The 144,179-nt window shown below is 41.2% G+C and overlaps 7 protein-coding genes across 7 annotated transcripts; 4 read left to right on the top strand and 3 right to left on the bottom strand.

Annotated features, from left to right (window-relative positions):
* Nucleotides 1-60,002: 60,002 nt before the first annotated feature.
* Nucleotides 60,003-69,700, bottom strand: LOC149282134 (ATP-dependent DNA helicase PIF1-like). The gene is given in 12 exon segments (XM_089498581.1): nt 60,003-60,059; nt 64,493-64,684; nt 64,957-65,102; nt 65,236-65,323; nt 65,665-65,771; nt 65,872-66,011; nt 67,632-67,738; nt 67,895-68,009; nt 68,168-68,321; nt 68,557-68,682; nt 68,764-68,893; nt 69,137-69,700. Coding segments are annotated over 12 exon segments (1,926 nt in total).
* A 1,645-nt stretch (nt 69,701-71,345) lies between these two features.
* On the top strand, nt 71,346-72,701 carry LOC149282133 (cilia- and flagella-associated protein 144-like). The gene is made up of 4 exons (XM_089498580.1): nt 71,346-71,490; nt 72,105-72,164; nt 72,269-72,372; nt 72,588-72,701. Exons 1-4 carry the CDS (start codon nt 71,346-71,348, stop codon nt 72,699-72,701), a joined length of 423 nt encoding a protein of 140 aa, XP_089354706.1.
* Nucleotides 72,702-73,390: 689 nt separating this feature from the next.
* LOC149282132 (putative rRNA-processing protein EBP2) lies at nt 73,391-76,061 on the bottom strand. The gene is made up of 9 exons (XM_089498565.1): nt 75,987-76,061; nt 75,563-75,646; nt 75,289-75,455; nt 74,922-75,045; nt 74,690-74,779; nt 74,461-74,536; nt 74,060-74,141; nt 73,532-73,703; nt 73,391-73,441 (listed from the first exon to the last, which is right to left on the bottom strand). Exons 1-9 carry the CDS (start codon nt 76,059-76,061, stop codon nt 73,391-73,393), a joined length of 921 nt encoding a protein of 306 aa, XP_089354691.1.
* A 2,481-nt stretch (nt 76,062-78,542) lies between these two features.
* LOC149282131 (cilia- and flagella-associated protein 57-like) lies at nt 78,543-92,118 on the top strand. The gene is made up of 22 exons (XM_089498579.1): nt 78,543-78,699; nt 78,948-79,264; nt 80,399-80,672; nt 81,313-81,494; nt 81,621-81,773; nt 82,308-82,450; nt 83,044-83,209; nt 83,352-83,465; nt 83,778-83,990; nt 84,253-84,429; nt 84,795-84,956; nt 85,746-85,901; nt 86,577-86,670; nt 87,049-87,239; nt 87,882-88,055; nt 88,465-88,623; nt 88,935-89,078; nt 89,392-89,508; nt 90,037-90,171; nt 90,504-90,647; nt 91,525-91,660; nt 91,934-92,118. The coding sequence occupies exons 1-22, from the start codon at nt 78,543-78,545 to the stop codon at nt 92,116-92,118; spliced, it is 3,693 nt and encodes a 1,230-aa protein (XP_089354705.1).
* Nucleotides 92,119-100,803: 8,685 nt separating this feature from the next.
* On the top strand, nt 100,804-101,454 carry LOC149282130 (transmembrane protein 125-like). Its single transcript, XM_089498578.1, has one exon. It carries the CDS (start codon nt 100,804-100,806, stop codon nt 101,452-101,454), a length of 651 nt encoding a protein of 216 aa, XP_089354704.1.
* A 4,775-nt stretch (nt 101,455-106,229) lies between these two features.
* On the bottom strand, nt 106,230-107,943 carry LOC149282129 (uncharacterized). Its single transcript, XM_089498577.1, has 3 exons — nt 107,496-107,943; nt 107,213-107,341; nt 106,230-106,552 (listed from the first exon to the last, which is right to left on the bottom strand). The coding sequence occupies exons 1-3, from the start codon at nt 107,941-107,943 to the stop codon at nt 106,230-106,232; spliced, it is 900 nt and encodes a 299-aa protein (XP_089354703.1).
* Nucleotides 107,944-111,034: 3,091 nt separating this feature from the next.
* On the top strand, nt 111,035-132,169 carry LOC149282128 (tyrosine-protein kinase receptor Tie-1-like). The gene is made up of 25 exons (XM_089498576.1): nt 111,035-111,137; nt 113,559-113,603; nt 118,397-118,489; nt 119,162-119,455; nt 120,631-120,741; nt 120,970-121,125; nt 121,522-121,653; nt 121,949-122,089; nt 122,369-122,497; nt 123,108-123,253; nt 123,501-123,645; nt 123,785-123,943; nt 124,750-124,887; nt 125,139-125,429; nt 125,845-126,135; nt 126,430-126,623; nt 127,278-127,488; nt 128,022-128,132; nt 128,929-129,119; nt 129,489-129,602; nt 130,196-130,266; nt 130,401-130,441; nt 130,897-130,993; nt 131,663-131,762; nt 132,098-132,169. Exons 1-25 carry the CDS (start codon nt 111,035-111,037, stop codon nt 132,167-132,169), a joined length of 3,576 nt encoding a protein of 1,191 aa, XP_089354702.1.
* The last annotated feature ends 12,010 nt before the right edge of the window (nt 132,170-144,179 follow it).

Below are 144,179 nucleotides of genomic sequence, written 5' to 3'. Positions count from 1 at the left end.
CAATCACCTTGGAGTCTTTGCTGTGCTAAGCTTACATTTAAACGGTGGGGCCTTTAAGTGGGAAGAGGGGGCTGCAAACCTTTTTCTTGCCCAGGACACTATCATTAAACATAACCCTGGTATTTGTATTACAGATCGTAAAGGACTCTAACATCCTCCCTGCCCGAAAGAGTCCCTTTAACTGAGTGTACTGGCGAACAAGTTGGAAAAAGTGGAAATTACAAATTTTATTGTGATTGTCCGAGTTTCAGTTGATTCCAAACTCACCTTGAGTTGCTGTATTTCTTGCCTCTATCTGAAAACCATCCAAATAGCCATTTCTTTTTCTCATACTCTCATCAAAGCTCCTCTGTAACTCCTCACTAGACGGAGCATCGGAAGCATCTAAGAACTCAGCTGAATTATAAGCAATTACAGATCCTTCACTGGGGAAACGAGACAAAATAATAATAATAATAATAATAATAATAATAATGTAATTAAAATATAAACATCAGCATACTGAATGGGGCTAATTGTTGCAATAATAGTTTATTTAAACATGCTATTTTTTCTTTTATTCTTTCTAGACATACTGTATATCTTATGTGTCAGAGACAATGGGTTTGATTCTATGATTTGTCTTAAACCAAGACTTTTTACCAACAACTAGGATCACATTCTTAACTCATACTCACTAGTTAGCAGTTCAACTCGCAAGGCAGAATAAAAACAAAACTAAAAATGATTGCTAGCTGCTCAAAGTTGCATATTCAGAGGGTGTATCTCATGATCACAGGCCAGTATATAACATTTACACGTCTAAACCACTGTGCATCTAATAAAATGAAAGAAAAAATTGCCACAGCAGGAGCTCATTGAAGTCAATGGGATATAGCAATTAGTGGATTTGATCTGTTTTACTGTTAAATAAATTAATATTGTTTAATATTAATTTTGCAGCTAGTAGTATGCGTCAATAGATATAGTTCATATATCTGAAAGCGAAGTCCCTCGTAGCATAAGATTCCATTCCTTTTTTCTCTTCTTGCCCTTAATTCTCTTCCTTTCTATGGAAATCTCAAGTCTTACAGTTGGAAGGAGAACATTTGTTACCTTATTATATAATTACTAATAATTGAACATGCTTACCTGAAGTTTTGGGTAATCACACGTTCACATTTTGGGTAGGTTTCTCTTATAACGTATAGTGTCTGGAAGAAATCCACAATATTACTGAGATTAAGTTCTACCATTTACTGTGAATAAAATTCTGTGACTTTCATCTCCTAAAATTTCAGTCTCTCTTAAGACCCCCTACCCACGCCTCTAACAACACCCCTTAAAACAAACGCGTCCCTCTTTCACCATTTGAATTATTGAAAGGTATGCCCACCATGCCTAGAATCAATGTATGTTTTCATCTGTTCATATTTTCACAAGGAATTACTAATTCTAGCCTGTAGTTACATAGCCCCTGAAATGGGTGAAGATTGGTTGAAAGTTTTGTTGCCTTTGCAGAGTAAAAGTAACAGGTCAAATATAATCAAGTGTTTCAAATATTTAAGAAAGGGATACATTGGGTTGCTTCCTTGTATAATATGCTAGTATTTAACTAAAGGGACATTTAATTGAAGAGACTCACCGAGTTTTCGATCCTACTTTTCAGTGCTCTGTAGCGATCGGTAGACGGAGCCTCTAGCTCTAGACCATATACCTCGTTGGTTATGGTGATTATGAAGTATACAGAATAATAGACCGGCATGGAATTAGTGGTCGGTTTGCCATTTGGTTCCGTTGCAGTTGTGGTACTTGCTAATAGTGTAGATGTTGCTGAAGCTGTAGTTGTGGGTGATGAAGCTGTAGTTGCTGCAGCTGTAGTTGTTGTAGATGCTGCGAGGGTAGTTGCTGCAGTTGTTTGTGTTGGTGTTGTTTCTGCAGGTGTAGTTGTTTCTGCAGGTATAGTTGCTGCTGATGTAGTTGTTGCGGAAGGTGTAGTTTCTACTGCAGTTGTCTCTGCAGGATTAATTGTTGCTGGGACTGTTTGTGCTGCAGTTGTTTCTGCAGGTGTAGTTGTTGCTGCAGGTGTAGTTTCTGCTGCAGTTGTTGCTGCAGGTGTAGTTGTTGATGTAGTTGTTGCTGCAGGTGTAGTTGTTGCTGCAGGTGACGTTTCTGCTGCAGTTGTTTCTGCTGGTGTAGTTGTTGCTGCAGGTGTAGTTGTTTCTCTGGGTGTAGTTGTTGCTGCATGTGTAGTTGTTGCTGCTGGTGTAGTTTTTGCTGCAGGTGTAGTTGTTTCTGCAAGTGTAGTTGTTTCTGCTGGTGTAGTTGTTGATGTAGTTGTTGCTGCCGGTGTAGTTGTTGCTGCAGGTGTAGTTGCTGGTGTAGTTGTTGCTGCAGGTGTAGTTGTTGCTGCTGGTGTAGTTTCTGCTGCAGTTGTTTCTGCAGGTGTAGTTGTTGCTGCGGGTGTAGTTGTTGATGTAGTTGTTGCTGCAGGTGTAGTTGTTGCTGCAGGTGTTGTTGTTGATGTAGTTGTTGCTGCAGGTGTAGTTGTTGCTGCAGGTGTTGTTGTTGATGTAGTTGTTGCTGCAGGTGTAGTTGTTGCTGCAGGTGTAGTTGTTGCTGCAGTTGTTTCTGCGGATGTAGTTGCTGTTGTTTGTGGAGCAGCTGTTGTATTTGTTGGTGTGGCTGTAGTTGTTGTAGTTGATGCAACAGTTGTCGGTGCAACTGTAATGGTGAAACAATATGGAAACATTGAAATATAAGACTCATTTGGCCCATCTATTCTGCATGTTTTTTTTCTGATATAAAGACTCAAACCTTAACCAGCTGTTGGTCTCGTCTTAGATTCAGGAGCCATATGTCTATTCTATGCATATTTAAATTCCCTCATTGTATTAGTCTCTACCATTTATATGGGGAGGCTGTTCCACTTATCTACCACCCTCTCAGTAAAGTAAGACTTCCTTACTTTTACATTTACAAATTATATGATTAATTCAGTTAATTGTTGAGAGTGTTACAACACAAAGAATGTTATGGGGATTCTGGCTATAATTTACAAAACTTCTTATATCCTTATGTGTAGTCATAAGGATTTTAATACTTTCCCCAAGCCTACAATTAATGTCACAATTACTATTAACTTTTTCTAAATGATATGGTTTAAAGCTGATATAGTAGAGGAAGGCATTAAATAATTAGTTAATACAAAAGCTGGACGTGCACAGTCATTATGAATAAACATTAAAGCAGTTAATACATATCATAAAACTAAAGCATTTAAACAAGTACAATGTATACTATCCAGTCCTTAGATTTGGGCAAACCAGTCAGTTATGAGGAATAAGCCAGACTTTTTCAGGAACATAAAGAATTTATATACTGTTCCGTCTAACATATACTCTTTAGTATTGTTTATTAAGAGTTTAGTAGCAGTTTTTTCTAGGATTTCTTTCTCCAATTCCACCTTCTGCCTGATGGTGGCAGTATTTGTACTGTCTGCTTTAATAGAGTTTTGGTCATTTGACCCATTTCAGGTGCCATAAAGTCAGAGCGTTCCAAGACCTGAGAGATAATTGAGCAAGGGCAGTAATCCTGAAATTGTTTCCAGAATCTTAAACAAAAGATTGGTCACGTGTCTATCACTGTAACTTGTCTTATATGTTTGCTATGTTGTATTTCCACATTTCATTGTTAAATATTAAGTGTTGAGAAATATCACCATGATACAGTATTTACTATGTAATACTCAACATTTAACCTAAATTTCTCCCAGGAAAGAAGAATCTTCGAGGGCAGTCTTGTAAATCCTCCTCAAAGTAACAGACATTTTTTTAATCAAAGAAATATCCACATAATGGGCAAGATTCAGTGACCTATCTGAAACATGTATTTTTGGGAACTAATAAATAAAAAACAAATAAATTACATACTAAATTTGTACTCGCCGAAAGCGATTCAGCTCACTAGACGAAAATCTCTATAATGGGTGGGAACTGCTCAAAATCACTCACAAATTTCGCAAGCATAACTTAAAATCACAGCACAATGACTCCTGATTCAAAATCTTAACCAATAAGAGTCTAGTAAGATCAAAGCAAACCCCTGGGCTTGAAATTAAAATGAAAGGAAATGATACATTAAACTTAAATTCAAATATAAACATGTAGAATCCTTTGTTAGTTCAGTCCTCCTATAACCAAAGTGTTGAGATCCCAAAAGAAAAAGACCAGTAATTGCCCAAAGTTTGTTAAACTATAAAATAAAGTATAATTAACCCAATTCGTCCACTTTACGCAGCACAAGGGAAGCTTGGATAACTCAATAACTAAAATGGCACACCAGCATTAAAAGGGATCCATTTTCGAGAACTACGATTATGGTGGAAGAAAGTATCAGTGCTCAGTTGAGCTAACCACATGGAGGTCATTCAATTGAACAGCTTGCTACAGTTGTAACAACTTGAAGTGAAGAGAAAAAATTCTCGGTGAAAATCGTTTTTTACATAATTTTTGTACATTTGTAGCAACCTGTTCAATTTCAGAACTTTTTTATGGTTTTTTTTGTTATTCTTCATAGAAATGTTATACTCCTGGACAGGCCCTGCAAGTTGCTAGTATGCGTGGGTAATGTGACAAATGTCAAGGTATCTATTGAATAGTGAATGGTCGGGTCAAGAGATCTGCAAATGTATTTGTAAATGTTATGGCTCCTTGGCATGTTAAGGCTTCCATTCCTTATATTTATTCCAATCTATGCATTCACTAGTCTGGGATTTGAATTAAAAACATATAGTATCTGCTTCCCTATACTTCAGGAGGTATTAACACCACTCCCTTGTTTAAATATAAATGCAATGTATACTATGATGTGACTTTAATAATATTTGTATATCATTATGTGAGCCAGTCTGGTCCCTGATTCGAAACTAAACAAGGAGATGTTATGTTCTCCTTCTAAGAGGCTTCATTACAAGAGAACATTGAGTTGCCAAATGCCGAAGGGCAAGACAGCATCTGGTAAATCCAGTAACAATGTATCTCGCTTTCTCCCTGGTATTGAGGAACAGATCACCATATTCTATCAGCATTTCTGGAGCACATTTGCCACCAATAACTGTAGAGGACCATTATGCTCATTGTTTTCAATGGGTTTATGGACCACCCATTATCCTTAAGGGGTTAAACTTTTCATTTAACTAAATATGATTGGCTGTGTGTTGCAAAGACCATTGAGTTATTTAAAAATATTAACCTTTTTATAGGTTTTATATTAATAATGCAAACCGTGACTTTTCGGAACCTAAAAGTACGGTGAGCGGACTCCCTTATGACCTACAGGTTATATACGGTGGAGGAATGTAAAGTTGCTCAATGTTTAAAACATAAAGGTGCCAAAAGTCATATCATCTACTTCTGATGCATCTATTCACGTACCTGGGGTTCCATTTGTTTGGCAGTTTGTAACCACAATGAGCCCTAAAAATAAGAAAAAACATTGAATTTTATCTACATCACGAAAATTCCATGACCTTACGTATTTTCCATCATAAGCTCTGAAAATGAATAACAAACAAGTGTATATTATCTTTATCACAACACATTTATCTAATTTTGCCACTTAGGGGGTAAATTCCTTCTTGACTTGAAAAGGCAATGAGATTTCTCCTTGGATTGATAACCTCCAAAATATTAATATTTAGTCTATCATTTATAGCCCTGTATGTTCTGCTTTTCCCTTTTTTGAAGGCATCCATCGTGTCTGATAGAACCCCTCTCTTGGCAGTGAATTCCGTACCTTTACTGCCCTCACTGTAAAGAATGCCTTCCTTTGCTGTGTATGAAATCTTCGCTCTTCCAGTCTCAGAGGACGACCTCTGGTTTTTTTTTGGACGTTTCTGTTAATGAACAGGCCACCAGAGAGCTCTTTATATTAACTACCAACTATAAAGGGTTCCTTTTAACCCTTTCCTAGAAGGTGGAAATATAGAGGGGACTGCCCTGTGTTTTCAACATGTACAAAGATCCTCATAGAGTATGGGTTCAGTCACTCTTATAAACCCAGATATTTCTTTTAATCCACCAAATGTTCTTTTTACCTGCCAAGAATAAGAAAGATCCAAGCATGGGCTTATTTCCAGCCATTCTGAGACAGATGTCTCAGTTTCCAACCACTGACCGACTTAGACCTAAAGAGACAAAACACAACATGAGCAATTACCATTTTTGTTTTATATATATATATATTTGCAGAAAATAACCATCTTCTGTATTAAAAGATATCACCAAAAATGAAGATGTCAATCTATATAAATTTCATTGGCATATACAGTGATAAGTGATGGATTCCTAACGCAAAGTTCATGTAAGCGAGATTTCCCATTTAACATTTAATTGGGGTGAGATAGAAAAATATGTAAAGTGATATAAGCTTTCGGGACCTTGGAGCTCTCTTTTTTGGACCTTCCATAGAAGAGACCTCCGAGGTCCTGAAAGCCTATGTATTGATATATGGACATCTATATATATAAATATATATATATAGATATATATCTATCCTCTATTGAATGAATAATACTATAAATAAATATCAATTATGATGCGTAAACTGCGTTGGGGTGCTTCGAACATATATGTTGCATTATTTGGATTTGTAAAATTCTATCCGCAGATCACATTAAGAATATTTTCTTGACTTAACGGCCTGTAGAAACCCAAAGTCACTTGTAGCCGTTTTTTGTTAATTTAACGTACTTAATTACTTTTTTTAGTTTTTCACAGTAAATTTGATATATATATATATATTTTCCCCTAAAATATAGAAATTTCAATGAAAATGCTTCTAGAGATAACACCGGGTAAGATGGGATATCACACAGATAAGAAATATTATATCACATTTTTTATAGAATGCGCCAGCGTATTCTGTAGCGGGATTTTAAAATCACATTAAAATTGACAATAAGATTCACGGGTAAAAAAGGAAAAGAGATTCCTGGTCTAGTGAGCTTACAGTCTATGAGGAAATGTTTATTTTATGTTGAAATTCAGGTTTTAAAAACATTTCAAAGACTCGATGTAAGAAGGAATATCAAAGTTGCTATAATTAAAAGTTTTGGGAATGTACCAGAAGGTTGATTGTTCTTTTGTGTTTATCTAAGGCATCTATTACATGGCGCAACTATGATTAACTCATTCTTTTGTCTAATATGTTTCCATATCACACCCTTTTGGTGGTGACATACGTGTAATTATCCTACATATCACTGCAGGCAGCGATAACTTACTAACAGATTAGGTGGATTTACTGATATTGAATATTATCACACATTTGCATATTAAAGAACATTGTTGATTGAACATCACCTGTCACTGTAAGATATTGAAATTCCAGTTTGATGGCACGTTGTAATTTAAGGTCATGCCTATAATTAATTGCCATTCTTTTCCATTTAAATCATAATTGCTGACATTTATGTAAAATGCTGTGTTTTACTGAATATCACAGTGAGCCTTACTTAAGTGTGCTAAGGAGGAACTATAAACTTCACAGCCTTAAAGGGGAAAAACAATTTGCAAATTAAAGTAACAACCCCCCAGCGCTGTATACAGTAATATAACCCCCCAGCGCTGTATACAGTAATATAACCCCCAGCGCTGTATACAGTAATATAACCCCCAGTGCTGTATACAGTAATATAACCCCCCAGCGCTGTATACAGTAATATAACCCCCCAGCGCTGTATACAGTAATATAACCCCCCAGCGCTGTATACAGTAATATAACCCCCCAGCACTGTATACAGTAATATAACCCCCCCAGCGCTGTATACAGTAATATAACCCCCAGTGCTGTATACAGTAATATAACCCCCCAGCGCTGTATACAGTAATATAACCCCCCAGCGCTGTATACAGTAATAACCCACAGTGCAGTATACAGTAATATAACCCCCAGCGCTGTATACAGTAATATAACCCTCCCAGCACTGTATACAGTAATATAACCCCCCAGCACTGTATACAGTAATACCCCCCAGCGCTGTATACAATAATATAACCCCCCAGAGCTGTATACAGTAATATAACCCCCCAGAGCTGTATACAGTAATATAACCCCCCAGCACTGTATACAGTAATATAACCCCCAGCACTGTATACAGTAATATAACCCCCCAGCACTGTATACAGTAATATAACCCCCCAGCACTGTATACAGTAATACCCGACAGCGCTGTATACAATAATATAACCCCCCAGAGCTGTATACAGTAATATAACCCCCCAGAGCTGTATACAGTAATATAACCCCCCAGCACTGTATACAGTAATAACCCCCAGTGCTGTATAGTATTATTATCTTTTATTTATATAGCGCCAAAAATTTGTATACAGTAATAACTCCCTAGCGCTGTATACAGTAATATAACCCCCTGCGCTGTATACAGTAATAACTCCCCAGCGCTGTATACAGTAATATAACCCCCAGCGCTGTATACAGTAATATAACCCCCAGCACTGTATACTGTAATAACCCCCCAGCGCTGTATACAGTAATATAACCCCCCAGCGCTGTATACAGTAATATAACCCCCCAGCGCTGTATACAGTAATAACCGATGTACCAAAAACCTGGTTTTATCTCATTTTATTCCAATAAACTCCCTTTATCTGCAGACCTGAAGGCCTCCACTGTCCCTTCTTAAACACCACATTGAGCTGATGCTTTATGGCAATGTTAATAAACTCCATTTCTCCATGGAGTCTCATGATTGGAAGAGTCCTGGTGGTAATTAAGACTGAGACATTCTATTATTTACAGGCAGTATAGCTTGGGGTGTTTGTCTAGTATATTGGTCTCTGCCCACCTACACAAGGGCTGCTTAAACCAATAAAAAACAGCGGAATAATAATATTATTAATAATATGGGTGAGATGACGTATTCACCCAAATCCTGAAACAGGAAGTTAAAAAGGCTGCTCCCGTGCTGTCCACGTAAGGTGGATCTTAAATACATACATAGTGCAATTATTAACCAATAATTACATCAGTTTTTTTACCTGGATCTGTCACCTTAAATAATCTTTTTTTTCTTCTAGATATCTCATTATTTATCGTTTTCATTATCTTTAATTACTTGTGTAACTAGCACAGAAATCTAGAGGAAGCGGGTGAGGTGTGCTGTAAAATACCACTTTCCAGGACAGGTTGGACGAAGCCTGTGATTATAATATTATATAAATTATTGTATAAATATTAATACAAAATATAGACTGTAATAGCCTCATGGGCTATGGGTTTTTGCCACATGCACTAAATCGGCCGTAAATCTGAGAATTCCTAATGGCCACAGGCGACATTTGGTAAGTAAGAGTCGTAAATTGAGTAACAAGTTAATTAACCTATCCAGGCTCAACGGTGGTGGTTTTTAAAGGGTTAATTATAAAATAAATAACTAAATAAAATGAAATTGGGGGTCCCTTAGAACCATCCTTTTAACCAAGAGGGGACAACCTCTTCCCTGCCTTGTTTGTGGTGGGGTGGGAATAATTAAAGAAATAACCCACAAGGGGGCATAGAGCCCACCTGTACCCCACTAACCCCCATCCTGTGGGCTAAAGGATAATTAAACACCCTATAAGAAAAACAAAGCCCCCCCCCAGATGGGGGGGGGGTAAGGTCCATCCAGTCTCTCTAGGTTACTAAACCTGTAATTTTTTCTTTACTCTGAACCTTTAACCACAGAAAAAAAAAACAGGACAGCAACTTTCAAGAAGCTTTTCAGTTTCTATGGCAACAACTGTTTGTGTCACATGAAAATAAAGTGCTCCTGGCAAAAATCATCAGTGATGCATAATTGTACAAAAAAAAAAGGATGGTTTCTGGGAAGGGTTTGGGAATTCGAACGTTCTAACAATTCGGTTCCCGAAGCTGTGTTTAGTTCCAAACATTCAGGAGAGTAGGTGGAACAGCACCTTTAAAACAGTTTAGAAAACAGAATACAGAGAAGGTCCCGGCGCTTATGATATCTCACCTGCACCTTGCTTCTGCTTGTCTTGTATAATCCTCTCGGCAGGGAATACCGACTGACAAACATTTTAAGAGAGAAGAACTTTTATAAGAGAGGATGACCCACTAATGACCCACATGAGACGCGTTACATTGTGGCAGAGGAGTTTCTCCTGTGGCATAATTACTAAGTGATGGCACAGTAGCATCCAGAGGAATGCGAGGTATTACACGACGGGGCGCTGGTATGCCATAACTGCATCTTCCATGGGTAATTAATAAATTAATAATAAATATATGATAGGGATTTAATTACCGCGTATCTCATTTCCTTCTCACACCTCTGTATATACAGAGCTTCTGCAGGCAGGTAGCCCTTCTTGAAAATATATGAAAATATAAAGCGGGTTGTCGCTGATTGGTTCAGGCAGTCGTAGCGAGGGTGGGAGGTGAGAAGGGAGAGAACTTCGAGAAAGTGAGACGCGGATATCGGGTTCCATAAGGTGAACTTTAAATATCTCCAAAAGATTGGTCACGTGATAATTGGAGCGTGGGTTACTTTATGCATGTCAAGTTATTGTTCTTCTTTGGCAGAAGTCGGTTACACAGACTGAACACACAAAACCATATTACTTTTAATAAATGTATTTAGTTACGTTAAAAACAGGAAACTTCCTCTGTAGAGCAGAATTCCCATCATTTTTTAAGTATCAGATTAAAAAGTAGTTTTCAAAATTATTGCGCTTCTTTTAGAACAGTTGTAGTATTTGCCCCATAATATCATGTTTTCAGGCACTTGCATATTAGCCGTTTGTTAATCTCAGTCCACTCTAAAAGACAACCCCCCCCCCGACTCCTTATCATACTGGCTGTGGGAAACAATAGAATGAATGGCTCCGTCTTAATCACACAGGTGGACACTCTGGTTAAGGGAAGTCTGTGTTGAACGCACTTCATTAGCATTGCCATAAAGCATCAGCTCAGTGCGGTGTTTGGGCCGTGAAAGTCACCCAAAATATCACATGACTGACAGCAACGGCGGCTCCAGGACTGTATACAGCACTGGGGGTTATTACTGTACACAGCGCTGGGGGTTATTACTGTATACAGCGCAGGGGGTTATTATTGAATAGAGCGGCGGGGCTTTTACACTGAGAATGTTTATTTGCATAGATGATGAAGCCATTGTCTTGAACCATTCCTTTACTGTCTAACTACTTACATCGTTGACCTAATTACAGAAACAGTTCATTTCCTATGGAGATTCTTCTGGAAAAGCTTGGCAAAGAAATGCATTTGTGGAATTCAGTGACAAACTTGTCTAACGGCCAGCAACGGCCAGCAACGTGAAGTGAAAATTATATCCTATTACATGTAGTGAGTAGCAGCATTATGCGTGATACATCAATGGATTGGCCTTTCTTTTGAATATTGATGAAAAGCTATACAGTACTTTATTATACACAATATATATATAGAAAATAAAACATATATTCTCATATAGATTAGCTTTCCGGTTCATACCTCCTAGCCATACCATTTTTCGCAGGACACTTCTTACTTTCAGGGACCGTCCCGCTGGCCACCTCATGAAGCATCGGAGCTGGACAGGTAATGTAGGTGGGTGGCCCTATCCCTGGCCTGGGGAGGGCTGGCACCTTCTGTCCTAGGGGGCAGGTACAGCGGAGTACCCTCCTGCCCCATCCACCTTCATTAAGATAAACACTAACACACACACTCACTGTAACACACGCTCACACTGACAAAAACACCCTCATACACATACACACTAATACACACATTAACACATACATACTCATTCTAAAACACACGCTAAAATGTACTCTACCACACCTCCAATAACACCAACACCTCTCACCCTACACCCTTTGTGCCCTGCTTATAGTTGTTCTTTAGAGTTGCTTGTACGCTGTGTAAGTGGCCCCAAAATTACTGCCCTAGGTAAGCCCATCGTGCTCTGCAAGTGGACTGGCCCACATTTTTGGACTGGCCCACATCTATATATATATATATATCCGGTGTCCGGATTTGGACATATGTTAGACATCTGTTGGAGGTGTCTTAGTGTAGCAAGAGTCTTAGTGTTAAGCGGTACTTGCCCTTTACAACTCCCCACCCTTTGCTGTTCCAGATTGCCATTGATTGACTTGGATGTGATTTGTAAATAGGCACAAAAAGATTTAAATTTATAATCCTCCGTGTTTTATAGACTTTAACTCACCACTGTGTTCCATTTATTTTACTCAAACAACATTTTATTATGAGCAAGACATAAGTGTATTTGTTCATTTTATGAACATATAGTTATATAGAACATATATATATAGAGAACATATAGTTATAGTCAGCACCCCTGTCTTTCAAATGAAATGGAACATGGATCCCGAGTATATCCCTCTGTAATTAAAAGCTTTCATTTGTAAGTAGATGTTATGTGGTTAGTTGCTCCACTTATACAACAAGTGTTTCACAAGCTGGTTGTATGAAAACGTCTCTTCCCTGCTTTATAACACACTCGTAAACATATCTTACAATGATAACTGCCGTGTGGGTGTCTCTACAATAACAAAACTACAACAGGTATCAGGTTGTACATGATCTAATATTTATTTAAAATACAACGTTACCAGCCAATAACAATGTCATTATCTTCATCAGGTCATGCTTGCCAGTATATACTGCGAGCAAACGCCCACATGTTGGACTAAAATCCATATCCCATCATTGCCATCTCGCACCTGCATCCACATAAATTAACACCCGACTCACAAATACTCGATGACTGGAGAGTCAAGTTGATGCAGGATGAAAAGACAACCAACTAGCAGACCAGAGTTAAAACAGGAGTCATTTCCCCCGTCCGAAACATTCAACAAAAGAAATAAAACTGTAATAAGGGGAATATAATTAGCCAAGTATCCACCAGCCTACGTCGACTATAATGGAGTTTATTATAGACAAAATAAAAAAAATTTTTTGTTGGCCTTTCGTTGGGCTGAGGTAAAGGATCAGGAGGAGATCTGGAGAAGCCCTTAAAAAAAAAAAGTTGCAGTCATGGATTGATTTTTTTCATTGAACTTGCATGCCCTTGTCTGCAACTCCAAGATTCAATGTCACGTGTAGTGGCAGGTATTCACAAACAACAGGTATAATTGTACCTGTATTTATGAGTTACTTCGAGAGTGAGAGCGTGCAAGGATAAGCAACCTCAAGACCACTAGGTTGGTCTAGTGAACAGTCCTAACAGTAAAGAAAAAACGTTCAACTGCCCCGCAAACTCCAGATTTAGCTTACTGGCACTTTATGAACGGATTCTTAGTTTCATGAAATGTTCCTGAAAATAAAAAATAAAGTTTCCAAAACTGATGTTTTACTATGGTGTCAACTTTTTTTTTTCTTTTGTTAGCATATCTTACACTATTTTCATTGTTGACTCATCAAGTTCAACAATGTGTCTTTTGATTTATTAAATTACATTGAAATTAATATTTCCAATTCTGAATATGATACCAAATTATCGAAACCTGGGACCTTTAGAACACATTTAAACACGATAAAAGCACATGTTTGTATCATCATGTTATAGCATAAAATATATGTATATAACACTTAAACACTTTGGTAGGACATTATATATTTTATCTCTAGAATGTTTTTTTACGTAGGGAGAAGTGAAAGGATAAATGGAAAATGAGCTTAAGTACTGATACTCACAGTAATAATAAACAGTTTAAAAGTTAATTGTAACTTTACAGAGAGCGGGAAAAGTTTATCGTGACTACGGGGCAAGATAATGTTGAATGTCGTTTGCTTTGTGTGTACATTCTATAAATAAAAGATCATCAGAGAACTGGAATTATCTGATCTTTCATGAGTCATTAACATTTTGATCAATGAAACTTGCATACATTATATAGATAATCGTGTTTGATAGTTTACCGATGAAATGCGTACATAGTTAGAAGTAATGCGCCCTTAGTCATTCCGAATACATTAATAAATGTTTAGTAATTTATCTAGAATTTATCAAAGCTATGGTTCTCCGTCCACTACGAGTGGAAAGGTTTTTTTTTACCGTAATCCATTCATTCTTCTGCATTTCTGCAATTATTTTGGAAGTTGGATTTGGGTCTCGGTTTTGCTTTTCTCATGTTTCTTATGATTCTCCATAGTTTAATGGAACCAGATATAAAATACAGCTCAAGGCCATAATTTCAGTGCCTAGGGTCAAAATGGCTTTAATTTGACCTGTTTCAAACCAACAGAAACAATTGGAAACACTATATAATAAACTTAGAAGCCATGTAGACCGTCAAGCTTTGTCAACCTTGGCCATACCAATTAAAATGTATTTTAGATGAGGCAGGCCCACGTCGGTGGTGGGTCACTGGCAGATATTGCGCCATACTCACCTGATCCGTCACTCCAGCAGCAGATCGGGTGCTTCAGTGTGCGGAAATCGGCTGTAAAATTAGGAGTTTTGGTAGAGAACCACAAATGTACCGACAGCAAAATCAAAAAAAGTTTGACAGAAAAAAATAAAAGGTAAAAACTGGCTGTTTTGCATGTCTCAAAAATATTTCTTTCAACTGTGAACATATTTAAAACATATTTGAATATTAATATTTATTTAAATAGCGTAAAATCATTACAATGAATTTAAATAGTTAACATTTTAAAGTGTTACATTTTATCTATAAAAACTAATCTAACTCCTAATTTTATCCTACATTCATAAAGTCAATAAAAGGCGACATGATCGGGTATTGTTGAGCCCTCGGATTATAATTTTCCTGATTAACCTCATTATAAAAAAATTAGCTCCCATTACACTGAGGCAAGTTTCAGCTGAGAACGTTTAATTAGAGTGTGAGATGGCATATAAACAACAATTCAGTGGATTATTTCCTTATAATAAATTTGAGTTAATTGGCGTGATGATGTAGAGTTCTGTAAATGTTTAGGTGATGTATAGCAGCGTAATAAAATGATGGAATCTGTCATTTAATGAAGCTGTTTAGAGAGTTTAGAGAATCGTGATAGAGAAGTAAAACACAAGGAGAACAAGGCATTTGGTCATTGTACGGGGACATCTAACTCGCACATGACAGAGAGATGAAAAATAAAACTGGAGCACTGCATGGAGAACACTGATCAAGCTGGTACAACACAGGAAGTGCAGGGATCAAAATGGTACAATAGAGGAAGTGCAAGGATCAACTTAGAAAAAAACAGGAAGTGCCGGGATCAAAATGGTACAATAGAGGAAGTGCAAGGATCAACATAGAAGAAAACAGGAAGTGCAGGGATCAAAATGGTACAATAGAGGAAGTGCAGTGGTCAACAGTACAAAACAGGAAGTGCAGGGATCAAAATGGTACAATGGAGGAAGTGGAAGGATCCACATCGAGGGGAAATCGAGAAGGAAGAATGCGCACAATAAAGAGATGTTACTAGCCAGGTACAACCACTTGAGATTTCAAATGGACAAAGAATGATTTATGAATGATTTTTGTTACTATGTGATCTCTCTATTGGTATTTGTGACTCTAAGGTGTTTATCTCAGCCGTATGCCTGCTCTATTTTTTATTGTGACTTTTAGGTCTGTAGAGCAATGAGATTCTAGAAAAGAGGGGCATCAGGAGAGGAAAGAGGAACAGAGGCGTTTGGATCGCAAAATAGAACTGTCCCTCCTAAAAGAACATTTTGGAGGCATGGATAGGTAATAAATCACCCTGGTGTTGCACACACAATAAAAAAGGGGATATTTTCCCTTTAAAAAACTTCTGATTGTTGATGTGATAACAAATCTTCAATTCAAGTTTCTACACTATGATTTTCCCTTTTATATATTTATTTTATGAGGATCATCACATGAATTGAGGATTTGTTATCACAATAAGAAGTTTCTAAAAGGTAAAGATTTATGGTGTGTGCATCTGATCCACCCAGCGCTTCCTCCACATGTTCACATTTTTGGTACTCTTTAGATATTTTTAAACTTCTGTAATCTAATAACCCAACGCATTGCTTATTTAATTTATTTCCTTCAATACCTTTACCAAACCACCCCACCCAACCCTCATTCAGCTTTTAACTTTGTCACCTGCAATTGGCATTATACAAAGTGACTCATATCACCTACTTTCAAGTAAGCCAATCTTCACCTTACTTTACCTTTTAATTATTACCTTGCTTTTTGATTGCGTCAAAGTTGCTCAGCTGGATTGACTTCTTGCCTGTATAAATCCAAATAATTAGCTTTCCTAAATTCACCCATCAACTATTTTTTGGCTGAGGTAACACTTGAATACATTGCTGGTGACCTGGCTAATGGGGTAACGAGAAGACTTAATACCTTCTTCTGTTCTACTACAGCTTTGCTCTTGGCAAACCGAAATACTATGACACTATCTTCTCTTTCCAATAGACACCTACATCTACTTTGTTCAGCTACCCCTTCTTCTTCTTTATTACCTTCCACTGACCTCTGGGTTAAAATATGAGATTTTGTCTTTGGACTTAAAAGATGTTCATGGCAGAGCTAATCTTGATTCTCCTTGGTGCCAGTAGATGGGGGCAAGAGGGGGACACATATCTCTTCTCGAGATGTAGGCAAATGCAAACACTTGGAGGCCTTCGGGATTCATCTGTCATCAGTGCCACTTCTGTCCTTTCATGACTTCCCAAGTATTGGTATAATACCTTTTGGGCAGGGTTAATATTTTACGCCCCTCAAAATTTCTGTGGACGTCCATAATGATTCTTATATAACAATTCTCCGCAGTACATATCAGTGTAACATAGTAACATAGTAACTTAGGTTGAAAAAAGACCAAAATCCAAAAGTTCAACTCTTCTCTCTATCGTTCCTGCTTTTGATCCAAAAGAAGGTAAAAAAAACCAATTAAGCAACTTTTGGGATTTTGGCATTTAGGGGAAAAATTCCTTTGTGACTCCAAAAAGCATTTTTATAAATAGCAGTCCTATTAAGTATTAAACCTTTCTTTATATGTTTTTTATTTCATTTATTTTTTCAGTAACATGTACATATTTGCACATTTCTACAGTTCTGTGGTGTATAAATAATGGGAATGGAAGTGATAATATCTTTTTTGTATTATACATTGTTCAGGTTGTTGGTAACCAATTAAGTGATTGTTTGTTACTACTTCCTCATTTGGGTCACATGACCTTATTGGGAGGGTATTTGAGGTTATCTCTGATTACCATTTGTATGTATCACCTTGATAAGGGCGTTTGTTCACGTCGAAACCGATCGGTGTTTCCAGAAATAAAGAAAAGAACTGCTTTGACTATTATCCTGATGTTTCTACTTTCTCCTCATTTATGATTGAGGGTGATACATTTGTATCCAGTGAGTACCCACTCCTCTGTTGCTACCTACAGAGTGGCGTCCACGTTATAAGCAGCTCCGGTGATCCTTTGCTATACATGACTCCAAAAAACAACCAGATTTCTTCTTGGATCAAGAAGCTCTAAAATACCAATGTTTATTCTATAATTTAAAGCCGTGTATGTTCTGCTTTTCTAACATAATTATATGTGGTCAAAGCACCTATGACCACATATAATTTTTGTACAAGAAATCTACTACCATCAAGTGGATGGAAACAGAAATGTATGATGCCAAAGTACTACTAATTGCAATGCTCTGGGTATATTAATATAAAAAAAATTTTGTATATTAATATAAGACTAGGAGGAAAGTCCTGTTCATTAACATGGGTAATTACAGATGAGACATTAGGAATGTTGCCCAATCGGTTCTGTTATGGAGCTGATTCCTTTGTATCCTACCAGTTGGTATCTGAATATCTCTTTTGGTACTTTTCTGACTGCTGAAACCCCTGCTTGAAAACAGGTGACTTAATTTATAATGTCTTTACCTCCTGACAAGTCAATGTCTCTCCTTCTTCTAGATTAGTAGATTTGTGAAGAGGCGGTCCTAGGTACATGTCGGGGCGGGCCTAGCCCCAGAGAGCATTCAGTGGGTGGGGAGTGACAGGCGTGGGTGTCGACAAATGCTGCTCTACTGCCTAGAGAAAGAAGAAATCGACCCGGAAACCTAGGGAAACGGGGCTTTCACCAAGAGACTTCGGGTGAAACCCAGTGAGTCAAAGGTTACACCACGGCCAAAGAGCAACAGACGCTAGACCTCCACCAAGTCCCAACAAGTAGTTGGAAGGATGTAGAGAGGACCTTCTTCTGGGTAGAGAAAGCTTGCCGGTGGATGTAGTTGCAACCTTGGCTCATACTAGGTCTTCCACTTGTTGTGAATTATTGTGCTCCTCTCTCTCTTTTTCTTTGTAAGGATGCCACAGACCCACCCAAAACCAGTTCAATAGTTTTCTTTTTTTTCTCTTTTTTCAAACATTGTTCGTTAGTTCATTCATTCATGTTTACTGCGCCACAGACTTCAGTTTCTGTCTGCTAATCAGTTTTAAAACTATATCAACTATATGTGAAAATATCTTCAAAAAGATATTAGACAGGAATTAGATTAGACAGGAATCCATATAAAGTTCCAAAGAGTGTTAAGAAAAAAATAAGTCTAATAAGATGCTGAGTTATTTCTGTTTATTGATAGAATAAATATTATATTTTTCCACATAAAAGTTATACTTGTATTATATTGCATCATTTTTAAATGTAAAACAAAAAGATAATAAATAAAATAAATTTGTTAAAAATAAATTATAACTACATTCATTGGCTAGGCTCCAAAATCATCAGATAAGATATATGGACACAGGAAAACGATAATGAATTACACATTGCAAGAGTAGCAATTGAAGAGTTCGGTGCTATCTTCCACATATATAACATTAAGTGCAATTGCTTGTTTTAAAATACAATCAACCAGCTGGCGCCCTGGACTTGGAGGAAAACAACTCTCACTCAACCAAAAGACTGTTTGAGCATGGTAATGATGTAATTGCAGTTAGACCCCACATGACCTCCTCATGAGACATTGAAGCTGCGTGTCGGGATATGATGTCAAATCCCGGCATTCTCATTCAATGAGCCAAAAGGCTAGGTTCTTCCCCTAACCCACCTTTAAACAAACCCCTACCCACCTCTAACCATGCCCCCAACAAAGTGTCCCATTTTGGACACATTTGTTGCTCTCTTTGCTACTTAGAAAGTAATAGAAGTTGTTGCCAATAAGGCACTTGTCCATAGTCCACATCCACTTAGCATGCCACCCCCCCATTATGCTTTGCCGCTATGATATGGCAGTTGTTAGCGGCGTCTTTTAAGCTGCTTCATCTTAATTTTAGGTAATCAACTGAATTTTCTGGAGCTATATAAAAAGAAATTTTAGTGCAAGAGTTTTTTGTAATTGTCGTACTAATGACACTGACATCTCAAGCTACCATTCACTGCTTCAGAGGTCAACGAGACCAATCTCATCTCGATGATGTCTTGACCAATGTTTCAGTGGAACGCCTCCAAAAAGTGAATGAAAAATCTTCCATTGCACGTTTCCTTTGGATATATTGTAAACATTTGTACGGTTTGCTTCATTTCATGTGCCTTTGTTTTTCCGATTGAGACATCATCGGGGAAGGTTATAGGAACCAAACTGAAAAGAGAGTGAATCAAAGTGTTATTAGTAACAGTTATATAGAATGCTGAGCACACATCTCTGATACTTTACATAAAGCACCTACCTAGCTCGTAGAAGCATTAACTTCATTTATTAAAATTCTCCATCATTTTGGGAACTTCCTAAGTACATTCTGGGGAACTTTTTTAATGCAGGTTGCATTTCCTTTTATGTTAAGTGCGTCTTGATGTTCCAATGCTAGTGATAGCAATAGACTGCAGAAACTCAGCTTTGGGAACATGCGGGTCCAACATTTTTCATGTACGGGCAAATAATTTCTCACTTTTCACACCAGTGGAAGACATACTAGACATTTTAAGCACCCCTTGCATAGGACAATTTAAATGTATGGCCCCTGTCTGTGGCCAAAGGGTATAAAAACACAGAGAGACTTTGTCAGGGCTGGGCAGGAGATAACGAGGCAGGCCTGGCACTTTAAGGCCAGTGGCCGCCTAATGACATTAGTGTGGCCGATGGCTGGATACGACAGGCCACATGTTTTTATGCTCACGTAGCATGCGGCCAGGCATTTCCATCCGGTGGCTGCACGCTGCAGCTCCAGATCTTCCACTGGAGTAGAAGATCAGGTGCGTATGGAGCCATGTTGGGCATTTGCCTGCTGTGCCACATGGCCAGTCCAGCACTGGACCTTGCTACATATCTCACTCTGTACAGGAGACACTAGATATGTTATTAATTAGTTATACACAGATAGTTAATAGGCTGTAATGCTCAATGAGAATGGATTAAAAAAAACTCTTACCCTTAAACTTGGTATGTTGACTCGAACGCTTGAGACCCTCAATCCAGTCTCGGGCAAGTTACCAGCTGCCCCCGTACTGCAAGCATCTATTAATCGGCTGCAAAATCCCAGCCTTAAAGCCTATTAATGACAATAGCACAAAGGACAAAATGATTAATTTGTGAACCTCCATGATTTTTTTTATCAGTGTTACTCCCTTGCATGGCAATGGAGTTTGTAAAATAGAAATTGTTTATATTCCACTACAATGTAAGTAATACTTTTTAGAGTTTTTCTCGTAGTTTTTGAAAACAGCAAAATAGTAAACGAGTGATGTGTGTCAATCAAAAGTATTGTGTGCATTGATGACATCGGCTGCGGCTGGAGGAGAATAGTTTCGTGTAGCATAAATTAATGGGTGTTTATTCCTAGTTGCCATTCTATCATCAATCATGTATCCCTTTGGTGCCACCCTGTAACCACAAGCACCGTTTAATTGTCTTATGATACAGATTAAGAAGTCCTGCTAAGTCCTTTCCACCAAGTTTTTTATTCATCAGATGGTCCCCTTGGGAAATTGAACTAAGGTATTCACATATTTACATCAAGGCATTGAGACTATAATAATAACATAACGAAATTATCGTATATTATAAAAGTAAAGAATTATATAATTAATTTAAACATCAAGATAGTCTTTAAAGGAGAATGGTTGCCTTTACAACTCTCAACAAAAATAAATTATTAAAATTAACTATAGCATGTCCTTTATTGGTTTTTAAGTATTTTAAATTTTTTAAGTATTTTAAAATATTAAAAGTAATGAATTATGTGAACAAAGAAAACACAACTCTCTTTTTCTAATCACTTTCCCCCTTTTTTCTTTTCATCACCTCCCCTTATATTGGAAAGGCTGCCTGACAACAACAATCAGCAACCTAACAATGGGTGAGAGATAACTTAGTGGAGAGGAGAAATCAAGCAGATTCTGCCAAAAGGAACTTAAAAGGATAGCCTACTGAAGATGCTGCAGCTCCAGAGCTGCAGTATACCAACCCCTCCTCTCTTTAAGAGTTTGTGCCAGTTCTGGCAGCCAATCATTCGAATTTGTGTTAGACCCCTTTGGACTCATGTGCATGCCGATGCTTGGGTCGGCTGGAGGTGAGCATATTGTGTACATTGATGAGCAAGAGATGCAGTCGGCATCTCCAGCAAGTCAAGGAGTTGGGGTAACAATGCAAGTGCATAGAGGGGATTCTAATTACTTTCCATATGTAGTTGAATGCAAAAAATGTATAGTATAATATGGAACTCAGCTGTCAAATGCCATATAGAGCATAGGATGTCTGAAGTGTCCCATAAAGATAACTAGTATAGACATAAGGTGAGTCTTAATACATATATATATATATATATATATATATATATATATATAGGTTTATTTACTGGACTGAACTATAACATATAACAATGGGGATAATTATAAGACACGGGATGATTAATATCTTACTTACCATGATAATTAGTATAGGAAGGGCCAGGAGCACAATACAGGAGAGAACAATGATTGCAATGACGTAGCCTTCAAGAGCAGTGCTTCCTGCAGCCCCTGCACTGCCAGCATCTAAAAAATAAGAGAAAATTATTTTATTTTAAATTATTTGATCATTATTAATACAAGGGAGTCTAGAGCTCAAAATAGTATTTTTATTTTTAATGTAATTTATTTTAATTCTTTAGTTATTAAAAGTTAGAAAAAGAGATTGTCTCATTTAACTCCTCCCTTTGATGCTGGTACTGACACCAAGAAGCATTCCAATGTAAATCTCTTGCACATGCTCAGAAGCTCTCCCTTTTAAGTCATTTAAGCAGCAGCCAATCACACGCAAGCCAATTATAATTGGTTTTTTTTGTTATACGCTTAGGTCCAGATATGGAATAGCTGTATGTATGCATTTAACCCCACACAGTTGGATATCACATCATAAAGTTTTCACTAGAATACGTACTGAATGGACTGTGTAATATACGGTAATATGTAAAATACCTGCTGTAGTAGTTGTGGTGGTGGTGGCTTTTGTTGTCGAGGATGCAGCTGGTGCAGTGGTAGTAGTTGTTGTAGATGTGAAGTCTGAAACCGGTATTCTGGTCGTTGCAGTTGTTCCTGAGGAGGAACTACTATTGGTCACAGTGCTGGCTCCAGTTGTGGAGGTTGTAGGAATGGAGCTTGTTCCCGAGGAGGAACTACTAGTGGTCACAGCACTGGTTGCAGTACTGGACGTTGTAGGAATGGAGCTTGTTCCCGTGGAGGAACTACTAGTGGTCACAGTGCTGGCTTCAGTTGTGGAGGTTGTTGGAATGGAGCTTGTTCCTGTGGAGGAACTACTAGTGGTCACAGCACTGGTTGCAGTTGCGGACGTTGTAGGAATGGAGCTTGTTCCTGAGGAGGAACTACTAGTGGTCACAGCACTGGTTGTAGTTGTGGACGTTGTAGGAATGGAGCTTGTTCCTGAAGAGGAGCTACTAGGGGTAACCGTGCTAGATCCAGTTGTGAAGCTTGTGGGTATAGGGCTTGTTCCTGTGGGGGAACTACTAGTGGTGACATCACTTGTTACAGTTGTGGGCGTTGTAGGAATAGAGCTTGTTTCTGAGGAGGAACTGCTAGTGGTCACAGTGCTGGCTCCAGTTGTGGAGGTTGTTGGAATGGAGCTTGTTCCTGTGGAGGAACTACTAGTGGCCACAGTGCTGGCTTCTGTTGGGGAGGTTGAAGGAATGGAGCTTGTTCCTGTGGAGGAACTACTAGTGGTCACAGCACTGGTTGCAGTTGTGGACGTTGTAGGAATGGAGCTTGTTCCTGAGGAGGAACTACTAGTGGTCACAGCACTGGTTGCAGTTGTGGATGTTGTAGGAATAGAGCTTGTTCCTGTGGAGGAACTACTAGTGGTCACAGTGCTGGCTCCAGTTGTGGAGGTTGTTGGAATGGAGCTTGTTCCTTTGGAGGAACTACTAGTGGTCACAGTGCTGGCTTCTGTTGGGGAGGTTGAAGGAATGGAGCTTGTTCCTGTGGAGGAACTACTAGTGGCCACAGTGCTGGCTTCTGTTGGGGAGGTTGAAGGAATGGAGCTTGTTCCTGTGGAGGAACTACTAGTGGTCACAGCACTGGTTGCAGTTGTGGACGTTGTAGGAATGGAGCTTGTTCCTGAGGAGGAACTACTAGTGGTCACAGCACTGGTTGCAGTTGTGGATGTTGTAGGAATAGAGCTTGTTCCTGTGGAGGAACTACTAGTGGTCACAGTGCTGGCTCCAGTTGTGGAGGTTGTTGGAATGGAGCTTGTTCCTTTGGAGGAACTACTAGTGGTCACAGTGCTGGCTTCTGTTGGGGAGGTTGAAGGAATGGAGCTTGTTCCTGTGGAGGAACTACTAGTGGTCACAGCACTGGTTGCAGTTGTGGACGTTGTAGGAATGGAGTTTGTTCCTGTGGAGGAACTACTAGTGGTCACAGTGCTGGCTCCAGTTGTGGGTATAATGCTTGTTCCTGAGGAAGAGGTACTAGTGGTCACAGCACTGGTTGCAGTTGTGGATGTTGTAGGAATGGAGCTTGTTCCTGAGGAGGAACTACTAGTGGTCACAGCACTGGTTGCAGTTGTGGATGTTGTAGGAATAGAGCTTGTTCCTGTGGAGGAACTACTAGTAGTCACAGTGCTGGCTCCAGTTGTGGAGGTTGTTGGAATGGAGCTTGTTCCTTTGGAGGAACTACTAGTGGTCACAGTGCTGGCTTCTGTTGGGGAGGTTGAAGGAATGGAGCTTGTTCCTGTGGAGGAACTACTAGTGGTCACAGCACTGGTTGCAGTTGTGGACGTTGTAGGAATGGAGCTTGTTCCTGTAGAGGAACTACTAGTGGTCACAGTGCTGGCTCCAGTTGTGGGTATAATGCTTGTTCCTGAGGAAGAGGTACTAGTGGTCACAGCACTGGTTGCAGTTGTGGATGTTGTAGGAATGGAGCTTGTTCCTGAAGAGGCACTACTAGTTGTCACAGCACTTGTTGCAGTTGTGGAACTCACAGGTACGGTGCTTGTTTCCGAAAAAGAGGTACTAATGGTCACGGTGCTGGCTTCAGCTTGGGAGCTTGTGGTTATAAAACTTGCTCCGGAAGTGGAACCAATAGTTCTCACAACACTTGCTCTACTTGTGGAGGATGTGGGTATAGGGCTGGTTTCTGAGGAAAAACTACTAGTGGTTGCATTACTGCCTCCAGTAGTGGAACTCACAGGTATGGTGCTTGTTTGCCTGGGAGAGGTACTAATAGTCACAGTGCTGGCTCCGGTCTGAGAGCTTGAGGCTGTGGAGCTTGTTCCTAATGAAGAACTCCCAGTGACTGCAACACTGGTTCTAGTAGTGGAGCTCTCAGGTATAGGGCTTGTTTCCAAAGAGGAAACACTACTGCTGGCTCCAGTTGCGGAACTTGTGGTTGTAGAACTTGTTCCTGATATAGGAGTGTTAGTAGTTACGGTGGTCAGTCCTGCCGTGATGGTTATGGGGATAGAACTTGTTCCTACGGTTGAACTGCTTATGATTATAATGCTAGATCCTGTTGTGGTGCTTGTGACTATAGGGCTAAGAGAACTGCTTTCTAAAGTTGAGCTGATAGATGTGGAATTACTGATACTGTCAGAGCTTGCTGCAGATGCAGAGATTGCAGGCACAGACTCAATTCCTGCTGTGGAGCTACTAGTGGTTGATGAGCTAATTTTAGATGTAGGACTGATGGTTCCCTGTGTAGTGTTTGCTGTTAATGAAGATCCTGTATTGGATGTAGAGCTGATGTCAGATGTGGAGGCTGCTGTGGATGCAGGACTACCTCCAGGTGTAGTGCCTGCTGTAGATGCAGGACTTGTTCCGGATGTAGATCCTGCTGCGGGGGCAGGACTGGTTCCAGATGTTGATCCTGCTGTGGATGCAAGACTGCTTGTAGATGTAGATCCTGCTGTAGAGGCGGGACTGGTTCTAGCTGTAGATTCTGCTGTGGATACAGGACTGGGTCCAGATGTAGATCCTGCTGTGGAGGCAGGACTGGTTCCAGATGTAGATCCTGCTGTGGAGGCAGGACTGGTTCCAGATGTAGATCCTGTTGTAGAGGCAGGACTGGTTCCAGATGTAGAGCCTGTTGTGGAGGCAAGGCTGGTTCTAGCTGTAGATTCTGCTGTGGATGCAGGGCTGGTTCCAGATATAGATACTGTTGTAGAGGCAGGACTGGTTCCAGATGTAGATCCTGTTGTAGAGGCAGGACTGGTTCCAGATGTAGATCCTGCTGTGGAAGCAGGACTGGTTCCAGATGTAAATCCTGCTGTGGAGGCAGGACTGGTCCCAGATGTAGATCCTGCTGTGGAGGCAGGACTGGTCCCAGATGTAGATCCTGTTGTGGAAGCAGGACTGGTTCCAGATGTAGATCCTGTTGTGGAAGCAGGACTGGTTCCAGATGTAGATCCTGCTGTGGAAGCAGGGCTGGATCCAGATGTAGATCCTGCTGTAGAGGCAGGACTGGTTCCAGATGTAGTTTCTGCTGTTGAGGCAGGACTGGTTCCAGATGTAGATCCTATTGTGGAGGCAGGACTGGTTCCAGATGTAGATCCTGCTGTGGAGGCAGGACTGGTTCCAGATGTAGATCCTGCTGTGGAGGCAGGACTGGTTCCAGATGTAGATCCTGCTGTAGAGGCAGGGCTGGTTCCAGATGTAGTTTCTGCTGTTGAGGCAGGACTGGTTCCAGATGTAGATTCTATTGTGGAGGCAGGACTGGTTCCAGATGTAGATCCTGCTGTGGATGCAGGACTGGTTCCAGATGTAGATCCTGCTGTGGAGGCAGGACTGGTCCCAGGTGTAGATCCTGTTGTGGAGGCAGGACTGGTTCCAGATGTAGATTCTACTGTGGAGGCAGGACTGGTTCCAGATGTAGATTCTGTTGTTGAAGCAGGACTGGTTCCAGATGTAGATCCTGCTGTGGAGGTAGGACTTGTTCCAGATGTAGATTCTACTGTTGAGGCAGGACTGGTTCCAGATGTAGATCCTGCTGTGGAGGCAGGACTGGTTCCAGATGTAGATCCTGCTGTGGAGGCAGGACTGGTTCCAGATGTAGATCCTGCTGTGAAGACAGGGCTGGATCCAGATGTAGATTCTTCTGTAGAGACAGGACTGGTTCCAGATGTAGATTCTGCTCGTGAGGCAGGACTGGTTCCAGATGTGGATTCTGCTGTGGAAGCAGGACTGGTTCCAGATGTAGTTCCTGCTGTGGATGTCGGGCTGGTTCCAGGAGTAGAAGTGTCTGCAGATGTGGGGTTGGTTCCTAATGTGGAAGTACTTGTTTCAGATATTGCAGTGGAAGAGAATGCAGTACTGTGAGCCGTGGTCGGGGATATACTGGTTGTCTGTTGGTATATTATGGTGTCTGTAAAATTAAAATAATGAATTGTATGAAGCAAATTCAAACAAAGCTCAAAATAGTGATAAACACATAAGAGGAACATTGTTTTATGGTAATCTGAGGGTTCAAATCCAACTGAAAATTCATTCCACCACTGCCCCGGCAGCTGGGCACTGAACTACCGTACCCAAAGGCTTTGGGGCAAATCTAACCAGATATGGTTATAACCCACCAATGCTTACAATACATTTGAAAATAAATGTGACAGGTTTTTTATTTGTTCCATACTCACCATTAAATTTAATGCTAAAGATATCAATGGCAAGACCCTCGAAAGTCCCATTTGCAATTATTTGATCAAACAGGGATCTAATCAAATCTGTATCCACAGGGACCTCGGTGCCATTGGCAAAGGTTATATTCAACTCCACTGTAATCGATCCACTCCTGGGGGAACAAGATAGAATAAGTACATTATTGTATAATATTAATGTTTCTCTCTATATAGACAATTAGCGCACAAACTAACAATCTATATTTATTTTCACAAAATAACAAATAAAATACTTACCCAAACCTAATTAGCACCACTCGCTTCACGCTAAACCTCTGACTTATGAGATTAAATACCTATTTTGGAGAAAATAAAACCTGCATTATTTCGAAGCATATGTCAATATATATTTATTGATGTATACCCCATGTATTAACCAGATCCGACGCAGTTGTGCAAGTAAAGAAAGATATACCCAAAGATTTTGGTCGCGTGTCATTTTGTAAAAAAATGAGTTAAACTAAAGTAACTTGCACTTTGTTGTCGATTAGTGTGTCTGTGGGAGATATTTTAATCTTCTAGATTCAATTCTGGGTTGCTACTGAAGTGCCCAATGTCTATATTTACTAATGTATTTACTAAGAATTATCAGGACCAACTCTAAATAACTCTGAGGCTCAAATCTGTGTTATTTTGGAACAAGGAACCTTTGAATTTAATGAAAATGGTTACTGCATGTTTCTATGGGAAATACTATGCAGACATTCGGGTTCAGTCGTGACCTTTCTAATCAAGGTTCCCATTAAAGTCAACTAATTAATGCCAAATTAAAGCAAATCTATAACTTTTCCCCCGAATCCTACATTTGATTTCTGTACTCAAATTAAACCCAATTACCTGCATCTACGGAATAAATAAGCAATATACAGTATATGTAAAAAATTCCCATCTTGGTTCAGGCTGCCTTTGTAAGGTTGGTTATTAAATAACAAGATCATTTCAGGACAGGAAAACAACTACGGTACATAATGCTGGATCTGCCACTGAGACACAGATGGAATGATATCAACTGCCAAAGTAAAGATGCAATCTATAGGTAGTTTTATGGCTATAAGCTATAGGCACAGGAGGCACATTGATTTAAACCACACATCGTCATTAACTGGTGTATCTAGTGATGTAAAGCAGAATTTCTTAGAAAACAATGCAAAAAACTAATTTTCAAGAAAAAATTGAATGACTATAACCACTGATCTACACAACCTCAGCACAACCTTACACAACATTTAAAACTTTATATCTCAATAAATTTTAATCATAGTTAAAAACAGTAGAAAAAAGGTGTTTGCCAACCCAACATAGTCAATGTTTTAAGTCAATTCATGACTACTCACCAAACTTTCTATCTGTGATTTGAGTTGAATGAATGCAGCAGAGGCGGAGTTATTAAAATCCGATGTGAATGTCCTGTTAGTAATTCGGAAAAATAACGGACATGTTAGTTGCTCAGATATGAATGGAGTCGTTGAGGATAATGTACTGGTGATCGGAGAGGAAGGGGTTGTCTCTGGAGTTTCTTCTTTGGTTGTTGGAAGATTAGTAATAAGTTCTGTTGTAATGCTGGTTCCCGGGATGGTGGTGGCAGAATGGATTTCAGCTGCAGAAGGGCTGGTTATAGGGGTAGATGTAGATTCAAGAGTGGATACAGAGCCGGTTTGAGGTGTAGAAACAGTAGCAGGTAAAGTACTGGATGTAGATATGGGGCTTGTTTGAAATCCTGCTGTGGAGGCAGGACTGCTTCTAGATGTAGATCCTGCTGTTGAGGCAGGACTGGTTCCAGATGTGGATGCTGCTGTGGAAGCAGGACTGGTTCCAGATGTCGATTCCACTGTGGGTACAGGACTGGTTCCAGATGTAGATTCTGCTGTGGAGGCAGGACTGGTCCCAGTTGTAGATCCTGCTGTGGAGGCAGGACTGGTTCCAGATGTAGATCCTGCTGTAGAGGCAGGACTGGTTCCAGATGTAGATCCTGCTGTGGAGGCAGGACTGGTTCCAGATGTCGATTCCACTGTGGGTACAGGACTGGTTCCAGATGTAGATGCTGCTGTGGAGGCAGGACTGGTCCCAGATGTAGATCCTGCTGTGGATGCAGGACTGGTTCCAGATGTAGATCCTGCTGTGGAGGCAGGACTGGTCCCAGATGTAGATCCTGCTGTGGCGGCAGGACTGGTTCCAGATGTAGATCCTGCTGTAGAGGCAGGACTGGTTCCAGATGTTGATTCTGCTGTGGAGGCAGGACTGGTCCCAGATGTAGATTCTGCTGTGGAGGCAGGGCTGGTTTCAGATGTAGATCCTGCTGAGGAAGCAGGACTGGTTCCAGATGTAGATTCTACTGTGGATACAGGACTGGTTCCGGATGTAGATTCTGCTGTGGAGGCAGGACTGGTCCCAGTTGTAGATCCTGCTGTGGAGGCAGGACTGGTTCCAGATGTAGATCCTGCTGTAGAGGCAGGACTGGTTCCAGATGTAGATCCTGCTGTGGATGCAGGACTGGTTCCAGATGTAGATTTTACTGGGGAGACAGGACTGGTTCCAGATGTAGATCCTGCTGTAGAGGCGGGACTGGTTCCAGATGTAGATCCTGTTGTGGAGGCACGACTGGTTCCAGATGTAGATCCTGCTGAGGAGGCAGGACTGGTTCCAGATGTAGATTCTACTGTGGATACAGGACTGGTTCCAGATGTAGATCCTGCTGTGGAGACAGGACTGGTTCCAGATGTAGATTCTACTGTGGATGCAGGACTGGTACCAGATGGAGATCCTGCTGTAGAGGCAGGACTGGTTCCAGACGTGGATTCCGTTGTGGAGACAGGACTGGTTCCAGATGTAGATTCTACTGTGGATGCAGGACTGGTCTCAGATGTAGATCCTGCTGAGGAGGCAGGACTGGTTCCAGACGTGGATTCCGTTGTGGAGACAGGACTGGTTCCAGATGTCGATTCCACTGTGGATACAGGACTGGTTCCAGATGTAGATGCTGCTGTGGAGGCACGACTGGTCCCAGATGTAGATCCTGCTGAGGAGGCAGGACTGGTTCCAGATGTAGATTCTACTGTGGATACAGGACTGGTTCCAGATGTAGATCCTGCTGTGGAGACAGGACTGGTTCCAGATGTAGATTCCACTGTGGATACAGGACTGGTTCCAGATGTAGATCCTGCTGTGGAGGCAGGACTGTTTCCAGATGTAGATTCTGCTGTGGAGGCAGGACTGGTTCCAGATGTAGATCCTGCTGTGGAGGCAGGACTGGTTCCAGATGTAGATTCTGCTGTGGATACAGGACTGGTTCCAGATGTAGATCCTGCTTTGGAGGCAGGACTGGTTCCAGATGTAGATTCTGCTGTGGAGGCAGGACTGGTTCCAGATGTAGATCCTGCTGTGGAGGCAGGACTGGTTCCAGATGTAGATTCTGCTGTGGATGCAGGACTGGTTCCAGATGTAGATTCTGCTGTGGATGCAGGACTGGTTCCAGATGTAGTTCCTGCTGTGGAGGCAGGACTGGTTTCAGATGTAGAAATGTCAGCAGATGTAGGGCTGGTTCCTGATGTTGAACCGGCTGTCGATATAGTTGTGGAAGAAGATGTGATCGTGTTCGTGGAAGTACTTGTTTCAGATATTGCGGTGGAAGAGAATGCAGTACTGTGAGCCGTGGTCGGGGATATACTGGTCGTCTGCTGGTATATTATGGTGTCTGTAAAATGTAAATAATGAATTGTATGACGCAAATTCAAACATAGCTCAAAATAGTAATAAACACATAAGAGGAACATTGTTTTATGGTAATCTGAGGGTTCAAATCTAACAGAAAATTCTGAAAACCTCCTATACCCTTGATGCTATAATCATAGTGGGGTCATCATGACAGTATTGTCCCAACCTTCTCCCCCTTTCATTTAGTAGCTGGGTGAAAGCAGAGCCCTGCCAGAACAGAATACCAGAAACCTACAGGGAGGCACACAAAGTCACAAACTAATGGGAAAAGGGTTTATAAGTGGGGAACCTGACAGACAGCCCCTTAGAACTAGATGCTAATACATTCCACAACTTCTCCGGCAGCTGGGCACTCAACTACCGTACCCAAAGGTTTTGGGGCAAAACTAGTAAGGTATGGTTAGAACCCACCAATGCTTACAATACATTTTAAAATAAATGTAACAGTTTTTTTGTTTATGCCATACTCACCATTAAATTTAATGCTAAAGATATCAATGGCAAGACCCTCGAAAGTCCCATTTGCAATTATTTGATCAAACATTGATCTAATCAAATCTGTATCCACAGGGACCTCGGTGCCATTGGCAAAGGTTATATTCAACTCCACTGTAATCGATCCACTCCTGGGGGAACAAGATAGAATAAGTACATTATTGTATAATATTAACGTTTCTCTCTATATAGACAATTAGTATGCAAACCAATGATCTATATTTATTTTCACAAAATAAAAAATAAAATACTTACCCAAACCTAATTAGCACCACTCGCTTCACGCTAAACCTCTGATTTATGAGATTAAATACCTATTTTGGAGAAAATAAAACCTGTGTTATTTCGAAGCATATGTCAATATATATTTATAGATGTATACCCCATGTATTAACCAGATCCGACGCAGTTGCGCAAGTAAACAAAGGTATACCCAAAGATTTTGGTGGGTTAGCATTTTGTATAAATTTAGTTAAACTAAAGGAACTTGCACTTTGTTGTCGATTAGTGTGTAATTTTGTTTGGGAGATATTCAGTTTAAAAGTTCACGTTATGGAAGCTGAGAAGGGTGGAAGGCTGTGGCAGAGTCAGCATTATCTAATATCTCATCAATTTCTTATCCTGAAGTTGTTGGTGACTAGAGATATTTTTGAGATAGGAAAGATCTACGGCAAAAGTTAGTACAACTATCATTATACAATTAATTCCTTGTCCTTGATTACCTTCTCTTCTCCTCCATCCCACCCCTACAAAGGCTGCCTTAACCAATCAGCAACTTGATATTAGGGGTGCGATAACCCAAAGAGAAGGAATAATCATGCAGATCCTGAGAACAGGTAGAGATAATTGGGGAGGATAATTACAATATACAGTATTTGTAATTAATTACCATCTTGGTTCAGGCCGCCTTTGTAAGGTTGGTTATTAAATAGCAAGATAATTTCAGGACAGGGAAACAATTAAGTAATGGTGGATCTGCCACTAAGGACGCAGATCTTGGACTGGAGGTCATATAAAAAAATATTTTCCAAAACTTTTACATCGACTACAACAGTAAAGGTTCAAGCTATAGTTAGTTTTATGGCTATAAGTTATAGGCACAGGAGGCACATTGATTTAACCTACACATCGACATGAACTGGTGTATCTAGTGATGTAAAGAAGAACTTTTTAAGGAAAAATTGAATGACTATAACCACTGATCTACACAACCTCAGCACAACCTTACACAACATTTAAAACTTTAAATCTCAAATAATTTCAACCCCAGTTAAAAACAGCAGAAAAAAAGGTGTTTGCCAACCCAACATAGTCAATGTTTTAAGTCAATTCATGACTACTCACCAAACTTTCTATCTGTGATTTGAGTTGAATGAATGCAGCAGAGGCGGAGTTATTAAAATCCGATGTGAATGTCCTGTTAGTAATTCGGAAAAATAACGGACATGTTAGTTGCTCAGATATGAATGGAGTCGTTGAGGATAATGTACTGGTGATCGGAGAGGAAGGGGTTGTCTCTCGAGTTTCTTCTTTGGTTGTTGGAAGATTAGTAATAAGTTCTGTTGTAATGCTGGTTCCCGGGATGGTGGTGGCAGAATGGATTTCGGCTGCAGAAGGGCTGGTTATAGGGGTAGATGTAGATTCAATAGTGGATACAGAGCCGGTTTGAGGTGTAGAAACAGTAGCAGGTAAAGTACTGGATGTGGATATGGGGCTTGTTTGAAATCCTGCTGTGGAGGCAGGACTGCTTCTAGATGTAGATCCTGCTGTTGAGGCAGGACTGGTTCCAGATGTAGATCCTGCTGTTGAGGCAGGACTGGTTCCAGATGTAGATCCTGCTGTGGAGGCAGGACTGGTTCCAGATGTAGATTCTGCTGTGGATACAGGACTGGTTCCAGATGTAGATTCTGCTGTGGATACAGGACTGGTTCCAGATGTAGATTCTGCTGTAGAGGCAGGACTGGTTCCAGATGTAGATCCTACTGTGGATGCAGGACTGGTTCCAGATGTAGATCCTGCTGAGGAGGCAGGACTGGTTCCGGATGTAGATTCTGCTGTGGATACAGGACTGGTTCCAGATGTAGATCCTGCTGTAGAGGCAGGACTGGTTCCAGATGTAGATTCTGCTGTAGAGGCAATACTGGTTCTAGATGTAGATTCTGCTGTAGAGACAGGACTGGTTCCAGATGTAGATCCTGCTGTGGAGGCAGGACTGGTTCCGGATGTAGATTCTGCTGTGGATACAGGACTGGTTCCAGATGTAGATCCTGCTGTAGAGGCAGGACTGGTTCCAGATGTAGATTCTGCTGTAGAGGCAAGACTGGTTCCAGATGTAGATCCTGCTGTGGAGGCAGGACTGGTTCCAGATGTAGATCCTGCTGTGGAGGCAGGACTGGTTCCGGATGTAGATTCTGCTGTGGATACAGGACTGGTTCCAGATGTAGATTCTGCTGTGGATACAGGACTGGTTCCAGATGTAGATCCTGCTGTAGAGGCAGGACTGGTTCCAGATGTAGATTCTGCTGTAGAGGCAGGACTGGTTTCAGATGTAGATTCTGCTGTAGAGGCAAGACTGGTTCCAGATGTAGATTCTGCTGTAGAGGCAGGACTGGTTCCAGATGTAGATTCTGCCCAAACAAAAGATGTGATCGTGTTCGTGGAACTACTTGTTTCAGATATTGCGGTGGAAGAGAATGCAGTACTGTGAGCCGTGGTCGGGGATATACTGGTTGTCTGTTGGTATATTATGGTGTCTGTAAAATTAAAATAATGAATTGTATGAAGGAAATTTAAACATAGTAACATAGTCATAAATATTCAAAACACTGAGATGAAAATCAATCATATATAGACATCAGCAGAGCCTGGCCAGGAAGAGAAAAGACATTAAGTGGGTGGAACCCGACGGACTAGTGGTCAGAACTAGATACCAACTGGACATCCTACTGGACGCTGCTCCGGCAGCTGGCGCTCAATTACTATCCCCAAGCTTTCGGGACAAATCTAACCTGGTTTAATAAGAACCCACAAAAATTGTTAAATACATTTGAAAATAAATTTCACGATTTGTTGTTTGAATCCATACTCACCATTAAATCTAATGCTGGAGATATCAATCTCAAGATCACCAAGTGTCCCATTTGCAATTATTTGATCAAACAGGGATCTAATTAAATCTATATCCACAGGGACCTCGGTGCCATTGGCAAAGGTTATATTCAACTCCACTGTAATCGATCCACTCCTGGGGAAAAACACGATAGAATAAATATATTATTGTATAAAATTAATGTTTCTCTCCATGTAAACAATTACTCCGTAAACTATATTTATTTAAATAAAATACTTACCCAAACCTAACTAGCACCACTCGCTTCAAGGTAAACCTCCTGCTTATGAGATTAAATACCTATTAAAAAAAAACAAAACCGTGTTATGCGTCAATGTATATTTATGTACGTGGATTCCATATATTGAACACGTTTGATACAGTAAAGATTCTGGTGGTGTAATTTAAAGGGAATCTCTGACAAATTTTGGCATAAAATTCATACATTTTAGCAAAGAAGTCGTTAATTAAAAGTAACTTTTTTCTCAATCTGTGTAATTATTTTGGAGAGATTTAGTTTAAAAGTTCACCTTGTAGGAGCTGAGAAAGGAGGAAGCCCGTGGCAGAACCAGCATTGTCTAATCAATTTCCATTCCTTGTGAATAGGTGTAATGTTTTTTAATTATTTATATTAACAGGGACTCTTTTACCTTAGATCATATAGAACATTGAGAGAGAACTTATAAGGGAGAAATAATAGTGGAGAAGAGGACTTAGTGGGTATTCATGCAGATCTTGAGAACACTGAGAGTGAACATAATGGACAGGGCCGGCCCAAGGCAAAATGGCGCCTGGGGCGAATTTTAAAATGCCGCCCCCCCTCCCCCTTATCTACCCTTCCTCTCCCTCCGTCCCTGCCGCCCCCCCCATTGTCTACCCTTCCCCCCCCCCCCCTTGTACTTACCTTTCAGCAGTCCTGCGGCGAGTCTCCCTGTTCGGTCTCGGTGCCGGCTATGAGGAAATCTTCCGGCACTCAGCATTACAAGCCGGCACCGAGACCGAGCAGGGAGACTCGCCGCAGAGGAGGGAGAGAGGGCCGCCGAGCGGGTACCGACAGCTTGGTAAGCGAAAACCACTCGGCGCCCCTTTCTCTCTCTTTCGCTTTTAAAAAAAAAATAAAAAAGGGCTTGGGGCGGCAAAGTGCCGCCCCTTCAAAAGTGCCGCCTGGAGCGGTTGCCCCACTCGGCTCCATTGTCGGGCCGGCCCTGATAATGGAGTGCGATGATCATGCAGAACAGTGGTTGAGAATTTAATGGGGAGAGATAATGATAGAGAGGAGAACAGGGAGAGAGAACTTAATGGGGAGAGATAATGATAGAGAGGAGAACAGGGAGAGAGAACTTAATGGGGAGAGATAATGATAGAGAGGAGAACAGGGAGAGAGAACTTAATGGGGAGAGATAATGATAGAGAGGAGAACAGGGAGAGAGAACTTAATGGGGAGAGATAATGATAGAGAGGAGAACAGGGAGAGAGAACTTAATGGGGAGAGGTAATGATAGAGAGGAGAACAGGGAGAGAGAACTTAATGGGGAGAGATAATGATAGAGAGGAGAACAGGGAGAGAGAACTTAATGGGGAGAGATAATGATAGAGAGGAGAACAGGGAGAGAGAACTTAATGGGGAGAGATAATGATAGAGAGGAGAACAGGGAGAGAGAACTTAATGGGGAGAGATAATGATAGAGAGGAGAACAGGGAGAGAGAACTTAATGGGGAGAGGTAATGATAGAGAGGAGAACAGGGAGAGAGAACTTAATGGGGAGAGATAATGATAGAGAGGAGAACAGGGAGAGAGAACTTAATGGGGAGAATTATTAATGAAGTAGATCATGCACAATTAATGGTATTGACAGTTGGGTGAGAGCTGCACCTTTTAAGGGGCCATGAAATAAGTTTGCAAACATTTTACAGTACGGTCATTCATGACTACTCACCAAACTTTCTGTCTGTGATTTGAGTTGAATGAATGCAGCAGAGGCGGAGTTATTAAAATCCGATGTGAATGTCCTGTTAGTAATTCGGAAAAATAACGGACATGTTAGTTGCTCAGATATGAATGGAGTCGTTGAGGATAATGTACTGGTGATCGGAGAGGAAGGGGTTGTCTCTCGAGTTTCTTCTTTGGTTGTTGGAAGATTAGTAATAAGTTCTGTTGTAATGCTGGTTCCAGGGATGGTGGTGGCAGAATGGATTTCAGCTGCGGAGGGGCTGGTTAGAGGGGTAGATGTAGATTCAAGAGTGGATACAGAGCCGGCTTCAGGTGTAGAAACTGCAGCGATTGTGGGGTTAGTTCCAGTGCTGGTTTCAGATAGGGAGCTGGTAGTATGCATGGTGCTGATTTCTGATGGAGTGCCGGTAGTTTGCATAGCGCTGGATTCAGATGGGGAGCTGGTAGTTTGCATGGTGCTGGTTTCAGATGGGGAGCTGGTTTCAGATGGAGAGCTGGTAGTTTGCTCGGTGCTGGTTTCTAATGGAGAGACGGTAGTTTGCATGGTGCTGGTTTCAGACGGGGAGCTGGTAGTTTGCACGGTGCTGGTTTCAGACGGGGAGCCAGTAGTTTGCACAGTGCTGGTTTCAGACGGGAAGCTGGTAGTTTGCACGGTGCTGCTTTCAGGTGGGGAGCTGGTAGTATGGTCAGTGCTGGTTTCAGACGGGGAGCTGGTAGTTTGCACAGTGCTGGTTTCATGTGGGGAGCTGGTAGTTTGCCCAGTGCTGGTTTCTGATGGAGAGCCGGTAGTTTGCATAGTGCTGATTTCAGATGGGGAGCTAGTAGTTTTCTCAGTGCTGGTTTCAGATGGGGAGCTGGTAGTTTGCACGATGTTGGTTTCAGATGGGGAGCTGGTAGTATGCATGGTGCTGGTTTCAGATGGGGAGCTACTAGTTTGCTCAGTGCTGGTTTCTAATGGAGAGACGGTAGTTTGTATGGTGCTGGTTTCAGATGGGGAGCTGGCAGTATGCATGGTGCTGATTTCAGATGGGGAGCTAGTGGTTTTCTCAGTACTGGTTTCTGATGGAGAGACGGTAGTTTGCACGGTGCTGGTTTCAGACGGGGAGCCGGTCGTTTGCACGGTGCTGGTTTCAGACGGGGAGCCGGTAGTTTGCACGGTGCTGGTTTCAGATGGGGAGCTGGTAGTTTGCTCGGTGCTGGTTTCAGACGGGGAGCCGGTAGTTTGCACGGTGCTGGTTACAGATGGGGAGCTGGTAGTTTGCACAGTGCTGGTTACAGATAAAGAGCCGGTAGTTTGCACAGTGCTAGTTTCAGATGGGGAGCCGGTAGTTTGCCCAGTGCTGGATTCAGACGGGGAGCTGGTAGTTTTCACGGTGCTGGTTTCAGACGGGGAGCTGGTAGTTTGCTCGGTGCTGGTTTCAGACGGGGAGCCGGTAGTTTGCACGGTGCTGGTTTCAGATGGGGAGCCGGTAGTTTGCACGGTGCTGGTTACAGATGGGGAGCCGGTAGTTTGCACGGTGCTGGTTACAGATGGAGAGCCGGTAGTTTGCATGGTGCTGATTTCCGATGGGGAGCTAGTAGTTTTCTCAGTGCTGGTTTCTGATGGGGAGCTGGTAGTTTGCTCGGTGCTGGTTTCAGACGGGGAGCCAGTAGTTTGCACGGTGCTGGTTTCAGACGGGGAGCCGGTCGTTTGCACGGTGCTGGTTTCAGATAGGGAGCTGGTAGTTTGCACGGTGCTGGTTTCAGACGGGGAGCTGGTAGTTTGCACGGTGCTGCTTTCAGGTGGGGAGCTGGTAGTTTGCATGGTGCTGCTTTCAGGTGGGGAGCTGGTAGTTTGCATGGTGCTGGTTTCAAATGGAGAGCTGGTAGTTTGCCCAGTGCTGGTTTCTGATGGAGAGCCGGTAGTTTGCATAGTGCTGGATTCAGATGGGGAGCTGGTAGTTTGCACGGTGCTGGTTTCAGACGGGGAGCCGGTCGTTTGCACGGTGCTGGTTTCAGAAGGGGAGCCGGTAGTTTGCACGGTGCTGGTTTCAGACGGGGAGCTGGTAGTTTGCACGGTGCTGGTTTCAGATGGGGAGCTGGTAGTTTGCTCGGTGCTGGTTTCAGACGGGGAGCCGGTAGTTTGCACGGTGCTGGTTACAGATGGGGAGCCGGTAGTTTGCACGGTGCTGGTTACAGATGGAGAGCCGGTAGTTTGCACGGTGCTGGTTACAGATGGAGAGCCGGTAGTTTGCACGGTGCTGGTTACAGATGGGGAGCCGGTAGTTTGCCCAGTGCTGGTTTCAGACGGCGAGGAGTTTATTGATAAGCTGGTTGGAGGGGCCGTGCTGGTTGAATAGGGAAATATTTTCACGCCTGTTAAGGAGACAGATAATGATTTATCATCAGCCAATCAGAACTCTGTTAGATTATTTAAGTGTTTTTGGAATCGACGGCTGTAACGTGGACGCCGGATCGTAACCGTAAGGCCCGGATCATGTTACACGGCGTCGGCCGCTCTCCGGTTTATCTTTTTATCCCTCCCCAGTGCGCTTGCTCAGCCCCAAACATGTAGAAGGTAAAGGGACTCACCGTCCACGGAGATGCTGGGAACATCGAGCATGAAGTTCCCCAATGAGCTGTTTCTTAAAGCCTGAACGAGGAGCTGGATGAGTTGGGAGACGTCGGGGGCAGTGGAGCTGTTGGCAAACGTTATGAGGAGCTCCACGTTCACGGAACCTTTACTGCAACGAAAGAACCATTTATTATTTATCGTTAGAAGTGGTAGAGGTTAATACAGCGAGGGGATTTAAATTGCGTGGGCTCCTGAATCTAAGACGAGACCCAAGACTGATTAAGGTCTGAGTCTTTACAGCAGAGTAGACGGGGGGGCGAATTCTGTGTTTCTATACGAATGAATTCGGTTCTGATGGATATACATTTTCCCCCAGCTGATCCTTTTGTTTTTGTTTTTTGAAAGCAGAAGACAACAGAGTCACCTAAATAAATATCTTTGTTTAGAAGGTTTTTTTTAAACTCTGATTTGCATTTTTCCATGAAGGCTGCATCGGCTACAATACTGGATTTGTTTAACTAACGACGGTTTCATTGCAAGGCCGGGGAGAAGGGAGAGCTGCTGTATTTACACACGAAGTGCCGAGATACCGCTGATGGCTCATAGTCTGCAGGAGACATCTTTGGAGGCGTCACACATTCATTCCCGCGTCAGACACGACACTGTTTTCTTTGTAACCAAAGGACGCCGTGTGTTCTATTTACCGCACGATCAGCGTTAGTGGGGCTGCTTGGGTCAACATGACTGCCGGGGCCAGACTGGGGATAAAGAGGCGACACTGGCGCTTTAAGGCCAGCCACCGCCTAATGACATCAGCGCAGCCAATGGCTGGATATGACAGGCCACACGTTATATTTTTATGCTCATTTACCATGCAGCCGGGCATATCCCGCCAGGGGGAGGCACACCGTGCTGGAGCGGCAAATCGGGTGTGTATGGAGTGTGTTGGGCAGTGGCCCGCCAAGCATTTACCCAGTGGGCCGGATGCCCAGTCCAGGTCTAATCACTATCTCACAAGCCATATCCCGGGTTTCAAGCAGTGTCTATGTGGCTTTGACATTGACTCAGTTTTGGGCATGTCTTGTGGCTCTTCAGGAAATCTTGGATTTGCATGAATGATGCCCACGGGGGGGCCAGCATGGGCTATAGTGGGCCTTGACTGTTGTGCGGAGGAGGGGTATGCTTTTTGGCGGGAATTTCGGGGGTGGAGTTGGGGGAAGATTATATAAGTGGCTGCTTTCCCGGGCTCAGGAACCATTTTTTGTGGTTAGCGTACCTGGTTGCGTGTCCCACCCTCCCTCCCTTTTTGTTTTGTTTGACGGTTTGTGTCGTTTGTCACAGTCTGTGGGGCGGCAGCTTGCCAGGTATCCAGGGGGTTAATGTGGTGGTAAGTGAATGGTTGGTAACATCTGGTGGGAGGTTCTTGGCTGTCAGTGCTGGAACCTCAGGTCAGGGTGGGGGCATCTCGGTATGTCCCTTCCTTAAGTGGCATTTGGTTCTGGTACCTGGATTACTTGGCAAGCTTGGGTGTTTATTGTATATATTTACATGTTGGTGTTTTGAGTCATTGTCCTTGTTAACGCACCGATGTTTATTGTTTCAGGTTTTGACGTGACAATGACTCTAATAAATAAAATTGGCTGTGGCCTTTTCTCATCCATATTTATGGTGTGCGGTGTCATTATTGGGGGGTTTTTAATGGGGAGTTATGCCTAGCCCGGAGAATCGAAGCTACAACAGTCATAATTGTGGAAGCTAAACGTGGATTGCCGGTGATATTAAGCCTGCAAAACCACTTGGCTCTTTAAATATTGAATACCCAAGACGACGAGTGATCATCTCATGGGGGTAACACGTTGACTAGATCGTTGTTCGTCTAGAGGTAGGGGAGGCGGATGGAAAAAGCAGGATCAAGACAAGTGGGGGGAAGGGCGGATGTTTGGGAAGAAGGTATTTGTGAATAAGAGATGGAAAATTACCTGAATCGTTTAACTTTCACGCTTGATACATTTTTTGAGTGCGCTTCGAGCATTTCTCTTACCTATAAAGAGAGGGCATTAAGAGTTGGAAGACATTTTTTGCAAGGTGTAACATCAACCAAACCCTAAACTGATTTAAAAAGTACGTTTCTGGAAAGGCCACTGAAAACATTTGATGTCACACCTATGATGACATTTATATATGACTTTATAACAGCCGCAGAACCTCTTCTGCACGGCAGTTACTGTGGAAGCCCCTTGTGTTCACCTACATCTTCGTCATTCCAAATGGGAATGACCGGGAAATCCAGTCAAAATTACCAGTTCCTTCTCACTAATGCCGACAACTCATGCGACAACTTCATGCGACAACTTCATGCGACAACATGCGTAGGTTATGCAGAAAATATCACGTCACATTAATTAGTATCTCAACACGTGTTGTAAATGGTAGGAGCAACTTGGTAAGGCAACAAACTTTTTGCGTGGGAGTTTCTAATAGGCAAAAAGTACTTGTTCTCCATTTCAATTAATTTGTTGCAGATACTAAGAACAACCTCCCAGTTGTCCAACGTGTAATATTCCGTAAAATATGGGGTAATAGCTAAAATACCATTTGTACTCACAGTTTTTGCAATTTCAGCCTCCAGAGCTTTAAATTCAGCAGAAGAAGAGTCATTAAGTTTGTCTGTAAAATTCCTGTTTAATATTTTAAAGAACATGGCACGTGTTAGGTTGGAATTATCATATAATGCAGTGGGGATAAGTTCCGCACTTGTTTGAAATCTTGATGTGATAGTGGATTGAGCACTGGATTCAAATGTAGACCTGGTAGTGGTTTCAGCAATGGGCTCTGAGGTTGAACTGGATGTAGGCTCCATACTGGGCTGAAGTATAGAGGTTGTGGTAGGTTTTATACTGGGTCCAGATGCTGAAGTGGTAGAAGATTCAGAACTGGGTTCAGATGCTGAAGTGGTGGAAGATTCAGAACTGGGTTCAGATGCTGAAGTGGTGGAAGATTCAGAACTGGGTTCAGATGCTGAAATGGTGGAAGATACAGAACTGGGTTCAGATGCTGAAATGGTGGAAGATACAGAACTGGGTTCAGATGCTGAAGTGGTGAAAGATTGAGAACTGGGTTCAGATGTTGAAGTGGTGGAAGATACAGAACTGGGTTCAGATGTTGAAGTGGTGGAAGATTTAGAACTGGGTTCAGATGTTGAAGTGGTGGAAGATACAGAACTGGGTTCAGATTTTGAAGTGATGGAAGATTCAGAACTGAGTTCAGATACATACATTGTTGTAGGGTTTGAACTATGTTCAGACTGGGAGGTTATGATCGGTTCAGATGTGGAAGGGATGGAAGGTACCAAACTGGGTTTAAATTCAGAAGTGATTGAAGCTTCTGTACTGGTGTCATATGTATAAAACAATCCATGCTTTGATGTTGAACTGGATAAAGGTTCTAAACTATATAAAGAAGTGAAGGTAGGTTTTACACTGGGCTCAGATGTGAAGGTGATGGTATATTCTGTGTTAGGTCTATATGTGGAAATGATGGTACTTTCTTCAATGGGTTTCAATGTAAAAGCAATTGTAGTTTCCTCCGTGGGTTCAAACGTAGATGTGGCTAAATGTTTATTTGTAGGTTTATCACTGGGTGAAGATGCAAAATTGGTTGTAGGTACAGAATTGAGTATAGAAGTATGTGTGAGTCCTTCACTAGGTGTAGATGTAGCCTCCAGACTGAGCTCGGATGGTGAAGTGGTGGTAGCTCCTGTACTTGATCCAGATGCAGAAGATGTTGTAGATTCAGCACTAGACCCAGTTGTTAACGTGGTGGTCAATTCTTCTCCTGGTCCAGCTGTAGAAGTGTAAGTAAAACCCACGCTATGTTCAGCTGTAGAAGTGGTTGTAAGTTCAGTGCCAGGTTTAGAGCTAAGATCAGATGCAGAAGTAGTTGTGGGTTCAACGCTTGATACAGATTTTGAAGTGGCGATGGGTTCTGGGGTAGACAGAGCTGTAGACATTGTGATATTTTCATTATTAGCTCCAGTTGTGAGAGTGGTGGTAGTTTCTGGGCTCAAAGTGGTTGCAAGCTCATCGCTAGTTCCAGATGAGGAATCGGTGGTAGGTTTCTCATTGGATTTGGGTGTAGACATGTTGGTAGGTTCAGCACTGGGTATGGATATAAAAGTGGTGGAAGATTCTGCTTCTGTTGTGGATTCAGATATGTTAGCGGTTGCAGGCTCCGCAATGCTTATGGATTCAGCCGTAGTATTTGGTTCTGTGCTTTGTTCAAATCTAGAGGTGGTTGTAGATTGTGAGTTAGGTCCAGATGTGTTTGACTCAGATGGAGCAGCTGTCGTACGTTCCGCACTAGACTCAAGTGGAGAAGTGGTTGAAGGTTTAGGATTAATTACAGATGTTGAAGTGCTGGTGGGGTCCTCACTGGGTATATGTGTAGGCTTAGCACTAGAAGTGGTATTTGCGAGAGTAGATAAAGTTGTTGACACGATCAGTGTACGTGGCTCAGTTGTGTATGTTCTGCCGCTTGCTACTGATGCCGTCAGGATCACGGTGGTACTTGCTGCTGGAGTAATATTACTTGCAAACCTGCTGGTTACTGTAGGAGTGACGGTAGGACCTAAAATAAAATAAATAAATAAATAGTGGCATTTAGCCATTTATTTCTTAAGCCACTGACTGCCAATAAATTGTCATTTTTGTGCAGGAGCTACATTAGTTACTTTACATTACTATTATATGTATTATTTTATAATTTGATAGAATAGTATTTTAAGTAATTCGATTACTTACCAGACGTCTCTGCTGCCTTCCCTGTAGATCTAGATGATTCTAATGAGCTTAATGGTGATACCCCACTTGCTATTGATGTACTGCTGGAGAATGTCGAGGTTGTTGGGTATCTTGATGTTTCTTGAGCACTTATTGGCTCGATACTCAAAATTCCTCCTGTGTGGGGAAAAGACAACAAAATATTGTAAAGATCCTATTTTGTGATAATATCTGATGATCCAAACATACAGTCCAGCGGGGTAGGCAACCAGCAACTAACATTGTCTTTTGAGGACCAAATGGGGTATAGTCCATCAGGTGAATATCTGAAGGTTTCCTTCTTCTATATTTCCAGATATTAACTCTTTGATATTAGGTGTGTTAAAAACATCCCTTTTCTAAGATAATACCGTTTTATTCCCAAGCAAACACTCAACAAAAGATATAACCACAGCTGATCAAACAAACAATTACATATAATAGCACCACAGATTTGTATGGTTATCATGGGTGGATTAACCCTATGGGCGTCAGTATAAAGCCACGTCTGTCTCTCCGATGTCCTGATTTTGGTCGATAATATGATTAGTTATTGATAGAAACGTAAACAATTTTTAAAAATAAGAAATTACAGTTTAATAGCGAACTTCTACATTTTGCTAATGGTTATTAAGTAGCAATTTGTCTTCATCCCATTAAAAACTGATTATTTAACGTTGTAAAACTCGATGAGTTGAGTTTGATAAATTGCATTAGAACTCTGGAGCTTCTCCGGTTTGTTACAACTTGGTCCAAACGAGGTTTGAGGTTTCACCAACCATTTTTTATGAGCCTGTGTTGGTGATGTTGCTGGTTACAAGGGTGCTGTTTTCTTATTTATCTAATGGGATTTTATTACATTTTTGTCCAGTATGATTTTTATTCGGTGAATGTCCTACAGCAGGGGCTACATATTCTTGTCTTCCGATCTGTAAAGTCTTACCTGTCAGAAGGAACAGGCACACCGTGGTGCGCACCTTCCTATTCATTCTGAGATCAGAGCCCCGCTTTATGTTCTTTGGGATTTCCAGTATCTGTAGAAATACAAATGACATCATCAGATAAAGAGGAATCTGTTCTACATTACATTACATGTATTTATATAGCGCCGGCAGATTCTGTAGCGCTGTTGCAATCATTGGAATAATTTAAAATCACAAACAATAACAAACTGGTAGAAAAGGAGAAGAGGAGCTTACAATCTAGTCAGTGGTCGAGGGGGAGGTGAAGCAGTAGGAGAGGATAAACAGAACTCAACTGATTCTTTAATAAATAAAACACACAGTAGTTATATACAAATGTTATATACAAATTACAGCTTTAATTCTATAATACGAGTACAGAAGATATAACTATACAAGTCACCGAAAGCCTTGATACAAAGTTACAAACTACCTTTAACAAATATAATATTAATAGATTAATATTTCAAAAGTCAAGAACATGGCTAGTTCCTGTAATAAGAATAATCCTAAAGGAAAACAACTATTTTACTCCTATTTTTTTATATATATATATGTATAACAAAAAATCCTAAATTGTATCTGTTTCGGTCAAATTCTTCAATTAAATTTTAGCCAGTTTGTCATTACTCAAATTTTAGTATTTTATTTTACTTTTTTCCCCAATCATTGTGCAAAGCTGCATTGCAAAAATAATATTTTAGTAGCATTGCTGGTATAAAAAAAAATATCAAGGAAAATCAACTACTGAGATTAATTCCTGCAATTTTTTTGGTGCAAAATTAATTGTTTAATAGTAATGGTTGGGTTTCCAAAGACTTCAGATAAACTTTATAATATAGGTACTTACTCAGAAAATGTTAAACTATATATATATATATATATATATATATATATATAATTATTCTCGTAATATTAACGTAAGGATTTTTTTCTGAAAACAAATTACATTTGTCAAATATTTTTGTTAATTATGTTATGTTCCAGAGTTTTAGGAAAATAAAGTAAATGAGCTATTATTACCTGGTAGCATGAGATGACCCTTACCCCTAATCCATAATGGTGCTGTCGTGGTTATAGCTAAGATGTACATCGAATGACCTTTTCTGTCTCTCCATATTAACTCAATTTGTTTAAGAATAATTTGCCTGCTGTCGTCGTTTTATTGTTTTGTCTTTATGCAAAACTCAAGAAGCAAGTGCTCTTCATGAAAAGAGGATCTGATGCCACTGAGCTTCACCTGCCCGAAGAAATGGTTAAAAATGTTTGCCTGTATTCTAAAAATGGTGAAAAAATCCAATTTTCCACTCCTGCGAAAACTCGCTAGCGGATATTGAAAGTTTCGCACTTCTTCCACTGGCGTTGGCTCTCCAACAGGCTTGGTGGAGAGTAGAAATGTCATGGAATAATGAATGAAATAACCCCACTAGAAGAAAAGTTCACTTAAAGGGACAGTTTATTGCCCCTGACAGCCCTTCTAAAGGGTAATTCAATAAGCATTCTTCAGAAACTTGGAAATCACTTAGCTGAGGTAGAAGCTGCAGCCGTGCAGCTGCCATCATCCGCCATGGTTTGACAATTCATGCCAATCAGTGGCAGGAAAACACTCCCACTGGAGGCAAAAATATCACATGGAGGGAGATGTGAACGGCCAATCTCCAGCACACAAACTAGCTTTGGGCAGAAGGAAGGGGCAAAAGCATGGAGGGAATTCCGCAGAATAATCCAATGCCACAAAAATGTCAATGGACCACGCATTAAAGGGCAAGTGATGGCTGGAGTGTCCCTTTAATTGGACCTGCCTAATGGTGGTGATGATCCGGTTGGAGATGATGAGCCATATGCGGGTAAAGGAAACCCAACAGAGCGGTCAGTGATCCTTCTGTCCTTTTAACCCCTTAAGGACAATGGGCGGACCCTAAACCCATTGAAAACAATGCATGTACGGTCATTAAGGGGTTTGTATCTCCATCACGGCTAAAGCCAACAATTGTCCATCGCTGTTGTGGAAGTTCAACTCTATGATGGTTTATCAGGTTCTTAAAGAACCCGCCAATAGATAGCTGGGGATTATGGGAGTTGTAGCTTGGAAAAAACCTTAATGTTACCGATATAGCAGTTTTTGTCCTTAAAATGCTGCCAGATTTCAGTGACGCAAACTCCGGTATTTAATCAATTCCCTAAAAATCCCCAAACACGGCTTCCCCTTTAAAACGAGTTTTTACAATTAACGTTGTAAACATTTCAGTGGAATATGAATTACACAACGTCTGCACACAGATACTAATCTGTACACATTTACTGAAGCTTAAAGGGAATCCATCACAAACATTCTATGCAATCCTATATAAACATAACCTTTCGGAATTACTCCATACACATATCACCGCTAAACTATTTATTTTTAATATTATTTTTTTTTATATTATTTGTGTTCTCTGAAAAGTATTCCGAATGCGATTAGATTTACAATTCCTAGCTCCTCATTTTTTGGCACCTCCATCTACAGTAATTTTTACGTGATCACATCATATTGTTAAAATGAGCCATAATTTAATCTATAAATGTCAAAAAATGACTGCCAAAGGATAAATTAACGGGATTCTAGCCAAGGCTGCGGAATTACGGAGACTTGCGGTTTTAGAGGGTGCAGTTAGGGGTGGGGCTAAGGGTGGGGCTTTACAGGATTATGTAAATGATATAATGACCTATAAAAAGCTACTTAAGTAAATGAGTAATGAGGTTAGAATAGCAATAATTTGATTATATATATAACTGAATAAATAAACACACTTTTGCTGTTTTGTGCACATTATTGTGCATTTTTTCTTGTGATACAAACATTTCTCGTAATAAAAGAATCTGAGAATATACTAGTTCAGCCCACAGTCCTGAAAATCTGTCCATTCACCCTGAGAACCCAAGACTGGAGTAAAAATCACGGGACACATGGTTAAACTTGTGATAAGTAAATACACACAAACTAAATGGCCCTTCGCATGCCAATATGTTAAAGTCATATTATCCAGCACAAAAAATGAAGATAATCACTTGGACCTTCATCTGTGTTATTTGTATGTTAATTATTTTTTTTTACTTTATGCCTGTAAATATTTCATTATTGAAATAAAATATAAAATATATATGAAATGTATATAAAAAATATAAAATGTATATAAAATATAAAATATAATATACATATAATGTATAATGTATATTATATATATATATATATATATAAAATATTTATAAAATAAAATATAAAATGAATGAATGAAATATAAGCTTTTAAGCAAGTCCAACTCTCATAAATCAAAAGTGGTAGAGGCTAATACAGTGAGGGAATTTAATCATGCATGGGGGGCAGATAGTAAATAATTATTGTTAAATAATGAATAATAATAATAATAATAATAATAACATATTGTCATATTCTGTAACTGAATAAATTGAATGTTTCCCTGACAGTGGAACTGCATCCTTACTCTCTGTACCTATCAGTATTGAATGCAGGCAGCTGATCTGCTTCCTGCCGCTAACACAATGTAATAGAAACTCCTCTTTTGTAGTCTTATAATGAAATGTTTACAGGACTAAAGGCAAAGCACATACACGGCCATAAAGGGACCAGGTGGCACCTTCTTGGTGCGCATTTCATGATAAAGAACAAGAAGTCATAATCTAAAACGTTAGGATCAGAGGCATAGATGTAATGAAAGAAAGTTTCACTTTACTGAGAGGGTGGTAGATAAGTGGAACAGCCTACCAACAGAAGTGGTAGAGTTTAACACAGCAAGGGAATTTAAACATGCATGGGATAGGCATACGGCTCCTTAAGCTAAGACGAGACCAACGACTGATTAAGTCTTTACGGCAGAAACAACGGGCAGACTAGACGGGCTGATGGGGTCTGACCTGCCGACAGAGTCTGTGTTGCTATTTGATTGCATTTAAATTATATAAAATATATAGCATTTGGGATGTTTTTGTTTTATGGAAACGGCTCATGAGCAAAGACAGAGGTCTCCATCAGATCATGTCCACTGCAAACAGGGACCTCTAGTTAGTAACCCCGTTTATATTATATGTTATAAATGTGTTGTAGAGAACAACCCTTGGTGTTGGAATTATACCCATAGTTTTTTTTGGGGGGGGGAATCCAACTATTTACCAAAAATGTTATATTTTTACTTAAACCAACAATAGAGCTTTACAAAAATATTTAATGTATTAGATGTATTTAATTTGTTAAGGATATAAAAAGGTACGAGGGCAGAGTAAGCCTACGAGAGGCTCTTTGAGTGGAATGTGAGATATCCTAATCTTGTAGATATTGGGATACATAATCAGTGTAAAAATTCACTTTTTGGCTGAGATTTCAACTTATTTCCAACAATATCATTTTAAACAAAACATATGGATTTTACTTCAATAATTTAACTAAATTCATTGTTTATTAGGTATTTTTGTTAACATCGTGAATTTATTTTAAATTAAAATACAAGCATTCAAAATGACTAAAAATAATAGATTTATATCATATAGAATCAGAAACACCAAATATTCTATAAATCCATGTCTTCTGAGATGTTATGATATTGATATATCTTCGTGTTCCAGAATGGACGCGGCAATCATATATATCAGACAACCTCCCGAGCGTAAAAAAAGAATTAAAATAGGACACACGTATATATCGGCTGGGAAACACACAAGCAATAAAATGTTAGAAAAAACAACAGATTCGGCAAAAGAACAATAAAAAAAAAGATTAAGGGAAAATATCCGCAAATCCCTGCCTGCGCAATAAAGAGATCTGTAAATGGAATAAATAGAATTGATACTCCGTCCTATAAGGTCCTTTCAATTAAAAAGAATGTGCGAAAGATCTCTTAGAATGTGCGAAAGATCTCAGAATGTGCGAGGTAAAAAAAAAATAAAAAAGTAAAAATCCCAAATAATGAGTTTTTCTGATATGTCCTCACCTGAGCGTGTCTTCTGCCTGTATTCTCATCATCCACGCAGGTAGAGCTTAGTGAGGTACCTGAGAATGGAGAAGCGTTTAAATAAAGAAGGCAGGGCCACCCAGTGACCTGAGTCAGGTTCTAGTAACAGGACAGAATTCCCTTTCTCCAATCGCACATGACTCAGGGATACGGACGGACTTTATTCACAACCACGATCTCTATCATACAATGAGATTTAAAAAAAAAAAAATATTTAAGGAATGAAAGAATGGAGCCCAATACAATGGAGGGTGGAGCCCGGGTCACATCTCAAAAATAGAAGCAGGAATCAGGACTTCCAGCGGAGATCACGACGCGAAACTGGATTCAAACGCAATGGCTCATCACCCTCAGAAGGAGACGTCACCCCTGTAAGGCTGTAAGGCTACAGGGTTTATTTGATGCAATATATATGTATATATGTATATATAGGTATAGGAGGTTGGACGCAGGTTAATGGATGCTTCAAAAATGAAACCACCGATTCACTGAAATAACGAAGGTTTTGTACCCTTAGCTGCCCCCATTCCTCCCATGTGTTCCTCTTTGGGGCCAGATCCCCCTCGTTTCTCCCCTGATGCCCCTCTTTTCTGGGAACTGGGTATGAGGGGGTTGCAGGGTTCTACAGCCATTTGGACGGTTATTTTATAACGCCTCTAATTATTATATATCTAGACGCGGGATAATGAGGTGACCCCGGCACTTTAAGGCCAGTGCCCGCCTAGTGGTGTAAGCACGGCTGAAGGTGGATATCAGAGGGCCACACGTTACTTTGTTATGCGTGCACGAGCGGGAGATCGTGTGAGTATGGAGCAATACCAGGCAGCAGTCCGCTGTGCATTTGCTTGCCACATTGCCAGTCCGAGTCTGCGTATAGGACAAAGATTTTCATTACAAAACAAAGGGCTTTGGTAAAACACAATACAAACAAACATAAAATAAGAGAAAAAAAAGTAAAATAAGTAACTTGAGTGAAGGCAAAACTTACATGGTCTCATTGGCTGTTATTCATCAGTCTGCAGTCTTGGTGATACCAACATCAAGGAATCCACTTGGCCACCATGGCTACCTCTTTGAGGAATTTCAATCATTTCTTCCAAAAAGTTAACTACAACTGTCCCAAGTCCCTTGACCGCGACTAAAAAAAAAAAAAAGAATAATATGGCATTATGGGTAAATTTCTACTTTTCGCTAATTCCCAAAACCCTATCTCTCTGACTGCTTTGGTCATGGTAGTGAATAATCTCTAATTATCCCCTTGATGATGTCATAATACACGTCAATTCTGTTGACTTCCTCAAATGTTGCATCGATAGTAACTAAAAAAACATGTTTTTCTGTGAAAGCTTTCATAGGGAATAAAGTGACATTTTTGATCATTTTAGAACATGGGGTAAAGTTTTTGCTCATCTCTTATGGATACGTCAAAATTGTAATAGATTGATTCACCTGTGTTCAAGCAGGCTTATCTAGAAATCCTGGCCCCAGGAGGGCTTGGCTCTTTAACTGTATAAATTGTTACTTTATAGACATAAATTCCACTATGCTGTGATATTTCCTGGTTTCTGTGTTTTTTTAATAGTACAGTTCCAAGAAAATCTGGCATCAACTTTTTAAATACCAGGAGCATGACTAGTACTTTACAAAGGTATTTATCAATCAACAGAACATACCATCATTTTCCTCTCTTTCTTTCTTTTTCTTTCTTTCTTTCTTTCTTTCTTTCTTTCATTTTTTCTTCTCTCCCTCTCTTTCTTTTCTCAATGTGGGACATTTGTGTCAGAAGTTTGCAGAAGAGTTGAGGAATCAAGTCCTTCACATTACTATTACTAAGCTTCTCCTATATATATATGTAGATATAGATATATAATCTGCACCATTTAATCTGGTAAAGAGAAATCTCACTGATTTAACTATACATTATACAGGGCCAGTCAAGGTTTTCCTGCAGCAAAAGATCACTGGAGATGGATCTTCATAATGTATAATGAAGACAAAGAGCTGAAACAAAACTCTCTTACAAACTTTCCCTTTAGTGAATAGATCCCTATTCTTTTGAATTCTTATTTTTTTTTTCGTTCTCTCTCTCTCTCTTTTTTTTTCTCTTCTCCCTTTCTCTGTAATTCCTGGCAGAAAAAAAGACGCTTGAAAAAGTAGGAGGAAACTGACACTTTTCCTGAAACATTTTTGATACATTTTCCAGAATGCGAAATTTCAAAAAGTAGATTGTTACACAAAGAAAACCCCAACAAGATTAAAAGACGTGTCCAGGGTAAAATATTCTTAAGAAATGGTCAATTTTTGCCTATTCTTATTCTGAAGCGTGGTTTAAGGCTTTGTGCCTATGAAGCACTTGTTGTACCTTTACAAATTACCCTCTCTGCTCACATAGGGAAAAATCATAGGTGTATCTGGGAGCTCCCTGGGTTTGACTCACTTCTCTGGGTCTCTGGGCCAGTCTTCTCCAGCAGGGGTGTGGCATTTGGCCACGCCCACCCCGACCAACCCTTCCACTTCTCACCCATTAAACGCAGTCTGGGGCTGGCCCTGCCCCTAAAAGTTATTACCCCCCCTGACTTCACAAAGACACTCCCAACGAATAAGTAGAGCTCCGGGTATCCTTGTAGCAACACTCAATGATTTCTGTTTTGTTTTTAATTTAATTCTGGGGAAAAAATGGTGGTTTTACAAAGGTTTGCAATAGATTTGGCTTTGAATGAGTTAAGAGAAGAGTGCTGTTTGCATTAGTAATTAACAGATTGTTGGATCTGTTTCTATGCCAAATAGTCTCAGGCCAAGAATGTAACAGACAGGAGCTTTTATTTCTTTTTTTACTTGAGATGAATATTTATGTACATATTGAGTACAGAGGATCAACCTCATTGATGAGGATTAAGGATTATTACTCATTATCTCAACAACGAGCTCCTGATAATTAACATATCAAAGATCCAATCAGGTTGTAAGAAAACAAGGCACTGGCATGAACTGAAATGCATGCTTGGATTTATTAAATATTGAAAGAGTGTTACCTGGTGTCAATGTCTACAGGTCCAGGGGAATGGGACACCCAGCCTATACCTGACCCCTTCATATCTTGTCTGATTCAATGATATCTGAGAGTCTCCGGGTCAGATAATATATAGATAGATAGATAGATAGATAGATAGATAGATAGATAGATAGATAGATAGATCGATCTATATATATGTATGTATACTAAATACAAAGTATGTATACTTTGAAAGTTTGGGACACTTAGAAGCTTCTTTGTTTCTGAAAGAAAAGCACATTTTGTCCATTAAAATAACATGAAATGGACCAGAAATCCAGCGCAGACGGGGTTAATGTTGTAAATGACTGTTGTAGCTGGAAAGGCTGATTTTTAATCACTCCCATCACTCCCATCACTCCTGTGTTCCAATGGCAAGTTGTGTTCGCTAATCTAAGTTTAAGTTTAACAGCGTGATTGATCGTTAGAAAACCCTTTTGCTATTATGTTACAGCGAGAAATTTCCTTGTTTTACATGAAAAAAGGTAACTGACCCAACGGTACTGTTAGATATATATGTATATGTAGAATTAGGACATTAAAGATTAATTTATATGATTTTAATAATAAATTCCAAATTCTAATTGTGGCTGATATGATCTGCTTCTAAACATCTTTGTTAACTGTATCACTAAAAAAACAGAAACAAAAGAACATTACATATACCATGTTTGAAATGTTAATTTAATATGATTGTGCAATTCTATGTAATTCTGTGGATCGTCGTGATACATTCAGTCTATGCCAATTCTGTTCTCTACATAAATTATTTAACCTAAAAATTGACACGCAGATTATAATTTAATTACCGGGAAAGGCAAAAATTTCCGGGTAATTATGGTTCCTGACTCAGGACTGGACAATTGAAACGTTTCAATTAAAATCAACTTGTGGAACGCACTTTTAATACTTTGAAAGATTATATTATTAATTATCCTTATTTCATTTATTGCTGTCTTTATTAAAACAATGTTGAATTTTCATTTCATATTATTTATTTATGATGGAAATTCAAATTCTATCCCATTGTACAGCGCCGCGGGATATTATGGCGCTATATAAAACAATAAATAATAATATTATGTATCATAAGCAGGGCCGTTTTTAATGTGGTGCAATAAGGCAGCTGCACTGGGTCCAGAATCACTTTAGGGACCCAAGTCCCTTGAGCCTCCTCAACAGCCATCATGGTCTGGAGATGGAGGTCTGTGCAGCGACCTGCATAGACCATCTCCTAAGGGTCCATCCAGGGCCGGCCGAAGACTTAACGCCGCCTGGGGCGAAGTTTAAAATGCCGCCCCCCGCCGACGCCGGGGGGGGCGGCATTATCTACCCCGCCCCACCGGTACTTACCCTTAAACAGTCCTGCGGCAAGTCTCCCTGTGCTGCCACGGTGCCGGCTTGTAATGCTGAGCGCCGGAAATTCACGTCACTTCCGGCGCTCTGCATTACAAGCCGGCACCGAGACCGAACAGGTAAACTCGCCGCAGAGGAGAGAGAGAGGGGCGCCGAGCGGGTAAGCGAAAACCACTCGGTGCCCCTCTCTCTCTCTCCTCCGCTTCAAAAAAAAAACCGCTTGGGGCGGCAAAGTGCCGCCCCGTCTGAAGTGCCGCCTGGGGCAATTGCCCCAGTCGGCTCCATTGTAGGGCCGGCCCTGGGTCCATCCCTCGTGTCCTGTGCACCACCATGCTGGAGGGGTCTGTTCTGGTGGCTGCACCAGTTTTGTTGATGGAGCCCAGAGTGGAGCTGGGAGAGGTGGCTGGTCGTGCCTCAGACGGAAGCCCCGTTGTTTCTATTGCTTCTATTGATAAGCTTTGCAATTTTTGTATCTTTGATACTTAAGTATGTTAATAACACAGATAACAGGGTCAGACTCATAAGGAGAGACTGCCTTTCCTAGAGAAGGAAAGTTGGGAGGTATGAGCATGAAAGTGACCAGATGTGAATATAGAAAATGTTGTGCTGTTACTCAGTTCCACTAATGCAACCCTCTTCTAAAAATATATATCCCGATAGCTCATATTTTGGCTGATATCACTGTTATTCACCATCTAGGCTGAGCATCCAGTCAGACAACGCTAAGGCTGTAATTGCTTAAGTACCCTCGCTGGTCCGTTGTCAATAAAAGGTGTGGTACGTCGAGGATGGCGGTATTACGGCTGACTAATAAAACCGAGATGTCTTTATAAATCCTTCCAAAAGGAAGTTTGGTATTTCGCCAAAATGTCAGATAAATGATTCACCGAAGAACATTCGGCGAAGTGAAGAAGCGATTGGAAAAACAGGTGCGGCAAGAAGAAGAGAGACGTTGTTACATCTATTGCGAGAATAGAGGTAAGACATAGAGACACGCCTCCCAACACTCCCAGTGGCCAGTGAGGAACACTTTTATTTAAGAGGGTGTGGCTAGAGCCGGGGTTATGGGATGAGGATTAACTGAGAATGTTCATGTTACTTTTTAACCTATTGATGAATATTTATTGTTTTCTTTTTCAGCGAAGCATGGGGTTCTCGTGCTTCTCAGTTCCATCTAGGGAAAACTGTGGCTGGTGGTCCGTGACAGGGCCACGACGGAAACCAGGTCCCCAGGCTTCCTCTTCTGGGGTTGTACTCCCCAAGAGGGCACATGTGGCCCCTTCCTTTCCTCCCAGTCCAGGTTCTGGATCTCCTAAGGTTCTGCCAAAGTGGTGACCCATTGGAGTCCTGATAAGGAGATGGTGGAAAAAAATGCTGCGTTTTCAGGGACCTGGCTCCACTGTGGCGTTTTCAGTGAAAGAAGAAGAATAATAATGTGGTTTATTTAAACATTTTATTTTATAAACCCATTTTCTGCTGTTTCTATACACAATATCTGGGCTTTTAGGGCTGTAGAACCCTGCGATAACCTCATACCCAGCAAACATTCTGAGCTCCTAGAAAAACAGAAACATAGGAAAGAGGAGCAGGAGGATTGGGGGTTCCAAAGAGGGACCTACCTGAAAAGTTCTTTAGAAAGCACATAGGAAAAATACATTGGATATTCTCAAAACAAATATCTACCAGGGAAGTGATCCACGGTATAATCAAAGGTCCTTTCCATGAGGACTACGGTGCAAAACAACCCTATTCTAAGTTTATAATGTGCACTTAGGTTTGACCGTGGTTCCGAGCTCACCCGAGAAGCACCACTGGCTCTACTGTATACCTTATTAAAGGGGCACTGATGTGATTTAGAGACCGGTTGATAGGTATTATGTTATGTTATATATTTTATTAATACGTTTTAATGTATGTACAGTGCTGCTTTTCCTACTAAAAGTTTTCCTCATTTGTGATCATTCAAGGAACACTTCATTGTCATGTGACACAAAAGCAAGCTCTAATAGGTTGCTGCCATAGAAACTGGAAAAAAAAGTCGTTTTATAGCAAATAAATCTTCATGTGACATTAAAACAAACAAAAAATATTTATTTGAATAACATCAATAAATGCAATAACTGTCCTGTCTAAGTGGAACAGCATCTTGAAAGCCTTTTAGTTAAGAAATCTGATGATGACATTTAACCTTTAAAGCTATGAGGTCATCCCAAATTTCACCTAGCAAGTGCCATGGTTCTAGAATCGGGTTAAGTTTGCTTGCTGAACTCCAAAGTTTGGATGGCTTTCCATTTCCTAACGCCGTTTAACAGCTCGTAAAGATCTGCGGGAATTAATTGGTTTCGCAGGATGAATTGTTCGTTTGTTAATTACTAGGTGTTCTGTTAGCTCGTGCAGGCAGTTAGGTGTAGGTTACTTTTAGATTGGTTACATTGTAAGATTGCTGAATTTCTAAAGGCATACTTTAAAAGAAAGGAACCGGAAATGTATTCTCCCCGTTAAAACATTTTCTAAACAAAATAAATGCCAGTGACATATCCTGGTCTAGGGTGGCAGATCCAGGGGACCGGCAGTCGCCTTGCTCCAAAACCAGGGGGCAAAATAACCCTCTTGGGTGATCAGACACCCCCCCCGCTGCTCAATGGGCTGGTTAGAGGGGGGATCTTCAATCTCCTCAACTGCCCATTGATACTATGGAAGCTGGGCGGCTCAGCACAGCCTCCATACGTTGCATTAAGGCATGGAGCACCAGTTCATGACATCATATCCCTGCACAGCTTTTTGCAGAATCCCTCCATGGATTTGCAAGGGGGGCATGACAAAAATGTACATCTCAGCTATCATATGGTTTAAAGTGAAAATGATGGCCGGAGTGTCCCTTTAAATGTATTGGACATTGTTCCTGATTACCTGCCTTTTCTTTCCATTCCTGATTTACGAGTCGCAGTTTAAACATTGGCCAAATGGTCTATTGATGCAAATATCCATTTGTTTATGAACGACGTGAAGAGGTCAGGAAGACAGGAATTAATGTGGCCTTCTGCACAGACACAGGGCGAGAAACACTGTCATTCCTGCCTATGGAATATATATATATATTAAATTACTGAGAATTGGGATCTACAGATTTTAGCATTATTTATTAAAACCGCCCCTCTTGCTTTCCAATCAATTCAATTGTTTTGGAAATATCTGATTTAAGTGTCTGTAAATCATCCCCTTCAATATAAAGATCCCCTTCAAAATAAGTTGACATGAGCGGGGGAAAGGTGAACAAGAGATACCCCAACATGTAACAGAGGGAGATTATTAAAGGGGCAACAATACCCCACTTCTTATTTATAGCCATACCAGGGACATGAAACCGGTGATGGATAAGAACGGCCCATCTAGTCTGCCCGTTTTACATGATGTGAAACATATAACCTTCTTCAGCCCTTGGTCTTGTCCTTGTCTGTGTAAGAGTGACCAAGTGTATATGCGTGTGTCTGTGTGTGGGTGTTAGAGTGAGCATATGCGTTAGAGTGAGTGTGTGTGAGTGATTCGGCTTTGTATCCCCCCCCCGGCTAGAAGATGCCTGCCCTCTCCTGATGTTTTATTCCTTACACTTTTGTTTGTGTTCCGTTCTATTATAGATTAGAAAAATAGTTTTTTTTATGAAATTGTATCATGTCAAGAAAACGTCCTCATGTTCGAATACATGTTGTTTGAAAATGATCCACAAAAGTCTAGTAATACATGTTTTACGGAATGTGCAGCAGTCACCCCGAAGGGCGAGGATATAAAAATTCACATACCAACACAAATGTTTTATCTTTGATCTATGCCTAATCTTACTTCATGTTAATTAGATGTAGTACGTCAACACCATTTTCAATTAAAGAATAATTCATGTAATTACCTCTAACGAATGGAAAGAGGCTGGAAGGTGTTATACACGGCTGCCAACAATTTGCCAAAACAATCTGGACCCAAGAGCTTATGTGCCTGCTGGTGGCTGTTACTATCATTTTTATTATTATTTTATTTATAGAGCGCCAACAATTCCCGCAGCGCTTCTTCCAGTCCCTACATTCAAAGGGTCTGACAAAACTGGGACAGACAGACTGATACATTGGGAAAACAGTGATAGGAGATTCCTTAATAGCTTGGAAAGATGTATTGATCACCTGGCTGAGTCCCTTCTGTGCTCTCTCGTACACCTTGTCCTGCTCATGACATCATTTTATGCTCAGGCTATATTATGTGGGTAGAGTTGTGATGTCATCACTGGGTGTTCGCCCAATGGAACGCCCCATCCGCTTCCACTTTACATGCCACACAAAGACCAATTCAGACCCTTAGCATGTTACGCTTCCAGCACCCCCAATAACCAGGAATTTGCAGAGACAATAGGAAGATAAGCCAGGTTGCCAGGATTGTCCGGGCAAATTTAGGACTTTTTGGCAGCTGTGATCTGCCCCAGATGACAATAACCTTGACCTCCTTGATGAAGTTAGCCAACTAACTAGGTTAGGTAGCCAAAATGTGCAGTTTAACAAATACCCCCTAATTTGATGCACCAATAAACTCCAGTTTCCTCCGGCAGGTAATGAGGTTATGAACTTGCCCGGCAGAGTCTGTGACATCATGTTTAAGACATAATTCCACCCTGACACAGGCTCAGAACAATAGCTTCTGGATTGCGGAATAACCGGGTAATTTATTTCCGGTTTTACTACATTTAATACATGTTCTGTGATTACGGTACAAGAACACGTCATTAATTCTACCATCCTTAAGCTTCGGTATATAATAGTTCATAACCTTCGATCCATATTCCTTAGTGTGCTCCAGCCTTACGCATTCTGCATGAAGGTCTTATATTTCAGTAACACGCAGATGCGCATGTGCTCCAGCGGTTCTAATAAAGTCAATGGTTACAGCTTTCAGCAGGGAAAGTAGTTGGGGATGCGGGAAGCAAGACAAAAGTACCATGTTCTAACTCGGAAAGCCAAAGAATACATGCAGCGGTTTGCAGGGAAAATGCATTATATATACACAATATTACTATAAACATAAAAAAATAGAATTAGGACTAGATTGTCCTTTTAAAGATACTGAGATGATGTGTTGTGATGTCACGCTTACATCAGCAGTTTATTATTAAACCACCTTATTGCACTTGCTGCAACCTAAGAGGCATAAGAATGAATGTGTTTTGATGTCAACTTCTGACCTTCTGGTATCCTTCTTGTTACCAATAAAGCCTAAACCAGGTGGGTGCTTTAAGTATAAGGGTTGAAAAGTTAAGAATTGGAGCAATTGGAGCCCACTTGTTAAAAATGAAGTATGAGGCGAGGCAGAAGGACAGCGAATGGAAACCGCCAACAGCCTCCGTTCATTGCCGTGTTCTGGGACATGGACTTACGTGCATCCCGTGATGTCCCACTGGCCAAAACACGACCTACCTGCTGCGTCTCCGCCTCTGGGTGCTGTACTTTATAGGGAAATCTCAGCTAATGCTGTATCGTACTCTAACCTGTTGTGTGCGTAAAAATACAAATTTTACAATTTTTCTTTTTATTAATGTATTCTGCTTTATTGGTAACAAGAAGGATACCAGAAGGTCAGAAGATAAGTCAGAAGTTGACATCAAAATTAAGCAATTGAGTGTCCATTAGTAACATTGGCTGTTATCTAAGCCATGAAACGAAAGACACAAATAGCTGTTCTTAATACTGCTTCTATTTTTCATATATACCGGTATATATATATATATATATATATATATTTTATATTGACAAAAGTATTGGGACACCTGACCGTTACACCAACAGGGCCTTTGATGACATCACATTTTAAATACATAGACATTAATATGTCGTTGGTCCCAGAAGAGGGAGACTCTCCAGAAAATTCTCCTAACAGCTCTCCCTTTAGTGAACGTCTCAGGTTAAAGAGATTCTTTAACTCCACAATCAACATGCAAAGAGTTCATCCGCAGCGGCCGTTAAATAAAAGCAATGCCAGACTGCAACAACAACATCTCCACCCCGTGACTGTTCAGAAAGATTCCATAATAAACGGCCGTACAGGTTTCTGAAGTTCCGGAAATATTGCCGTGCCTACAAAGTTCTGAAGATAAAGCAAAGAACAAACTATTCTAAAGTGGCAAACAGCGGAAAGAAACATATCATACAATCTATACAAAAGAGAGAGATGGATGATGCCTTCACTCTTGTAATAGCTCGAGACTCACGGTCTTAGTCAATAGCGATATATAATATTTGTTCTAAGCAATGCAGAGTACTGCCAGCGCTTTATGCAAATGCGGATACATTGTATTGTTTTTATAACAAGGAAACACAGAATTTGATGGCGGGTAAGAACCTGTCGCCCCGTCTAGTCACACGTTTTTCCTTAATCAGTCGTTGGTCTCATCTTAGATTCAGGAGCCATACGCCTATCCCATGCATGTTTAAATCCCCTCACTGTGTTAGTCTCTACCACTCAAGCTGGGAGACAGATCCACTTATCTACCACCCTCTAAGTAAAGTCATTTTTCCTTACATTCCACCTAAGCCTCTGACCCTCTAGTTTTAGATTATGATCTCTCGCTCTAACATTTCTCCTCCTCTGAAAAAAAAACCCTCTCCTGAACTTTGTTAAATCCCTTTAAGTATTTGAATGTCTCTATCCCATCTCCCCTCTCTCTTCTTTCTTCTGAACTGGACAGATAAACGATAACGTTTGCAGATGTCACCGCAGTATCACATGTATACGGTGTCTATAAAGAACATAAAAAATAAAACATTAAATACTGTACAAATGGTGATCCAAACAGAAATTGCCATTTTTTCCATTTCTCTGGAGGTGCTTCAGTAGGTCACACCTTGGTCTGTCTGTAGGACGAGTGCCTTCAGATACCGTGGAGATAACTTGATGACATCTCAAGGACCTGGAGATGTCTCGTGTGTGAGTTCCAGAGGACAAAGCTTGTCTCTAAGACTCCGCAGCTATTCTAAAGAACAAGAAATAAGGATCACCATTGGATCATTAAAATAACAGAATCATTTCACGCACCAGCATATCACGCTGCCAACTTGGAGATACCAGTCATGAACAGATGTCCCTTGAGGTCCAATGACGTCATTGGTAAAATAGAGCCCCATGCTGCTAGGATTGTGGAGATCCTGGGGTCACCTCACTAGCCGGCTGCTCCATGATCGTGACCCCCCCATGCGCAGAAAGCATCTCCATTGGGGTGAAATAATGAACCTCTGAGAAGGTGATCTGCTGCAGCTCCTCCTAAAGGTTATTCATTTATTTAATATTTTGGACTGGCTTATATACTTTACATTAAAGTACTTTAACATGCATTTTTTTCAGTAGGCGATGTGTATAATGGAGCATCCTTTTAAAGGGTGTTTGAGAGATAATGAGAAAATAAGGAGAAAATTCTGCTTTATAGAAGGGGTAGTAGAGACCTAGTATGGGCTTTCAGCGGAAGTAATACATGCAAACACAGTAAATTAATTCTTTAAAGCCTGCAACGTACATAAATCCATTCTAAAGAATTAGGAAAAAAATGAGTAGACTGTATCATTCTTTTCTGCTGTCAATTTCAACGTAGCTATGTTTCAGCTCACGCCAAGCTCTCTTTCTAAGAGGGACTGGCCAAAGTAAACAGGTAGAATCGGGAGCTATAGAGGATATCACAGTTTAAAATAATTTCTAAATAAACATGGGTGTAATGTGATTGGAATAACATTTTTTCTCCTGCTAAATTCGGGTTGGCAGAGATCCCAGTCTCTGTTATGACATCATCGAACAACAAAGTCATGAGTTTGATACATCACACACATTCTTTCGTACGGGGTGTGATGGCGGCACTGGGCTACTCCACGAGGTGGTCGCACCTTAGCAGCGAGAGAGCCATGGGTGGAGCAATGGGTGGTAAAGTGGGATGGACATGGGGCGGGCTGATGGGAGGGGCATGGGCTCCAAGGCATTACTGGGCCCCAAGATTTCTGACGCCCTGCATTTGTCAGTAGCTCAGAACATTGATTGGACAGTTCTTTTCTGATACATATTTAGTCTATCTTGGTTGGTCCTTTTCCATAAACAAAATCTCTTGGCAAGTTAATCGATGTAGCAATCGTCTCACGCCTACAGGCAGACACAGATAAACACGCAAATAACACACATAAACAGAGATAACACCGTGAGTCACCGGGGAACAACAATTAAAAAAACACTCTGCCTAATCCCGTGTTTTTATACGTGAAACGGATTCACGGTACATTCCAGAACACTCCTTGAGAGAGCGAAAATACGGTTACCCCTCCTGCTAATTATACCTTATAGGAAAAGGTCAGCTTTTAGAATGTTTGCACAATGCTTTTCTAAATCAAATATTCCTTCCTTGGTAATACCCGGCAGCCATGTCTGGAGACGTCTGCCAGTGCATTATCATCATTTGTTTTATATAGCGCCATTAAATTCCGTAGCGCTGTACAATGGGTAGGCAGGACATAACAAGTAGTATGTAACACAACAATTTGACTTAGAGACAACAACAGGTGAGGAGGGCCCTGCTCAAAGGAGCTTACAATCTAGAGAGTTAGGGTGCATTACACAATAGGTAAAAGTGAGGGATGGAGCAGCCGCACTTGTGAAAAGTATTACAGGAGAGGGACTGGGAAAGTTCCTTCAGCTCATGTTGGAAGCGTCCTTAAAGAAGTGGGTCATGAGGGAGCATTTGAAGGAATAAAAGGCATGGAGAACGATGGACAGGCTGGGTAGAGACGGATAGACCGGGGGAGGGCATTCCAGAGGATAGGGGCAGCCCTGGAGAAATCTTGTAAGCGGGCATGAGAGCAAGAAATCAGAGGAGAGGATAGAAGTGGATCGTTGGATGAGCGGAGAGACCGGTTAGGAGTGTATTTAGAGATGAGTGAGGAGAGACCGGGGAGGAGGATATTTAGAGATGAGTGAGGAGAGACCGGGGAGGAGGGTATTTAGAGATGAGCGAGGAGAGACCGGTGAGGAAGTTATTTAGAGATGAGTGAGGAGAGACCGGGGAGGAGGGTATTTAGAGATGAGTGAGGAGAGACCGGGGAGGAGGGTATTTAGAGATGAGCGAGGAGAGTATTTAGAGATGAATCCTGAAGCGCACAGGCAGCCAGTGAAGAGACTGACAGATCACACGCATGTGCACCACTGCACATGAGACGTTACAAGGTATAGAAGTACCTCAAATACTTAACTTTGTTTTTCTTTATTTACCGTTGAGAAAATGTATGCCTTACTATTATTAAAAGAAAGATTTGCATGTTTGTTTTCCTAAAGGTGGTAGTTCCATGGGGGGGGGGGGGCATAAACCCCAGCGCTGTATACAGTAATGTCTGTGGGTGACAAAAACCTGGTTTTATCTAATTTTGCTCCAATAAACTCCCTTTATCTCCAGACTGCCATTGCTGTCAGTCATGTGATATTTTGGGTGACTTTCCGTGCTCCACACCACACTGAGCTGATGCTTTATGGCACTGCTAATGAAGTCATTAGTCATAGAGGCAACTGGGTGATTCAGACAGCCATTCTTTTGTATACAAAAGCACAGTCAGTATGATAAAGGAGTCAGGGTGTTTGCCTAGTAGCTTGGGCTCAGATAACAGAGCGAGATGGTTTAGCACCATTTTTCTAGATTTTTTTCTTGTCAAAAAGTATTTTAAGTGTTCTAAACAATTAAAAACCGGTTATGGAAATACACTTATATAAAACCAATTTAGGATTACTGGACAGTTACTGTCAGCTTTTCACAAATACAGATTTAATTTAAGTCATATATGTAAATTTAGATTAAGTTAATTTTACTTAATTGCCGATTGTAATTATTACCGTTCTAGATCAGGGCCACATTCTCCTTATTGCATTCTGGCATTATAGGGGTTAAATGTGTGATGCATACAAAAAGCAGCTTGGTCGCTTTAATTTAAACCACTGGATTTGTAATCAGATTACAATTAGTGTCTGGTATAGTCACAAAGAGAAAGACAAACGCTAAAAACCGACACTTTCAGAAGTTAGCGCCTTTATTTATAAAAATATAAAATTCTGTACATTAATATTTACATATCCACAGCTTAAAAACAAAATGCATTAAAAAATCCATTGCGTTATGACATCAATTCTCCTTGCCTGCCAAGTAAGGATCGATGGTCATCTGAAAGAAATCACATGCAGATTTTGTAAATTCATATGTTACATATCATAGCTTCAGGCAACATTTATACCCTGAAAGGACCCTTTCTGTGCTCCTTTATTATACAGGGGAGTAGGGGGATTATTAAAGGGGGTTTACCTGTAGAAGTGCTCTCTCTTTCTGCAGTCTGGAGTAAAACTGAAGAACATACGGGTTGGCTTTCACGACCTTGGGATCAAAATCCAGAACCCGAAGACCCTCGAGGCTCCTGGCTCTAGACAGGGCTACATAAGCCTGGCCGCTCTCAAACACCCGAGCCAAGGAGATCTCCACGCAGTCGAGAGACATTCCCTGGAACAGAGAAAAGGCAACGATGGCCATTGAGCAACTAAACGCAAGCGCTACAAGGGGTACAGATATTAGAAGTTTCGTTTGCGGTCACAGAAAAAGTAAACTATTACTACCCTGCCCTACAGATCAGATACGGTCTTCTGAGGTCCATGCGCAGCCTGATCAAACTGTTACATCGTAGCTTATCTTGGGCAGACACGCTTCTATCAAACTGGACTTACACCGATGTATGTGAAAAAGAAAGTAGGTTCATCTGATATGTCTGTTATTACCTGGCTCTTATGGATAGAGATCGCCCACGCCAGTTTCAATGGGAGCTGCTGTCGAGTCAGGTATATCCCGCCGTGGCCTTTAAATACCCAGCGCTCCGGCTTAATGACTTCAGTAACCCCACAGAGGAACCGCACCTTGGGCAGAGCTGTACAGACAAGAAAGATCAGAGGTTTTACAGCGAAGAAAACTGCAGGCATCGTTCTGTACTAATGGTTAACGGGGACTAAAGCTTCACTTGGAAGCATCAATAGGCATTTTAGTGCCGAACGCCTACTCACGTTTTCCAGCTCCTTCAAACCCTACGACAACACCACGAGCCCCGTTCACCAGTCCACGGGCCACATCCAGATTCTTCGCCAGCATCACCTGTTGAACATTTGAAAAAAAAAACAGGTTCCAAGTAGATCTTTTGCAATGTTTCTTAGAATACTCGCACGTGACATCTATTTAGTCGACAGATCCCTGTCTTTTAGTGGGGAAAATAGACTCAGATTGTACCCCGTGCATGTGTTGTGTGTGCACGAGGTTTTGCACTAATCAGCGACCGATCACCAGTACACAAAATTATATTTATTTTTGAGTTGTAACTATATTGCAGAATATTAAAAGTCAAATATAATTATATATATATATATAAATATATAATTGTAGCAGCATTACCCGAAAAGACTAAATGTGTCTGATATTCAAGGAGCGGAGTCACCAACCTGAGCTCCTTCCTTGAGCTGAATCTTTTCATTAACAGGACATTGTGCATTAATGGTCTTCACCAGCACAGGGTCACTGTCCAAGGCATCGTAACAACGACTGTCACCTGGAAGACAGACATGAGCCATACACTGAGTATCTGCCGTACACAAACCAGGATCGTAAGACGTTCTCATAAAGCTCTTTGACTCTGTAGGATGCATTACCGGGTAATTGCTGTAACCGCCGTTCATTCATTAGCTCCACGTCGTCCTTGTGGGTGCACAACCTGGTGGCCAAAATTCCATCCCGCTCTATCTTATGATTGCCGGTGAGAAGCAGCTTTCTGGCGACCTCGTCGGTGCATCTGAGAAAGCAAAACAAGCAAGGAGAAAAACATCAGATCGGAGCCAGCTGCCGATTCACAAGCAAGCACTTCTATGAACCGAGCTCGGGCTTAAAGAGACAGAGATTGGAGCAGAGGTTTCTTGCTGATTTAGTCCTTTTTAACCCCTTAATGACAAAGCCCGTACATATACAGGCTCAAAACGCATTGTTTGATAGGTTTAGGGACCGCCCATTGTCCATAAGGGGTTAAAAAGGACAGCATGAAGCTGCCTGCAGGACATGTGCACAGAATTGTTATGGAGTGAAGGTGATCTCAAATGCAGAATAGTTGTGACCTGTACACATGCATATAACCAGTGTACACACGGAAGACCAAACGCAAGTGATCCTGATGGGTGCACCTACATTTTTAACCCCTTAATGACAGAGCCCATACATGTACGGGCTCAAAATGCATGGTTTTCAATGGGTTTAGGGACCGCCCATTGTCCTTAAGGGGTCAAAGCATACTGCATTAGTGGCCCTTTAATACCCCATCGCATTTCTGCTCATTCCAAAAAGTTTACGATTGGTAATAAGGTTTTGCAACCTAATGGGCATTGTATGTGCAGAATGTCTAAGCCAGGTAGGCGACCATCCTCTGATGGATTTAAATGTCCATAAGTGTTAACCCCATACAGCGCAGTAGGATAAGGGACCATCAATCATCTGCTTTAGGCTAGGTTTCCACTTGGTTTTTTTTTTTTGCTAAAAACGCCAATTCAGCCACACAGCGTTTTTGTGAAAAAACTCTGCGGCCAGATGTTAGCTGTTCTTAAATAGGCAATCGCACGATGCCATCTCCACTTGGCGTTTTTCTGTGTTTTTTGGGCTCTGTGGCAGTTTTTCAGAATCGCAGATTGTTGACGCTCTGGCGTTTTTTGCAAGGAAATCTTGGTGTTTTTCTCCAATAGAAGTCTATGGGAGAGAAAAACGCCATGAAAAAGCAATGTGGGTTTTGCCTTGGCGTTTTTTATGGCGTTTTTTCCACAGTTACAATGCAGAGGATGGACCCGGTATCTGTGCGTCCTACGAGAAATAGGCGGGAAACAAACAGTTTCACACAAAAAGTTCATATTGAATTTTACACCATTTGGAACAGACATCCCATTACAAACAAACCAACTGGATCCTGCCTGCCGAAAGCAACAGCAAACTATTTGCACCATCATTTGGGGCCAATCTTCCTCGAGGAGCAGACATTCGGAATAAAGCATGCCTTACAAACCACAGAAAAGAGACAAAGGGGTCCGCCGGGGGGTGTTTAAGTGGAACTCTTCCAAGAAAATGACATCAGGAGGGGGCAGATACTCGCCATTTATCCTAATCCCTTTTAGCTGGGTGAAAATGCCAACGTGTAAAGGCTGGAAAAACGGCCTAAGGTCAAAAAAGCAATTTCCACAGAAAGGCTAAAACGCCAGAAAAAAACGCCAAAACGCAGGAAAATGCAGTGGCAGTTTTCTTGGCGTTTTTCATCAAGAAAAGAAAAAAAAAAAACCAAAAAAAAAAAACCAAAAAAAAACGCAGGACAAAAACCCAAGTGGAAACCTAGCCTTAAAGAGAAAGCATTGTAACACGACGGCTCCTTAAAACACTTTACCTGCCCAGCCGGACGGCTTGTAACAAGGAGATGAAGGCTTTGTCCGTCTGCCTTCTCACTTCAGTTAATTCCATGGTCAGATTGATGCATTTCCTCCAGCTTCTAGCCTGCAGGACGAGACAAATCCAGTATGGATCAGTTTTGCAAATGTAACCAGATTTTATCTAATCTGCAGTGGTTTTGCCAGAGAGTATTAGAATTGACCAAGTAATTCCCAGTCTTGCTGGCGGACGAGGAACGCGTTTTCTTGCAGTCATCCCTACCTGGAAGCAAAACTTGGTTTGGCTAGAAGCGTTGGTGACGGGTGGAAGCTGGAGGAAATCTCCACATACGATGAGCTGAATGCCACCAAACGGCTCATCTCGTCCACGTACGGCCCTGCAAGAAATACTCCAGCTGGTGAGCGCAGGGGCAACAGGTCTAATGAACCAGATCATTATTACACCGTAGGGCAATTACATTTTCTATGTTAATCTCTGGGGCAGATCTTTACACGAGTTTCTTACTTATGGTCTGGCTCACAGACAAGTTTTTACCTGGCCACAGCCTCCAGCTTGTCAAACATTTCTCCTTCCACCATGGAAATTTCATCGATGATAAGATGCCGGCAGCTAACCCAGTGCTGTCGGACGCCTGGTCTCTTTGCCAATTCAATGCATTGATCCAATGGTGCCTTCCCAGAGCCAATACCTTAAGATTGACAGAAAAGTAGTTTCTCCATCATCATTTTACTAAAAAGGCACAGATAAACAACCTCGGCTGCTGAAGAACTCTCATCAAGCATTGCCGGTGACTAACAAGAGCCGCAGAACTTAATGTCAACCCTCTAAAAAGCGCATCGATTCTTATTTTAAGAAATAAAATGCATATTTGACCACATCTGTAAAACATGCAACACCTTTACAATGTATATAGCACAATATACCTGCAAACGCATGTAGCGTTGTGCCGCCTATGTGACAGGCAGCCACTCCAGTACTCGCTGTGGCAAAAGTACTTTTCGGAGGCAGGGCACCAATGATCCTTTTCAGTAAATAGGACTTTCCGGTTCCTGCTCAGACAAAATGAAGTTAGATCCTGCTAGCCCAGCTCCCTGCCCCGTACGGAGAAGGTTCCCGGCACTAATGCCAACCTGCGCTGCCAGTGAAGAAGACGTTCCTCCCGCTGAGAACGGTGTTCAGCACCAGAGACTGTTCCGTGGAGAGCGTCAGAGATTTGGGCATCGACAGAGTCGGCTTCTTGCTGGGGCGGAGATCTGCAACCTATAAATCATATGACACAAAATAAAATAAAGATAAATAATTGAATCTATCGCAGAAAGCAGTCATAACTTTTTACTTTAATCACTGGCTGGAAAGCGCTCCCAATGTAACCAATGGGCAGCTTATGAAGGGTCTCATTAGCCCCCTAGAATGCTTGCGAAGGTCGAGCTAGTGGGGCAAATACAAGGGAGCATAAATTGCATTAGAGCGCAAATAACCATAAGGTTCACTAACGCAACTTACCAAGCAGTTCTCAGAAGAGGCCGTCCTCGCCCGTTTCTTCTGACATCTGTTGACGCCATTGACTCCCCGGAGGCAGAGTCCCTTCCCTTTAACGGGCGTCTCAGTGTTGACCCTGGCCCGCATTTCATTCGCCTGCTCCACATCCTTTTTCTGCACCGGGCTAATGGTCTCAAACGTCCGCGGCAGCCCAGAGAGCAGCCTGGTGCGATCGTTCACCGGCTTCTCCTTCTTCCCAGCTTCGTGCTTTATCAGAAGAGTTCTCATAAAGAGCTTGAGCTTATCCGAGGGGCAGTTGGAGATCAAGAGCTGGACATTGTCCGGGTTCAACACAACGGAGGCCTTGCCATCTTGGATGAAACGGGTGAAGAGCTTGATCTGTTTCAGGACAAACTTCTGCTGGAGTTTCCCGTCACTCACCTGCAGCACAAGCTCACGGAGCTCGTTGCGTCCAAGAGACATGAAGGAGTTACGGATGACTTTGCGTTTCATCGCTTGGCCCGAGGCGTTTAAGTACTCCACGGTGACGCTGCTCTGGATCTCTGCAGACAAGTGGTCGGCCAGCATCGTTTTCCTGAAACCAGACAAAATGACACATTAACACCTGGAACACCTGCAGGTGCATAAGAAGTCATCCTTACAGAAAAACCGGAATGCAGCGTGACAATAAATAAACCTTCGTAACTGCTAATGCAATTCTTTGTCTAATGTTAAGGTCTGTGTGTTGGCACTGACAGGGTTAAATTGTCACGGGTATATGGTGTTTTTCCTGAGCACGGGGTTTATTTCAGCTTTCTACATTTTTTTTTGGTATGGTCTCCATGCATACATAAAGCTGTATCCATATTAAGGGGGGGGGGGGCGACAAATTATATATATATATATATACACTGAAACTATATGATACAGTCAGCACTACTCATATGGCAAAATCAAAAGATTTTTAACAGGTTAACCTTATCCATCACGGTCTCATATATATATATATATATATATATATATATATATATATATATATATATATATATATATATATATAGTTGGGGTGTTTTTACATTTTATCTCGCCCCCCCCCAAAAAAAAATAAAAAATAAACGTAGATAGATAAAAGACAAAACAAAATAGACTTTATTTTTTAAAGCACATTTTAAACATCAAAGGCAGTCTCGGGTAAATTCTTACCCGAATATAGCGGATCACCAAAAATTAGACCTCTCAGGTGCAGTTAAACCGAGACCCTCTGACTGGTTCGCCTGGGCTGAGCTGGCCCCCGGATCTTCCCTTGACGGCTTCCCCCCGTATAAAGAGAGAGATCTAGGCACCAGAACGCAGCCTCCGAATGCAGCAATTTTAAATTTGCCGGCACAGTCTCGCATCCTATCAGTACTTAGACTTTTAAACAAGTGACCAATCAACAGCCAATGACATCACGCGTCACAGAACCGTTGCGCCCGGCTTGTTTTTGTCACGTGATCTGTTCTGAGTTCCAGGCGGCCATGTTTGTGAAGGGCGGGCGGAATCGTTATGGAGCTCGCCTGTATTTTTATACCGTGTGCAATTAGTTTAGCGTTTGCTAAAAGACCACTCATGCATATAATGTGATGTTTGGGGTCATACACATATAAATGGGAGCCCGTTTTCCAGTGATCACTTATAAAGCCATAAAGTGTTTACTCAGCAAAGGCTCGCGTCATAGCTCTCAAGTACCCTTCTTTAGGGGGTGCAGTCCCCCTTTTCTAGGTGCTCGCAATGTTTTCTGGGTAGAAGTGTATCGCAGTGTTCTACAGTCTCTTAATAAAATATATATATATAAAATATAAACCTGTGTAAGGATAAATGCGAAGGGTTAATGTACACCCGTAATAAACCACATCACTAATAGACACGCGGAGAATGACAGCAGCTGCTTGTGTTTTTCCATCATATGATCTAAAATCCTATCATCCAGGTTTCTAAATTATTAAAGGGACCCCACATACGCTTCATCACAGCAACAAAGTTAAGAAACATAGTAAATGGCATATAGATATGTAGGTGGTTAAACATATAGAAAGTAAAGTTGATCCTATAGCTTCCTCTTTCTACAGGGTTGGAAAGAAGCATTCACACCATAAGCCAGCCTCTACCGGAACTCAGCTCAGGCAGAGCAAAGACAGCCCATGGGGTCCTGAACTGTTGCCTTGGTAGCAGACGCACACCGCTCTGTTTCGGGATGGCAGCGCCGGCAGCCGGGAGCCAACGGGCCAAAGAGCCTCGGGATGAGGTCTCCCTGAACGCAATCCACCGGGAGACCATCCGTAAGGAGAACCGCTGCCAGAAATTAGTCACCGAGTTCGGCATTAACCCGTTCCACAAGGGTAAAGTACCGAGTATACCGCCTCTGTTACTACACATACAGGGTAACGAATTCCGTATAGGGCTCCGCACAGGATGATGCACTCTATACACCACCCCTACCCACTTATATAACGTAATTCCAGCCACAAATAGGGTAAGGTAACCCATATACCATTTATACAGAACACCGTGTTACACATTATACGTTCTGATGCCCCCTCTATTCCAGTTACACCCCACTTATTCCATTGTACAGTGTAATGATCTCCCCATGCAGGTAAATGCGCCTCATCCATCACCCTTTTATGTTCTAATACAGAGGGGTTTGCACCCTCCCTACACTGCGGTATTATATATACAGGTGTCCTTACATGAGCTGCAGTACCGTATATAGCACTCTGATCTTGTGTTATGGGGCAGCATCTCTATACTTCTTTATAAACACAAGATCAGGTTTGTCAAAGAGAAACAAACATCTAACACATTCTTCTCCATGACGAAACAAAGCGCATCCCGCGAGGTCTAAATCTATACTCGCTGCTTATGTGTGTTTACTGCTACAGATCACGCATCGCAGGCACGTTACAAGCCCCGGTACCAAACCCTGATTGTTGTTTTTCTTTTGTTTCCGCAGTCCATGCTGTTACCGGGAAGCCAATGTCATGGCACGAGAACCAAGAGGAATCGGCAGATGGTAAGAGATGGGAAGAGACTGAGCTATACAGGGAGAGACAGAGTTTATTGATAATGAGAGTAGAGAAAGCAGATGGTTTAAGTTTTTTTTTGCCCCTGATCCAGACAACTTCATAAACATTATACATCACGCTGCATTGGAGCCCACCAAAAAATACACCGAGCCACAAACTACAAGCCAGGAAATCGGCTGGATCACCAAACCATTGGTAAGTATCACTGCGAGGCTAGCAATGGCTTAGAAGAAATCTCTGAATATTTTGCTCAAAATAGCTGCCAGAATGGTACTGCAACATGTAAGATATCGATAGCAGTACAACAGATATGTGCTTTCACTGCAACTCAATCCAGCCTTAGTACACAGTAATAGGTGGTCAACCTATAAAGCTTCCTGCAGTGGTTTCAGCTTTGATTCTGCTTTCAGATCGATAATAATCGAGCAGACAGACGTCTCAACCACTATCGCCAGAACTCGGAAATCACCAGATACATGGAAGCAGCGTGGCGTCTGAAAGAGCAGAGCGTGAATCTGCAGTAGGGTACCAGCAAGTATACATTATTACTTCATCAAATGTAAGCAGGGGGGGCAATGATGGACTCTTAAAGCATAATACCCTGCAGGAACATTCCTGAAACCTTTTAATGATCTTATCAATTCAATTATATCTGTGTTGTATTAAGTGTTGTGATGACCACTATTTAACCCTCTCAGCAAGTCACTCAATTATGAAACATCTTGTAACACTCTTTGTGCTTGTAACAAACATTAGATAATTCATTAAAGGGAAGACTTACTCTGACAGAAATTCACGTGACCCATGGTTATCTATGAGCTGCTCAATTGGGAATTTTGTGCAATGTAGACTTAACAGCCAATCATCTAACACTGAAACAGCTGTAATATGATTCAAGTAACAATTGTACAACAATATATTTTTAATGTTTTTTTCTGGACAACAGAAAAAAAAAAACCCAATGCATAAAAACAGCGAGCGCAGATCATTGCCCCGCATCAGACTTAATAGTTCACTTAAGAGACACTTCTTGAATAATACAATCCTCAGGCCGGAGAAGCAATCAGGCAGATCCATCTCCACGGTTGTACTTTTCCGTTTGTGTAGATCCGGCACCGCCACGCGCCATGAAGAATATTCCATCGCGTAAAAAATGGTCATTAGGAGAAAATGTAGGATTCCTGAACGATCGACGTGCCTCTTAAACAGCATTCTATCTGCCTTTGTTCTTAATCTTCTGTCTTACGCTTTTACCGGGTCTTTTCTACATAGATAAACAAAAATAAAGTTACAAGTCTGCCCTTGAATTATTTCTACCCATATCAATCCATTCTCTCCCCCTGTGTGTACTCACGTTGGCGTTCTTTCCTCCCTTCTTGCCAGGCCGCTGGGGGCCTCTTCCATGTGCCGCGTTTTTGCGGAAACCGGGCACATCGTTAACACTCTCTTTTGTGTTTCTCTTCGAGCCTTTCTTCCTTCCACCAAAGCCAAATTTCTCATCCTTGTAACGCCGTTTTGCGTTGGGTCTAAAACATTAAAACATTGTCCATAATCTGTAACATTACAGATTAAAAAAAAAAAAAAAAAAAACTTTCTAAAAGATATTCTTTGAACCTAGATACATTTCCAATACCGAAAATCTTATGTTAGGCAGATACTTTCAGACTCTGCTTCTTAACTGTACATAAGGTTCTGGAGAAAAGAGGAACATTTCCCAACCCTATTTTGGGATAATTAAAAAAAGTCCCTTTATCTCATTCTATCACTCAAAACTAATTCACTTGCCTCAAATATGGAACAGTTTTTTTTTTTTAAAGCGTATAATGATATATTTTTTTGTAATGTATAAACAGATTTCCTAGGTTTGCCAAACATGCCTTACCCCTTTTTCTTCTGAACGGCAGATCCACTGGCTTTCTTCTGGGGTTGATCACCCTCTAGGAAATCTAGCTTGTCGGAAAGACCTACAGGGAAAAAAATAGCACCAATCTTGAGTTACAGAACATCAGCACCGGGGTGAAAATAACCAAAAAATGCCCAAAGTGAAACTAAGGGATTATTGTAGTGTCATATAACGGCCAGGGGCTTCACATATCACTGGCTATGTGTAGACATGACAAGCTCCTTGGGGAGTGGACCAAGGTGTCAAAATCAGAGCCCCCTCGTCCTCCGCAGACAGGGGTTCCTGCATGTGCCAAGGGTACCATAATCTGTAAGAGGGCTGCATTGCATCTAAACATCAATCCTGCAACATACTTTTTTCCCCCACCTCAAAATTATTACCTTTCTGATATTTCTTTACTTGAGTCATCATGGCTGATTTTTCTTTCTGTCTCTTCTGCAAAACTTCAGTTTGCACCTGAAAACCAAACACGACAAAGAAGTTATAATTTGATCAAAGCCAACATTTCTATTGATCTAAAAACTTGACCGCAATTACAAATAATGCTAGATATTGGATAACACAACAGTTTACATTAGTTGTGACACAAGCATTAGTAACACGGGTCACCTTTTTGCCGTATTTCCTCAAAGCTCTTAGTTGTTTGGCCTTTTCAGATTTCTCCATCGCCGCCTGCTTTGCCTGAAGCTTGTGTCGAATCTAAGAAATGACAACAATATGGATAATTAGCCACAATGCATAAAGCCCAGTGAATTCGGAAGAGATACGCAGCATCTTTTTAATACCTCAGGATAATGAGAAGGACGGACAGGTTATGCAGAGAAGGTTATTATACTCTTACCTTCTGCATGTGCTGGTCGGTCTTCGCCATCTCTGCAAAGTAATCATCCGGGCGCCTGGTTGCTACCTTCAGCTTGAGAAGACGGGGCAGAGCAAAAAGCACAGCAGCCTGTGCTTGCCGGTAACTGGAGTAGAAAAAAAAATGAATTAAAAAATAAATAAGACATAAAACAAATTATATTCCTGGTCAACCCTTTCATTTACATGCCATGTAACAGTTTTTTCATAAGCAGCATTAAGTGTCTTAAATCCCCTTAAGACATTTCTGCTTTTTCTTATATGGTAATTTCACGATACATGCCATAACCCTCAGGCAGTCCTGGCAGACTGATGGCCTTTAAACTAGGCAAGAGATAATAAGAACTCACAAGCAAATCTCTCTCTGAAAGTCATCCTCCGCGTTAATGTCAGAAGGGTTTTTGGCCGTCTCTCCGCTCTGTCCCGGCATTTCTGGTACAGGAGCTTCGGTGACATCCAGACGCTCCACCCAGGGAAAATCATTTTTGAGATCCAGTAGACTCTGCTTCAAGCCAGACTGTAAAGGGGAGAATGTATCTGTCTCAGCAGGTTTAAGCAACATGCATATTTTCCAACCCATCACATGTTTCTGTAGGAAACATTATACCATTATACTTTACTCACTATGTCATTGGCTGATTTCTTCTTTCCTTCCAAAACCACATTTAAGCCAGGCTTAATTTTCCCCTGCGAAAACGCTTCCTGGAGCTGTAACAGAGACACGCGGAGATTGAGATACATTTCATACAAAAAGACAATCTATGACAATTCAACAATCATCACAAAATAAGTATACAATGCTTAATACACGTAATGTATTTAAGTGGGCTAACACACTCAAAGTATGACACTGGCTTTCGAGGTCACATAGGTCCTTTCTTCAAGCAATGTGGGAATTCATTAAGTTTAACTCTGGCAAACCCAAACAGATTTCTCCAAAGTTCAGCCTTAAGAGAGTGAAAGTTCAACTATCATACAAGGCAAGAGTCATATTGTTACAAACCAGACACCAGATTCCACTCCCCAATCAATGGGTTACCGAACGCACCTCTTTCTCTGTCAGCTCGGACGGATCAATGTCAGAATCTGAAGCCGATGTGTTATCCTCCTCAAAGTCCGACATAGTTACTCTTAAATCTGGAAAACAAAACATGGCAGCTGGTGTTAATCTGAATAGGAATATCAAATATATATATATCTATACATACATACATACATACATACATATACACACACAGGCTTATAAAGCAGAAATACAAACAGTTCTACATAGTTTGAATAGCAAATACATGCAACCAAGAATACATATATTTAGAAGTAACCATCTGCAAACTCAGCAAAATATTTACCTACATAAAAATTCAGAAAGATAAAGGAAGCCCAACAACGAACACTGTACCCGCATCAGCAAACAGGTCAGTGTACAATAAAAAAATAACAATAATAATGTGAACAGCACCGCTGTATGACATGCCAGAGGGCTGGCGCGTGTCCTGGTGCTGCCATCATAACCAAAAGCCTGAATTTTGTGGGCTTTATGTTCACTTTGGCTGTTTTAGCATTTTCCAAAATTGCCAATTAGATATAAGTAATATTACCAAATCCTGATATTCTACAACCACAAGCATGATCTCCGGCCAGGGTGGATTTCCAGTTATTATTGATATGATATTATTTACACATGGCTAAGCCTAATGCTCGTAATGCTGGTTCTGGGCCCTGGTATTAAACGAGAAAGAGGCCTATGTACATAACCATGGGAGCAAGACCTCAATAACTGCTAGGGGGCTACTTTTCGCCATGTTCCGTCTCCACTGTCCCCACAAAGGCACTAAATACTCGAGTGCCTGCGGTTTATCCCCACGCAGACACCGGCTTACAGCATATCACGAGTAAGCACTTCAGTAAGAAAGGGCACATATTAGGTGAAATTCATTATCGCTTCACTTACTAGTAACACGGAGGTCTTCACGTGTAGCCGCCCGGAAGCCCCAAGATCCTCACTTCCTCCTACGTAACGTAGAGCCCTGAGCAACCACTCACGTGTGAGGTACAGCGCCTAAACTACATTTCCCGCTATGCAACGCGGCTCCTCAATGACAAGAAAGGTAGCCTGTAAGGCACGTTTCGCTGCGTTATGGCGTTACGTGACTCCGCTTCCCCTCCCAATAGGCACATTCTTAATTATAAGAGCCACAGCGGAGGGACTACATGTCCCAAAATGCACCACTTAATCGGTCGCCTACCAGACCAGCGTGTGGGTTTCTATAGTAACCACAGTACGCAGAAAACCCAGCGAGTGGAGACTGGCAACTGGGAACGGTAACTGGGCAATGGGTGCAGAGTGAAATACCCCCTATACAGGGGCTGGCAGGTTACCCATAGCAACAATATTTGAATCAGGCATTGTTTCTGGTCTGCAGCAGGTCTGAGGGTTACCTTGTTACTTTTTACGTCACTCTATGTAAGGGGTGGGAGTGGGTTATGTGTTCAGCATGCAATATAATTCAGACTTTATTATTTATAATCATACTTGGAGACTTTCTCAATGAGCCAACTCTGAGATTCTTTAAATATTAAGCCTTTAAAGGTCCATCTTGCATATTCTATGTAGTGACTCTCCAAATGTGTTAGCCAAACTTAATTGAGTCACCTGTATTAAAGTAGGAGTATCGACCATGACATACTGATAGAAAAGGGCACCAATCAGATCAATGTAAGGTATGAAGGAGTCAGCTCCAGACTGCGAGACCCTGAGATTTTGCCCCTTTACCCTGAGATTGAACTGGCAGGTTGTGGTAATAATGTATAATATATTCGAAATATTTTTTATTTTAAAAAAAAAATGTCGCATAACCGCTGTGGGAAATAAATGCTACACTAAACCTTACTGACATTAATTATAGGGATCGAGCAGGGCCACAATATTAACAGGGGGCTGTTCTGCTATAGAACCTTCACGAAAACTTTGCTTTGGAAAAAAGTATTGGAAAAACCACAAAATTCAACACTAACTTAATAATTCGTCAAGGCTGTATCCCAACAGACAGAAGGGAGGACATATTGCCCACTGACATGTAAGCATTACGTTTTTTGTCAGGCTTGGACTGCCCATCTGGCACATAGGGCAAATGCCCAGCGAGCCGCTGGCTGACAGCGCCACAAGCTCACCCGATGTGCCGCTCCAGCGACCATTAAAAAAACGTAGCTTGCGTATCCCGCCACCAGATGCCCCTTTGTCATCAGGTGGCCGCTGGCCTTAAAGTGCCGGCGCTGCCTCAACATCTCCAGTCCGGCCCTGGTTATTTTCCACCCAGTGCATTTCTTTCCTACAGGATGATGCCACCTTTTATAAAGAGAAGCTCGCGGGGTTAATATTCGCTATAAGGACAGGGTTTATTTGGTCCTCCTACTCTAATGGTGGGCCAAATATTATCTTGCCTGTGTGCGTGGAGAAGAACTAGAGTGTCAAGCAGCTAATACGGACTGCCCTGTCTCTCAGTCTTGTTAATGTATGCAGCTTTCTGGGTAAATTCCAAGCCCGTTTAATACATTTACCTTTTTTGGTTTTGTTTTTCAGAGATTGCCAGCTTGATTGCCCACCATGTCGGTGATTGTAGCCCAGTCACATTATATCTTTGGCCTCCGGGCTAATGTTGTTAATAATGTTTTTTTCTTCGATGAACAAACCATAATATTCCCGTCTGGCAACAACTGCATCAAGTACAACGTAGATCAAAAATGGCAGAAATTTATACCAGGTATATATATAAATATTTTAAATTAAAGCTTAAATGATCTCATTTTAATGTTAAATTATTTTCTTTTCAAGAAATTGCTAATTATTGCATTTTTTTACAGAGATGTTTACATTTCATTAGTTTCATTAACCCAATATTCTTAGAAATTCAAGATATTTGAATATTACTCTTTCAGCTGTGATCTCTAACTACATTTTGGACTGAAATACTGTGAATTTGACTGTATATGCTATCGATTCCATTTACAGGGTCGGAGAAGAGTTTGGGGATGCAGGCTCTGGCCATCAGCCCAAATCGTCGTTACCTTGCTGTGTCTGAAAAGGGTCCAGAAAAAGCCACGATTACGATCTACGAGCTGGCCTCGGTCCCCTTTAAAAAGCGCAAAGTGCTGAGTGCTCCTGACCTCACTGCCCACGAGTTTGTTAGTATTGCCTTCTCTCCAGACTCCAAGTACTTGGTGGCTCAGTCGGGTGCTCCAGAGTGGACTATGATCTTCTGGATGTGGGAAAAGCAGAAAGTTATGGCAACTGTGAAAACCGATAGCCTGAATAACCCCATTTACCAGGTTAGTCCATTTTTGGAACTCAGATGAGGGTTCCATGGCACGTCACCTTCTGTGGACTGTGACTCCCTGGCTGGTAAACATTTAATCCGTTGTAGTGAACAGGTTTTCCTAAGAGTGTCTATATGAGGTTGGGTAAGGAATAAAATAGTGGCTTTTGACAAATCCTTTATATAGACAACCATTCAAAAGTTTGGAGTGGCTTAGACATTTCCTCGTTTTGAAAGAAAAACCAGATCTTGTCCATTAAAATAACATGAAATGAATCAGAAATCCAGCTATGCGGGGTTAATGTTGTAAATGACATAGGCATACAGAGGCCCTTTATCACTCCAATCACTTCCATCACTCCTGTGTTCCAATCACTCCTTTATCACTCCCATCACTTCTGTGTTCCAATCACTCCCATCACTCCTGTGTTCCAATGGCCCTTTATCACTCCCATCACTCCTGTGTTCCAATGGCCTTTTATCACTCCCATCACTCCAGCGTTCCAATGGCCCTTTATCACTCCCATCACTCCTGTGTTCCAATGGCCCTTTATCGCTCCCATCACTCCTGTGTTTCAATAACACGTTGTGTTCACTAATACAAGTTTAGCTTGAAAAGGCTTATTGATCGTTGGAAAACCCTTTTGCTTTTTCAATTACGTTACAGACAGATATTTCAGCTCAGTGACCCCAAACTTTTGAGCGGTAGTGTGTATATTGGACTTTATAGCATTTTTTTCATTTCATTTAATTGTGGCTGGGAACCATTCAACAGACCCACAAAGAAGAGCCAAATATCATACAAATATCAAAGATCAAAACAGGCTGACTGTAAAAGGAGGAATTGTTGCATGCGATCACTCGCTGCATCATAAGTCAAATATCCCTTTAAAACAGCGTGTTGGGCACAGAAGGAAACCCGTCCCGCATTTGGTAAAAGACGCTCAAAGTAAATCCTATTTACATGCAGAATTCTACAACTGTATACAACAGCATGGTGCATATTTACACGTTTATGTGTGTTTTCTGCATGTCTCATACAAAAATGGCTAGTACGAAATGTCAAATAGAGATCTTACATTGAGATAAACTTGTTGATGCGCAGTGGCACAGATACTTACATTTTCTATGCATTCTTATCCTTCAGGTGAGCTTTAACCCTCAGGATAACACGATAATTTGCGCCACGGGCCGTGGGGTCTTCAAGCTCTTTCACTACATTGAAGGTAACTTGAAGCAGACTAACTTCCAGAAAGTGGATTCTCACAATTTCCTGTGCCACGCGTGGCTCTCGGAGAACCGAGTCATCTGTGGCACGGACACGGGCAAACTGTGCCTCTGGGAATCAGGAGACCTCCGATGGGAGCACAGCATCAACGGCAAAGCTGTGGCCAAGGAGATGGAGAAGTCATCTGAGAACGAGCGGTAAGTACTCCGTATTTTAGTCTGCCAGGCGAAAAATAGCGTGCAAGTGACAATTTAATCCTATTATGGCCAATGTATACTATAGCAGAAAAAAGGCACATCATTAATCCTAAAATAAATGATACAGATTTATTTTCACGTTCATCCCCATATTTGACACATAAATCTACTTGTTGTTTTTTATTTTATTTTTTAGAACATGAGTATATCGGTTAATATATATATTATTAGGTAAAAAAAAAAATACATTAATTTAACAAAAGCAAAAGAGACATCAGCAAACATACAACTGGCTGTAGCCACATAAGCTGTAATGAGCTTCTGCTGTGGCAAGAATCTGTGTTGAGGTCAATGAGACATTTTCATTTGATTTTATTAGACTTGCAGAGGTTTTATGCATGGAATCGGCGCATGCTGGACTGTGACATACGCTCAGTAAATGCGTACGCACATTTTAACAGTTATCTCTCAGATTTTGGGTTTGTGCCTCTGAGATTTAAATTGCTTACTAGTGTTTATGGCATTAGTGGGCCATCTTTATTTCAAAGCTACTTATTGTATTTGAGAACTAGTTTATTATAAGATATATATTGGCTTCGATTTATTTTTTAGGTTATCTGTGGATTTCTCACTGATCTGTAACCTTTCCTCCTGCTTCTAGTTCCCTTTCTACGCTGGGTGCTAGCCAGCCTTCTGTCCGCATCAATGCCATACTGGCTTACTCCAAAGGTTTCCTGTGCTCTGCTGGGCCTGGCAGGGTTTGCATGTTTGAGAAGGTAGAAGACAAAGAACTTTACAAAAGAAACCGTGATATTAAAGTAAGTGACCTGACGGGGAGGGAAATGCGGGAATCGCGTAATGTGATAAATACGACGTGTTGCGCAGGAAAAGGAAATTAAAGAATGTGGCGTTCTATAGATTCTCAAAGTCCATGTCTTTGCTAGATTCCCCAGGATGAACACAGCAATGACCCCAGCCAGTCAGAACTACAGGAGATCACGTGCATGAGTCTAAGCCCCTCGGAGGAAACTGTGCTGATCAGTACTAATAAAAGCCAACTCTACACCATTGCCCTGTCGTCAGCCGAAATCAGCAAGGTGAGCTTCACAGTCCAGTGTTCTTTGATAATCATAGGGGGTTTATCGAGGGGTTTGCAGGAGATCACCAACTTCATAACGCATTTGTTTCTCATTATGCATTTATGAAGGACCGGTGCGTTATATACGTAGGGCTAAGCTGGCCCTGATTAAAGAGACACTCCAGCCACCATATGCACTTTAATGCATGTGATAACTGAGTGGTCCCTTTAAATTTGTTGTGATGTTTCCCATTGAGAAGGCGTACGGGAATTCTTCTTCTTCTTTCCCCACGCCAAGCTGTTTACTATGCAGGAGATAAGTTTGGCAGAACACTCTCTCTCCTGCCACGTGATATATTTACTGCCGGTCATCTCCAATGCTGGCTCAGTGAGAGGTCTATCGAGTAAGCAACTATCTGTCCCCATTTGCAGTTTTGTTCTTATGTTTTTGTTTTTTATTTTGGATTCCTGGACACCTTCCTTTAATGTCCTATACTATGTTATTGACCTTTTCCTATCTACATGTTCATTTCTATTTAAATATTCCTTGTAGGGGGAGGATGACGCACATTTCGAGTATTTGACAGAGCAGTGGCACTCTGCCCCCATCACAGGGCTGAGTATCTGCATCCGCAAACCACTCATCGCCACCTGTTCCCTGGACCACTCCGTTCGCATCTGGAATTACGAAAACAAGTAGGCGCTTTATTTATTGAACTCTTAACTAGTTTACTTGTTCCACCCCGGTAATAAAAATACAAAATCTGTGAACCTTAATAACAATAAATATAATAAAAATAAATACCGATCTTTTAGAGCAGGATGCAAAGGCAGGGTGACCAGGCTGGAAAAGACCTAAAACTCCATATTTTCAGAGTGTGCTGTGGGAAGCAGAGGGGGAGGAGCCTGACGGTTCCACCCATTCCTGGTTATGCCACCTGCAAACTCCACCCATTTAACCATATGCTCCTTCCGTAATGCTTTTTTTAATATGTTTAGGGGTGGGGCTAGTCCACAACAGACTTGAGTGGATGGGGAAAAAAAAGGAAAGTGGGTGGGGAGTGGGCGTGACTAAACACAGGAAAAAAAAGATGACCCGGAGACCTGGGGAAGTAGAGTTATACCTGGAGACTCCGGGTCAAACCTGAGGAGTTCCCAGGTATGCTTAATAAATAATACAATGTGTTACTTAAATCTCAGTCTTATGGATAATGAAGGCTGCATTCATACTGTTTATATCAGATGGTATAAGGTGCATTTTGTTATCATATCCCTCTCTGTAATCTAAGCTCCCTGGAACTGTATAAGGAGTACCAAGAGGAAGCATACAGCGTCTCCCTGCACCCCTCCGGTCTGTACGCTTTGGTGGGATTTTCAGACAAATTACGGTTAATGAACTTGCTGATCGATGATATCCGGCCATTTAAAGAATTCACCGTTCGTGGTTGCCGAGAGGTAATTTCAGTTTTCTGTTCAGCATTCGTAGATGTGTAACATTTAAAGTAGAATACAAAAACCAGCAGACATTACCGCTGTGTAGAAAAGAAGTTCTATTCAAGTCTTTGCATCTCAGTCGGATCTCATGTTTCTCTTACAGTGTGCATTTAGCCACGGGGGGCATCTCTTTGCTGCCGTGAATGGCAACGTGATCCACATTTACTCCACAACAACGTTTGAAAACGTCACTAACCTTAAAGGCCACAATGGAAAGGTAAACGACGGTCAGGATCTCTAGAATCTCGACTTACTGCATACACCTGGGAATGTGTAGAAAAACTGATCACGGTACAAGGTTTAAAAAGTGGCCTTATTGCCATAGCAACCAGTGGAACGATCTAATAATCACAACTATTGAATTGGTTGCTATGGCAATAAAACGCTTGTTCAAATCGATTTTTATACGCCTTTAAGTTTATTCTAAAGCTAAAGGGTAACGGGTTTAGACATTACGCAAGGCGGTTTTACTTTAATGAAAGGGAGGTAGAGAAGTGGTTGGAACCTTACGTCTGGGCTGTCGTTCTAGGTGCGTTCCATCGCCTGGAGTACAGATGATAGTAAACTTGTGTCTTGTGGCCTTGACGGAGCTGTGTACGAGTGGAACTCGCTTTTGGGTAAGCGCGAGTCTGAATGCGTGCTGAAGTCCTGCAGTTATAACAGTGTGGCCCTGGCACCGGATTCCAAAACCATTTTTGCTGTTGGATCCGATCAGACTCTCAAAGAGATCAGCGACGGCCAGGTAAGTTTACACGCTGCTAGCCACCGGTGTACCAGGAGTGGCAAGGGAGAGGGGCTTAGCAGCTCGGCAGAGAGTTTATCACGGAATCCCTCTGCAGGTACATGGACCTAGACTGAAATAAACGTAAGGTAATCCTACGTGGAAAACACATTTAAAAAGTAATATTTGTAGAGAAGGAATAGGTCTAGTTGAACCAAATGTTTCTGAACTGACATTAAAGTACTGAAATCTATGCACTGAGCCCAAATTATATCTCTGGCAGTTTGTGCGTGAGGTTCCATCGTTGGATGTGTCGTACACAGCAGTAGCCATCTCCCACTCGGGGCGAATGCTTTTCACCGGCACGTGTAATGGGAGTATCCGGTCCATGAAGTACCCACTTCCCCTGGCGAACAAGGAGTTTAATGAATATCAAGGCCATGCTGGCCCGGTTACGAGGGTAAGAATAAGCATGAAAAACTAACCAGTATGGGCGTCTGATTAAATTAATGGTTTGCATAAGATTAGGCTGTACCGGAAGCAGGGGATTGTTTAAATGCTGAAACCCAGCCAGTATATGCATAGTTGGCTGAGAATCATGTAGGTAACTTAGTTGGAGATGTACCCCGTTGTTACCCTTATTCTCGTGGCAAATATTTACATTAATGCCCAGCCTGATACAGGCAATGAAGATCTGCGACTATAAATACATTAAAATACTGATCAGCCTAAGGTTTCACTTAAATAAATGTAGATGTTTAGGTGTTAAAATGTTTTTTCTTTTCAAAGTTTGTGTATCACCAGCTATTAACCCTTTCCTCGCAGCTGGTGGTGACTCCTGATGACCAGTATCTCCTGTCCGTCTCTGAGGACGGATGCCTGATGCTATGGAAAATTTCGGACAAGGAAGGCCGTGGGCTGAAACGAGACAAAGAAGTTAGCTATGCGGAGGAGGTGCTGATTACCAGGTCCGACCTGGAAGAGAAGGTGAGAAGAACCAATTTTTAGAATTCAGAACATTGTGTCGAATAATTAAACAATCTCCTAATGTTATCATAACCCACCATATGAACACAACATATATAGAACTGAAAATGTCCACTAGAACAATCTCCAGCGACAAGTATCCAATCAGAAAAAATCTGATTTATGGGAGAAATGGCAAGCTCACCAAGTTACAAATATTGAGTGATTTCAGATTTCAATGTACTGAAATGTCACCGATCAGTGTTTTTATTTTTTATTATTATACTTTTAGTGCTGGTCTCACTTTTTGTATATTATGGTTTTTTTTTGGTTTTTTTTTAATAATGATTACCGAGTGCCACCTAGTGGTTTCCAGACATATTTTCCTACATCAAATTTAAAGTGATATAAGAAAAAATAATGGGGTGTTCTCCATAAATAGTTTTATATTTGTTGGTGGAAATTAGATAAATTGATATAGCTGTAATAGCCCAAGTTGTTACCTTTTGTTGGGCCAACACAGAAAAAAAGTGTAACGTTACATAAGCTTCCAAAAACCTTTATATATAAATATATATATATAGATATATATATATATATATATAGATAGATAGATATAGATAGATATATATATAGTATGTTGACCCGGCACAAGTTATACACTTTGACCAACCTCAGGGTGAATGGGCAGATTCCCGGGGTCTGGAGCTGACTCCTTCTCTTCTGATTAACTAATAGTGAAGCCCCAGTATTTTATACTTTTATGTTTTATGTCCAAGATGTTTAATTTTTTTATCTCGCTTACTCTAGAACCAGGTGATGTTGGAGCTAAAGACCCGAGTAGAAGAGCTGAAAATGGAGAACGAGTATCAGCTTCGACTGAAAGACATGAACTACAACGAGAAACTGAAGGAACTCACTGAGAAGTTCATCCAGGAGATGGAGGTGTTAAAGACTACAAACCAGGTATGCTTTGTTGACCAAGACACATATTCCCACCTTATGTGGCATCAGACGAGGGCAGAGCAGTATCTAGTTATGCAAGCTTTTCCATTATCTGTCACTGAGCTCCCCCTCAGTACCCCCTCAGTACCCCCTCTACATTTTAAAGGTGCGGTTCCACATAAACAAATATATCAATCTCTATTAAGCTAAGTAAAAATTAAACTCTAGCAGATCTGTCAATTTATTCTCTCCTTAATAACAAAATAATACAGAAACTTTTAAGAAGCAGTTTTAGTTCCTATGGCAACAATCAATCAGAGCATTCCCAGCAAAAAAAAAACGAATGAAGCAACATTTTACATGATTTCCTAGAAGGATCTGTTCATTGAAGGTCTGAAGAGTAGGCGGGACAGCCTCTTTAAGTCTCTAAAACAGATTTAAGAAGATTAACGGACTTGTCAGAGGATTAAAAAGGTGTTTTAACAGATTCATGTTTTTGGTTTATTGGTTTTTAACATACCTGGAAATCCTTGGGTTTCATTGCCATCTTAGGGCTGCTGTGTGAATGATGATATAGTTAGGGTCACGCAGACAGTTTATGGTACTGATAAGATGAAGCAAGTGAATACACTTTACATTCTGCATGGATTCGTGAATCAACCCTCATCACACTCGTTACTCTCTCCACCCTCTCAGATGCTGAAGGCTGATGCAGAAAAACAGGAGTTGAGGCATCAGGATGAGACGAGTGAATTAATAGAAAAACAGTCGAGAGAAATGCAGGATCTGGGTACCGTACACTTAATACAACACATACACACATTATATTATAGCGTATGACCTGTATCTGGTTAGAATTGGTTCCAGATAATGTTGTGCAGTCCCCTAACAGAAATACGTGATTCATTAATTTCAATTTCTTTTCAATTATTGGATCTCAAACTATATGTTATTATCATCTAGCACAAACGGTAACATTTGATAAGAACATAAATTTGCTACACTGACAAAGCAGAATATGTTAAAGAAACGGGTAGACATCCGTTATGTGTGTAAGATAAAAAAAATATGCTGGCTTAAAGGTTGAAGAACTTTGTTTAGAAGGAGAATTTTAAATGCAATTTACTGCTTTATAAGAAGTTAGAGCTGTATTATTTCCCCAACTTAGAGACGGCCAATAACCAAAAGCTTTTGCTGGAGTATGAGAAGTACCAGGAGCTCCACGTGAAATCCCAGCGCATGCAGGAGGAGTATGAAAGGCAGCTGCATGATCTGGAGGAGAGTAAAACTCAAGCTCTTGAGGAACTGACCGAGTACTTTGAAGCCAAACTGCAGGAGAAGACATCCCAGCTCCAGCTGGTAAGAGTCCCTCACATGCTTCACCCCTATCCAGATCCGAGCTGACAGACCCCGAGGGCTGTCTTATCAACGTTTGTATTTTCTGTAGCATGGAAGGTTAAAGTAGAAAGTCCTTGGGAAAATGTATGTTTTAAAACAGTATACAGTGTAACGCTGGCTTGTTGCCTCACCGTACTTGTACCGTGAATCCTGGACGCCAGATCCCAGCCTCTTGCCGTGATGGACGGACCTGCTCGTACCTTTCCAGTTGTGTTAATATATATATATATATATATATATATATAAATATATCACTGAAGGATTTATCTGCCTGCTTTCAGCACATATCTGTCATAAATGTGATAAGTGGAGGCACATCTGCATTGTGTTCATTTTGAAAAGAACAAGTATATTTTAACAATGTTTTACTCATATGACCTGTTCCAAAGACATTCTCTATGCCGTATGTGCATGTCCTAAATGAATATACTATTCTCATTCACTGATATCCAGTTTATGCAGACACAGTGCTGGTGGCAACGTACGATTCTCCACCTGCGGGTGTCTTGGGGTTCCCCAGACAGGCCCAGCGTTAATGTAACTTGAGGTCAGTTTGTCTACCCCCCAAAAAACACTTTCCTCAGCTCGGCATTTTTCTCTCAGACCCAGGATGAAGCCCGTCAACACCTCAGGGAGTTTGAGGAAACCAAAAAACAAATAGAGGAAGATGGAGACCGAGAGATTCAAGACATGAAGATTAAATACGAACGACGTCTGAGAGAGGAGAAAGAGGCTTCACTTCGTCTAAAGGGAGAAAGTGGCATCATGAGAAAGAAGGTTAAACTCCAAAAAATGTTCTATTCTCTTAACTCTTCAACTGTCTACACATTCCATTTCTCATTTTTCTACATACTGTTGTTTTAATGGTGTTCTTTTATTCAGCTCTTGCCATACCACTGTTGTATCGTCTTTATCTTCTCTGTGGCTGACTTTACTTACACGCCTGTTCCACCAACTTTCATCTTAGTGTCTTCTTGGCCCACTATAGAAGAGTTGGTGGTCATCTATTGTTATAGTCCTACAGATGGTACTGACATGCTTGAAGCTCTTTCTCTTTTCCCATATATTGGCAGGGATTACCAATAGATTGCATGGCTTAAACTCTACTAGTACATCTGGTACCTCTTGTACTGATGGCACTATATAAATAAATATCATGTAATGCTCATTGCATTGCCTTTTGTAGTTCTCCAGCCTGCAGAAGGATATAGAAGAACGTACCGCTGACATTGAGAGGATGAAGATGGAGCAGCAGAAGCTACAAGGTGTAATCAAATCTCTGGAGAAGGACATTCAAGGACTGAAAAGAGAGATTCAGGAGAGGGATGAAACTATACAGGACAAGGTGAGAGGCAATGGCTTGTCTTGACATATAGTCTCATTTTACACAGTTACGCACTCATCTGTCTGGTTACGTTTATGCAGTGGCTGATTAAGCATGGGGTGGATCCAGGGGCAGCCATAAAACCATGGCCAACAGATGTCCGACCTTCTATCTTATCCCAGCCCTTTCTGTTAGTAAATGACCTTCCTATTGTGAAAGCACTGTCCCAAAAATAACATGACAATTAATACAGGGACCAGTAAGGGGGACTAAAGCAATTACATTTTTTTCCCCAAACTCATCACAACTTATTTTGTTCACTTATGACACAGGAGAAGAGGATATATGACCTGAAGAAAAAGAACCAGGAACTGGAGAAGTTCAAGTTTGTGTTGGATTATAAAATTAAAGAGCTGAAGAAGCAAATTGAGCCACGAGAAAACGAGATTAAAGAGATGAAAGAGCAGATCCAGGAGGTGAGAGTCCTGTTTATTATTATTAGTTATTATTAGTATTTATTGTTTTATATAGCGCCATCATATTCCGTAGCGCTGTACAATGGGTAGATAGGACGTAATAAGTAGTATGTAACATGTGAGGAGGGCCATGCTCAAACGAGTTTACAATCTAGAGAAACAGCTGCCAGTTCTGGCCCTAAAGATAATCCAGTAGGGTACTCCTCATACTCCTCAGTACTGTTGGTGCTTACTCGTCTCTCAGTAAATTAACTGTTTGTTCCATATACTAAGTATTTCACATTTATCTCTAATTTGGATTGTCTGTCCCAAGATGGAGGCTGAGTTGGAGCGTTTCCACAAGCAGAACACGCAGCTGGATTTGAACATAACCGAACTGAAACAGAAGCTGAAAGCAACAGATCGTGAGATGCACAAAGAGAGACAGAAGGTAGGATGGGAGAATAGAAGAATGGAGTTACTCTGGAGTTACTAGTAAACTATTAGTGAGTTTATGCCAGCGCGGAAGGAAAATGGAAATCGTCAGAAAAAGAGATCTTTAGAATGTTCTCTGCTTAAACCGTCTATTATTTGTTATCTTGAGTGGCTGAACCTTGTTCCTTTTGGTTTGGTTTACCCAAAAGGACCCAGTTATTTTAGTCTAACAACCCAACCAGTGGCTTCCTGTTAGATCACCAACATTTATTTTGTTTTGACTGAGAAAACTAAGACCTGGATGTCAATATTTGACAAGCCATCTTTCAAAAGCTGCACTTGGCGAGCCATTGTCCTTATTGTTTGTCTTACGTACAAAGGATTTCAGTTTGCTTCACCTGCCTTTACTGAGCACACTTTGCAGGTCTCTTTTACCTCTCTTTTATTTTTTTCCCACATAAAAATAATGATCATGATCAGAAGATTTCTCTTTCTTCTACCTTTTTTGTGTGAAATATTTTCCATGATCCGTCTCCCCCTGCAGGTTCGGGATGTTGAAGCTGTGGTTAAGCGTATAAAGACAGATATTCATAACTGCGTTGGGTTCATTCAAGAACCCAAGAAACTCAAAGACAGCATCAGGGATCTGTATTCAAAATACGTACAAGACAGTGACGTGGTGAGTGGTTATTCGGGGCGGAAGACTAAGCGGTAATGGGAGAAAATTTTACCTTACAGAAGGAGTAGTAGATACTTGGAACAGGCTTCCATTGGAAGTAACACAGGCAAACCTATTAAAGGAATCAAAGAAAGCTTGGGGTGTGCATAAAACTTAAAGAAGAAGTCAAAAGTGATCTATAAAGGGCAGACTAGATAAGTACACAGATAATTATCAGTGTCTTTATTTGGGGCAGGATCCTCTTTCTGGATCAAACTTCTTGTTTGTCAACACAGAAACTATTCAGTAACGTTTTATTAAATTGCGTCCCCCCTGCCCCTCCGACTTTTCAGGCTGAAATTGTTGGTGTGGACGCAGACATCCAGCGGGAATACGCCAAGCAGAGAGAGCACCTGGAGCGCAGCCTGAACACCTTACAGAAGAAACTAGCGAAGGACTCCGAGATCCACCGCGCTGACACCGTCAGGGTCATGCAGGTATTATTAGTAAATAATTCATGGGCTCGATTCAAGGGGCCACATAAAATTCAGACTGTTCACCCAAAGCAAATCAATGTATACTCACTGAAAAGTGAGTGCTAACTGCACACACACACTGAGGTCTATTCATATTCATATTCTATAAAGGAGAGCTGTGTTTCATCTACTATCCATTATGAAAGCCCATCCCCAGTGAGCTTCTGCTGCAGAAAGTGCTTGGCTGGCCCTGTATAATGTATAATCAAATGAGAAATTCTCCAAAGTCTCCTCACCCATTGAGTTATGCATAATGCAGTGCCAGCCCCACTATTCTAGTTGGCCCTTGGTAATGAATAGTGAAGTGAGAGGGTTGAAAACCATAACTCTCCTTCAGACTCTCCTACCAACCATTACTTTAGTGAATAAACCCCATTTATTGAGAGTTTTTTCTAATCACAGCACAGCACTGATTCCAAGTCTAAGCCGCTGCCTGTCTAATTAGTTCAAAGCAAATCTCCAATAGGAAAAAAACTATTTACAAATGAAGCTCAATAAATAAGTAAATATTATTATTATTAATTATTATTTAAAATAATAACAATAATTATAATAAATAAGCCATAAAAAATGTTTATTCTTGCTATAACCATATGAAATTATGAAAACGTAAAGGGATCTCTCAGCTATCATAGGTATACATTCTTAATTGTAAAAGCCGATCTGTGGATATCGATTTTGGAAGTTTTTATTTATTTATTTTATGCTTCTAAGCAATGTTATGGCTTCCAATCCAAAGAGGTGTTTTCAGCCGGGACTGCAGGGTATTTAAACGTTCACTATCCATGTTTATTTCATGGGTTATACCGTGCATATAAGCGGACGCGTTTTATTTCAGGAAAACGTGACTCTGATCAAGGAGATCAATGAATTACGCCGGGAGCTGAAAGTCAGCCGCAACAAGGTTCATGATCTGGAAGCAGCCCTGGGGTTATCCCGGAAGAACAGAAAGACAAGCCTTGCGGACTCCAGAGGTAAAAAGCCTTCGCTCATGGCAGACGCCATTTTTCCACGTGTACCACCTGTTCATTTTCACTGCAAAAAAAAAAACAGCCGTTTGAACCAAACTCCCTGAAAATGATCTGTGCATTTGTCTGTTTCTTATGATTCTGTTATATCCACGGTGTTCTGATACCTTCGTGGACTGCCTCTTAAATCCCTCTTGCTCTGTCGCACGCTAAACCCCTTTCCTATCCATCATACTCTCAATTATACATCTCAATTTGGAATCTCTTCTTTTCCAACAGCCTTCTCGGCGGACAGCCAGCGATCGCCGCAGATTTTACGGCTAAACATAGAGGAAGAGACGGCCAGGATCGTTGAAATGCAGAAACTGGAAATCAAACGTTTACGAGATTTGATCCAATCGCAGGAACACGCGCAAGTCGCCAGACCGCTTTCTGTGGGCAAATTACCTGCTCTGACTACATGATTTTGGCATCACACACAGAGGCTGATCTGCCAACAAGCAATAAAATCCACGTCTGTCTTAAACTCTGTTCTTGCGTCATAGCTCTTGGGGGTCCGCTTGTTACGTTTCTCTATATACGTTATATATATATAAAGGAGATATAGAGGCAAAAGAGATGATTTGCAAAGACCTTGGATTGGCTTGCCTGGTGGATTCTTGCTAATGATTGGTTGCTTAAAGCAGCCAATAAGTGTTAGGAAAGCACTGCTATTGAAATCAATGGGGCGCCTTCCACGCATGCACGCAGGGGTCTGCATAGTGAACGAGTCATTGATGCAGGTGATTAGGGGCCAAAGTCCTCTCCTTCGCGGCCAATAGCTGGGCTGTGGTAAAAGGGGTAAATGCATTTTGGGAGGGATTCCATGCATTTCCAAAGAGGTCATACAGCTACCATGTGCATTAAGGTACATATGATGGCTGGAGTGTCCCTTTAACACATTTATTTGCCAACTGATAATGAAACACTTTAAAGCGGCTGAAATATCAAAGATCAGATGCAAGCCTCGTGGGTCAGGGAGCTGATCATAACCACAGTGAGGAAGTGGTGTGCGGAGGAACAGAATCTCCTTATCATCTGGTCTGAGCGCTGAGCCGGGCCTTTCATGTTTCAAAGTCTGTGAATTCTCGTGAAGAGGGACGTGGAGCGAATGAATACGAGCTGGCAAAACTACGCAAGTTTGTAGAAGTAAACCTTAGTAACAAGTCACATAATCTACAAATATAAAATGCTCAAAGCTGTAAAAAATAAATAAAAGAATAAAATATCATAATAATAATACCCCGGCCGAATGCCCTCCCATTCCTAACTCATTAAATGCTATCTGGGGCTAGTCTTGCCCTTGTCGTCATGCATGGATAGCCGCTCCGTCGGAAGAGGTTAGGCTCTGGGTAGCCTACCTGGGGACTGGCCATCTGGCACACCAGGCAAATGCCCGGTGTCTCACTGGCCGCCATCGCTCCGTACTGGAGCAGCAGATGGGGTGCTGCAGTGTGTGATGTCACATAGTGACGTCATTTGGTGGCCTTAAGGTACCAGGGCCACCTCGTCATCCCCAGTCCAGCCCTGGTATTAGGGCAAGGGTGTCCAACCTGCAGCCCTTCAGCTGCTGCAGGACTACATCTCCCATACTCCTCTGCCAGCCCCTTATCTGAAAGAGCATTATGGGAGATGTAGTCCTGCAGCAGCTGGAGGGCCACAGGTTGGGAACCTTGTATTAGGGTATATACAAATTATTATTTGTGTCCATATCTATATGCCCGATGCTACATTATAGCAGATTATGGCAGACTGATGTTTGTTTCACTTTCCCAAGTGTTAGTATTTTCAGAAGAACTTTCTTCAGGACAAGTAATTGTTACATTTTGGGGCATAGATGTCGTTTTCTAAACATTGTTATTTTTAATAAAATCTTGGTTAACGAAGGAAAAACACAACCTTTGTCAACGTTCCATGGAGTTTCAAGTACGATTCATCTTTAATGAGTAACTTAGTTAGTTGTTTCATTGGAGAAATAACTCCTAGTAATTTTTTGGGGGGTGCCAAAGAGGTGATAAACACAATCCGCTTGAATGGAATGAGAATAAAATAACACAAAATCAAACAAAATAATGTGAAACCCACTACTATGTTAAGATCATAGTGTTTTAGTGTATGTTTGAGGAGTAGGGTGACCATACGTCCGGTTAAACAGTAAAAACGCCAAAAAGGATCATATGTAGAACCCTAGAATGTGACTGCAGATCAGACCCATTCTGCCATTTCTGCTAGGAGGCTTTTCCACTTATCTACTACCTTCTTAGTAAAGTAAAAATACAAGATAGCAATGGTTTTAGGTTGCAGGCGAACAGGGATATTTATGTTAGTTATATCAATTCATATAAAAGCAGGTCCAGCTTTGGGCTTTATTTGTACGTTGCATAAGACAGTAATCTGTATTGCAGACATTGCGCTAAACACTAGAGAGAGTTATATTGCACAGGCGATAAAAGTGAACGTAATAACCTTCTGCTGGTGACGAGAGCAGCGCCAGCCCTCCTTATATATATATACATATAAAATATATATATATATAAAATATAGATATATTAATAATAATAATAATATATATATATATATATATATATAAACCTCATTAGTAAGAGAATGAGCACTCTCGGGATTTAAATTTAGAAAGCTTTATTGTTCCCATAAAATTTCCCCATAGCAACTGGCGGAATGATCGAGCTGATTGGGCGGTAGTTTACGTATTTACGTATTGGTTAATTATTGGTAATTGTTCTTGATGTCTACATTCTTTGCAATATCCCCCAAATCATAATGAGAGGGTCTGTGACTCCCGGGGTACATTCAGTTGTTGACATATCTCCAAAGATATTTTGGCAAAGAAGCTGAATATTGCATTTTATTTCCACAACTTAGATGGAATGTAAGGAAGTAATACAGTGAGGGTATTAAACATGCATGGGATAGGCATACGGCTCCTGAATCTAAGACGAGACCAACAACTGATTGAGTCTTAACAGCAGGGAAAATGGGCAATGATAAGATGATAAGACGGGCCAAATGGGTCTGATCTGATGACAAATTCTATGTTTTCCAATAAATAAACCCATTCCTGCTGTTTCTATACTTTTTGGACTGTGATACCCTCGTTCCCTGCAAACTCTTGAAAGAAAAGAGTGACATCAATGGAAGAAAGAGACATATCGACTTATGGATCCCAAAAGACAGACTCTTGGGACACCCGGAAGATATCGAGCCCTTTCCGTGGGAGCAGATATGGGTCGCTGCCCCATCTTGAAAGCTTGGAGGAGGTTCAGGAGCTTCAAAGAGCCCACAGAAGGAGAATAAATGACTTTTTTATGATTTGTGTTTTTCTTTTCACTGTTAACCACGTGTACACGAAAAATCGTGAAAAATCAAGCATTCCTATGAGTTTCTATCCCGAAACATAGATTGAATCCCAAGACATATATAAAAGCGGAGGACATCGGGGTACTGGGTTAGATCTTACGGGGTCGTTGGTGGGGCAGGTAGTTTGGCTCTCTGAAGGCTACGTCCGTCCAGCAGTAAAGCGGTGGCCGTGCTACTGGCCGGTGAAAGTGATTTTCCTCCTTATAGCCGCTGTTTCCTTATTGATACGGTTGCCATGTACCTCGGCGCTGTTATTTGTTTACTCTAGCTGTTATCTCTCCAATCTCAATCAGCCCTCTGCCCTTTGTACATTGTCATATAATGGAGTGAGTGCTAAACAAGGCTGTAGAGAAAGATCTAGCGCACGGACTCTAGAAACAAAAACAAAGTGAGTGAATGATCCGGAATAAGACAGAATGAGAATTAGCCCCCCTTGGGCGCGTGCGCAGGGCAGTCACAGCCACGGCCGCGCACGTGCACGATCAGGTCGAGCAGAGGTATCACCTTGCCGGGAATGTACCTGCCCTCCTGTATGATGTCACCGCACAGGGCAGCCAATCCCTGTCAAGCACCGTGCAGAGAAGGAAGAGATAGAATTTCCACCTGTAGAACGCAGAAGAAGATAAACACGAATCCTGAGAAACTGGGAAAGCCAAAAAGGGCACCGCGGGAGGAGGGTTATCCTTTCTCCCACCACATTCTTTAATTTCGCTCGCACAAATTTTTGTCTCGGCTACAGGTGAGACAGGTAAGGCGATTTTACTTTGTTTCCTCCTCCTGGTTACGTTGTTTCAGCAGTTATGCAAGTGAGCTTCTGTGCTCCATAACGTTTAACCCTTTCAATGCCGGGGGGGGGGTGCTTTACTTGTGTCTCAGGGACTTTAAAAAAAAAAAAAGAGATTAGACAGATTTGTCCAAAACAGGGGAAATAATAAAGTGGGACTTTTAAAGGCAACATTGCCCTCCACAATGAATTTTTGTCCCCGATTTTATGTCTAGAAGCAGATATGACATCATCATGCAGCAGGACCACCAATAGTAGCCCAGGTGCCCTAGTTTCGAGTCCTGCCACTGACCATAAAGAGGAAATTATGTCCGCAGCCCGCAAGCTCTTCAGGACAGACTTTAACTGGAATGCTCTCTTTTAGTTCCAGTAGCTTTAAAATGTTACAGTTCTTCCTGCCGGCCCAAACGCTTTTACCATTCAAAATAGAATTCTTGTTTTCAATCATTCATATTCCAATTTTATGGAGTCTCCTTAAAATGTATCATTTATAAATGTTGCATTTTAAAAAATATATTGAAATAAATAAATAATGTAAAATAAATATTTAAGTGAATAAAAGTAACAATGATGTCATTGTTTTGGCAGAACTGTTCCCTTATACCTAATATGTGACGTCCAGCCTCCCCGTCTCTGCAGAGGGTTTCTTTGTATCCTGTATGGTCCTGCCCCGTGGGGTATTTTGGCTGGGGGCTACCCAGGGCAGCACCCCTGCTTACACTTCCCTCCATGGCCTCCATCCTCTATGACTCTATATCCAGGCATGCTGTATTTTAAGGTTATGTGGCATGGGGAAAATTAATTATTGAGGCTGTGCTGGCTAGGCCTCCATGGTGGATTTGGGCTAATTACCAGGGTGATCCCTGGACCGGCTTATGGAGCAGTGACCCACTGGGGAACTTCATTGCCATCTTGGGCAATCTGCCCCAGGTTATGCAGTAGAAGGAATGTGCCCCCCCCCCCCCGGTCGGCCACAGGTCCTGTCACTTTCAGTTTGATGGCCCGTTGGCCAGTTCAGCAGGTAAGTGCACCATTGGGGGACTGAAAGGGTTCCATGGTGAGCCATCACTACCAGACTGCTTGTTTAGCTAAATTAAGCACTTTTTGTCACTGAGGAGACCAGTCTGTCCTATGCTCTGACAACCTGCTTTTCCATTTTAAAAATATGGTCACTTTTCCCATTTTCCCCAATTCTATTCGCCGATCGTTTTATTTTTATGATCTGCTATACGGCAAGAAAAACACAATAAGTTGCCAAGTTAACTAGAGATGAGAAGTGAAAACATACGTCAGAAAACAGTACAGAGGTCTAAGTACAAGTAACAAGGAATGATATGGAGATATCATCTTCTGTGTTCTCTGTCTGACCTGTTATAGCCTCTCACGTACCTTCATCCCAAGAACTTTTTCCCACCATAATTCCCTTATTCACCTCTCATTCCCTCACCTCATCATATATCTCCTTCCAAAACAAATCTATGGTCTTCCCAATTGCTTTTCGGATTTCCGCCATAACACTTTCCCCCCAAACCTTGTCCACCCTTGACTTTTTTCCTCTACTCGTTTCATCACAACAAGCTCGCTCTTGGAGACAACGTATGTCCCGGGAGAACGAGGAGCCACAAAGAACTCAGTCCTCAACTGGGCTTAATGATATTGAGCATTTGGCTGGCATGTAAATATAACCATATTTTTATAGCCAAAGCACAATGTCACATAATGCAGCTCATTGGTGGCATCTTTAAGTCACTGCGTTATGATGTCATATCTCGACTCTCCTCATTGAGGACAGTGTCTGTGGAACGGATGGCTGAGGAGGCTGCCTTGGGTTAAGCCTAGGGCAGAGCTCAAAGTAAATTTGGGATAGAATTCAGGACAGGTAATTGATCAGATTAATGATAGCTAAGATCTGAGCTTCTGTTTTTAAATTACTTAAATTTTTCAAAAACTATTATAATTTTGGAGTAAATGGAGTAAATTCACTACGGTTCCCCTTTAATTGGGTACACAACCTTCCTAATAACCAGCATAATTTTATTTAAAAATATTATATATATATAAACAGTCCAAGTCGTGAGCAATCTCACGATTTTGATTAAAACAGTTCAGTGTAGTGTATTCCCAAATATTATTTCTATATATTTTGGATTTTTGGCTTCTATTTTCTGTGGCGTGCGGAGAACAATGCTTCATTTATATATATAAGATACAGATATATAGATATAATATTCACTATAAAATAATATTTAGTGAAACACATTAGCTGTAAGAGGGTTAAAGCACTTGGCATTTTCGTCCGCCGCACCAACCAGGAAATGCGTCTGTAAAAGATATTATTAGCCGTGTTTGTTTTCTAGGGTGTATACGGTGTAAAGGTAAAAGGTATAATCAAATAGAACTAAATGGAGTAAAAGTATCCTTATTGTAACAGAGACGTCCTAATTACCCCCCAACATTCCAAAGAGGACCCTTTTATTTAAGGAGGAGTGGTTAGAGGTGTGGCCAGGGGCGGAGCTTTACCGTGACTTTAATGTGAATCATTGATAGCTATTTGTGTAATTGAGGAATTTATAAAAATAATAATGTGTTTTATTTACAATGTAACACATACACCCATGTTCCTAGCTTGGTTTTAAGAGAAATTAAATAAAAGAAGGATACATGTTAGAACAAGAGGCCATATTCTTAAACTAGAGGGTTAGAGGCTTGGGTTGTGGATACATGAAACAGCCTCCCAGCAGAAGGGGTAGAGGTTAATACAGTAAGGAAATTTAAACACGCATGGCTCCTGAATCTAAGATGAGACCAACGATTGATTGAGGTCTGAGTCTTTCTATAAAATAATTTATAACTGTTATACACCTTTACATGAGTCAATAAACCAGAGGTCTGCTAAATTTCATTTAGCGAGACTAAATTACAATAAACAAAACATTTAAAGCGATTCTGCAGAAAAGGTCTGGGAAAAAAGGACATTTTAGGGACATATTTTTTAAGAATTTATTTAATTTATCATTTTTATATATATTTTTTTTATTTCAACATGATGTATTTCTGAAAAAAAACAAAAAAAAAACAATAGCAGATGCTGTAAAACACAAAAATAAAAACAAAACACGTGAATGGTAAGGAAAAAACATAGTTTTCGATACAATATTTACTGTCGGAGCCGGAAGGATATTCAACCCGGACTCTACACGGCATCCCGAAGATGAAACAAGAATTTCCTTTAACTAGATCCACGAGAAACAGCCCCGTATTAAACGTTTTATTCGGATTAAAATAAGGAAGTCCCATTTCCCCCTTGAAGAAGAAATCAAGTAAATCCAAAGTACGTTTGGGGGGCCGATTACAGAGCTGCGAGAGTTTAGGGAACGGGTTGTCCCCAACTCTCTGGAAGACACAGGCTGCCATAAATCATTGCCAACGGGCTCCATTCTTCCTGCTTCTCTGTGAGCCCACAAAGAGTTAAACCCAACTCCTCCTCCTCCTTTGTAAAACTGAAGACAGAGGAACTTTGTGACAGGAAGACCAGTTGGTGACAAGAGTCAGCGTGAGTGACAGCAAAGCGTGGATGTGTCATCTCATAAAGCCGGAGCCCTGGATGCGTCCCGTCTCTGTCACCGTCCCCGACATCCCATTTCATCTCTCGTGATGTATTTTTTTATCCCCCAAACCCTTTCATGTCTTCAGCCACCAGCTCCAAGGGGCGAGAAGGTACGTAAGGAGGTGGCAAGATCCTCCACACCGCAATCCTCTAAACAGACACAACTTGTGAGCCCACCTAAAAAAAGCTAATTCTAAAAAAAATAGGGGTCCAGCATTTGTTACATTTCTAATATTTATACTTATTAACTTAGATTTCTGTTTGTTCATTCACGGTAAAAAAGGAAGGCAATGGTCACAACGGGGTCACATCAGGTCGACAAGAAGTCCCTTTAAATGCCAGCTGGCAGGAGTAGCAGAAGGGGGGGTATCAGTGGCCTTCTATGATCAATCTTTACATCTATGTGTTTAGAACCCCCCCATGTGTTAATCTGAGATATTTTTCCTAGAAATATAATTATGATTAATAATTAATAATTAATTCATCTGTTCATCCTGTTATGGCTCTGAATGGTACTGTATAGCGTGTGTACATATATATTAAAATGTATACATTGGAGACCAGAACAAAGGTGAGGTTGATATTATAGACAAAGGGTGTATTGTTTGTTGGGACGATACTCTGGTGAACAGTCGTGTAAAAGTAGGTGAGCCCAGGGGCTAAATGTCTTAATGTTGAACGTATTCCATATTTACAGGTAAAGCTGGCAGGTGGAAGAATATCAAAGAAGAGCAAACTATGGGATGATTTCTAAAACAAAAAAGTGATCCAAGATAGTATTTGTCCTTAATTGCCCCTAAATAGACATTATTGGTTACAAATGTAGTGTTGGCTTCTTGTTGTGCCCTGTTAGAGATTAGGAACAAAGTGCCTGCGTTTGATACATAATTACTATCCAGAGTTCCCCTCCCGTTTATGGCTATTCTGAATCTTGGGTTTTTACAGCAGGAAAATTCCCTGCCTGTACCAGCATTATACAAGATACCAAAGTTATTCAAACTCTGTCGACATGTCTTATTTTTATTTTGCAGGTGTAGTTTTGTAGATGTGGAGGAATGTACGGCGGAGATGTGAAAGATTAAAGATGTTCCAAGAAGGTTGAGAAGATTTAGTTACTCTACACTACAACAACCTCAACTGCGGATCTGCTCCTCTGTCATCAATATTATAGCCATCATCTGCTGCATGTTCATCCAACCAGATCTTCTCACCGAGAATACGTCTGCAATGTGAACTGTTGTCTGGTTGTCTTTTGTCTTTGAAGGCTATGAGCCACACAGTTTGTGGGACATAGATAAACTCTGTGTTTTCTTTTGCTCCTGTGCTAAAAAAATTATAGAGATGGAGGAGACCCCTCCAACACGGACTCCATCACATCAAGGACGGACGGAGGATGACATCATAGAGGAGCATATGGAGCTCTGGTGGTCCAGGGATCCAGTCAAGTCAATAGTGTGCTACACAGTAGCAGTCCTCCTCATCATTATTTGTGGCATTGGTGGCATTGTTCTTCTCTCCACCACCACGAGTCGTTCTGGAGAATGGAGGCTGGCCGTAGGGTCAACGTTATGTCTTCTGGCTCTTCTGATCCTGCTGAAGCAGCTCTTGAGCTCTGCCATTCAGGATATGCACTGCCTGCACAGTCGAGAACGCATTGACATGCTGAAGAGTGGAGGATTATCGGATACGGTGGTTTTGCTAATCAGCGCTTTTGTTATTCTTATATGTGGGGTCGTTCTTTACATATTGTCCTTTAGCAGAGAACAATCAGGCCCAACTACAATATTGATTACTATGCACTCGGTGGGGATTACCTTAATTGTTTGTGGAGCATTTATTTTCTTTGGCCTGCTTATATATGCGCTGGTGATATTCTATAAGTCATGGGCCACCACCAGAAACTTCCATTTCAGGAGCATTAATGTGTTCTCCGTCTCTGGTCAACTCAGCGGGTCTCGTAATGCAACCTCAAGTATGGCCAACCTCATATAAACCCAGGTTAGAAACTTGGAATCGAGTATGGCGATCGGATACAAGACAACAGTGCTCATAAAAAAAGAGAAAACCAGAGATCTGTATGCAAAACACAACCTTATTTGTTGTCAATCATAAAAATAACCAATAATTGGTGAAGTTTTCAGAAGGCCGCAGCGGTGGTAGCCCAGTTGTAGACATTCTGGTGTGGAGTTACTGATACCAAGGAGCTCCACAAACAGTTTAACGAACCTCGCCTCTGTCCATGTTATCTCTTTCCTAGAATAATATGGAACCTTTGGAAGAGAATATATTGACCTCTAAGAGAAGGTATGGATATCTTGTGATGCCAACGCAAGGTGGTTAGAAAAACCATGAATAAGACATTGCAAGGAGACCAAAAAGAATATGTGTTCTGTACCTAAGACCTGTGCATTTTTGCTTCACATCCTTACTTTTAAAGGTGTATCTACAAGTGTTTCAGTCGAAAGCTGAACATTTTGATGGTTCTGTGCCACCACGACGTCCCTTCCCTGATGCTCCTCTAAAAGACGCAGCTGTTATAAATTCAGACTATACAGACAAGCGATTAAATAATGCTGTAGAAGAAAATGAGCTCTAAATGTATTCTGTACTGTGTGGTTAACCCTTCGAACGACACAGAACCGCCTCCATCCTTCAGATAACCAAATTCCAGTCTTGTCTCTTTATCATGGGTAGAGGGAAACTGTCACATTCTAGATTTGCTGTAAATAGAAGTAAGACTAGGATCGGGGAAAATCTGGAATGTGACAATTCTCATTCTATGTCCAAAAGTCCATAGCCTTACCTGGGGACTCTCTGGCTCCAGGTACCCAGAGCCCCCCCACTCTCTTGCGGGACACTGGTAGGTGGTCCAGTTGATTTCGGTGGTCAGTCCCGCCGACGTTACGAGGCACATGCCATTTTTGGAGGGGAAGTGGACGGGGAACGGGGCGTGCCGTTACGTGGCTCCCACCATCCGTTGAAGCGGTGCTTCACCCAGAGTTCCCATGTCTATAACATAATATGAGATTTACATTTTTAGGGGCAAAAAGCTGCAAAAAGCTGTAGCCAATGACATTTCTAGTGTTATAACATAATTTTAAATATGTACAGCTGATTGTATATATTACACATAATACTGTAAAAACAATGATGCTCACTAATTATCCGTGTACATATATATATTTCATTGTAATGATTATCATATATTTTTTGTTAAAATATGTTTACATATGTTCCATAATTGGTGGCTTCATTTAATTTAAGGAATAGCTGGAATATTTGAATTTATATGAAGTTGGGTGGATAGCCAGCTGTTTCTCCAGCACCCGTAATGTATTTAACTATTTATAGTGAATTTGGTTAAATTCCCATTTGGAATATATTCCAGAAATGTAACAAGTGTAGAATCCCCAATAACCCAAAGTAAAAAAAACATGTTTTTTAAACCCCGTATTAATGAATATTTTGCACTGATTTTATTGGTCTAAAACTGTGGACTTTTAAGTATTTTTGATATATTTTTTTTTAAATGTATGATTTTGTATAAAAGTTCTCAACCCTTTACTAGGAATGGTTCGCAGTAACTTTTTTAGCTGGTGTGGGCATGAGCCACAAAAAAGGGGTTTATTTACTAAGGCAGGAGATTGCAGGTGAGTTTTCCCCTTCAATTACTTTACTCTACACAGTTTCCAGTGCTGAGCTAGCCGTGCATAATGTGTAGTTTAATCAGTGAGCAGAATTTTAAGAAATCGCACTCATTTAACCTATATTATTGCCGACCAAGCTTTAAATACAGTAGATTGAGCCTTCATAATGTATAACAAATTTGTTGAAACTCCTGTTTTTGTAAATAAGCCCAAAAGGGTTAAAATTGCTAACCAATAAAATATTGTCAGATTTATGTAGCCAACAAATACGTTATGAGGGTGGGGAGCAGTAAGAGGAACTATTAAATTCTACCTTTGTCCCCATTGTCTTGTCATGTAAATTATTTAAAGGCACGTTACCAGAATTTACCCAGATTGTTGCAGCGAATGGGCAAAAAAAAAACCCCTCTGTTATTTGGATAGTTAATGGGATAATTCTAGCACCCTACAACTCTCATCTTAGATTCTGTATGAATTAGCCCAAGTAGAGAATGTTCGAATGCTTAGACGAGCGAGGTGGAATCACCCAGCTCTCATTCATTCGCTGAATAATTATGAGACTTTGCAAAGCCGTTGTGTAAAATGCTGCCGTATTCGTGCATCTGAGATGCAGATATTTAAAGATGATGGAAAGATGCAAATATATATATATATATTTTTTATTCCTCGCTGAAAAACATGATTCTTAATATAAAGCTAATATTTTACATGTTTCAAAATGAGACTTTAATAAAAATAATTTTCTGATTATCTGTTCTGATTTTTTGTGATTTTTTTTTATACATCTATAATACTAACAATAAATGGGGCAACCGGCTGATTAAGGGATCTCTTCCCTAAACCATGAGTTTGCTTCGGCAACAACAATGTTATATAGAACATTTATTCAATTAGTATAAATAATATACATTATTATTATTTATTGATTTATATAGCGCCGCAGAATATGAAGGATCTATATAAATCAATAAATAATAGCAATAGTATTAATAAAATAATAATAATAATCTAGCCCCGCTAAAAACTCAGCTGTGACTCTACAGATCTCTGCAAATTAAATTTAGTGCTGAATTAAAAGTTAGTGAAACCGTCCTAAATATTATTCCGCATTCCTTTCATGCAGTAACGGGAAAGGGACAGTTAAATACTTCAGTAAAATAACTGTGCTTCACACTAACGAGCATTAACTTTCCTATCGAAATTAAAAGAAGCACATGAGCACGATGGAGAGTATTAGCAAGGGAAAGGTGGAATTGCCAGTGAGCCCAAAATGCCCGATGCGTGATGGCAATAAACACATGTAGATCTGATTCCTATTTTTTTTTTATCAACTAAAGTTTTAAAAAATAAAACAACAATAAAATGGGACACCAGCCGTTTTAAAATGGTTAAAAAATGTACTTTTTGTTTAAGTAGACCGATAGGGTTCAGCTAGCCTTGGTGAATAGTTAACGCTCTTCTTCTTGTTAATGGTATAGATTATACACGCATGTTATGAATATGTTTGCTCATCCCCACCGCGCACTCATTTCAGATTAAAACATTCAGCTTTCGCTTTTTATTAATATTCATTTACTCTCGGTGACCAGATGGTCGCTTCGCGGGGGACATGTATTATTAATGCAGCCTTGCGGTATACACTTCTCATAAGCGTCAAATGTGAAAACTAACACATTTTTTGTTGTTACTAATAGTGTAGGTTTAAAAAAAATATTCTATCATTTTTTGTGTTAAACCATTTCCAGTGTTCGCATAATATAATGTTTTCAGGCAGCTGCAGATCATCTATTATCTGAGACAAACGCCCCGGCTCCTTATCCTACTGCCTGTGGAAAACAATAGAATAGCTCAGTCCTAATCACCCAGTCGGTCGCTCTGACTAATAAAAAGTCTATGAAGGAATGGACTTCATTAGCATTGCCATAAAGCATCAGCTCAGTGCGGTGTTTGAGCCAGGAAAGTCACCCCAAATATCACCTGACTGACAACAATGGCGGCCTCCAGCTCTGCAGATACAGGAATTTATTGAAACATGATAAAATACAAAGCACTGTATTTAATGTTAAAATAAAAATATTTTTTTTCCATGAGGCTTCCAGTCTAATCTCTGTAACGTGTTATTCAATCACTATTCTAAATACTAAAGCCCATCTGTGACTTTCTCTGTGGAAGGTTCTGGGCCGGTTGGGATCAGGCATATTCTGGCATACAGGTGAACTGGTGGGTATGAAGTGAGATTTATGCATGGCGGTAAAGGGTGTCTTCGTCGGCTGTGGATATGTGGATACCGCTTGGGGACGCGTACGATAGAATGCTACTCGTCTTCGTGCGACTTGTCCTACTAGATCACTTACTTGCAACTGAGTCCCCGGGTGGAGTGTTCTTTGGAGCATGGGGTGTGGTAGGACTCACTCACGTGAGGGTTTACGGCGGAGTGTATAATGTGCTGTGACAGACTTCACCTCTTTTCATGTCGGCCCTTGGTCTTCCGGTAAAAACGGGACGGCAATGTTTTTTTTTTAACTACATCAAGGGCACAACTACATCAACTGCCAAGTAACTTTTGGGCCTAAGCCGAAGGCTGGGACCACAGATTCTCCTAAAACTACTACCCATTTGTCGACAAGCTTTAGAGGATACATTGCATGGTGTTCATCTGAGTGATACCCGTTTCTTCCTTTCCATCTAAAGTAGTGGTTTTGGTAGGCATAGTCAAATGGGAGGGGCAATTAAGAAAATGGGAGGGGTATTAAAAATACCATACAATGAGGGTCACATTAAGCCCCTCCCCCTTCCCCCCTTTATGCAAAGCATGTGCTTACTACACATAACCGAGTACCTGGCTCTTAATAACCCCTAGACTACTAGGGCTGTCCTTCTCTGCTGCATCGAAGGAAGGGTTAAGAAATGGGGACGCGGGATCCTCAAAAGCTGTCGTTCTTCACTGGGAGTCGCACAAATATTTACTTTAAAGTAGTACATTTTTAGTTGCAAGAGGATATCCTCACTTCTTAGAAGCAAAGCAGGTTACTTCTTCTAAAATAAAGCGCTAGCTCCAGTTTAATAAAATTCCTTCACTCAGGTGATAAATACATGGGCCTAAAGGTACAGATATGTCCGTCAGACACGAAATGTGCTCATGCGATCGTCCTCATCCTCCTCTTCCTCATGATGGGGCCTTGGCTGTATGTAATTATCCTCGATAAACCCGTCTTCGTCTTCGGGGGGAGGCAGCGGCACCCCGGGAAGCTCGCCTTGGGACTCACTAATCCATTCGTTCTCCGGCAGAGGTCGGTGGCGGTAGCTGCTGAGGTATTTGCGGATGAGATTGCACTTGGCCGCCACGGCAATGAGAACTGACAGGACGATGGCCGTCAACACGAACCCCACCAGGTAAGGCCAGCTTCTTCCATGGGACGGGCTTTCAGTAGGCGAAGGAGAGGCTGCTGGAAAGACACAGGAACCATTAAATATTTACTATATTGTCAAAAAAGAAAATAAAAAGACCTATATTATTCTTATTATTATTATTATTATTATTATTATGCGTATTATTATTATTATTATTATATCTTCTTTAACAAATTGTATTACTAGCATCCAAGTAAAAATAAAGTATTGTGCTATTTTTGTAAAAGTCTTAGTTTATGTATAAGATATATATATATATAATGTTTTCAGGCCACTGCATGTGTAATAAGGCCTGTCTTGTGCGGTACAGCAGAATGGCTCAATCTTATTCACCCAAATGGACCCTCTGACTAATGAAAGTCTATGGAGGAATTAGCATTGCCATAAAGCATCAGCTCAGTGTGGTGTTTGAGCCGGGAAAGTCACTTAAAATATTACATGACTGACAGCAACGGCACCTCTAGGTCTGCAGATACAGGAAGATAAAACCAGGTTTTTGTGAATGCTAACCTACATTACAGGATATACAGCGCTGTGTAGTTGAAACATGTTTTTCCATTTAAACTTTTGGTTTTTTTTCTGTTAAACTTGTTCTGGTTTATTTTTAACCATTTTACTGGAGTATTCGTGACACCGGCTACAATGTCAGACAGATCTGCTTTTTATTGAAGAAAAAAAAAAAGATGACTTACTTGAGTTAACTGAGGAGTCATTGAAGGAGATTTCACTCACGTCTCGGGCAAAACGTCCATACCCGACTCTCAAAACCTGAGCACCTTTCTCATTGACTTGAGCAGGACACGGGCAGAACAGTCCAGAAGCTGGGGAGAAATAGCATTTCCAATTATTCTTTTAATGGCCTAATGACAACAACTTGCATGGTAGGATCAAAATATATCAAATATACATATTTTTAACGTGAGCTTAAAATGCATCACTTCTCATACATTTCATACATTTTACTTCCCTTCATACCTTTCTGATCAACAGTACCGAGAGGTCCTCTTGAGACGCAATCACAGAGGCCATGACGGAGCAGCATGTCGCCAAGCTTTATCCTCTTGAGATATTTAGAGGGATGTGATGGGATGATCTGGGTTTTCCTTACATCTAGGAGTCTTAGTGCTGTAAGATTCCCCAAAAAGATTGAACTAAGGCTGTTGTCACTTAAGATCAAAATTTTCAGGTTCTTCAGGCCGTCGAATGTGTTGGGGTGCAGGCTGGAGATGTTACAATGGCTGAGGTCCAATGTCTGGAGTTTGTCTAGGCCTTGGAAGCTTTGACTTGGGAGGATATGGAGAGGGTTATGAGAGAGGTTTAGGAAAAGTATCTCCGAAAATTGTCCTGTCAATGGTTTGGAGATACGGATTGCATTATTGGAGAGGTCCAGGTAGCGGACATCTTGGGGGAGTGAAGACGGCATGGAATGCAGACCCATGTCTTTGCAATCTGCTTTACCCTGTAAATGAACCAAGACGAGAGGAAATTAATCACCCATTAAACCAACCCCGGGTGATTCTTTGACTTGATTATGGAAACACTAATCATGGTACACATCATAGGATAGTCCACGTGTTATAGAAGACCAACTCAGTGACCAACTCAGAAGACCAACTCAGAAGACCAACTCAGTGAAATCAGGGGCACTTTGACTATTATTCACGCTACAAACTACTATAATGGAAGGCTGAGCGTTAGCACCAAATTCATAAAACTAATCCATGGTTATAACATTTTTGAAGATCTGCCCCTAATTTCTCTAGATTTATAGAAAATTTGAAACATTTATCCATGAAAACAAGGAAGTAGCAGCCAGGGGTGGGCTGGGCCGGGGGGCAATTGCTCCCCAGGCTGCCCGAAATCTAATCTAAACAGCCACTGGGTGCTGATGCCGCCGGCCGGCGCTACTTTAATACTTTAGTATTAAAGCAGCGCCGGCTGGCGGCATCAGCACCCAGCGGCCATGTGCGATGGCCGCCAAGTGATGGGAGCAGCGTGAGGGGTGAAAGCTCCGCCCCCTCGCACTCACCTTTCACCCCTCACGCTGCTCCCATCAGTATGCGGCCATCAGATTGTTGTAAATCGAAATTTAAACGGCCGCTGGGTGCTGATGCTGCCGGCCGGCGCTACTTTAATACTTTATTTATTTTTAATATGGCAAGCCGATCCGGCATATTAAATAAATAAAAAAAGGATTAAAGTAGCTCCGGCCGGTGGCATCAGCACCCAGCGGCCGTTTAGATCAATTTTCCAGCAGTCTGATGGCCGCATAGTGATGGGAGCAGCGTGAGGGGTGAAAGGTGAGTGCGAGGGGGCGGAGCCACTTCACTTGACTTGCCCCCCAGGCCTTAGGCTGCCAGCCCTCCCCTGGTAGCAGCGTAGTCATCCTTGAATGTCCTTCGACATATGATGTGTATTGTAAACAGATACTTATAGTTGATTCAACAGTATTTACCTGGGGGAGAAGGATACAGGGGTTTGCCTCGAGGGGCAACAAGACGAATGTGAAATACAGGATAAGCCTCATGCTGAGTTCACCTGCTGACAAACAAAAAAAGAATCCAAGCAACAATAAAATTAAATCATCGAAAAAAGTAAAAAAAAACTTTCGCTTTCATTTCGCAAATATCGTATTATGACGTATAGATCCTTAAAATGCAGTAACCAGATTTTTAAAATGTTTTATGAAGTTTTATTTAAATGGTCAATCATACACATTTTTTGTGCGGTATTTATTTGTTTATTCAGAAGTCCAAATAAAAAAATACAAATTATAAATCCAAATTAAATGTCTGGCACTTTTTTTTAATTCGATGTTCTATTTGCGATAATATTTTGCTTTTTTACTTAAAAAAAAGATAAGCGCGTTGAGAGGGGCAGGATCTATTTTTACTCAGCCAAAAGATAACAGGACAATTAAGAAGGAGAGAGAAAGGCCACCGGTAGTCCATAAGTGGCCATTTTTTCTTATTCCGATAATATAATAAAAGCGTATGGGGTCACCCCCTCGCATACCAGCAGCCCCATCCAAAAAAAAGTAATATTAAAACGAGATTTTGGTGAATTTAAAGTATTTACGGATCCTCTGTCCTAAAATCGAATTTCCATATTCCGTCCCTACAAAAAAATAAGGGGGCCGACTAGGGTTTGTTAATGGATTATAAATTTAAAATCCAGAGTTTAGGGTTAAATACGACTTTTGCCAAGGTGAGCATTCATATAATCACGCCTTTATTAGACAAGCAAAATGAGGGCAGAAGAGAGACTGGACGATACAGATCCCGAGAACAAACCAATGACCGACATTACATCTTAAAAATAAGCTATAACTCCTATGACCCTCAATATTCTGGCTTTATCCGAAACGCTTGGTGGCCCAAGGGGGTTGCAGGCTGGTGTCTGGCGAACATCGCCACTTTAGCTAGTCTTGTTCTAAACTCTCACCGTGGAAGGCATGCCAGGCGTGGAGTCGTGTTTAGGCTCACCCTGGCTTAACCCACAAAACTCTCAGCCGCCGGATTCCCTTCAAACTCACATTTAACCGCGTCCTTGTGTTTTTATCCTGGGTACAAAGCATGTCCCCGTGTCGGCAGCCTCCACAATCTTCACTTTTACATTTCCCCCTTCCTGTTGTTTTTCTCTGCCTTTTTTTCCCCCGGAGGTGATGGGTGGAGTTTAGAAGAAGAAAAAAAAAAAGGTACAAAGGTGAGAGAGCTGGTTAAAATGTAACCGCGTCGGTCTGTGTTAGGGGATTTTAAAATACCGGAGTTACATACGGAAGCAAAGGTGCCTATAGACTGTCTCCCTACAATACGTATCGGAAGATAAATCATGAAACCCTAAAAATACCCTGAAATAAAATCACAAACTGTGCTAAATTGGCAGGCTCAGTTTTTATTGCCAGGTTTGATGGGATAGATGTAGTACCTACAGTCTGCCACCAGATGGCGCACAAAGACAGGGTTATTAGAAAGAATCAGAAAACTCGGGATTTCCTTATTAATAGTTCATACTTTTCAATAACTTTTGTGGAAACCATACAACAAAGGCTGTAATTGGTTTTATTTTGCTGCGTAATGTATGTTATATAGCTGACATGCTTCCAGCTCGGCTGAAATATTCGAGGGAAAGCAAAACCCTTCCTGTGATGAGTGAGCAAATTTGTGCAAATCTGCCATATGAAGGAGGTATCTCAGCTACATGATCCCCGCGCAATAACATTTTATTGAATGTTCTACATCAACTGCAGCATCCATATTGCTCAATACTTTTTGCGTTTCGCTTCTGGGTGCGCACTTATAAAATGTCAAATCTGCTGTGTTCTTGCTTCTCAACAGGATAGCAAAAAACACAGAAAAAAAGTTGTGTATTAAAGGGGCATACCAGCCATCATATATGTTTTTATGCATATGATAGATGAGTGGTCCTTTTTCTTGGGGGGCGTCCATCTTGCAGAATCCCCCCCATATGCATTTACCCCTTTCCCACCCCCAGATCTATGCCACGCAGGAGACATGTTCAACCCCTCATACACATGCGCACAAATAGTTCCCATTGATATCAACAGGAACACTTTGATTGGCTGCTTTGGCCCCCTGAAGCTCATTGCAGCGAAACGTACGTTGGGGTTGGTACGTTTGGCACCATTCATCACCAGGCTTTTTGCTGTTTTCAGCCTTGTTTCTAGGTTTGGTTAGTAACTTTTGAGCACCAATGTAACATTGCTGTATGTTATTTCATTTGTTCCTTTTTACTTTATCGCTTTGGTCATCCTTGTGTTTCCTATTTGTGCCTTCATATACATACGTATTTCCATCCTCGTTCCCGTAGTCCTGTGCCCTTGTTCATAGGTACCTTCCTATATGTGTCTTGGTGCCAAGATGCTTTTATATTATATATATTTTTTGGATGTATTTTACTTTGTATATACCTTTTTTCTTTACATGCTCTCCTTGCAATAGGTTTTGGTGTTTAAATATGTACAGTGCACGTACCTCTACCACTATTGGTAGTTTGTTCGTTTTTGGTGTTTATAAAGAAGCCAAAAAGTAGAGCAAAGCAACAAACCAAAGAGGGGGGTGTTCTTCTGCAGCTCTGGAGCTGCAGCTTCTCCGTAAGGTAAGTGCTTTCTTTCATTCAGTTTTTTTTCTGCAGGTTTGATGAATGCATACAAATTATTTTCATATTCGTTGTTCAGGGGCTTCCTGGGAGACCGAAACGATCTTTTTACTGCGACTCAACAACCGTTCACCGTTTTGTGAATAAGCCCCTAAAGTTTTGTAGACTTATATGTTCAAAATGCATTCACTTTCTTTTCAGAAGTGTAACACAAAGACTACATTAGTGCAAGAGTTTTGATTGCGTCTGAATGCTACGCACGTACTTATTCATATAATAGGTAGGAGCTCTTTAAATTAATGACTTTGAATGTTTGGCAAAACAATGCGAGTATTCATTCATCCGCCCTCACAAACAGATTATTCATGCATTTTCCTATTAAACTTCAGTGGGTTAAAGCAGGGAGACGATTCCAACGACGAGGGGAATAAATCTCAGGGTGTGGTATTTGTACAATGAAAAAAAATATTGGAATACAATAGAGAAGACGTCTCCTCCGTTTGGGATTTATAAATAAATGCCCTTACGTTTAGTGTCGTATATAATGTAAGAAATCCTGCGAGGGTCCAGATGTCTTATGGATGGAGAAAAAAAAAATGTCAGGATGTTGGGCTCAACCTTAATTGCTGTCTTCATACAATAACAGGAAAACATCTCAAGACAAAGGAGATTAAACAAGGAGATCTGAGGACATTTAACCCTTCGGTACGCTGCTTGAACACCAGGCAGAGTTTGGTATAGTGAAACATCTGACGGCCGACCCATTGGGCCCCGTCTAGTCCACAGACCTTAATCAGTCGTTGGTCTCGTTGGTCTCGTCAGGAGCCATATGCCTATCCCATGGGTGTTAAAGTTCCCTCACTGTATTACTCTCTAGCACTTCTGCTGGGAGGCTGTTCCACTTATCTAACACCCTATCATTAAAGTAAAACGCCCCTACATTACATCTAAGCCTCTGACCCTCTAGCTTTAGATTATGGCCTCTTGTTCTATTACAGGAGATGCCTACCTGGTTGGCTTTTCATATTGGATAGGCAAAAATGCTGTTCTGGTTAGACAAAAAAACTGTTTTCAAAGCCCTTAGCAAAAAGATTTAGGGAGTCCTATCTGTAATTAGAATGATAAAAAAAAATAATTATACATAAACTAAGAAATGCAATACTTTGGATTTACAAAACATATGAATTATTATTATTATTATTATTATTCTTTATTTATAAAACTAACTGTATTTTATTCTGGATCTTAAGATTCTCATATCTTTTGACCACGTTTGACTGATGGAGGCCAAAAACAACGTATGTAATCTGCTTATACAGCCCGGGCTCCTGTGTCTATAGCTTTATTCACATAAATATAACAGAGAAGCTTTTAAAATGATTTTCTGTTTTATGGCAATGACCAATCAGTAATTGGTTTTTGGTCACATGGCAATTAAGCATTCCCTGAAAAAGGGTTTTGGTTTTCATTGGTAGAAGAAATGATGCTTCTAATGCCGCATTTTACTTAAACAGAAAAAAAATGTTAAGTAATCAGAGGGCAGGGGGATGCATTAAAGCACTTAAGGCACATAAAGAAGGTGCTTAGGGCTCTGTTGTGGAGGAGAGGTGACTGGATGTCCAATATGGCTCTTGACGTATTGGGGTATATTCACAAAAGAGACATCGGTAAACATTTTGAAGGGATAACCCTACCCGGGCACGTTCCTGAGCTGGGTTAGTATGATGTGAATTCCAATTAATGGATTAATTATGCTTAAGTAAAACGCGGCATTGGTCTACGAGACCAGCCAAGGTCTTCTTGCATGATAGGATTCCTATGGTTGACCCGTCATAATGTACAAAGAAGTCAACTCATCAGACCTTCAAACTCCTATATGAAGTTAACCTTCTAATGAGGAGCTCTGCTCTTATTCCTCAGGATACGAGGCTGAACATGAGCCTCTCCTGAGCGGGGACACGTGCCGTAGGGCAGGACATTAAGGCACTGTCCGCTCTCCATTGAATCCAGCGAGGGCTGTTTATATGGTGGCTCCATCTCTGCCATTCAGCCTGCCAAGGCCGGTGCCAAAAGATGGTAATACCAAATGGCACAAGCCGCGAGTATCAACCACCCAAATTACGGGGTAACATTTAGTACTGGACTTCAGTTTCTACTTGGATGGACCTTAACGCCCATTTTGTTTTGGAATAATCTTTTACGGCATGGAAGGCGAGCGGAGTTAAATCCACAGAGGGTCGCAGTCCGAGCCGAAGGGGTAGAAGGCGCTGGGAGCGCTGGTTCTGTGCCAAGTGCGAATGAATCGCAGGAAACCAAACAAGTCTAAGGCTTTGACCAAGTGAAGAGATTCCCCCATCCCCCAATAACAAAAGGCCCCCGGCTTAAGACAGTCCCAAACCGGAGACATCCCCCAGACTTCCTCTGCATTGTTCTGATACCGACCATCCAGACCCGGCGGACTTCAGAAAAACACGACGTTTTCTTTAAGATTCTAAACGCCAACAAGTGCCGACGAAACGGCAACGTTCCTATATTTTATATATCAGTAAAGGATCTTTCTCTGTCATGTTTATTGGGGGGGCTTTCAGTCTCGTCGGGGGGATTCATTCCGATAGCCGATCAATAAAGGATTAGCCTAAAAAGCACTGGGCAGTCCTGTCCTCCGAGGAGGGTTCTAAAGATCGCAAAGCTTTAGTTTTATTCATTAAATAATAGGAAACATAAGAAGCCTTTACACTTTCTATGGAAGCAACCTATCGTTGCTTGGGTTAGTGTCATAGGACACTTAAGCGTTCCCTGAAATATTCTAAATGATGCAAAGTTTTACCTGATCAAAGAAATATTGTGCTTATTCCAACCAAGTAGGCCGAACAGCAGCTTTTAATATATATGTGATATTTATTTAAAAGGATTACGAGCGGAGCGGACCACGGTTAAACCATTTAGCGTGCATGGCCCACACACTGCAGCCTGTAATGTGATCACTGCTACAGTATCTGTCTTTCCACGTTTACAGCGCTATGGAATATAATGGCGCTATATAAACAAATAATAATGATAACTGATTATTGGTAAAGTATATTGAGGTTAAAACGGAAGTGTCTGGGTCTTCATTCTTCAAGTCCCCATGAGTTGGGTAGGGGTGGGTTCTTAATAAAGTGAGGCTCTGGGCAGCCTTAACGGTGGAACCCCCCGTCCTCTTTACCCATATTTATAAAATTGGACACAAAGTAACAATTATACAAATACATAAAAGGCACAAACAATAGCCTAGGGCTCATCTTTTGGGAGGTCCAGACTCCCTACTAATAAATAATAGGATGGGGGGGGTCCTTTGGAGGAAGGCCTAGGGGCTAACGGGCCAATTTGAAGGGGCAGTAGGATCCTGATACTAATTGGCCTATTTTCAGAATGTGTTTTTGTGCTTTTTGGCAGAAATAGCATTACGGGTTGACAGGTCAGAATAGACAACGCGGAATGGACTCGGATAGTTATATATAACAATAGATTTTAGTCGTAGGGAAGTGAGGGAGGGGGGAGGCTTTTGTCATCTTCTTTTCCCAGAGTTGTTCAGACCGTGATTTCCTAAACTAGAGACCATCGCTGACTGTTGAGATCTGAGAGTTTCCTGTGTTCAGCTACGCCTTTTTCCTCTTTCCATGTCCAAATCCCCCGAAAATCTGTCCAGCCTAGAGGTGGCTAACGTGTGAACGAGAAAAACAGAAAAGCAAACGGGAAGGGAAAGCATTTAACAAAAGCGGGACTTGGCCAAAGAGCTGACAACCAGTGTGCGGGGCTCTGCAAATATGTAAACAGGCAAAATAACAAGAAGACTCTCTGGTTTTGGAATCCAAGCTATTGGTTACATTTCATAACTGGCAAAAAAAGCCCCAAAACATAATTTCTGGGCTAGAATCTCACGTCACGGGATCTGTTGTTTACTTGGATATGGTTGGATGAATTGTTATTATTGACGATCTTGGAGTAACGACATTTTATTGTTTGATTACGAAATAATCAATCCGTTTTTGGTGAAATCACGGCTTTGCAGACGCGGTTCTGAGCCGGTTCCTCTGGAATCGTGTGGATTTATTAAGGGTGCATGTGGAACACATCCACGCCAGGAATTCCCATTGGGGTCTTCGTTGAAATACAATGTATTTGCCTTTTCTGATTCTTTTCTTCGTCTATTTGCCTTCAGCCAAAATAGGTAAGAACCCTTTTAAACGGTATTATTGTGTTAAAAATGCTTAAACCTTTTTTTTATGCCCTTCTGGGTTTCTGCTCAGGACCCAACTAATCTTAAAGGGTCCCTAGCCCACCAATTTATCACTGACGTTTACACGCGGAAACATTAAACCCACTGCAGAAAACATTATTGATCGGTAGGAAACCGGAAACGGAATGTCCAAGATCCAGGATCGCTAATGGTAGAGATACAGTATGTTATAAAATACAATGAATTTAACCTATTTAAAGCAAAATACCAATTACCTTTTGAAATACAATACAAGAGGCATTTGGCGGAGAAACAGGGAAGGGTGGGCAACATTTAGTCCCGGGAGTGTAGTCCAGCCCGGTGGCCCAATACAAAACACACCGTGCGATATCCAAGGCTTTATGAGACACATAAAGGGAGTTTGAAAGGGTCCTGTCAGAGTATGAATCCCGCCTGAAGTCCTTGAGTACCCCAGCCACGGGCCATATGTGGAATTGCTGGTAAAACACATGGGAAAAGATGGTGGCCAAAACCTTCAAATGACCCCTACCCTGGGAATAACAAATAATCACGGAGAGAAATATCAGGGGACTACTCTGGGCTTCATGGGACCAAGCCAACAAGAAACCATTGAATCCCGATGTTATGATGAGTGGGTTCAGGCGCTAAGCGTTGTCTCACCGTGAGAGGGCATCACGGGGAGCCGCCTGGGGCACCTAAATCAGAGGGTGCCTTTCAGTGGCGTATTCTTCCTAGGGAAACAGGTCTGAAGGGAGGGCAACCCTTAGGCTGTATTACTAGGGACCTAGGGACAGACTGTCCCATTATGACCCACATACCTGTGCCCCTTACATATCATGTTGCCAGTCCCTCTCTTCTAGGAGCTCAGAATGTTTGGGGGTATCCGCTTATAATTTGGGCGGGGGGACAATGAGTACTCCTGCCTGGTGTACCTGGTGCTTTCGGACTGGAGCAGGGTGCCTGCCACATAACTACAAAAGATCTCCAGCTTTGTTGAGCTCCACAGTCACAAGACCAAAGGAAGATGATTACAGGAATCGTTCTTCAACCACAGCTAGAGATGATTTATCGTTGGGTTGCCAAGTAGTTGTGCAATCCTACACGTTAAAAAAAAGTATTACGGGGCCTGTGAGCCAAATAAAGAGGTTATCAAAAAGATCACTTTATCACGCAGACTTTATCTCAATGCTACGTTGTTTCCTCTCCGACAAGTAAATGTTAGCGATGGAGATAAAATATGGAATGGGGGGTTGTTATTTTATATGTCGCCGTCGTCGGGACCCAGTAGCGTCACCCGCATCTCTATCGATAACAGGGTTAGCCACCTATTATTAAAGTATTAGTGGATTTTAAATGCTAGAATGTGTCTCGAATGCTAAACCTTAAAAGTGCCTCTGTGTTCTTTCCTGCGACAGGAATGCTGCTTATCGGCACTTCCCATATAACAGAGATAACAGCCTTACAAAACATCCATGGTCCATCTAGTCTGCCCATTGCTCCTGTTATAAAGACTCAAACCTTAATCAGCCCTTGATCTCGTTTCCATAAGCCTATCCCATGCAAGTTTAAATTCCCTTACTGTCTTAGCCCCTGCCACTTCTGCTGGAAGGCTGCTCTGCTTATCTACCACCCTTTCAGTGAAGTTAAAGCCCTAGAGTTTGTAGTTTGAGAGATAGGACAAGCACAAAAATCCACGTATCCCTTTGCCTCTCTTACGTTCTTCTGCTTGTCCATTACCTTTTGAACAATCTATGTAGCGTATGTTTAGCTACTTGTCTGAGTCAAATCATATGAACGTCCGGTTCCAGCTACGAGCAGGAAAGGACAAGACTTTTTTGTCAGCTTAGTGACTCATTCCTTCACTGATTTTTGTAAGGGTGACTCATTTCTTTACGCTACCCAGAATTCTTGGCGCACGCAGGATGTCCACTCAGTGTTCTCCACGTAGACCCTGTAGCTGCAATACAAAGCTTCATTTCATAGTAAAGAAAGATGGCGGAGCCATGGTCAATACATGAGGCCGGTGAAGTGACGGATTAGGAGAAGTTTTTCTAGATTTGATCTCAATTTCATCATCAGCCTCCAAACACCCAAATCTCTTTCCTTTTTACACTTTTCCATTTCTGTAGGACCAATGAGGAACCTTTTTCTAATTACCGTACTCAAGGAATAGTATATAAAGAATATAGAGCAGCTATTAAAAATGTAGTGTTTGTGATCTCGTTTTGGATTTGAATGAAGGAGAATCTCACCAGGGTTATCATGTCACATGAGCCAACAAACTTGTGTCAGATATAGAACAGAATGTGTGCTGCTTATACCATGTGCTATATATCAAGACCCCCAGTTGGATGTAGATATTGGATGGAGTCTCAACGCCTTTTCCTGTGACAGGAATCCTGCTTATCACGGCTTCCCCTCGCGTTCCTCGGGTCAATTCAGACGTTCTGCTGCAGAACCTTATATTTATTTATGTTTGTTATGGGAGCTGCAGGGCTGTCTCCATAAATCGAGGCAGATTACCTCCACCAATCGTACGTTGTGAGCCGTGCCTCCCAAATTCGCTCAGGACACCTGTTTATTTGCCTCTTATACTTTCTTGTGGAATTAGTCGTCTACCTGGTGGTGTCACTGGGGATTCCGACACACTATATGGCTATATATTGCTTTGCCCGCCACTACGTCAAAGTACCCCAAGTTTGGCGGCTCCTATCTAATTTTTTGCGGCTTTCTTACCAAGGAGCTGAATCAGCGAGACTGCGCTGTGTTTTAAATTCTCAAGCAATTTTAAGCCTTCTCTGGACATTTTATTTGCGGAAGTGTTTAATGAATGCCAGGAATATGCATTGATCCCATACTGCCCAGTTGACAATACATAGGTAGATAAGAGATTTTTTAAAGGAAATTATATTTCCTTTTTTTGTATATTTTTCACAGATATATATATATATATATATATGAATATATCTGTTCATTAGGAAAATGTTGCTGCTCTTTGGCCTATAGGGGAACCATTTATCTGTTGCACTTGATTAAAAGCCCTTCCTGAGCCCATTCTAATTCAAGAGGCTTCTCTCTGATAAAATCAGGAGGCTTTCGATGGATACAGTAATAACGTTCCCTGTGATTTATATTATCCCAAATCTAATCACAGTATGAAATAAAGTTTGTTTCCACATATTCATGGAAAAAGTTATAATGCTGCAATAAAAACATATTCTTGACTCACCGCGTTATCTTTCGACGACCATCGCCCTGATGTGCTTTATTTTTCCACCTGTAACAGGAGCCGTTCTTGATGTCACCCTGGTGTCTGTGGCCCCTTCACATCGTGGGGCTGACTTCACCTTGCGGTGCGTGACAGGGGAACGGGACATGAAAGGCTCGGACTTGCTGATCGAGCGTGATAACACAATCGTCCGCATCCCGTCCAAGTCTCCATTCCACACAAGCTCACAGGGGAACGAGGTGCAAGCTCGCGGATTCTCACCCAGCGAGCTAGTGGGTGTTTTTTACTGCGCCGGGAAGGGTTCGGCCGAACTGACCAAAATACTGTATGCCTATAACAACCCAAACGGTAAGCGTCTAATCTCATGTTGGCACGGTATAGCCAAAGGCTAAGACAATTGTTGTGTTTCGGACAAACTGCACGAAAGAGAAAATGGGGAACAATAACCAATAAGTATATTTTAACGACAACCCAAACATAACCCAAACGAAACAAATGGCCCTATTGTGTGTAGTTGAATATTATATATAATATTATATTTTATTTAATATTTAATATTATATTTTTCGCCATTTTATTTGACTTATATTCTATTGGTTTAAAAATACATTAAATCACGTAATTTAATTTCTGTGTTCCCAGATGATATTTTTGGGCAGTTAACCGGTTTGCGATCACAAAGATAAATCATATTCTTGATCGATTGTCATTAGTAAGTAGATGGGGGGCCGATAGGTAAAGTTAGACCCTCTCCTGCCCAGTGTTCACCATGATGTGTTCGCTTACCATCCACAAGTCATTTTTTATTAATTAAATAATATTTAAACAATTTTAGTAGTTCATTAACCCTAAAAAAATATGATTTATTTTGTTTGTAATAATTAATTCATTAAGATATCCTGACAAACAAAGAAACACAAAGGCCAAATATTTTCTAGAGTTCTCACAAAGAAACAAAACAACATAAAATCTGTAAAGTACATTCTTGAGGACAATAAGCACTTTCCCCGGAACGTTGTGAAAAGAAAAGAAATTCTCTTGATATGGACGTCCGTTTAAGAGCAGGAAAAGAAGAGGAACGATAAGACTTCCCATAGAGCAGACTCTCTAAACAATGGGAGTCACCAGGACCTCAGCGTACAAAGTTCCTCCAAGAGAACCTTCTGAGTGGATCCTCCATGATTGGCTTTTTTTTTTTTTTTTTTGGTTCCCAAATCAAATCCGAGGTCTCATGAAACGCAGTAACAATACTTTTCAGTAGAACACACATTTTTCTACAAACATTCATGCCATTTTCCCCAGAATTGGTCAAATTTATATCACATCATCCGTGTTTCTACGTTGTAAAACTGACACCGAACGTACAGACCTGGTTTAGCCAGTTTTACACCTGTTTTTAACTGTTTAGGTTTATATTGATAGACTGTACCCTCTCTTCCTGACACTGTCTACAGTTACCAATCGTGATCAATCATGAACTGTAACTCCAGGGTCATTTTTTTATGCTTTTTTTCCCTCCCCAGCGGATCTGCTTCCCGTTAAAGTCACTGTGACGGTGAGTGTGAACCAGGATGTCCAGCTGGAGGCCAAGATCAAGAAGCAAAAAAACAATGACATCTTATGGAAATACAATGGTGAGTCATCGGATTTCATCGGAAATCTCTTTGGGTTCTCGGGTTTGCATAGTGACGTTGGTGAAATGTAACATTGCAACTCATCACAACTCGCTGTTTAGTAGTTAAACCCCAGAATTCCATTGTAGTAAAAATGGAGTGTAGACAACCACAAATACAAAGAAGTCAACCACTCGCCGCACCATCGCAGGGGTATTAATAATATATGGGAACCGGCTTTTCTTTCAGGAACCTTCACACAGACGACATACAAGGAGGGGGTGACGGATGGAATTGCCCGGCTGACCATCAGAGGGGTTAAAGTGAGCCAGGCAGGAGTGTACAGCGCCGGGTTCATCGGGGCAAGTCCTCTCCTGAATGCCTTCTTCAGGCTCATTGTCAGAGGTCAGTAAAGCCCCGTCAGATATCACTGCGTGTATGGATGCTCCTCAGACCACGCCAGCATGTTACTCCAGTATTTATGGATTCTGGTGCAAATTATCACCATAGCAACCAGAAGAAATAGCCTGTTGGTTGCTATGGTAATAAGACCACTTTTAAAAAATTTCCACTTTTAATACATAATGGATAATGATGTCATAATTTAAGGAGGACACCTTTATTTTAAGCTACATGAACATTCATAGGTGGGCTCCATTCTACCATATGTTTATTTCCGGTGGTCTGTTGGTATATTTGGCACATGTTTGCTAGCTAATAGTCATTTATGCAAGAAAAAAAATGTAATGTTATGATCGTGCTGTAAGATAATTCTTCATGGAATTACACTTCTTGTTGCAGGGTGTCCTGATAACAAATGGGGTCCCTCGTGCCAGAAAGAGTGTCTTGATTGTCTTAATGGTGGGATTTGCCATGACAGCAGCGGAGAATGTATCTGTGCTCCGGGATTTATGGGAACCCATTGTGAGAAAGGTATCTGATAAAAAAGAAACGTGTATTAAAATACAAACAAGGAGAATAAAATGATCTGTCGGAAGTCATTTCCATTGGTTTCCCAAACTGAAAAAAATACAATTTCCAAGAATTCTTTTCAGAATTTGATTCTCACGGATTCGGTCGCTTTACTTTACGTGTCACATGTCCTCATACGGTAACAGCCAAGCGCTGATTATGGTTCATGGTTAGTGGACCCCAAGAGACCCACTATACATATTTTAGATTTCTCTTCCAATTCTAATGGTTATTATCATATTTTTCTATATCACAGCCTGCAGGGAAGGAACCTTTGGCAGAAATTGCCGGGAGACGTGCAAAAGAGAAAACGGCTGTAAAGGTCTCATTTTCTGCCTTCCTGATCCATACGGTTGTTCGTGTGCCAGCGGCTGGACCGGCCCGAACTGCCAAACAGGTGCCCGATCACTGCCATCCTAAGCATTCTAACCATATTGCTTGAGTAGACTTTTTAAAAGCTCTTATCGTAAATATATTTTGTTTCAAGAGGCTGGCGTCTTGGGCGCCCTCTCACGTAAATGTAATATGTCACATTAATGCCCACCGTAAATAGTGGAAGACCTCGAGATGCAGCATTGCATTACAAACGCATAAAATACCCCAGTAGACCCCTCGGTCTTATATATGGTGGGGCTGGTTCTGCGTTAGACTAATTGATCATGTGTCGTGTTGGCAGCCTGTCCGGAGAGTAAATATGGAGCAAACTGTGCCTTGCAATGTGAGTGCGAGAGCGGAGGATCTTGCAACAGATTTAGTGGCTGCGTGTGTCCGTCGGGCTGGCACGGAAAAAACTGCGAGAAGTCAGGTAAGTTACCAACTGCCATCATACTTCAGTAAAGATGGCGCCATTTGTATTTATAGGCAACTTTCAGAACCGCTAACAAGTTTAAGTGAACACTTTGACACGTTCCATTATTGCAGAATATATATATATATATATATACTCAACACGCATTACCTAGTCCTGAATTAAACACATTGTATCTTCATAGAACAGGGGCGTCCAACCTGCGGCCCTCCAGCTCCCATACTCCTCAGCCAGCCCCATAGCTGAAAGAGCATTATGGGGGATGTAGTCCTGCAGCAGCTGGAGGGCCGCAGGTTGGACACCCCTGTCATAGAAGAAGCACAAATGGATTTAGTCAGGGGGTTGACTGTAGTTATGACTGCAAGTATTAATTACTTTAGGAAAACCTTTAGAGAGTGGCCAAATACCCTTAGATCAGAGCAGCCCATGAAGAAAGTGCCCCTCTTACCCCTTTGCTGGCCATTTACTGCTTTCTATTAAGTTCTTATACCATCTGAAGACTAACTCCTCAATAGTGACCCGTCGACACCTGCCCTGCTACGCACCGCAATCCGATGACATAGTTCTTTGGATTGTTGATGCAGGTTTGTCTCTTATCACTTTGCAGACAGGATTCCCCAGATCATAGACCTGCCATCTGAGATCGAGTTCAATGTGAATTCTACAGCCCTCCTGACATGCGCGGCATCTGGTAACCCCCAGCCTGTGCGGGAGAGCATCGTGCTACGTAGACCAGATGGCGCTGTGCTTGCGGTAAGTCTTTCCTTCAAGGGATCAACCATGTCTTTCAATTTTAAATTAATCCCAAACATAATTTAGAAATTTCAATATTGCACTCACGGCAAAAAGTCTTCTCCTTTGTGGGACAAAACTTCTCTCCCTAGCCCATTGGGTTTCTCTTCTTTCTCTTGCCATGGGTTTCTTCTTTCGTTTTTTTCCTTTCCCAGCTCACCGATATATTTATTTCTCCGTCTCCCCAATTTGTTATCACTTTCTTCAGGCTACTAAAGCAGTGCTAGACCAGGAGCGTAGCACCTGCGAGTTCATGGTACAGTCACTGAGCCTGGTGGACAATGGACTTTGGGAATGTCGCGTGTCCACCAGTGGAGGTCAGGACAGCCGGAAATTCCAAGTACATGTTCGAGGTAAGAACATTTTTCCTGTGGCATTGAAAGTATAACCAAATTAGAAAGTTTAGTATAAGCTGTATTTTAATGATTTATTACTACGTTTACCAAGGAATCATAATAGCGTGATGTATCAATGTGTCTGTTCTCCATGCAGAGCCCCCTGTACCTTTGGAGCCACCAGTTTTGCTGGAAAAGCACAGTCGGAAATTACTTGTGGCTCCGTTTCGACTTTTCTCAGGCAATGGACCCGTTACTTCTGTGAAGATATTCTACAAACCCAAGGATGGCAACTCTCACTGGACCACTATCGTAGGTAAGATAAAGCTCAGGCCATAAGGATAGGTTACTTTATATCATAGACAATGATCCAGGGTATGTCTAAACTTTAATACAATACTTCCTCCATGTTCCTTGCCCTATACACAGTAACTTTCTTGATGGGGTTGGCCAACTGTAATATTTTTGTGGCCAAATTTCTATTGTATAGGCAACCTTGCAAAACATATTAAATACTCACACATCTAACCTCCTCCTCTGCTTTGATTCCAGCACTAGCATGCACATTATTATGAAAAATATGTTAAAATCATTAAAACTATATATACTGTTTTACGCTCTCTGTTCAAAGTATAACATAATAAATATTAATAAAAAATAATCAAAGTGACACTAAAATTTAAAGTAATAAATAAGTGTAAAAAATGCTCTAATCATCTACAAGTGTCAAAAAACCCAATATATAACCCAAAATGCAGTGAGAACAGTAAATACAAAGTGCTTAAAAAAACAAACCAAACCAAAAAGAATTATTGCTGAATAAATACACATTAAATATTTACGCATATATGGTTTGATACTGTGTTTGAGTGACTGTACAAAAACATTGTAACATTGTTTCATTTTCCACTACTTTATTTGGTTTGTTAGCATTTATTTTTGGTGTTTTTTGAGCACTTTATATTTTAGAGATAAGCTCTCGTTGCATTTTTTGGTTTTATACAATCTAATAAACCTCCTCTTGGAAAGACAGCTCCAAACCATATTGTTAGATTTCTCTGGATTTCTGTGCATTAACCAGAAAATACAATGAAATAACCTGTTTGGACGTGTGACTCTTAGCTGAACAGAAAGACAACATCAGTCTGGAGAACCTCACGCCTCTCACGGCTTACCTGGTACAAGTGCAGCTCAGCCGGCCGGGATCTGGCGGGGAGGGCTCCTTGGGGCCCTTGGCTATTATGGAGACAGATTGCCAAGGTAAGTGTGCAACAAAAAACCTTTTTATGGAATCCATTTACAAGTGATTAGTCCGCTAGATCTAGAAGTTGTTTGATTTGATTGACGGTTACTATAGCATTACGATCATCCAATGGACAATGTCAACTATAATTGTACTTTTAATTAAGAACTTCACTTAATTAAGAGCTACGTGAAGCAGAGCCATCATGGTCATTGAAGAACAATAAAATATAAATAACATATATATAAAATCTGAATTCTTTTTTCAGAGCCTGTGATGAAGCCTGTCATCAAAGGTTTTTCTGTAGAGGACAGGAACACGCTGTATGTCAACTGGCAATTGCCCCCAGGGCCAGCCATTGGCACCGGCTTCTTGCTGCGAGTCTATCATCCCCATAACCATCTAGTTCGGCAAGAGAACATAACCACAATGCTTGTCATGTCAGCCCGGATGTACGGTCTCAGCACCAACAAGGAGTATGTCCTCAAAGTTCTAATCTACCATTGCACAAGTCTGGGTCCCCCATCTGATCCCTTCGTGATCACGATCAACAGCAAGGGTGAGTCATGGAAAGGGCGAGGAAGCAGGGATTATTTCAAGTGTCTGCCAATCCAAGATGGCAGCCAACACAGTTTGAACTGCGGTTGAGTTGACAGTTGGGTTCCTGTTTAATTAATAAAGCTAATTAAAGCTGAATTATATCAGACAACTCAATTGAGATGGCAAGAACTACTTAATGTATCTGCCAGTTCAATCCATCTTGGAATTTTGAATAGACCATTGACTCATCTGTATAGACGAGAACTCCAACCCTAGGATCTGCAATGTCTCTGTAGAGGTCATTCATAAATTCATGTTAAAAAGAGGGTACACTTGTTACTAATACAATGCAATGCTTAAAAATATAGTAAAATATTTAAAAGTACTATATAAATCAGAGACATGCAGTGTACATAACATCTCTGACCCTGTAGGTCCATCGCCCCCAAAGGATGTACATGCAATCCCCATTTCCAGGGACACTGTGAAGGTCACCTGGTCGCCCCCCGATGACCCAAATGGAGGAATCATTAAGTACACAGTTGAGAGCCACAGAGTAGGAGTCCCCGGCGAGCAGCAATGGGCCGACACAGAGAACCAAAACCAAACGTGGTATAAAATCAGTGGCCTTAACGCCAGCACCGAGTACCAGTTCCGCGTGCGTGCGAACTCCAGGGTACCGGGAGACTGGAGCCAGCATGTCACAGCATCTACTAACAGTGAAGGTAAGAAAAAAGCTTTCCAGTCTCATGTGTATTCACTTTAAACTCTCCATGAGACTCACCATCAAAGGTGTCCAACCTTTGCTTACGTGTATAAATGTACGTATATGGTCAATTCCTGGGGTTATTGCATTATTGAATTTTAATACGAGGTTCATTGTAAACTTATACTCCAACCTTAATGCTAACCGATGTTCTTTGGTATTTCTTATTTTGACTCCACGACCAAAATCATGTAACAACACTGAAGGTTGGATCAGTTAATATTGTGATTACGTTATTATGCTTTCCCCTTAGAATTACAAGATATTATACCCAGCATGGAGTTCCGGAATCCTCAGTCCTCTGGATCAGATCACCAACTAATTGTGGCCATTATTGGGTCGGTTTCAGTCACCTGCTTCACCATCATTGTTGCTCTTCTTGCCCTCTTCTGTATCAAAAAGAACTTATTTCGCCGAAAGAGAATGTTCACTTACCAGTCTGGATCAGTAAGTATCATCGATGGCTTACTGTGGGTTATTAAATGTCCTCTGCAAATGAGGTTTTGGATTGATATACCACTCCAGAACCCAACGCATCCGTCGGGAACCAGCTGAAAAAGGGGACGATAGGAAAACAATTGTCAACCTGAGTCTCCGGTAACTTCAAAAGGGATTTGAGGTTTTAGCTGCTCTTTGTAGCAATTTAATACATTCTGTTCCCTGCTGCGATCAACCACCTTTGCAGATGTTCATAGACTTTACTTTTTGTGAATCATCAAATATAAACCCTCTCTCCTTTGTATTAAGAAAATGATATATTGGATAATATATATATATATAAAAAAATGGCATTATGTCTAAACTCAGCCCCAGTTACCAGCACTCGTATCCAACATGCAAATATATACATTAAATGACCATTTGGCCAAAGAACACACGCTCGCTTGCCATGTCAAAGCACCCCATGGAAGGTGGGGTGAAAATACTGAAATACATTGTGACAAAGCTAAGACGGGACAGATGGGCTTCCATACCACGTAAAGATCAGTGATAAGAAAGAGCATAGGAAGTATTTCATGTACATATATGTAGGTTTGAATGGAAGATCTGCTAATTTATTGTATATTTTGGCTATAATATATATATTGTGTGTTGTCTAAGGGAGAGGAGACCATCTTGCAATTCAGTTCTGGAACGCTGACCCTCACTCGGCGCCCGAAACCTCAGACGGAGCCAATCTCCTACCCTATTCTGGAATGGGTAGACATTAAATTTGAAGATGTCATCGGAGAAGGAAACTTTGGCCAAGTCATCAAGGCCATGATTAAAAAGGACGGCGTGAGGGTGAATGCAGCCATCAAGATGCTGAAAGGTGTGGAACCTACAAAAAACAACGCGGTTTGTTCTCTTGTGGATGAGCTGGAGCGACATTAATATTCCTGGGTTACCCACCATTACTCCATTACTCACCTGACTGCGGTATCTAGGGATCATGGGTGTAGTTAGGGGGGCTATAAGCTAAGGGTCCCTAAGCAAAAAGATGTAGGTGGCCATGATGGCCAAGTGGTACAAATAATGATAATTAAACAAAACCACAAAATAAAATGGACGTCAATACCCAATACTTAAGATCACAACACAAAAAGCCAGCTATGGCCATGCCATGTTGTCAGATTGTTCTTCTTAGGGGAACGATTGTCCAAACCACACTTTTCATACATGTACTTTTTGTTTAATTCTTATAATGTAAGGCTTTAATGACATCACAACCAAATAAAGCATTTTTTTCCTGATCGCAGTTGTCGGGCGCGAACATCTCACCGCTTCTCTACGCGTTAATTGACCTGCAGCCGTGTATTTATTCGCTATAGCCTTGCGTGCTAATAAAATATGTCTCCGTTCCAGAATTTGCATCCGAGAACGATCACAGGGATTTTGCCGGAGAGCTGGAGGTGCTGTGTAAACTCGGTCATCACCCCAATATCATTAACCTACTGGGAGCCTGCGAGTACCGAGGTATTACACTATTACGCTAATTATCATTATTATTCACCTGTTCCAAATAAAGTCAACATCAAGGACAGATTTAAATCACTATTATGTATTTTTTGATACTTTATTTGGCTATTTATTATTGATATAACTATTTATTTTTTCACCTATTTATTTATTTATTGATCGATCATTGATTTTATTATTGATGAACTATTTTTATTTTAGGCTATTTATTAACCATAATTTATACTACATATGGTGATTTTGTTAATCATTATTTAATGCTATTAATTTATTAATTTTCTATTTTTAGGGAAATTGTAGAATTCTAGATAGGTGTTTTTTTTGCTGGTTTATCATCTATTCTGTGTTATATTGGATTCTAAGTTTTCTTCGTGACACTCTTTCCCCAGGTGGGATCCGTTTCATTTTTATTGCTGTTTTATTATAGTGGGGGGTTTTTTGGCGCTGTTTTCTCCCATATGCGACAGTGTCTGTATTGCTTTACGAAGGTGGACAAGAAGGAGCCGCTATTTTATTTACCCTAACGGACCTTTATTATATAGGTTAATTTAGAGAAGGGGCAAAAAGGGTGCGATAACTGAATATAGTTATATAAATTGCTATTTAGCGCGGCTGTCACAGTTTAATATTGTTGGATTTCCTTTAATTTTGGTCTGCTGTTGAGGAGTGATAAAAATACATATTTCCATATATTTATGTTTTATATATTTATATAAATATATATATATACTACTTTCTTTCCAATTGCCGATGCGTCAAGGTGTCATTACGTGGACATTTCTCTCTTAAACAGGATACCTGTACATTGCCATTGAATACGCTCCTTACGGGAACTTGCTTGACTTCTTACGGAAGAGCCGGGTTCTTGAGACCGATCCGGTATTCGCCCGGGAGCACGGCACGGCCTCCACGCTGACTTCCCAGCAGCTGCTGCAGTTCGCGTCGGACGTCGCAAAAGGAATGCAGTACCTTAGTGAAAAGCAGGTACGGGGGCTTAGGAAGTAGTAGCGGTCGTTCCGAACTCACAGCGCCGCTAGCGTCCCGTCCGCGCTAAGAAAGATAAAGTAACAAAACTCATATATAATATAAGTGATTAGGGCCGGCTTTAAATGAAAAGACATAGAAGGAGCCCATAAAGAGATTCCATTATACAAAAATTAGGAAATTTACTACAAAGTGTCACGACTGCGCAGCCGTCTCTTTCCTTTATCCGTGGATTTGGGTCCCGCAAATAAACAGGGACCCTATCAGCCGCTTAACCTGCTTGTGTGGTGGCGCCGCGTATGATGGCGTTGAATGTGTAAACTGAGGAGTGTGATGTCATATTCCGTATTTTTTTTTTTTTCTCTCAAGTTCATTCACAGAGACTTGGCTGCCAGAAACGTTCTCGTCGGAGAAAATTTAGCGGCAAAGATTGCAGACTTCGGGCTTTCAAGAGGAGAGGAGGTCTACGTGAAGAAAACCATGGTAAGAGAAGCAGAGAAGTCTAGATATGACAGCGACGCGTTTCATTTTAAATCCATTGCAAGAATTATGAACTTTACTAAAATCGCAGAATCTGACAACAAATAAGATCCATTCAGCCCATCTTTTTCCCGCTGTAAATACTCAAACCTTGGTCTTTTAGACTCACGCGCCATACGCCTATCCCATGCATGTTTCAATTCCTTCACTGTATTAACCCCTACCACTTCTGCTGGAAGGCTGCTCTATTTAGTAAGTCAAACTTTGTTACAGAGCATCTTGTGACTTTGCAAATTTAAGTAAAACTACATGCTTTAATAACACTTACCAATATTTGTATATTTATTAGTCAGCGTGAAGGGGTAGGGTGTTAGATGTTCCTCTTTGCTATGATTTATTATAATGAGTCCTGTTGACTTTTGGTATGCAAAACATTATTAAAAAGTACTGATAGTTTTAAAAACACATTAACACAAAAAATATACGTTCCAGTGGTTAAAGTTAACTTCTCATACGGGGCAATTCCTCTTGAAATCCTTATATAAGCTCTTATAACCAGCTGTTAAACACCCTGCCGGCCGTCTTCTGTTTTATAGGGGCGCCTGCCTGTACGTTGGATGGCAATAGAGTCGTTGAACTATAGCGTTTACACGACAAAGAGCGATGTGTAAGTTGTGTGTTTTACAAAATAACGATCGCATAAATGGGAATGCGAGGTCGGTGGGGAGGGTCGGGGAGGAAAAGTAAATGACTATTTCTATTCTATTCTGTATTCCAATGTCATCGGATTTCTCTCCCCAGATGGTCCTTTGGGGTCCTGCTTTGGGAGATTGTAAGTTTGGGTAAGTCGGATGTTGCTATCAAAGAATGGTTGCACCTAGGTTTGAGGAAAAAGTCACATGAGGGAAATCCGCTTTATTGGCTGCTTACATACCTCCCAAGTGTCCCTGTTTGGGAAAAGTAGTCCTTATTTTAGCCCTAAGATCCGTAAAAGAAAATTTTGTTTTTCGGGTAAATGGAATTAGGCGATGTGGATGAGTCAAGGGTTCTCCTTAATGGCTCTGGTAGAACCTCTGCTTATGGGCTGATTAGACTAAGAATCCCCCCAACCCCATTTTACATTCTCAATGTTCTTCCCCCCCATATCTGCCCCTTTTACCTACCTGCCCTCAACCCCATTCTTCAGTTCCATTGAATCCATTGACATGGTTATTATTATTATGATCTGAAAACACATTATATTGTAATTTAAGCACCATCTCATTCAGTAATGCTCATTTAAGTTACTTTTTTACAGGTGGGACACCGTATTGTGGAATGACTTGTGCCGAGCTGTATGAGAAGTTGCCCCAGGGATACAGAATGGAAAAACCGCGGAATTGCGATGATGAGGTGTAAGTGGACATCCTTGCCTTGTTTCAGGCAGAAATGCGCTGCACGCCTGCCTCAAATCTGCAACCTCAAGGTTTCAGACGCCCCCCACTAAACACATTCCACAAGCTCATGTCTATGTCAAATCAAGTTTACAATATTTACTAATGAATAGGATGTCCCTTGGATTCCCCTAATTATCTTTTTAATCTCAATTTAGGAAGGGAGAGCAGTGGAAGCTGCATTGATAAAAGGAGAATGGAAGAGAGAGTAGGAGGAGGAGAGAGAGTGTGTGTATATGGATGCGGTTAGAGTGAGTGTTTAGCATGTGTGTGTGTGATCATGTAGTGTTCATGTGTGTTGCTGTATAGTTTTAGCGTGTCTGTGTGTGTGTGAGCATATGGTGTTAATGTGTGTTACTGTATGATATGTGAGCATATTGTGTTAGTGTGTGTTACTGTATGATGTGTGTGAGCAGTGTATGTGGCTGTATGGTTTGCTTCCTTTGCTGCTGTCTCCTGGATCAAAACAGAATATATTTGACCTTTTTAATTTGATGGATATATATATATCTATATATATGATAACTTGTAAATGCCCAAAACATGGTAGCATGGCTCATAAGTTGGCTGAGCGATTTGCCAGCTGTAACTCATCTGAGTTTAAAAGAATAAGGGGATTTCTTGTTCTAGGTATGAGCTGATGAGACAATGCTGGAGGGACCGACCTTACGAAAGACCACCCTTCACCCAGATATCGCTGCAGCTCATCCGCATGTTAGAAGCCAGAAAGGTACATCCCTATCCGATTCTTTGCGTCATCGTACATTTTGGGCCAATGTTTCCCTTAATCAGGTTTTTTTTATAGAAAATGTCTTCTCGTAATTCAGACTATTTTGTGTGAGCCCAGTTACACATAATAGAAATCCTGCACCCAGGCATCGGTAACCTAAGGCTTAGAGGTAAAGACCACCGATGTCTATCAGCTCCAACCCTTGCCTGATTAAACCTAAAAGGCACCAAATTGTAAACTTGCCGTGAATCCACCCGAAAAGCAATCATCTGATCCCCGGTACCACAACACTCTCTCACGTTCCTGCACTCTCTCTCTCTCTCTCTAATATACAGGCATACGTGAACATGGCTCTGTTTGAGAACTTTACCTACGCGGGAATTGATGCCACGGCTGAGGAGGCTTAAAGGACCCAGGACTGTCATAAGACGTCATGGCATCAGCTGCTGGACATGCGGACTTATTGAACATGACCCCCAGCGCTGTGCCGTAGCCCATGTTCAAACGGACAGTATCGTATGATAAAGCTAACGGCGGGACGCTACGGTTCCTACGGGGAACCTCTCGCACAGCCAGCCGCGTATGCATAGGACTACTGCACGGTGTGGATTTGTGCCTTTTAAATAGTTCAGTCTACTTGTTGTTTATACATTTTGTGTCTATTAATAGTGTGCGTGTCTGTCAACGGGTGATAAAAAAAAATGTGAGGCTAGCCTCGCTATTGTACAGCTAAATACTGCCATATATATATATATAAAAATGTATCAACAAGTTCATCAACGTTTGTGTAATGTACAAAATATTGCGTAATGATTCAGTGGTTTTCTTTTATGCAAAAGAGGAATGTGAAATTCTATTTTCCCGAGCCTGTATCGTGAAAAATATTATGCCGTCATTTGTTAATAAAGGTTACCTAAAATCATCATTGCCAAAAAGTCAGAGCATGGAACACCTGTACGGAAAGCTAACTGATCATTTTATACAATTATATTATTATTATTATATATTATTATTATTATTATTATTATATTATTATTATATAAGTGGGCTATTATAAAAAAAAAGTACTAGTTGAAAAGTGATCTCACAGTATCACCATGGCGACAACAGAATGATGTCAACAGCAGGGATATGGCTATGGTGATAACTAAGTCCATTTTTTATATTTTTCCCTCGAATTGTTCTTCATAAATAATGCATACTTTTTACTGATGTATTCCTAAAATAATAACTGTGCATCGCTGCCTCTTTGAAACCATTTTTATCAATTAATTACTAAAATCATACAATTTGCCATAGGATAAGAGCCATTTGGCCCATCTTTTCAGCAAATTTTTTATAGCTGCTGTATGACCTCAAACTTTTACTTTGCCCCTTCCTATGCGTATTATATAGTTATAGTTATCCCCATCCAGGCATATTCTCTGCACTGTACTAACCTCTAACGCATAAAGCAAGCCTATAAACAACAGTATAATTGATTAAGGAGGAGATAAATGATTGATCCATGGCCTTAGACTCTAGCAAGACAGAGAGTGCTCTGTCCACATGGGCCATCTTTCACACATATGTTTTAGCCTAAAACTTGTGTTTCGATGATCTTTTATTCCTCCCCTCCCAATTTTAGAAAAACTCCTAAATCCATTTAATCCTCAAAAACACGCCTGATCATTTTTATTTTTTTTTGTCTTCTTCACTGGGCTCTGGAGTTGACCTTGGGGTGTTGGATCTTTGATTTGCTCTAACTCAACTAAGACCGGGTTCCAGAACTCGCTTGTTTTAGCGTGATTATGTGTGCAGGCAGGCGAACGTCCAAGTAGCCCTAATTGTCATGACATTTGTTTTTGCATGTTCGTGACACATCAGGTTTTTGAATGGAGATCCCATAAGATCTAGATCCAATTTAGAAGAACGCTCTAAAGTTCTCCCTCGCCCCTGTCAGCCCCTCTCTGCCGTCTCTTCTTATTTCTCTGCCTGGTTCCTGCTGTTAGAGATCAGAAGTCTCCCCCTCTGTGGCCACCCACAGGATGCACAGCCTTCTCCGACCATGTCAGATGGCTGCTCACCACACACTCCGGTGGTTTGGGACTCCCTCCCTCACCCCCTCAAGACATGCATTTCCTGAGACTCCAAGTTATTTGGCAAGATAAGTCTCTGGCGGAACATTTATAGTAAACTCAGCGGGAAAGGGCAAACAGGCACCTAGTAGGATGGAGAGCAAACAACGTAGCGTGCACCTCCCAGTGTGTTTGTGGGTCTTTATCTCTTTATTTCGGCACGCTGTACACCCAATGTCCATCACAGATCAAGGTAAGTGCACTCCCCGGCCGGGTATGGCTGCCAGCTGCCCTCTCGACAGGTCTAATTCTACAAAACCCTTCCAGAAACAGGATGGTCTCTTCTGGATCGGCCTCATCACCTGCCGGCATTTTTCCTAAAATGATAGGGGTCATCGGACGACAATTACAAGTCATCTTCACAAACATTTCCCCATAATTAGTAAAAAAAAAAGCCATCTAGATGCCATGTAGAATCTTTCTGCAGGACATATTTCTAGACTCATACCTCCTTTGATTAAGGCACCTGTAGACAAGCAGGGATAGGTAATGATATGAGGGACCAAAAAGGGCTGGCAATAGCCTCATATAGGTTGTTTAGATTTGAAGATTTTCACTACCAGAATATCCTCTCAAGTTTTACTTAAAATCCCAATTTTATACATTTACGTCATGAACTGCACGACAATGCAGCGTTCTACGCTTGAACTAATGCATTTTGTTGGGGCCGATACTCTGTCTAACTCCCCCCCCCCCGACGCAATACAATCCTGCAGAGTTTAATGCAATGCAATCCATTACCAGTATAAATGTATCACTTCCCTTTTACATGTATTTCAAAACTTGTGCCTGACACCCACTGGAAAAAAAACTTGATAAATGTCCAATGTTTTCCTCAAAAACCATTAAAAGACACAAACCGAAACGCTCCGAAATCTATTCTTTTTACCATTCTATAACTCCCCCGTCACATTTTTCCTACGATAACCCAGACTTTTTCATCCATTTTTCCATCAGACATTATACTCTCTACCGTATCCATATCCGTCTTTTCTCCTCCATTCCAACGTATTTTCCTCCATCTCGTTGTCCTCTCATGGTCCATCCCAATGAGTCTAGAAGGCTCAAGTTGGACAAATAACATTAACTATGTATATAAGATTTTTACATTTTTAGAAAAACAATATCCTATTCCACAGATATTAAGCTCGTGTCTGCGGACGGAAAGAACCCTCACTGTTTTTCCAGATATTTTGAGGACCTTGCGTGTTTTTGGAAGGAAGAGAAAGTTGACAATGAGGAGACTGATGGAGAAGATGGATTACGCTACGCCTTCTTTTACCGCTACGCAGAGTAAGTCAACCTGCAGGAGAAACGCCGTACTATTAACGCAAAAGGGCAAAAACAGGAAATCAAAGCGGACAAGATTTTTCAGTATTGAGCTTATATCCATCATATGAACCAGTAGTAACATAAGGTTCTCATTAACATTAATGTTACAGAATGCCAAAAATTTATAATTTTGTACGTTACCTGCTTAATTTAAAGACTGCTTTTAGAAAGAGTAAGTTGTGTCTGGCCGGGCCGTTTAGTTACTTCCACATGTCTGCAGAGTAATAGATTGTGTGCTTTATTGCTATTATGGAGCGTTTGGTGAGGAGCAGGGCCTACTTGGAGGGGGCGCCGGCAGCCGTGAACCGGTCACTTGATGTGAGGCCGGCCGCGGTCATTCAATAAGCGCGGCCGCGGTCACTATGGGGAGGAGTGGGAACGGGTCAGCCAGTTAGGAGTGGGTGGGTGGGTGTGGCAAAGGGGAGGGGTTTGTGGGGGTGGAGCCAGGGGGCGGCAAAATTATGTTTTGCCTAGGGTGGCAAAAATCCTTGCACCAGCTCTGGTAAGGAGTCATGATTTCTATAAGGAGTTTAAATCATAAACTCAGAAATAGTAAATAATAGTTCCCGGGCTACCAGACTCTCACCACTCAGCAGTCCCACTAACAGGAGTGCCGGTACCGGCACATCCCGGCGGGACGGGTGCTTGAGACTAACGGCGCCTCCTTCATGCGCGCAAAAAATGCATAGGTCAGTTGCTCAATATTAAACTTTATTAAGTTTATTTAAGTGAGGATAAACAGCTTAACGTGTTTCGCTCTTAACTCAGAACTTATAAATACTTTATCTAGTTTAAAAACGAACATTCGGTGCCTACATCAGAAATGTTCGCCAGTCTGACACTCAACGGTTTATTACAAATCTCTTTTCTCCCGCCCTTTCCGCAGCTCACCAGAGAATGAATGTAATCTCACTGTACAACATGGCGGCCAAACGCTCTACGTCTGCTACTTCCCCGAAGATGATGTCCGTCTTTTTAGTGACCTTACTGTCTCTGTGAAGGATAGAGGCACAAACCGGACCCTCTACCATCGCACTCTTGAGGTGGAAAGTGTAGGTGAGAAACCTCAAAACGACTATTGTGCTTGCAAAGGAATTTTAGGGAATGATTAACACAACAAGCCTTTTTTTAGGACAAGTTCTTTTGATCTTCTTTGATCGTTATTGGCTTCTAGCAGCTTGGCCCATAATGGTTTATAATAAATTCCTGGGGTGAGGCTCTGTAGGACCATATAGATGAGCCTTTCTTATTGCCATCTACAAAAAACATCTCCAGGCTGGGTGGGCCATTGACAAAAATAAAAATTGAGAAGTCCATTGTTGGAACTATATCTCAGAATACCCCAAGATCTCCAAATAATAGCTCCACAAAATATTACATGGACATACAAGAAAATCAAGGGAGATTGAACGCATGGGGCAAATCCCCCTATTGTTCCACATTTGTCCGTAAATCACTTGTCCCGATGAGTTTAGTCAAACTTGATGGCTTGGAGATGGTGATAGTGTCATCCAGAGAGGAACACAAGACAATAGATGGCTTCGAGGTGAGAATTACTGCACGTCTTGGCCTCTATATTCTTGGTCTCCATTGGGCTTCAAAGGGAGTCATCTTTGTTAATAAATATTGATGGAATGTTAGAAAATGGATATAAAACGTATACAATATTTTGATGGAATGTTGGAGAATAAGTATAAATGGAAGGTACTTATTTTTCCTTTAGGATTAATAGAGCATCCCACAAACATCACGGTTTCCTGGTCAGGCAATGGGAGATCATTCCACCTAAACTGGAATCCCCCCAAACATGACTTCAGTCTATTCTTTGTATATGACATCCAGTACTGGGCAGAAAACTCATCAGACAAATACCATCAGGTAACAGTTTATTTTGTTAACTCAACAGACATTTCATCTGGAATGTCTATATGTTACATATCTTAAGCCACTGCTACGATTAAGACTCATATATTTTTGTATCTTGGCAGATTATCAGAGCAGATGAGTTACCCTGCAACCTCAACGACCTTAAAACGGAAGTTCTTTACAACCTACGAGTCCGTACCAAGATCAATAACGGGAATGAGACATTTTGGGGCCCATGGTCAGAAGCCATCACATTTTTCTCGCCTGCCTCTACAGGTAGGTCTTAGTGCATACAATACGTAGTAGCTTGCAATAAAGGAAGGCCGTACACAAGGGTAGAGTAGAGGAGCATCCCAACTGGGGACACAATTTAGATGTGAATATTTGTATGTTGAAGAAGGTCTGATAACCCAATGCATGGAGACCGTGCAGCGTTAGAAGGTCATTCGGAAGCCGGTAGCATTACTGGTCGTGCGTAATATATTCTCGGTGGTTGATTTGTTGCACCATCACCAGCCTGAAATTCTTATTCTCAGTGCAAAGAGCCAACTGACCTTGGCTAAACATGGGCTACACTCTCTTTGAACACTCACTGTCTCCCATAGGCTGATCAAGGGAAGGAATAACAGATGAGCATGTAATGATTTACATTGAAAACAGAACAGATTGCAAGCTCTTTCACCCAAACTTTAAGGGCTGAAGTTCAGTTCGCAAAACAATTATGGGAAATAATTCCAAAAGAGGACTCTATTTAAATGCTTTATCCTGTAACATTCTTTATAATATGACCATCCTTCACGTAACATGTTAACTTGTTGCATTCCAGATAATATTGGGTTACATTGTTTCACCCCTGATCTTGTTTGGGTTTGCTGCAACTGGAACCAGATGGAAGAAGATATAGAGGGACTACAACAACTCTTCTATCAGTACGGGTATAACGCAACTCTCTTTAATGCAATATATAGAAAACCAAAAGTAACATGATAATAACGTCTAAAATACAGAGGCACTTAGAAACACGGAATTAGATAAAAAAAACATATACAAATTTTAGGACTAGTTTTGAGGCTATTTTATATAAATTTCTCCTTGTTTTGTCTTATGGGTAAAATCACAAAGAGCAGCGTCCGTATAATTCTCTGACCTATATCACCCTATTTGTTAACAGGGGACGAGGATGGCAACCGTGCACAGAGGACATGCGCAGGACAGACTGTGACTGTGTGTTTAAGGGAGAAAACGAAACCCCGGTATCTATAGCAGTGAACGTCTCCTCTATTGCCAACGCCCCGCGTGTCTACTACAAGGAACCTTTCTGGATTAACCATGTTGGTATGTTATTGACCCAACAAGGGTTTCTAATGAGCAGGGGAGGACCGGCAGCGTTCCGCAGAGGTCAGCTTAGTAATACAAATTAATAATCATAAAACTAATAATAAAATTTATAAAAATAATAACATTTATAATAATAATCATAATAATAAAATAATAATACAATTTATAGTAATAATAAAAAAATTATAATAATGTTAATAATAGGCTGGATTATCTTTTTAGTAGATCAGTGTTGTTTTAAATGTATGAGATCAAACAATGATTGTAGCTCACAAAAGCCTTTTGAATATAACACGTATTTACTACATTCTGAGAATAATTCAGTCGTCATTTCCTTTATATTAAATTGAATCTTTTTATTTTTATTTCATTATTTTCTTTTAGTGTTTCCGCCTTCACCAGAACTGCACCTAAAGCAGCTATTGGGGGGTAAAGTAGCAGTGAACTGGACAGTCCCTATGGCAGAGTTTGAAGAAGATATGAGTTATGAGATCCGATTCTCCAAAGACAAGGGCAAAACCTGGAAGGTATGAGGATACGGGTCTGTTGCAGCTAAAATGCTGAAAATGAAAGGAGTAAGAGGGGATAGAATGGATGACAGAGGAAAGAAAGTAGGTGTGAAGAAGGAAATTGTAATGGGAGAAAAATAGAATGGAAAAAGGAAGAAGTGATACAAGAAAGCAGGAATGGAGGAAGAGTGGAGGAAGGAATGGTATAACAGAGCAAATAGGGTGGGAGCAGAAATGCCCTGGCAAGGAATGGAGAGAATAAATAAAATATTACAAGGAAATAAAGAATGGAGAAAGGATCAATAGAAGTGAAAAACTAATAGAAATGGGAAAGAAAGAATAAAAACTGTGTTGTATGTACAATAAAGACAGACAGATCAGGCAGAAACTTCTTTATTCCATGCTCTCTCTTCCTCTCCCTCTCTGCCCCCTCCTAGTTGCATAACAGGACTTAAGGTAGACCATATATTAGTATTTAAGGTAGAACTTTAGAGTTTGGAAATTAACAACATTAACAGTGTCACAAATCAACATAACATTACATCACATCTTCCCCCTCAAACATTTACTCATTTAATGTGTAACAAAGTCCTCCCATATTTTAGGTTTCAATCTGCGACCGTAACTAGAGTAGGTGTCCCTTGATTCCATAGGAGTGTTCAGAGCATTCTCTCTTTCTGGAGCCGTAGAACATGCTAAACCCAGGGAGTCGGTAGTTTTATATGGTTCAGTGTTGTCCTCAGAATACGAGTCAAGCTTGTCTGTTAAGGCGGGTGTGCTGGAAGCTGCAGCATCATTTGAGGTACATGTAGTAGAACTTGAAAAGTCACGACGTAGATGACATCTGTTTCGTCTGAGTTCCTGACCCAGCCGATTCTCGATTACATATGACCTTGGGGTTTCCAATACTCGTACTATACGTGTAGGTTCCCAAGTTTTTCCATCTACTCTGTGTCTTACAGCTTGTCCTGTGGCAAGTGGTGTCAGAGATTTGGCTGATTGGTTATAATATTGCTTTTGTTTGGAAATTATTTTGTTTCGTTGCGCAGCTACATGCTCGTGTGCAAGGTTCTGTGGCTGAAGTTTCTTTGGAGAAATGGGCACTGTAGTTCTCAGTGCTCTGCCCATAAGTAACTGTGCAGGAGAAAATAAGCCCTCCAGAGGTGTTGCACGATAGTTCAGAAGACCCAAATGAACATCCTGCCCGGACGATTGTGCTTTCCTTAGAATGGATTTGGCAATGCCTACATATTTTTCAGCTAGTCCGTTAGCCTGTGGTAGATGTGGACTAACGGGACTGTGCTTGATGCCCCATTCGTGGAGAAAAGATTGAAATTCAGCGCTGGAGAATTGTGGACCATTGTCAGAGACAAGTTCTTCACATACACCATGCCTGGCTAGTATTGATTTGAAAGCCGAAATTACAGAGGAGGACTTCAGATCCTTCAGTTGTACTATTTCAAAGTATTTACTGTAATAGTCAACAATAATCAGGTAGTCATTTCCTTCAGTATGAAAAATATCAGTAGCCAGTCGTTGCCAAGCACGAGAAGGGATACTCCAGGGGATGAGGGGTTCTTTTGTGTTTCGTCGTTGAAATTCGTTGCAGGTTTCACAAATCTTCACAAACCTCTCAATGTCAGAGTCTATGTTAGGCCAATAAACCAATTCCCGTGCCCATCGTTTGCACAGAGCCATGCCTAAGTGTCCTTGGTGAATTTGTTCCAAAACCACTTTCCGTTGACTTCTAGGAATGAGTATACGTTCACCCATGAAGATAATGCCCTCGTTATTTGACAATTCATGTCTCACAGGCCAGAATTCCTGTAATTCTGGTGGTAGTTTTTTGCGCTTCTCCGGCCAACCATTGCACATGACCCGGCAAAGTTTTTCTAGTTGCTTGTCCAGTAACGTTTCCTTTTGAATACTTTCCAATCTGACATCTGAGACGGGTACATTGACTAAGACTGTGTGCACTTGTTCCTCCAGATCAGGTTCATCCCGTGCGTCATGTCCTGCTGGAAACACTCTGGATAGCGTGTCTGCCATTGGGATTTCTTTCCCTGGTCTGTATTTGACAGTAAGGTCATATGGCTGCAGCTTCATTACCATTCTCTGTAGGCGTGGAGGGACTAAGTTTAGTGGTTTCAGCATTATGTGTTCTAAAGGCTTGTGGTCCGTTTCCACTAATACTGGACGCCCATAGATATATTGATGAAATTTTTCACATCCGTTGACAATGGCTAGCATTTCCTTTTCAATTTGGGCATAGTTGGATTGAGCTGCCGTAAGTGCCCTCGAGGCATAGGCCACTGGGTGACCTCTTTGTGTCAGTACTGCACCCAACCCAAATTGTGATGCGTCTACTTGAAGAACAGTATCACAGTTTACATCAAAATATTTCAAGATAGGTCCGGGCTGTTTGCTTATGGTGGCCTTTATTTTCTCAAACGTTGTTTGCATATTAGCATCCCAAGACCAGCATGCATTTTTCTTCAGTAGAGTTCGTAGAGGTGCTGTTTGTTGGGCTAAACCCTGCGAAAACTTTGACAGATAATTGAAAATGCCCAGTGCTGTTTCTAGTTCTTTTCTGGAAGTTGGTGCTTGCATTTTAATGATTGCTTGTATCTTGTTGGGATCAGGTTTTAAACCATCTTTACTGATGATATGCCCAAAGTAGCTTACCTCCTCAACACCAATCTGCAGTTTGTTCGGGTTGAGCTTCATATTCTTCTCACAACATCTCTTAAGCAAAGCAATCAGGTTCTTGTCATGTTCCGCACGGTCTTTGCCATAGACCAATAAATCATCAATTATGACTTCCACACCCTGCAGGCCTGAAATTAGCTCGTGTGATTTTTTCTGGAACATTTCTTGAGCAGATGCTACACCAAAAGGTACTCTTGTAAATCTCCATCGTCCAACCGGGGAGTTAAACGTGGTGAGGCGACTGCTGTTCTCATCTAAACGTAGTTGCCAGTACCCAGACTGTGCATCTAGTACACTGAACACTGATGCCCCAACAAGTTTGTGTGCTATGTCCTCTAGAGTGGGTAGTCTGTAATGTTCTCTCATTATTACCTTGTTCAAATCACGTGGGTCAATGCATATACGGATTGCTCCTGTGTTTTTCTTTTCCACCACCACTATAGAGCTGACCCATTCAGAAGGTTCTGTGACCTTTTTGATCACTCCCAATTTTTCCATCCTTGAGAGTTCTTGTTCTACTTGGCTTTGAAGCGTTAAAGGTATTTTGTATAACAGGGTGTGCCCCTTCTTTGATCCGGATTTTGCATATCCCTGGAAGACATCCGAGTCCTCTGAATACATCACTGAAATCATGTTAATGCCGTGAGCTGTAAGTATGTTTTCACCGTTGTTAACAGTCATTATAATTTTGATAAGTCCAATCTCTTGGCTCGTCCGCAGACCCAGCACAGCAGGAGCCTGTGTTTCTATTACAAACACCTGTAAGTTAGTTTCAGATCCTTTATAGGCACATTTTGAATGACAATGTCCAATAACATCCAGGACCTCTCCTCCATAACCTCTTAGCTTTGGTAGCCTTTGCGTTTCGAGTTGTAATTCCTTACTGAGGAATTTGCGATATATGTGCCCTGGCACGCAATTTACCTGAGCTCCTGTGTCAATCTTAAACTTGACAGGGATCTTAGCATCCCCTAGATGTAAGGTGACCACTGCTTCATCTGCAGAGTGTTGTGTGTTCTGCACCGATGCAAGGTATATCTGTGAGCCGTCTGTGTCATCATCTGAATGGTTGTCCAAATCATCTATATTATACACTGGTCGTGTCTGTGGCTTCCTATAGCTCATTCCATTATGACACATTTTGGCAAAGTGCCCCTTTTTTCTGCATTTATTACATATTTGGCCTCTTGCAGGGCATAACATATCTTTGTAGTGTGTGTTTCCACAATATCCACAGGTTGTTTCTGTGTTCCTAGCTCTGTTTTCTCTTTTATTCCCTCTCCAGTCAGCTTTTCCTCTTATGTGACTTCTAGATTGCTTTTCAATTGCACTGACTTGTGGTTGTGGACCTCCCAGTACCTGCAAGTCTTTTCTTGACATCTCATATGCTCTCGCAATTCTGATAGCTTTTTCAAAGGTTAATTCTTCCTCTTGCAGTAACTTTTCCTGCACTTCTTTGAACTGACTGCCCATTAATATCCTGTCTTTTATCATATCACTGCTATCATGAAATGCACAGTCTTTTGCAAGCAATTGTAACTGTGTGACCCACTCATCAACTGATTCACTGCCCCCTTGGTTCCTCTCATAGAACAGCTTTCTTTGCACTGTGGTGTTTCTTCGTGGATTACAATATTCATCAAACTTTGCAAAGAGTACCTCTGTCTTTTTCTTGTCCTCTGGAGCTATGTTTCCACTTGCACACCATGCTCTGCATACATCCCGGCCTGTTTGGCCAACACTGATGAGAAAGTATGCAGCCTTTTGTTGATCAGTCCATTGTGCTGCATCAGGGCCTGCATAAACCAGCTCTATCAGCTCCTTCCACTTTGCCCAGTTCTCTGATACATTTCCAGATTCTAAATCCAGGGGAGGAATGTTTCTTGTGCTGCTTGCCATTATTCTTTAGATACACTCCGGGTACCATGTGTTGTATGTACAATAAAGACAGACAGATCAGGCAGAAACTGCTTTATTCCATGCTCTCTCTTCCTCTCTCTCTGCTGCCCCCTCCTAGTTGCATAACAGGACTTAAGGTAGACCATATATTAGTATTTAAGGTAGAACTTTAGAGTTTGGAAATTAACAACATTAACAGTGTCACAAATCAACATAACATTACATCACAAAAACTGTATACTGTGTGTCAGACCCTACAGGTTCCCCGTGGAGTTTCCCATGAAGTTCTGGATCTGATTTCGGGCTCACACTATTCCCTGCAGATAAGAGCCCGTCCTAGTGGAGAACACATCCAGGGGTTCTGGAGCTTGTGGTCTCCAGAAATGAACATCACACTCCCCTCCAGCAATGGTGAGCGATGGGAAAACCGAATATAAGAGAAGTACTGTAAGTAACAAAAAAAAGGGAAGCGGGAGATTTTAGGGATAAGCCTGGTTCTTGGGCAAAGGTCAACCTCACCGACCAATCCATGCCAACCAAGTAAATCTTTAACGGGTCATTATGATGGTTTTATAGATGCAGATTTTACGCAATTTCTTGCGTTTATATGTTTTGGCAATATTTTTGTAAACAACAGAAACCCTTTG

This window comes from Sceloporus occidentalis, unplaced genomic scaffold (genome assembly GCF_023333645.1).
Source record: "Sceloporus occidentalis isolate IW3139 unplaced genomic scaffold, rSceOcc1.0.p SCAF_122, whole genome shotgun sequence".
Classification (NCBI taxonomy): Eukaryota; Metazoa; Chordata; class Lepidosauria; order Squamata; family Phrynosomatidae; genus Sceloporus; species Sceloporus occidentalis.
The sequence above is the reverse complement of the archived record's forward strand: the minus strand, read 5'-3'. Positions and strand labels throughout refer to the sequence as shown.

Bases quoted from the DNA above. Each gene is read 5' to 3' on its own strand.
- LOC149282133 (XM_089498580.1), top strand. From the start codon at position 71,346: ATGGCAGCGCCGGCAGCCGGGAGCCAACGGGCCAAAGAGCCTCGGGAT. The intron at 72,165-72,268 runs GTAAGAGATGGG...CCCCTGATCCAG, and splicing joins CCAAGAGGAATCGGCAGATG to ACAACTTCATAAACATTATA. The intron at 72,373-72,587 runs GTAAGTATCACT...TTCTGCTTTCAG, and splicing joins GCTGGATCACCAAACCATTG to ATCGATAATAATCGAGCAGA.
- LOC149282132 (XM_089498565.1), bottom strand. From the start codon at position 76,061: ATGTCGGACTTTGAGGAGGATAACACATCGGCTTCAGATTCTGACATT. The intron at 75,046-75,288 runs GTGAGTTCTTAT...TTTCTACTCCAG, and splicing joins TTTCAGAGAGAGATTTGCTT to TTACCGGCAAGCACAGGCTG. The intron at 74,142-74,460 runs GTAATAATTTTG...TTTTCCCTGTAG, and splicing joins AGTAAAGAAATATCAGAAAG to GTCTTTCCGACAAGCTAGAT.
- LOC149282131 (XM_089498579.1), top strand. From the start codon at position 78,543: ATGTCGGTGATTGTAGCCCAGTCACATTATATCTTTGGCCTCCGGGCT. The intron at 80,673-81,312 runs AGCGGTAAGTAC...TTTCTCACTGAT, and splicing joins GGAGAAGTCATCTGAGAACG to CTGTAACCTTTCCTCCTGCT. The intron at 84,430-84,794 runs GTAAGAATAAGC...CTTTCCTCGCAG, and splicing joins ATGCTGGCCCGGTTACGAGG to CTGGTGGTGACTCCTGATGA.
- LOC149282130 (XM_089498578.1), top strand. From the start codon at position 100,804: ATGGAGGAGACCCCTCCAACACGGACTCCATCACATCAAGGACGGACG.
- LOC149282129 (XM_089498577.1), bottom strand. From the start codon at position 107,943: ATGCCGTCTTCACTCCCCCAAGATGTCCGCTACCTGGACCTCTCCAAT. The intron at 107,342-107,495 runs GTATGAAGGGAA...ATTTCTCCCCAG, and splicing joins CGGTACTGTTGATCAGAAAG to CTTCTGGACTGTTCTGCCCG. The intron at 106,553-107,212 runs GTAAGTCATCTT...TCTTTCCAGCAG, and splicing joins TGACTCCTCAGTTAACTCAA to CCTCTCCTTCGCCTACTGAA.
- LOC149282128 (XM_089498576.1), top strand. From the start codon at position 111,035: ATGTTCAACCCCTCATACACATGCGCACAAATAGTTCCCATTGATATC. The intron at 125,430-125,844 runs GTGAGTCATGGA...CTGACCCTGTAG, and splicing joins GATCACGATCAACAGCAAGG to GTCCATCGCCCCCAAAGGAT. The intron at 131,763-132,097 runs GTACATCCCTAT...TCTAATATACAG, and splicing joins GCATGTTAGAAGCCAGAAAG to GCATACGTGAACATGGCTCT.